Raw genomic sequence first — 144,179 nt, 5'->3', positions numbered from 1 at the left:
ATCATTATGTGTTGTTGACGATGTACATTGTACAAGTCAAAATAAATTGTCTGTTTGTCTGTCTGTCTGTTAATATTTGTCAACATGTTTATCAAATGCTATTGTTAATTAAAGCGGCATATGCAGCTTACTTTGTGTTTGAATTGAAAGTGCGTATGACACACATGGGTAAACTTTTTTACCCAAAAATGTTATAGCATTAAAAAAATATTACATTTAAACACCACTATTCCGAACACCGTTTACCCGCAATTATCGTTATTTCGAATTAATCGCTTCTTCGAACAAAAATTACGGTCCCGATTTTGTACGTCAAACCTATATATCAATCCTTATTTCAAACACAATACTCTCATAGTCTTTCACACTCGGGCATCGGCTTGAGGTGATAGTGAAGCCACAATAAGCGCTTGTTTAAGAACGACATTAAGGAATAAGTTTGAAAAAAAAAAACACGAGGAAATCAAATAGCAATTTTATGTTGGTAATACAAAAATTAAAAGTGAAATGTTAATAAAAAAGTATCAAGGAATTATAATAACAAATTATTTGTCCTTTCTTAAAAAATAATTCGACAAACCTCTACACTAACTATTATTTAAACAACATGCAACATGTTGGTAGCTCGTAACCGACATTGTTATCTTCACGACTTACTATTTTACGTTATCAATAATTCGTAAACGCTGTGATTTTGTCAAAATTGTAACTCCAAAATAGCGTTATTTCATTTTATTATCTTGGTCCCGAGGATTTCAGATTAACGATGTTTAAATGTACGTACAAATCATACATATCATGTGTAACAAAATAACAACAAATATATCTTTAACCAAACTGACCATGTTTATGTAACTTGATAGCAGAGGACAAATTTCAATATTTTCCACTGCTCTCGTTTGCAAGTCTTTAATACTGACATTTGTTAAAACACTTCAGGACAAGGTTATCGTTGTCAATGTGGATCATATGTGTCCTTTCAATGTTTTACAAAACTCATTTCCTCATGTTTCCCTATTTCATTGCAATAGTTCTTGGTCCTACTCGTTGTATAGCAGGCGCTTACAGCTGGGCGTGGAAGTAAGTAGTCTATTCCAGCGCCAACTATGGCATAAACCAGCATCCACATGTTCACTGTCATTACACATAGCATCAGAAGGTAGCCAACGGTCATCGATAACATATTGTGTAGGGCAGCAGTTATACGAAAACTGAAGTGGAAGGAAAATGCCTTCATCTGCAAATTTGAAAGGCACACAGCTAAAGAATGTAATGATTCTCTGCAATCTCCTATGACAAAACTGTTATTTGGAATAGCCTCACGTTTAAAGCAAACTTTTCCTGTATTTATGTCCATATTATGTTTAGTTCGACAGTATCTATGAAATTTCTTGAAATTATAATAAAAAAGGCTGGTACTGAACCATTGTACTTCTGATGGGATCTACATACACGTTTCCATACTTACTTATCTTTAACTTGAGAGTGATCTGATCTTGTTCTGTCGAATGCACAACCAGTGTTTAAATCCCTCTAAAAGACAACACAACAAGACAATGAAGATTCCTTATATAACAACAATACTAAATACTGTGCAAAGTCGGTCCTTATCAGCTCCGGCTTCGGCTTGCAGTTACTTTCGAACTTCGGAGGAAATTTAATAACAGCATCAACACCAGTACTTGGACAACATTTGTTTCATATCGAACATTTGTAGTATGTGGTTTAAGCCCAGGTCATGTTAAAGTAATCATATTTTGCACTTTTAATTATATTATTTTACACGAAAACGTATGCGTTTAGGAATACTTCATTAAATATGAAATGTTCCATGAGTAGAGAAAAACAATACTCACCTCGAAATATACTATTTTATGTTTAAACATAAATCAATGAGTTTTATTTTTCATATTACCAAATTACATGACTTTTTATTTAGGTGTTTACACGTCACTAAATTGACTTACTTACATAAGATTTAGTATCATAAAATCAAACTTACCACCAACAGTGGAACTCTTCACATCTTTTAAGATGAAATCGCTCTGGTATGAAGTGCTAAAAACCTGTAAATATTAAATGCAATAATTTCAATATATTGTTAACTTAGTTGATAAACATCGCTTATTTCATATATAATTAGTCTAGGTAAAACATTGACTTTCATTCTGATACAGAGAGGTTTAATAGATAAAATATTAAAATAAAAACAATGTACGATGTTTTAAGCAGAGTGCTTATGGGAAAATATTCGACTTTTCAATTTGTGACTACTGTTATTCAGAACCGTATAAACGCGTGCGATCTTCTTAATTACGTGTCTCAACGCCAAAACAATGTATATGCATTTCGTTCTCAAAATATATTCCGTTCGTCTCAAAATTATTCTTAGAATATAATAGTTGATTTCATGGAAGTTTTGTGCAACATATTCCCAAGGGCAAATCTTCAAATGTGCCAATTGTCAATATTGTATCCTTCCAGGAGCCATGTGACTGCTTACCATGTTCCCGTGCGCCATGTGTCCATATTTTATCCCTCTAAGAGCCCAGTAACCACTTACAAAGTTCCTATGCGTCATGTGTCCATGTTTTATCCCTCCAGGAGTTTTGTGACCGCTTACCATGATCCTGTGCTTCATGTGTCCATGTTTTATCCCTCGAGGATCCATGTGACCGCTTTCCATATCCCCTAGCGCCATGTTTCCATGTTTTATCCCTCCCTGAGTCATGTGACCGCTTACCATGTTCCCTTGTATCATGTGACCGCTTTCCATATTCCCTAGCGCCATCTTTCCATGTTATATCCATCCCGGAGTCATGTGACCGCTTACCATGTTTCCGTGCGCCATGTGTCCATGCTTTATACCTCGAGGATCCATGTGACCGCTTACCATGTTCCCGTGCGCCATGTTTCCATGCTTTATACCTTCCGGAGTCATGTGACCGCTTACCATGTTTCCGTGTGCCATGTGTCCACGTTTTATACCTCGAGGAACCATGTGACCGCTTTCCATATTCCCTAGCGCCATGTTTCCATGTTCTATCCCTCTCGACCGGTCAAGTGATCGCTTACCATGTTGCCGTGCGCAATGTGTTTATGTTTTATCCCTGCAGGTGTCATGTGACCGCTTACCATTTTCCCGTGCGCCATGTGCCCATGTTTTATACCTCCAGGTGTCATGTTCCCGTGCGCCATGTCTCCATGCTTTATACCTCCCGGAGTCATGTGGCCGCTTACCATGTTTCCGTGCGCCATGTGTCCATGTTTTATACCTTTAGGAACCATGTGACCGCTTTCCATATTCCCTAGCGCCATGTTTCCATGTTCTAACCCTCTCGACCGGTCATGTGACCGCTTACCATGTTGCCGTGCGCCATGTGTTTATGTTTTATCCCTGCAGGTGTCATATGACCGCTTACCATTTTCCCGTGCGCCATGTGCCCATGTTTTATACCTCCAGGTGTCATGTGACCGCTTACCATATTCCCTTGCGCCATTTGTCCATGCTTTATACCTGCAGGTGTCATGTGACTGCTTACCATGTTCCCGTGCGCCGTGCGTCCATGCTTACTACCTCCAGGTGTCATGTGACTGCTAACCATGTTCATGTGCGCCGTGCGTCCATGCTTACTACCTCCAGGTGTCATGTGACTGCTAACCATGTTCATGTGCGCCATGTGTCCATGTTTTATACCTCCAGGTGTCATGTGACCGCTTACCAAGTTCCCGTGCGCCATGTGACCATGTGTTATCCCTTCTGGAGTTATGTGACCGTCTGTTTGTGTCCTGTATGTGTCATGTTCACGTGCATCATATGAGCATGCATCACTTGCATTTTTCCCTTGCTGCTCAAAATATTGTTACTTATATGTTTTACTATTTTATTCCTATGTCAATATATTTCAATTAAGTGAACGTTTACGTTGGTATACCATTCTTCCATTTGTCTATGTTTGATATCTCCGTTCATTACGTGAACTACCATATGCGTTATTTAATCCTAATGCCTTATTTTAGGCGATGAGTACCATATATCTCATTTTTGTTATTCATTAAAATAAAACTTCCTTGTAATAATATTGTCCATTCAATTTGATATTGTTATGGCAAATATCCTCTCTCCTGTTCCATTTGAGTATATAATATATCGTTTAATCCTGTGGCAAATGCTTATCAAAAATAAAATAAAAATATGTCAAATTTGTATCCATTAATTGTGCGGGCCACAATATGTATGCAGACATTGAAACACATTTATATGACTCAGAATTCAAATAGAACATGTTTTTATTTAAGATAATTTCAAACAAACAAGATTCCGTTGATTTGCTGGGACTAGAAAGTAACTTGCTTGAGATCGAAATGCAAAAAACGTGTATTAACATTGGTTGAGTTTGATACTTTAAAATAAGAAGTATTGTCAATATCTCATTATAAATAACCGATGTCCTATGACAGAAACACTAGAAATGGTTTTAATCATTAAGTCTATCTTGTGTATAGATCATATTTATTCATACAATTTCAATAGTTTTATATTTAAAAGCAAGATAAAGGAAAACATTAACGCAACATAACCAAATGTAATAAATGCAAGAACAGTTCAGTAGATATTTACTTTCTTTCAATTAATACTGCCTTCAATTAACGTATGAAGTGTTATTTTAAATAATGAATTTCCAAAGATATAGAGGATATTTGTTTATTTCAGTGTAAGATCGTATTTTATTTCACGAGTGTCATAGAAAAACATATTTTCACGAGTGGCGAAGCCACGAGTGAAAATGTAGTTTTTTATGATCACGAGTGAAATTAAATACGATCTTACACTGAAATAAACAAATTTTCTGTTTCTTTTATGCTTATTTTCGGAGTTTTATTTGTTTTTTATTTATTTCTGAATTACCCCCTTTTTTGAAAAGGGTGGGCTTTACGCCGCTACCCGTAGGGCGCCCCTCATGCATAATTATAGCTGTCAACTTTTTTACTTTCGGTTTGCTGAGAAATAGTTCTCTGCTATTCATTCTTATAGCTTAATATTCGCTCGTTTTTTATTGCAAAGCTTTATGAACAGTAAAACATGAAGTAATATTAGTGCACAAATGTTCCAAAAAATAATGAAAACACTTTTTATTTTAACCAAATTACTACGCCGCTATTTATAGGATGAAAATTTGGAAGGTCAAATGTGTTAGCAAAACAAATGTGGATACTCATTGGATTTTAACCATTCTTCTTAGTTTTAAGACTGCATATACGCGTGTTTTTATAGTAAGTTAATATACAGTCATCTTACTGTCAGAGACCAGTCTTTTTCGCTTTAAAATGTTTGTTTTCCAGAAGAGTAAATGCCACGCTAGTTTGTTGACACATTTTGAGATGTGGGTGGGGTAAAAAATATCGGATCTATCCGATAAATTGTTGTGTGAATTCTCCAGGAAGCCCATTTTACGTACTACAACGGTTAACAGTTCAAAATACATTTGATCGATGCTATAAAATTTTATTTATGTTCGAACAGTTGTTTTTGTCTGTAATTTGTTTGGAATGAAAGCAAATGTTCGAACATTCAGCTTCAAAGATCAGTAAAATGTTTGATAAAAGGGATAACCGGTAATAAACGGTAAGTTGTTAATTTCCAATTATATATTTATTTAAATTTATAAAATATTTCTTTATTTTTTTAACCTTCTTACATAATTTACTGAAGTCCAGTGTTCTGTTTTGACCAAGGCAAGTACATGTAACAACAAAAGATTTTAAAAGTAGTTCTGAAAATTGATATTTTCACTCCTTATTTTGCAGTGAAAATATCAAATTGATATTTTCACTGTTGTTATTTCACTGTTAAAACCCCATATTTCATCGTAAAGCATGAAAGAAACCTTATATATAAGTTATTTTGAAAATGATCTTAGATTCGTATTGACAATGCACGTTTAATCAAATAACCTTCCTAAATGGTTTAAACATTGAAACTGTAATATGAAAATTTTAATATATGTTTCTGATTTAACACAAATTTACTTGTTTCAGAGTACATGTATATTGAATATAAAAACATAACTGAAACTAGCTTATATTTTAAACCATTCTTTATTCGTCTGTATATAATTTTGAAATAAGTGAAACTGACGCTCTTATAAAGCAGACGACAAACAATCAGCGCACCGTTAAGCAAACTTGTCGTTAAAATATTTACTGACGAGCGGTTATGCTATTGGTAAAAATAAGGGGCTTTCCCGCAGCTTAGAAATCTCTTTTATTAATTGTTTTCAATAAATGTGCTGTATATTAAAAAAACGAAAGTTCTTTATCAGTGATTTTCTTTTCATCAGCTTATGTCTTGTCAAAATGTTCATATTGTATCACTTCAAGTGTCCAGTTGAATGAAAGTTAGAATCTAAGTTTGGTCGTCTAAGCACTTTAGTCGACAGGCAAGGCAAAGCCATATTTAATTGTTTAGATGATGAAAACCTTTAAAATAGCTTTAATTAGTTGTTATCGCCTTTCAGGGTCATCGAAACAGTAATACACTGCGTTTATTGTATGCTCGTTTAACACAACAAACAATGAACTTGACGATGTTCGTATTAGGTATAGGAGAAGTAATATAAACACCATCACCGTTATTTACAGACTCTTAGCAGGAGGCCTATAGTAGTTCTCCACTGTTCTCCGACACTGTCTCATTATCATTTATCATTTATAAGAACGAAATACCCTTTTGGGACTTTTCGATACCAGTATGAACGTACGCACTCACAAATGGGCGGAGGAGAAAATACACAACACCTTTGGCCGGAATAGCGAAAACTAGAATCCAAATAGTTCTTGACACGATACATAGCACCACAAGATACCAGAGGATGGTAGTCAACAGTTTGTACACTGTACAAATAAAAAGCGACTTTCAACCTACAGCTTGACATTCTTTGACCTGAATTAAACATGATATTATTTTGCAAAACATATCATTAGTTACGTTACAACAATATAACCATTGTTAAAACGTGTTCGATGATCATTCGAAGGATAATGATTATGTAATCAATATTTGCATTTCCCTGTCACAAAACTTTAATTAGGAACATAATCATTTTTAATGAAAACATTTCCTGTCATTTTTTGCCGCACAACTGTGTATTTTGTACGCCAATATCTATATCATTTGTTGAAATATGTTTGAATTAGGAATCTATAATATTAGTGTTCTTCTGATCAAAGACACGTATACACGTTTTGATACTTTTTTCTTTATATTTTGAGTTTTATCTGATTCATTTACATTTTTCGAATGTTCTGCCAGTGTTTAAAAACCCTCTAGAAGCTTGCTAGTAAAAGCAAGACAGAATAATATGCAAAATTGGGCCTATCAGATTGTCTAGGCTCCGGCTTGAAGTTAAATAATGGTTTTAACTTGACATATACAATGCACGTTTAATAAAAACACGTTTATGAATGACTGAAACATTGAGACACATTTTTAAACAGAAACTATAAGATTTGTTGAAGAAAACATCGGCGACACATCACTCGGTTTATTTACAGAGACCAGGAAGTTACCTGAATGATGTGATTCACATTATTATGACGAAGTGCAAAAACGTAAATAATAAAGCATTAGCTCAGTTTTGATCCCATATACATATACATAAAGTATGTTTAAACGACCGGCAGATGAGTTTATCGAAAGATATAATATATGATTTATACTTTATACAAACAAATCTGTGTTCACATAATATTTACAGATCTGAACCAACTTACAGTAGTTTAAACCTTATTTTGTTCTGTATATGAATTTCAAAATCTAAACAGTTAGTTAAACTCAAGGTCCTATAAAGCAGACGACGAAAACTCAGTGCACCGTAAAGCAAACTAATCCTTAAAATATTTACCGAGGCGCGGTTTTGCTATGGTAATTTGAAGGGTTTTTCCCAAGCTTCAATTCCCTTTTCATTTATTTAATTAAAATTTGCCCTTAAGTAGGAAATATACTTAGGTCTGCTCTCCTAAACTGCGGGTAAAGGAACTTCGGCTCAGTTATCGTGGTGCTGGGATTGCATTCCAATTAGTTCTTATTTATTTGCATAAGTTAGGTAACGCCGTGCTGTAAATGTGTGCTTTGGTTCACCAACCAGACATGTGTCAAGCTTGTTGTGTCATGTGCATAAATGTACGCTTGCATGCAGGTGCCAGTGCTCTGGTTCACCGGCCAGTAATGTGTCAAGCTGGTTTCCGTGTCAGTCCCCAGACTTGCATGTGGCAGAAAATCGCGTGGTGTTTTCTGCCCATTCAAAACATGTGTCAAGTCAGTGACGTCTGTTTGTTTTACTGCACGGCGAACATTTTTCACTTTCGATAAACACAACTTGTTCAACTGACGCCGGGATTTTACGTCACTATCCGCATGACAATGTACGCCACTCTGATTATCTCTTTATTATATACATATGTATATTGACATGCTATGGACAATCGCATTGCTGGTACTGTTTCGTTTTGTTACATAATAAACAATAAGTTGTTGTATGTTTTTTTCTGATTTATTCAAATGTATTTCATATATTTATATAGAGGTAAACCACTTCGTTGTGCTATATTTTTTGTTTATCCATTTCTCGAAAAACAAATAATATGCGTTTAATAAACATCAATATTCGTGAACTCAAATAATGATAATTACATAATAAGTTGTGACCTAATGTACGCATCTTAAGCTTGGCCAAAACAGATAATAACCATTAACACATACCTTGTGCTCTTGCATCATGTGGTCATGCATCATGTTGTTGTGTCAACTTCCCCCAAACGTCATGCCATTGCTTATCATGTCATCGTGTCCTTATTGTGTCATATTCACGTGCATCATATTAGAATGCATCCCTTGCATTTCACAGTGCTGTGTTAGATCTTATCACCTGTTTTCCTATTTTTCCTATACTCGATATGATTACAATAAACGTTAGTTCACATTGGTGTATTATTCCCCAATATGTTTACGTGGGATATCTCCATTCGTTACGTCAACTTCTTTATGCGTTATTCTATCCTAATATCTAATTTTATGTTGCATCACGTGGATATGGCTAGGAGGGGGGGGGGAGTCCAAAACGTTAAAAAATATAAAATATCCTCTATTATAACATTGTCCATTTAACTTGATACACATAAGGCAAACATTTTCTCTACCGTCATGTTTGTTAAAAAAGTGTATCGCTTATTTCTGTAGCGAAATGATTATCAAATATAAAATGTCCTATCTCTATCCATTTATTTTGTGTGCAAACATTGAACTCAGACGTTAAAAGGAAACATTTTATTTTAAGATGCACTTTTACTCCCAACTAAAATTTACTACAATTAATACAATTGTTTTGATATACCAAAAGGGATGAATAAATGTCAAAAACAATGGTTCTTATGAAGATTTCCGACTTTTATTTAAAAGAAGGTGCAGAAAACATGGTATTTCTATCTTTAAGTTATGAGACTATAGTAGATCACAGTAATATTTTCCATAAATGAATGATTTAGTAAGTAGTTCAAAATCTATCGCTCAAAATGTGTGTTTGTTATACATGTGTATGTACTCATTGTGAATAAGATCGTCGCTTTAAGAAATATTTAACCCGACAGATTTTCATCTATTTACCGAGACTAGGAAGTAACCTGCTTGCAATAGAAATGCAAAAAAAGAGTGAATTAACATTAAATCACAAAGAATGTTATCACAGTATTTAGATGTCACCACAACGGTTAAGCTATTCATACAGTAATAGGTTTATTAAGTGTATGCTTTGTCAAGATCTTATTATAAGCTTCCGATGAACTATAATATTCTAAGGGGATTTTTAAGGATATTTCCCATGAGCTTAATATGATTAAAAATATACGATAAATACAAGTCTGAAATGAATTAAGAATACTGCAAGGTGTAGAAGCGATCATGAACATTCATAGGAGCAAGAATGTGGACGTTTGGATGGTTTATTACAATTGTGATTTAAGCACATTTAAAATACAACGATTTTTGTCTTAATCGTCAGCTTTAGCTGCTATATTTTTAAGTATCGACAAGATTTAGTCGTAACTTCATACCCGTCAAAGATGGTTAATGAAACTATTGATCAAGCTGAAGTTCGTTCAGTTGATGCACTAGTAAAATTTATAAATATATATATATAAATATTAATAACAGTTAACACTATAAATTTTAAACTAAAATAGTTACAACACAAATGAAACTAGAATACCAAAAGCAATCATGTATCATTTAAACGGTGAAAGACCTTAAAATAGGTCTCTCTCCCTTTCACAATAAAGTGCAAAACATGTGCAGATATTAGTTACACATCACAATGATCACTAGTAAATGAATAGGTTCTTTAATCATTGCCAAGTCTGATTTGATATATGTATTTTTTCTAGAACAGATACTGCTTAGGCAAACAATATTCCCGGATGATGCTTAAGAAATAACACGTTCAATACTGTTTAAATGATAAAGAGGTATTTCCACTCTAATATGTTTGTAATAAAGCGCAAATGAGGCAGGTACTTTATCAACCAACAATTCATTTGTTTAAGTGCTTCATGATTTCTGCTACAAATATGTTTCAGGCCTTTATAATTTCTTTCTAAAACATGTGCATTGCAATGCAGTAAATTAAATACGATGAGAACATTTATAATGTATTTTTTGTCTCATCTGCAGCAAGTGCATCTGTTACATTTGCGACAAGATTTGTCACAAAGAGTAACTTCTTTCAACCGGAAGTAACATTTTACTCAGGTGTTTTACATAAACAATAGTTTGGCAAAATAATGTAATAACACTATAATAAAAGTAATTCATAATTTATCTTTTGCCTGTACGTCCCCTCAGCTGAATTTAGACTAGTGAACGCTTGCATTACACGGTTCGGACATGATATGTTAACACATAGGCGATGTGCGCATTAATGAAGCGTTAACATTTAACACCGAGTTAGCCTCATTCAGTTTACGTTGCGAGTTTACATTGGAGCAAACACTTTGTACAATGTGTTACATAAATATGCGTTAAAGTACACAATTCCTTGAATACATTTGAAAACGTACTAGTATGTATGGTTAAATCGACATCGTTGAAGTATATTACTAGTTTGTATGTGCTGAAATTGTTGTGAAGTTCTCGAAGTCCGTTCACGTAAATTTCATCTGAAAGATATAAAAATTCCATTTTGTACTGCGAAACTATTAATTCATATTTTATTTTATTGTTAACACTACATATTTCCGGTTATAGAAATGCGTAATATAATTGTAAGAAATCTTTCGGGAGTAAGGATGAATATAAAATTATTTGCAAAATGAGATAACTCAAACGTATCTTGGTTGTTCAACTAACCTACATTTGTAAAACTCTTATCTCCCTTTTTAAATACGTTACTACTATTTGTTCAGGTTTGGTATCGCAAATGTAATTTTGTTAAAATGAACAAATATAGTATTGTATAAAACCCTCAAGTTCTTTTTCGTAACAGTTAGTCATTTAACTACGTTTAATGATCATACAACCAAACTAATAATTGTATAAACATTCACACGATGCTATTTTAAGTTTATAATTTTATGTCATACTAGAAGTAAATATATGTTTTGCTAATCATCTCAGTGAGGGGTTCCAATTTACTTCAAGACAGATTTATAAGAAACATAAGGTGAAGTTATGGCGTAAACGAAATTATATCATTACAAAGGTCTAAACAAATAAATAGATTTCAATTCCTACAAACAAAACCACAATTAATTCAGTACATAATAAAGAAATGATCCTTTTGAGGGATTGTCAAGAGATTTTCACTTAGTGCGCATGCGTAAACATGGTGGTCGTAAATTTTAAAACCTGCTGAAAAATTGTTTTTTTTTAGTTTTCTAATGGATATATTTCAATAATCCCCCTGATTTTGATCTGGATATACGGTGTTATATTGTGTTTTAAATTGGACGTACTCTCTTTTGTGATTACGGATGACCAAGTCATCTAAAAAGAGGAAACAGGAGAACAGGAGCCCACCTGTGGAGGATTACGACGCGAAACCCTAAATTGGCGACCGGTCAGGGAAATCAACAAAATTCGTCAGTATTGCATTTGTCACCAAATCAGTCAAACCAAACGTTCACTTATTCAACTTCATATAACCAAATGACTCAAATGACTCCTGTTGCCCAGATGTATTCTCAGCAACCCCCATATTATATGAATGTACCCACGGGTGTATCGCCAGTATTGTCACAGAATTTGAACTCAGTCTCTTGTACACAAAAGATCATGCATCGCTTAGATAGTATGGACACAAAAATAGTAGGCGAGTTACACAATTTAAAGATTAGTGTTCAAGGTATTAATGACCGTTTGACCAACATGGAGTGCAAAATCGCGGACATCGAGAAAAGCAATCAATTTGAAAGCGATCAATACGATGAAATATGCACTACAACATTAGAAAACTCAAATAAAATAGATGTGTTGAAAACGGAGTTAAAATATAATATTTGAAAACCAGAAACTGAGAGAGCATGTGGATTTAACCAATGAGTCTGTGATTGATCTTAAATGCCGATTTATGCGAGATAATTGCTTATTCTGGGGGATACCTGAGGGTCCTGGGGACTCAATGTACCAGCAGCCTTTCCAACATGACTTAATTTTCGGGGACAACGCAGGCGGAAATGCATCAGGTCAACCATCGCAATTTATCGGGGGCAGCAACGAATTCGGGGAAAACTGTGAGGCAAAGGTGTATGACTTCTGAAAATCTATTTTACACATGAAGCAAGTGGAAACGTCCGTCCATATTGACAGAGCCCACCGTGTCCGTAACTTTTCATTTGGCAAATCTCGCCCAATTGTAGCGAAGTTTTCGGACACTAACTCCAAGATGTTAGTTAAGGATGCACTAAGGAGGTTTAAACTTACAAACAGGGGCCCTAATGTCAGCGATCAATATCCGCCGGAAGTAAACGAGCGTCGACGCCAGCTGTTCCCTGCACTTCGGAAAGCTAGAGATGAAGGGAAAAAAGCTACGCTAGTCAGAGACAAATTATACATTAACAATATACTTTATAAACCTACGTCGGGATCAGACCCAACAGTTCCGTACGCCGGCCACGCCCAACGGCACCAGTCCGATTTCAGCTCATACTCTCATACGTCGATGAATCAGCCGACGACTGTGCCTAGGACTCAGCCGACGACTGTGCCTAGGATTCAGCCGACGACCGCGCCGATGCCACAGACGACCGTTTCATTGACGACGGCGACGGCGACTGCCCCGGGAACTCAACCAACGACGGCACCGAGGACCCAGCCGACGTCTACACCTAGAGCTCAGCCGACGCCGATGCCCAAGACAACGGGTCTGCCGATACCTACGCCAATATCAGACTAGAATATTGGAGAAAAGCGTGCCATCAATGTTGGTTCTTGGAATATTGATGGTATAAAATCATGCATCAGTTATCAGGAATTTATTTATATTGTCAATTCATATGATATTTTATTTTTGTGTGAAACGTGGTTAAAGGAAGGCGAAGATTTATCAGTTTAAAATTATAATGTAATATCTGTTCCAAGACCGGAAGTAGGAATTCTAAAAGGGGTCACGGAGAGGTTTTATTATTGTACAAAAATGAATATAGTGACGGAATATCATTGTGTGAATATGACAAAAGTGGATTTATCAGGATTAATCTAAGTAAAGATTATTTCAAGTTCGCAAAAGATATTTATGTGTGCTTTGTTTATATTTCACCAAGCAATTCCTTTTATTTTCAATCGCATGTAACTGGCTTTTTTTAACTGATTGGAAACGGTTTAAGAAAATATAGTGACAGTGGATTAACTGCAATTATCGGGGATCTGAACTGAAAACTATTAATATACACGGAAATAAACTTTTGGATTTTTGTTTAAGCTGTGATGTGAAAATTGTAAATGGCCGAATAGGGGATGATGCTAAAATTGGCAGTTATACATATTATTCGGAAGCCGGAAATAGTGTAATAGATTATGTTTTGATTTCCTCGGAATTATTTCCGGTTGTTAATAATTTTATTGTACACGATTTGCAACGTTTTCAAGACATGTAGCTGTTGAACTTGTACTCTCAGTTGACATAAAACGTAAAATAACAGATTTTGTATCTAAAACAGTTGATATACTGTCGTGGAATCGTGACAATATAGAATGTTATAAAAATGCAATAGTTTAAAATTCCAATGAATTTTGTATTATTATAGACAATATTGTTGAAAATAATTGTAATATTGATTCAGGAATCGATGATTTCGCTAATCGCTAAGCGTAAATTTAAAAATCCATGGTTTAATCAGGAATGTGAAAAGTCTAGACGGGAATTTCGTTTGGCTAATAAAAAAATAAGAAATTTCAAATGTGATGATAATTGTAGAATATTACTGTTAAAGCGCATACACTATAGATATGTAACACGCAAATCAAAGAACATTTATAATGCTAATAGGAAAGATGTTTTACATAATTTAGCTCAATCACAGCCGCAGAAATTCTGGTCAGAAATTAAAAAACTTCGCAGTAGCAAATCAGGCATTTCAAAGTTGTCAAAAGACGATTGTTTTGACCATTTTAAGAATTTGTTTTGTGATAGCACAATGTTCAGCGATGATGAAGTTGAAAGATCTGTTTTACATAGAAATGATGTTGTAAATGTTGAGCAATTAGACAAAGAGTTTGATATTGAGGAAGTAGATAAAGCTATTGCAATTCTTAAGCGAGGTAAAAGTAGTGGTACAGACAAGTTAACTGCGGAAATATTTATCGAATGTAAAGACATATTTGCTCCGATGTTAAGCAAATTATTTAATTTAATGTATTTCAACTCTCTATATCCGACTAGCTGGACAAAAGGTATTATTGTCCCTGTACCTAAGAAAGGTAACCTAAACGATGTGAACAACTACAGAGGCATTACCCTCACAAGTATTTTTTTCGAAATTATATTAAATTATTCTAGATAATAGGCTGCGGCTGTGGGCGGACAATAATAACTTCTTGTCAGACTACCAATATGGCTTTAGAAGTAAACGAAGTACTTCTGATTGCATATTTGTTTTATGGTCTATCATTAACAAAGTAATTAACAATGATAAACGAAAGTTGTATTGTGCATTTGTTGATTTCCGTAAGGCGTTTGATGTTGTTTATCGGAATGGTATTTGGCTTAAGCTTATTCGCTACGGCGATTCAAGTAAAATGGTATCAATGCTTAGGAAAATATATGATGTCGTTGGTTCATGTGTCAGAGTAAATTTAGAGTATACGGATTTCTTCGAAAGTCATATGGGTGTAATACAAGGGGAACCACTCTCTCCACTTTTATTTCTGTTTTTCATTAACGATATGCAACAGCATTTGGATAGCGATGACGTAGATGCTGTTACAATTGATGATATTCGTATATTTATGTTGTTATTTGCAGATGATACTGTGTTATTTTCATATTCTGCTGATAGTCTGCAGACATTGTTAAATAGTCTGTATAATTATTGTAATACATGGGGTATATCTGTCAATATTGAGAAAACTTGTGTTATGGTATGTAAAAAAGGCAACCATTTAGAAAACGTAGATTTATATTACGACGGCAAGAAATTAAATGTCGTTGATAAATTTTCTTATCTTGGAGTAACGCTTTCTCGTAACGGTACTTTTTTGCAGGCTCAAAAGCATTTATCTCAACAAGCCTTAAAAGCACTTTTTTCTCTTTCTAAATTAGTTGAGCTTGTTATGCTTGATATAAGAGATAAACTCAAATTGTTTGATGCATCAATTAGTCCAATACTTAATTACGACTCGGAGATTTGGGGGTTTCATAAATCGTCCGATATAGAACGTGTTCATCTTAAATTTTTAAAACATATCCTTTGTGTAAGACAACAAACTAGTATTGTCGCTGTATACGGCGAATTAGCAAGATTTCCAATGAATGTTATGCAAAAAATACGTATTGTGAAATTCTGGTTTAAATTAAAGAGTAAACCTGATTCACTTGAATACATGGTTTATAATATGAAAAATGACCGTGGTCAGTATATTGATACATGGTCTTTATCTGTACAAAATTGTTTAATGAACTCGGGTACTCGTTCATGTTTGAACTTGTATCACAAACCCAAGTTGATAGTGTTGCAAGACGAGTATATGATGTCCATTTACAATAACAGAACAGAACAGAACAGACAGATTATTCGAATTATAAATGTGTACATCGTCGTAATACATATAGTTATACATATAAATATGTCACGTATCTAAACTTACAAACATAACATAATAAAATAAAATATAAGCAAAAATATTAATGTAAATTGAATACCAAATAATTATTATGTTAACTTTGGCAGTGAGGGAATGTTTCATAACTACTATATCAAGTTAAATTATTTATAAGTGAGTTGCGTATAATAAATGATTCTTTAATATATTTACAAACATTCATAACTTCCTTTTTAACACATGATACCAATAATTGATGGAAATTGAATACAGATGGATTAACATAATAGCATCGTTTTATATAAGTTACACGTAACTGACGATAGCATGGACAAATACATATGAGGTGATATTCATCCTCTATGTCCCTACTATTACAACATAAACAATATCTTTTGTTACTAGGTATATTGTAACGTGCATAAGGTCCTGTTTGTATTCTTAAAGGGTGTGCAGAAACTCTCGATCTAACAAAGTATAAACGTAAATTCTTTGCAACTAAATCTAAATATATTTCATAATCAAATGAAGTTTTGAAAATTCTATACATATCCAAAACAGAACTGTTACTAATATTACCATACCATTCTTGTTTAAATGTATCTATACTTCTACATTTAAATTCGTTTATAAATACATTAACATGCACAATATTTGGGTTATCAAATACGTATGCAAAACCATAATCATTTAACAGTGTTTTTTTACCTTAGAAACCCAGTTTATATAACCCTTATTACAGTCATCAATTGCCTGGTCATACACGGACTTTATTATAATGTTATTACTGTTGCAAATCTTAAACCAGTATCTAATAATTCTTACATATCGATAAATGTATAAAGGGTATCTACCTAGTTCTCCATACACTGTAGCATACCATGTGTTTATTTTAACGTGTAACAATCGCTTACAAAATTTTAAATGTATACGTTCTATTTCTTTTGACTTACTAAAACCCCACATTTCAGAGGCATAATTCAATATTGAGCCAACAAAAGAATCAAATAGTTGACAAAATATTTTAGGTTTAAGGTCATATTCTTTGCATTTATATAATAAAGTAATCATGGCCTTAAGAGCTTTTCCAACCAAATGCTCTTGATTCAATGTAAAACTTCCAGTGTAATTTATCACAGTACCTAAATAACTAAAATTATCAACAACATCGATAGTATGGCCATTAAAGGTCCAATGCTCGTTACGACGTATTCCACCCCGTTTACGGAAAACCATTATTTTTGTCTTTGATGTATTTACATTTAATCCCCATGCTTCGCAATCGAGTAAAGAGTGTTTAAATGGTTCTGGACTTCCTCGGGCGATTTCCCTAAAATGGCCTTATCGTCAGCAAATAGCAACATAATTAATATAATGTCATCAATTAAACTGGAAATGATGCTATCTTGCATATATAGTTCTAAGTCCTCTACAAACAGGGAAAAAAGAATCGGGGACATAACATCCCCCTGGCGAAGGCCAATGGCATAACTAAAGTATTCAGAGTAAGATGTACATGATTTCACACAAGATTTAACATTTTCATACATATCTTTTACTATTCTAAGTAATTTACCTTTTATACCAGATTTATACAACTTAAGCCACAGAGCTTGCGATAAATACTATCAAAACACTTCAACATGTCGACATAAATAACATATAATATTTTATTATCATTGATATATTTTTGCACAATAGACATTAAAATATAAATTGCGACAACTGTTGAGCAACCTTTTCGAAATCCGAATTGTGCATCCGAAATAGTGGCATTAGCCTCACAAAATGACTCGATGCGCTTATTTAAAATTGTTGTAAATACTTTTGAAAAACAACTTACAAGTGTAATTCCTCTATAATTATTGACATCATTAACAGAACCTTTTTTATGGAGTGGAATGATGACACCTTCTGTCCACTTTTCTGGAAAAAAACAGACGCTAAATTGCTATTAAATACATCACAAAAGTGGCTTGTTAATATGTCAGCGCATTCAATAAAGTACTCATTTCATATACAGTCGCTACCAGCCGATTTATTTCGTTTTAAATGCTTTATTGCGTTACGTACTTCAATAATAGAAATAGGTTGGTCTACCTCTGGAAATGTAGAGTTATCTTCATCAAAATCATTACTTGAACAAAACTGTTCAGCCTCGTCGTTATTGCAATCAAACGTATTGTTGCTAAGATTTTTAAAAAATGTTTTAAAATCTTCCAAAGGGATATTACAATTATTAACTTTATTTTTTTATTTAAAAAATTTCCAAAACTCTCTAGGTTTATTTTTTCTTAAATTCTCAATATCCTTCATTTTTTGACAATAAGCAAAAATTTTCTTTTTACGAAGTAAATCTTTATAATTCTTTTTTTGTGCACACAGACTAGCTCTCTTAATATCGGTTTTATTAGAATTAAAAATATGTAAAAATTCTTGGTATAATCGCCGTGCATTAACACATTCATTATCAAACCAATCTGCATTTTTCGTACAACTATCAATTTCAAACAATGGTTTGTTACTGTAAGTACAACGTTTAGAAAATAACGGGTCCGCGACACAGGGGATTGTAGCCGTAAATCTATCTAAAACATCATTTGAACAGTTTATATTATCAACAATATCATCGAACACAGGTAATTTTGTAATAAGATTGGAGTGATATGTATTAATTCATCACCAAAGTTAGATAGCTACAGAATTATCAAATCAGAATTTATATTAGAAAAATATCTTTTATGTATTAAAAATGATAATAATAGAATGATGATGACGAGGTTAAGGTGTTAGCACATACTTTATTGATAGAAGAAGGCAGATATAGAAATATTGAGAGGGAAAATAGAATATGTACTAAATGTAATATGAACTGTGTTGAAAATGAATACCACTTCTTACTTATATGTCCATTTTATCGTGATCTTAGAACATCCCACTTGCCTAAGTATTATACACGTTGGCCATGTTTGTCCAAATTTGTATCATTATTGTCAACAACTAATGTAAATATTATCAACAAAACCGCAACTTATTTATATCAGGCTTTTAAACGACGAGGTTAATACCTTTTCATTTTAATACATGACTTAAATAATGCTATGCTTAATTATGAAGATGATCTTATCAACCCATATAGTTTGCATACTTTTCTCCATAATATTATAATAAAATTATGCTGATTTATTGTAAATTTCACCACCATGCTTGTTTTTTCAGTGTTGTGGCAATGTATTTAATGTATTTGCCAATAAAATATTGACTTGAGTTTGACTTATGATGTGACATATTAACCCGAAAAATCAATGGCATTGTTGCCAACGCGTTACAATATTAAAACAGTTTTACACCATATTTTCGAACGTGTGTCACCAATTAACACCGATTATCACCAAGCAATTGAGTGGCGTTGAAATGTTTTCCAACGTATTGATATAATTGCCACTTTTTGCCGCTGCTTTTTATGTATATCTGCCCAGATAGTCTGAACAAAAAACAGGAAGATGAGTGATTATATACTTGACTAACAAATCACAATGCTAAGTTCATACTTATTTGAACATTCCTGCTCAAAGTATGCACGATGTCTGGTAATCGAACAAATAATGAAACATAATACCACTTTAAATATTTCTGTATATATTTTGTAAAAAACAATTGAAATTTACAACGCATCTTTCCCTGCCCACAAGTAACAGCTTCAAATTTCCAACGCATACGTCAATGACTAGCCAGTAACAGTTTTATATTTCCAACGCATGCTTCACTGGATAGCAAGTGAAAACATCAACTTTCCCACAAAGGCTTTACTGCCCAGCCAGAAGCAATGTCAAATTCGCAACGCATGACCAGCCAGCAACAAATTCAAATCCCCAACGCATGCTTCACTGACCTGCCAGTAACTACTTTAAATTTCCAACGCAGGCTTCACTGACCAGCCATTTACAACTTAAATTGTACCACGCTTGGTTTACTGATCCACCAGTAGTAGCTTCAAATTTAGAACTGACCAGCCAGTAACAGATTAAATTTACAACGAAGTCTGCCCAGCAAGTACGCCTTATCAATTTTCTCTTTCTTATTCTGAGGAGTTCAGTTTAAGGTTTCTCACCTGGAAGAATATTATGTTATGTACCTGGTTCATTATAAGTCGCTCATTACATACACAAATAAATGTCAATATATTTGCATAAAACTAGTAGAGTTACTGTTTGCATACATGTTCATGCATAAGTTCATTTTTGGACCAAATACATTTACTAAAATATACAAGATTATGGTTAACTTGATGATAAAATGTCTGCATTCAGAATTGAAGTTTATATGAATGTTGTTCAATTCAGAATCATAATTAATCCAATTGTTGTAGAGGTGGATCTCATACCGGTTATTTTCAATCAAATGTTATGTAATGTAGTGATACATGTTTAGAATGTTATTGAAAACTTGATATATTGCATATTGTTGTATCTCATTTAGTTTTAGAAAGATAACGATTAGAGCACTAATTTATCCTAAGCCTAATATTTTAAAATACGTTCTCCCAAGCTACTGCTTTATGTTCTGATTCTAAATCGTTACTGAATTCAATTTTAACTGGGTGAGTAAATGGGACTTCTTGTCGATATGAAGCTCACCTAATAATGCCTTCACGATCTTGCTATCCGCTTCCGCACTTTAATAGCTTAGCCAAACCTGCTTCCTCTGAGTCAAACATCGGCTTGTCAATATGTGTTCAAAAAAAAACCTTCAATACCATTTAAGCCGTTATACATAGTATACCTAGCTAAGTTAAATAAATCTTGCGATGACTTCGCATATATCTTAACGGGTTTTATTTCCCCTGTTCATCAAAGAGCCATTGCTCAAGGAGAGGCATATATTCAAGAACTAGAAAAGATTCGGGAACGACGATTTTTCATCCACGTTACTCCTATTACACTACAATGTTGTGATAAGTTATAGAACTATATAATGATCATAATCCAACGCTGGTTATTTTAAAAGTTTTGAATAAAGAGAAGAGTACCTTTGCAACTGATATTGATGTCGATTTAAAAAATCCGTACTTTGGAAAGTACACCAGAACGAACTCCGGAAATGTCCCAAGAATTTACCCCAGAACGTCCTCCGGAAACATACCCTGGAACATTATACGTAATATACCCAGGAATATTTTAAGGAATGAATCGTAAGCCGGAATGTATCCTGGAATGTACCCCAAGATAAACTCAGAAATGAACCTTAGAACGTACACTTCAACGTACCTTGGACGTACCCCGAACAGTACCGATGACTGAATTACAGAACGTACCACGGAACAGATCTCAGAACTCAAATAAGTTTATAAACAAATACTATTTATGATCAGGGTACATCTTCTTTTATTACCTTTATTCCCAATTAAATCGATAAGTGACATGGGTATATGCACTAATTGGCATGTCGTACCACATTAGCGAGTGTCATAAACCGAGTGACATAGAAGACGGAAATCACGGGCCAGCGCGTGGATATTATGCAGACGATCTAGGACGATCGCATCTTCGATTATTTATTTTTTTCAAAAATGAAAATCCACGAATTCAAGTACCCACGAAATTGTTTTTTTTTTCGGCAAACCACGAAATTTCATGCCCACGAACATTAATGATTTCACAGTATATAGAATAATACGTTGAGTAAGTGGCTACTAGCCCACTAAAACAAAACACTTCTTAATACTAAAACTGTATTTTTTCTGCAATTTCGATATCGTAGAGTAAAATAATGATAAAATCAATGTTTTCAGATGCCTTACAGGGAAAACTATTTTTTTTTTGGTCCAAATTCATGAGGTAGTCGCTTTATAACTTTGATTAAATATTAAGAAAAAAACTGTTCATGTGATAAGCTTAATATATTTGCGACAAGAGATGTGTGTACACCAGTATGCACCCTGTTCACTGTTTGATGTCAAAAACAGATGCAAGATTGAATAAAGTAATTTAGAGAAAGAATGCATTGTTAATATATTATTGTACACATATAAAAATAAAGTCATATTAAGTTCTATTTTTTAATCACCTGACTTTAGATCTCTAACGTTTCTTCTATTGATGGAGTGCAATCCATATTTCACAATATTACATGATTCTACATCTTACTTATTTTGTAGACAAACTGTTCACACATGTCATACTTGACCTTTGTCCTACTGACTCCCAAAGGAATAAAGAAACATATCTCTGGATTTTCAGTGAACGTACAAATGGTTATCTGTATATTGTGTGGATACAGCTGTCCAAAGTGCCCATCGGCTCTGACGTTTGACGCACTGTCCCCAAAACACTAGGGGCCACAATATTTCAAAACTTTTTTAACTGTGACCTTGGACTTATTTAACTGAACCCATAGGTAATGTGTTGGTCAAGTCAAACAAACAATTACAGTTTTATGGCCGGACGGTAATCTGTTCAACTCAAATCCCAACAATAGGTATTTAATATTTGCATTGTCCGTCATGCTATCAATTATTATAAGCGTTTCAGCTTTAGATTATTCACTTATATTTGAATTTTAATGAAATTTCACAGACATGTACACCAGCAATGAAATGTGTGTTGCTCATATGTCTCTGCTTTCCCTTCAGAGATTAAGGTCACATGTTTAGATTATTCCAACAATGCTAATTTTAAGCAATTTTTCATGTACCAGTGACAACTGTTGTTTCATTAGGGTGCATTGTTACAAATTGTAGAGGTTTGTTATAAATATGCTATGTTTTTAAACATGAGTTAATTGAAGTAACAGTTTTATTGGATAATATGTATTTTTGCTTAAGAACAAACAAATGACAAGAAAACCATGCGTAAAGGTATTGTTTACTCAGAAAAATTTATTGATGGCCATTTCCCGAAAGGAGAGGTTTGATTCTGTCAAAGATAGTTGTGAGGAATAAGTGCGTGAAATTATTTCAACTTTCTGTTATTTCATGTTGCCACCTTCTAGAAAGCTTTAAAATGCTGAACATTTTTAGCATCATCTAGCATGTATCATATGATGCCAATGGTAATGAATGTGAACAGTTTTCCATCAGATGGCCGTTTCTTTAAGAAACTATTTAACAATCTTCAAGTACTTTAAGTCTGATTTTAGAGTTTGAAGATGTACCTAAACACTATATTACTTTTGATAAGATTACTATATAGCTGGGTCAGTGAAGTATGTTGAGGTCATTGTGGGTTTGGCGATAATGTAGCACAGACAGCCACACAGTAGGTCAAAGCTCAAGGTCACACTTAATGTATCTGGACTTTTTCTGTAGTTTTATTTATAAAAAAAGAAAAGCATAATGAGTATATGCAGTAACCCTTGTCCAACTGTTCGCCTATCCATTACTCTATAGTTTGCCGGAAGATTATAATCGCGAAAATGAAAACCTTGTTATCGTCGCATTGCGGCGTGTATAGTGTTTCTTTGTTTTCGTGTATCCATTAATTTTCATATCAGCGGTGTTAATCAGATGATGAGGCTACATATATTACCGTGCAATGAGAAGCGTGTGCATAAAGCATACGTCGATTTCCCATTATACGCATTGCATGGTGACTTTATGGTGCCAACCAGTAATCATACATTCACTACTCTCTAGATTGAAATTGTGAATAAATTACGCTTTGCACTCGTTATACATTACATTTAAACACCGTTAATCTGAACACCGTTTATCAGAACATGTTTTTCAATTACTCAGATAGTGAGTTCGGCAGAGATATTTAGTCGAAGCATTTATTGTCCATCCACCATTTCTACAATGCTTCTTATGCTGCCCATGCGTGTCTGTTTGATGCTGGATACGCTGCAATAATTTCCTGACTCTTAAACTGGTTTGTCTAACCGAAGCCATTATTTTCAGCTTAAAAATACAATACTGCACATTAAAATCATTATGTTTATCTACATAGAATTTTTGAACGCAAAACAAAATTAAATGTGTTTCTGGGTAAATTCAGTAACACTTGAGTAATTACCCTTTGATTATTAAAATGGCTTTACATTTATTCGTCAACAGTCATTTCTTTGTGATAAATAAACCGATAGTGTTAAAACAAAAGGGATGTCTATAACTTAAATGTGGTAATGAACGCCCGATTTTCGTTTATGTCAGTTCTGTAACACAAACCCTATGACTTAATGAAAGAATGATGAAATACTTATATCAGTAAAATTCAGAAACGGAAAGTTTTTTTGAATGTTTGTTTCCATCAATTCGGTAACCCCAAAACCCCGAAGCTCTTTGGAATATAAAAATCCGTATATAAGACTTTTACATATGTTATTTTAATTTACGGACAAAAATAAATTGCAATGAATAAAGCTTTTGTTTCAATAAGTTACATCAACATCTGCTTCAAAAATAAAAGGACAACATCCTCATGTCGAGTGTATTATGTCGGTGTGTTAAGTTTGAAACAGATAATGGAAGACTATCAATTCTGGGATCTAGTGTATGACAAATACTTAACTATCAGTTACAAGGATTTATCGTGTCTCAGCAGAAGCGTTTACAAGTATGTGAATTTTGATGCGGTGTCGCTGCTCATGTTTTAGTGAAGACTTAAATACAGTTATTAGCACTATGGATAGTGTTTATAAATACTCTTTGACAGACTTTGCATGTAGACCTATTACAGTTTGAATTAACAGTAAAATTAGACATATGAGAAAACATGGCCTATGGAGGTTCATCAATGTATAAGGGATCTGACCTGATTCATGACTACAATTGTTCCAAGTGTGAGGAAGAAGACTTAAACACTGAAGCCCAGCACTTCTGTCCACAATGTGAAAATTATCTTTGTGACAAGTGTGTGACAAGGCATGGGAGCTATTACAAGAAACATACAGTGTTTGGGCGTGGCGACATTCAGAAATGGGCCGGGTTCTTTATCGATAGATGTGACAAACACGGAGACAAGCTACATGTCCACTGTGATGACCACCAGGAATTGTGTTGCAGTGTCTGTGTGACCCTCGACCACAGGTGAGAGTTTATCATCAGAATGTAACTGTTATCAAAGTAAAAAATCGAACCCAAGCTAGAAAGATACGGCTTTGTTTTTGCCATTTGCCTCTAAGTAGATGTGCAAGATTGATAAAAGTCTTCAGAATTACTACTAGATGTAATCGTTTTTGTTGATGATTTTCCACCGAAAGAGGGCTCATAGCCACTTTCTGGCCTTTACTTTCGTATATCAGATGTTATTACTCAATGTTTAACGATTTTTGAACAAATTTAATAAAGATGTAAAGCTGCATGGGAATGTGCCGTGTATAACACTTGTTCACTAGACTTAAAGGTTAAGGTCTTATTTAGAAGTAATTTGGTCATCACTCCAACACATCTAAATCACCAACGCTCCTGTGACAGCTCCTTATAAAAAATACTGATCTGAAAATTATTATGCTAACAAAAAATTAAACAATCGTTATTTAAACTCAATCGTCAAGAGTCTAAATGTGAGAAAGTAATAGATTCTATTGTTATATCAGATATTTTTAAGGCATTACTATTCAGAAGGGAACACCCTTTCCCAATGTTATTAATGGTATTTTACTTTCAAAAATGTGCTTTAAAGATTAAGAAAATATGGCGTTTTGTATCGCCTGCGATGCATTGTTGAAACATAGATATGGCGGCGCTAGTAATTACTTGTTGTACAGTCCTCACATATTGTATGCAGAATGATCATGGTCAACAGATGACACCTATGAATCATGGATTTAATAGGTCAAAGTTCACCGTCGTGTTGACCGTTACTAGATACATGGCTTCCGATCAATAACATTGGAATAATATGTTGTATAGTCCTATAACATTTTACGTTTATTTTTTACGGTTATTCAGTTTTTTGGTTTATTGGTCAAAAGTCTTGAGATTTACTTGGAAATCAAAATCAAGATCCTATGATTCTCAATCTCAGCGGAAATATTGATAATTTCTGTTAAGTTTGGGATTAACAGGTCAATATCTTCTTGTTGCGCTTCAATATGGTCCTTTGTCAAATTATTTAAGCCATGTTGGTTCGAAAAAAACACAGGGGGGTGGGGCTAGTATTTATTTGATCACAATAAGGAAAACTAAGAAAATCTTCTGTTTAGAAACCGATCGCCAAGTTTTAATTTTATTCGACTCAAATGTTCATCAGTTGGCCCCTTGTCAAATTCCTTTAAGACAGGTTTGTTCGTTTGAATCTTTGGCAACAGGGGGCGAGGCTAGTTATCAACATATGACTATATTACGTTATCTTTTATAATTATATTACACACATCTTTTTCCCTGACACCGAAAATCCCAGACTCAAGATAATTGGTATTTAGTCTGATGTAATCGCTCTTTATCAAGAATGAGGAAATTGTGTCCCTGCGATTGAAGCTGGCCCCGAACTAAAGGTTTCGGCGTTTACCCAGTGCCATTAAACCGGGTTTATGTTTAAACCTTTAACTACTGAGCTTGTTTCTGTGGTTTTTCGCATGAATATTTCTATATCATTTCATAATATCATTTTAAGAATCTCATCCTATGAAACGCATGACCCAAACCTTTCATATTAAATATGTGACGCAATTGCTCAAATAATGCCCGTGGGGTCAAAGCTGGGCTCGCTCCTGGAGTTTCAAATCGAGGGTTCAAAGGTAAAAGGTGCCAGCATTTTTGGTCAAATATGACATATTGTGTTTTTTCAAGCATACAAGGTACCTTTTATATGTGGGTAAATTTTCTAGTTCAAGTTCATTCCTTATATGGGCAGAATTGATATAATTATATTTAGCTAACTACTTTAAAAAAAAACCGTAAACTATTTACAGTGGACAAAGGTGCTAACTATACGTGTAACCTTTTACCAATAAAAGTAGGCTGTATTTATTCAACAACAGAGATGCTACGATCAGTTATCTCCTTTTGCCCAGGAACATTCCTGGCTAATTGTTTATTTACCGGTCAAGCTGGGATTAATTCTAGAAAATCAATGATAATAATCATTAAAATTGTCTTCATGTTTATGAATGTTGAGATGGTTGATTTGACTTCTAAGGTGAAAAAATAATTTTGTTTTATGGTATTAACTAAGTTAATATTCAATCGTCTATTTTATTTTACTTTACCATATTACTAGAACAAACGTTGTAGTGGGCTCATAATTTATAATCATACCAATTAATACCGCAATAGCCTTTAAAATTTATTAGATTTAAGGTATCGTTTATTATATGCAGAAAAAGGCTACTAATTACATTAAAAAAAATAAAAAATGAAGTTGTACTACTGGGTTAAAATTGTTCTTTACTTGCATTGATTGTTGATTATCTCAATTGTTTTGTTATCATTTTCCTCTAATATTCTAAGGCAATAATAATTTATATAAAGTTATATCAGTACTTATACATGTGTTTTTGGCATACTCCTGATCTTTAATTATTTGATAAGAATTATTTTATCATTCTGTCATGATTAGTTATTATATACTTATTGGTCTCAAAATAATAGATTTTGTGTTGGCTTAAAACTATGTTTTTAACGGTGCACGTCTCTTAACAATTTTCAAATCAAATCAAATATCTTTACCTTGTGTAGATGGAAGGTCTGACTGATCAGTCAGTACTGAAGAATAAGTTGACACGTATGTCATAACTCATCGTAACAGCAATGCTCTTTAAATCAATATGTTTTATGCAATAAACATATTGATTTAATCGTTAAGTGTTTCATGCTATAAACATATCGTAATATGGACGCTCGTGAACGAAAAACGTCCATCGATTCTGAAATGAGTACCAAAACTGACCAATAATATAATAGTGCCTTCGAACGGGTTTTTTATTTTGTTACATTAAGAAATTGATCGATTATGAGGTGTTCTATGCAAATTATATTGAAGGTGTTACAAAACAAATGTACAAGAGGAAACGCAGACAGCATCAAATTAACGCAGATATGGACTAGGTCACAGGTCATAGTTTCGATGACCTTAATGATAAGCCATTGGTAAAATGGATCCATAAAAATGTGAGGGCAATGTACTACAATATTTTATTGAGGAACAGGATAGTTCTGAAACAAGAGCTGTTACGTATATGATACGGACAAAAAAGGAGATGTGAACATTGCGAAATGCTAGAGAAAAAGCACTTTCTATCCAATAGAACTTGTTTATTGGAACGGCATATCTGTTTAATTGTGAACATCATTATTACTGAATGATATACACTAGGTAATGTTTTGATTACCAATGCATATCCAGTTTTGCTTACTATCTCATATAAAGTCATTAATTTTTCAATATTTAAGTTAATTTGCGTACAATGTAGAACTTCAAGTTTTACAGACACTACAAAGAAAAATGTAAAAGACGGTAAAAGTATACCTCATTTCTTATTGTGTTACAAAATGCATTAATCGTCTAAATAAAGGGACCGCATGAATATATTGGTTGTTATTTTATTGATACATAATAATATTTTTGATGAGCATAACAGTAATTTACCTGGTTTTCCTTAATTGTTTAAAGGGTTTTACTGCATTTGGCCCCTTTTACTGCTGGAAATTCTAATTTTTTATAAAATAATAGCGGCAAAAGGTTCTATCTGCACTTGGCACATTTTCCTTCTTGCAGAAATGAATTTGAACAGTGCCAACTACATTTAGCACCTTTTACCCCTACACATGTATATCTGGCATTTGTCTCTTTACAAAAATGCAAAAATAATGTTTTATACAGTATACCTTGTCTTCTAACGTTCACTACATGACAAGCAGTAGTCATTCTAGTTAGACTAGGCAATATAAGACCATATCCTAAACGGAAAACGAAGGGATTTCAATATTTTCGTTTTTTCCAAATGTTGAAATTGGAAGTTGGCACCTTTTACTTTTGAACCCTCGAAATTGTCTACCCTAAATCTCCATCTTTGAAACCGCCAATCTTTGATATTTGGTATGTAGTCTCGTGTAAAGTCCTTTACAATTATTGTGCAATCTAATGTCCCTTGGAATAACCAGCTAAAAATGTATTGACTTCCCTAGAAAAAAAGTATTAATTTCCCTCAACTATCAAATTACTCATCAAATACTAACAAATTCAGCAACAAAAGATTTCCTTTAGCAACCAATGACTTTCTTATCAACCACTTTCTTCCTTAGCAATCAGCGACCTTCTTAGTAACCAAAGACGACATGTGTTACCAAGAAATATCTTTATTTAAAACATAGCTGTCGGTCATTGTAGTCAAGTGAGCGATTTAAAGCCATTTTGACCCACTTTCTTTTATCATAGCCCTCATTTCATAATTAGTTTTAAAGCACAACTTTAACTAGCCTTTATTGAAAAATCATAGAAGAAATGAGCTCATTTGTGTGCTACCAATGTATCAACATTCCGGTGTTCATTACTCACATATATTTCAGGTTATGTAGCAAATTCAGTCAGCTGGATGACCTAGCGAGGGGCTTCTTGAACACAGCAGATTTTAAGCAGCTGCCAGCAGCAGTGGACAATATTAGGAGCATGCTCGATCAGCTCATGAAAGCCGGGAAAAAAGACCAAACCTCACTGAAGGACACTTACGAGAAAATCATTGCTGAAATCAAGGCTCACCGTAAAGAGATAAACATGATCTTAGACCAGATTGAGAAAAAAAAAACTGTTCAACAGTTGGATAGTTTGATGAAAGATTTAGAGCAGTGTGAGAAAGATGAATTGGAAACATGTGCTAAAATGAATGAACAACTCAAGGACATGGTTGACAAGCTAAATCAGATAACTGGCAAAAAGAAGAAGACCAATTCTTACATTGTATTTAGAAAATGTCAAGCTCAGTTAAAAGAAGTAACCAGTGTGATGCAAGAAATACAGAGAAGGCCAAAGGAAGGGTTAAGGTTCAAATCTGATGAAAGTTTATTACCATTTCTCAGAAACAGCCTTGGCAACGTTGAACAATCCATATTAAAACAAAAGATGCCAATCATGTGCATAAGGCTAAATGGCAAAGTAACTTTTCTGTTAAAATAGAGAAAGACAAAAAAGATTGCTATATCTTAGGTATGTGTGCGTTGCCCAGTGGAGAGGTGATCATTGCTGACTTCCATAACAGAGTAATACTTTTGAACCAGCAGTACAACGTCGTTGATCACCTTGATATGTCTTCTCTTCCTTATGACTTGTGTTATATTTATGGTAACGAGGTTGCTGTAGCTGCTTACGATGCTGTAGCGGGTAATGCTGATGTTTTAAATGGGGTCCAATTCCTGACAGTGACTAAAGGGCAGCTTCAGGCAGTGAGAAAATTCAACACAGACCATAGGTGCCGCTCCATTATATACCACGAGGGCCACCTATATGTTGGATCTAATGATGCCCTGTACGTGTACACCATGGATGGACACATGAAAAACAAGATATATGAAGACAAGTCTGGTGGCAGAACAGTGTACAAGTGTGCTATTAGTCCTGACTGGGAGAGAATTTATGTTACAAATAACCGTGCGCATAATTTAGTTACACTGGATAAAGAAGGTAAAGGGCTATCTACTTTCAAAGATCATGAATTACGGCAGCCCGCTGGGCTATGTGTAAGCCCCAGTGGTCATGTATTTGTGTGTGGCTGTGATTCAAATACTGTGTTACAGGTAGACCGGGAAGGGCAAAAGAAGTTGGCCACACTTGTCAGGGAGGTTGATGGCTTGTGTAAGCCTGTGTCAGTGTGGTGCAATCATACCTACAGCCTCATTGTTGGGAATAGTGGAAGTGACATTATCCTAGGTTTTAAGCTGGTTTAAGCTGTGAATCTGATTAAGGTATCATTATCTTGAAGGTCTATGTAATGTATATGTGTAAGCAATATGTTATGACATTAACAAAATGGCAAGTTCAGTTGTCAAGGAAATTAGTTTTCAAGTGTGTGATTATTTTTCTTAAATATTTTGAAGGAGTTTTACCGCAACTCTTTTGATGGTATGGAGTATATAAACGAATGGGAGACTGTTGGCGAGGATGAAAGTGGGGGGAAATGATATCAAGTGGAGTATAACTTCGAAACAGAAAATATGTTTGAACAAAGAAAATATTGCGGTTAATTGGATGCTATAGACAGGATAACAAAAAGGGATATTAAAACTAGATCGTTCGGATCGAGTACTTCAGCAAATGCTTTTGCAACTATGAAGACTGATGTTAAACTCGTTTGATTTTTTAACAAGTGATATTTATAGTATCATACAATATCCAAATATACAACATTTAAATAATGTATTGTACAGTTTATTGTATATAAATTTTTGTATATATGTGTTTATATATATATATATTTCAAGCGATGAAATTTTACTGGTTGGTTTGAATATTTATCATTTAATTGAATTTTGTTTACCAATAACAAATGCTTCAATAAGATAATAGCTAATTCATATATTTATTACATTTGAAAAAATGTAATTGTTATCTTATTGTTAAACGCTGTAAAACATGTATTGCATGCACAGCTGACTTTTCCGACAATATATTGCCAAACAAAGCATTATTGGCCTGCATTGTTTTAAGCTCGACTTTTTTCTAAGAATAAGGAGATCTAAACTACTCATCATGGCGTCGGCGTCAGCGTCACACTTATTTAAGTTACGGATCACTATCTTGAATATAATGCAAGCTATGGACCTTTAGTAACTATATATATTGATAAATTCTGTTTTAGGGTTTTGCATACAACCACACTTATGCAAATATCTCAACAACTCAACAACTTATCGTGTATTGCATATATAATTAATGCGACGGTCCTCAACCATCCGGCATACTAAATTCACCAAGTTAGATAGCTCTCTTTTTTATCTTTTTTTTTAAATTAGAGCCCTTTTTTCTCGCAATTTTAGGTTGAGGATATGCATATAACCACATTTAAGTCAATATCTCAGCAAATACATAACGTTTTGCATTGAAACTTTAGACATGTGTATTCCACCATCAAGTCTACCTAAATAAAGTGCAACAAATGGCCATTTAATACTTATGTGAAAACTACAGAAACAAGCTCAGTAGCCAGAAGTTTAAACATAAATCCCGTCTAAGGGCTTTCCCATACGGTTATACATGCAAGCGGGCATAGGTCAGTATCTCATCACTTACCTGATGCATCGCATTGAAAGAACTACCTACTATCCAACCTACGTATCTTATCGAGTCAGATAAAGTCCTTGCATGTAATGCAAATGATGTCCCTTTATTTTTCGATTTAGAATTTCTGGTTAAAAACGGGAAAATAGACGAGCACGCTGTCTCTGTGACAGTTGTTTTTAATATTAATTTTAGCATCAAATAGGATATAGTCAATGATTAGTGATATAAAAATAAAACATGATCTTTAACCATGGAAAGCGTAATATCAGTGGTCAAGTAAATTCATCAAGGATGCAAAGGATAACATTTCCTGGCGTGCGGCTAACCTTTTGTGTTTGTTTTTTGCCTATGTAAATTACTTGAAATGGGAAATATATAGTTTTAATGATATATTTTGAAGTAAAATTATCTAGTTTACAATTATATATTTTACAAAATCACGTTAATCACTCTCGTTCGCACGCTTTTACGCGAGAGTGTGGTCTTGTGTTGTGGGGAAAACCTGAGTACCCGGAGGAAAGCTACTTGTCCAGCTTGGTGACCAAAAACCAAACTCACATGTACCTGAGCAAGGTATCGAACCCAGGTTTTCTTGGTGATTAATTTGTCCGACATTGGTGTATATTGTTGTCATATCGTAGAAGCTTCTTTGTACTTTGATAGAGGTTTATATTATCTTACTTAATTGCGGCTTGAAAGGTTATAATAAATAGTTAAACTATATTTACCGTGTGTTTGTTTTATTATAATGAATGCAATACAAAGGTTTTATTTTAACTCCTTATTATTGTGAATTCATTGAATTTTAATTTCAAACGTGATTTGAGACAGATTTTGACTTTGACGATCGCTATCCAATTATTCTGTCAAAGGAATATTGTATTGAAAAGAGACTTAACCCTTATCAAATATTAAACGAGTCAACGACCAATTGTGACAAACTTTTATGTATGGTTGAAGCATGAACATATGAAAAGTAAGTCAACGACCAATCGTGACAAAAATATATGTATAATAATTGAAGTACCGGCATGCGACAACTGTGTCACGACCTAATTATGACAAAATATATGTATGGTTGAAGAATCAGAATACGACAATTATGTTCATACACAATCTAGTCAAATCAGATCTGGTTTTACTGCATTTAAGCCTTTTAAGGTTAGAATGGATGTTTGATGGCTAAGCCTGAAATTATCTGGGTGAAAACAGTGTTAAGACGTTTGCAATACATGTTGTATAGTAAACTTACACCTAGTATTGCTAATTAAATTATACTGTCACAAGTGCATAAAAAACACTGTCAATAAAAGAAATTAAATATCGATCCTAAATAAAGTATTGATATCTCACTGGTTATACCAAAGAGGTTATAATTTTGAGAGCTCAAGCCCCATACATATATTATATCGCATTCTTAGAAAGTTGCTTTTCAATTAAAAAAGTACTTTAAATAAGGCTGTAAATCCAACAAAACGACATATTTAGCCCGTCTCTGAATTTGCCACTCAAAGTCAATGGAAAATAGAAAGAAGACAGAATGATGAAAAATAATGCTGGCATTTGAGGTAAATAATTGAAAATTGAAGTGATGGAAAGCATGGTATTTATTATACCGTATACCACCAGGGAGAAGATTTCAAACATATTTGCCACAGATTGCCACTAATTCACACCAAGCAAGTGAGAAAAGAAAACACTGTAATGTTTTCCATCATGATGGCAAATTTGCTTCCGCCCAAATGGTCTGAGCACTCACAAAACCAGAAAAGTATTCAAAATAGATTTAACTAAAACCAAACACACTTGACTTGCTCCTTCAAGTGGATACATAGTAAAGGGATGAGTGTATTATATATTGGTTTGCATCTTGCATTCAGTCCCATTCTTAAAAGGAGGTATTATAAGTTATATCAATAGATTTTCAAACAATATTGTTCTTTAAGAAAAGATTGTTTATGTGTGGTCCATATACCTCCTCAATGAATACACGCTATGTGGTAATACATTAACAAATGAGGCATTTATACTTCCACTTTTGAAAATGTTTGTATGTATTATGTCCTAAGCATAAATTTAACTATTCTCTCACAGTATCATTGTCTATTTAGAAATCATACTAACAACTTTAACCTTTTAAACGCAGGTTTTATCGGATGACAGCTTCAAATTTTAAACGCGAGCTTTATTGACCAGTTTGTAACAGCTTCAAATCTACAATGCGGACTTAACTGACCAACCAGTTATGTATACAAATTCCTAAAACGGGCTTCACTGACCAGCTAGTTATAACCTCGAATCTACCTCACAGGCTACATTAACCATCTACTTACAATTTCGAATTCTCCACGGAGGCTTCACTGACATGTCAGAAATATATTCGAATCCCCAATACAAAGCTCACTGACGAGCTAGTAACTACTTCAAATTCCTCCCACAGGCTACACTGACCAGCTATTAACAACTTCGAACTCTCCACGAATGCTTTACTGACAAATCAGTCATAAATATACAAACTACCAAAACGGGCTTCACTGACCAGCTAGTGTAACAAATCTGGGCCGAGCGATACATTGTTAAACTGTTGTCTGCTGCTTTTACATTAAGGTATATATTTTTGCAATTGTAAACTTTCACTTTTGTTTGAATAGTTAGAAAACCGCTGTTTTTCAATTGTTATAACAGTAATATATTTCTGTAGCAAGTATTCTTTAAAAGAACAAGAGGAAATAGTAAATAGTAAATATTCATTACCAACTATTATTTCGATTACTATTTGGATATCTTTAATATGCGCTTAATGTTTAACTTTTGATATGGGGTATGAACTAGTTTCGAGAGTGTATTACTCAATAAAAACAACAGATATTGATACAACATGATCGTAAATTGAAATGAGATGGTTGAAAATTAACAATCATGATGCGAACAGCGATTTATACTTACACTGTTGTTTTCTGAAAATATGAAAATATAAGGCAATACCCCTACAGAAAAAGACTTAACGTTGAAAATGGACTATTCCAACCGGTTAGGACCGTCCAATGTGGTCACGTGATATCGTGAGTATAAATACAGCAAACCAGCGGATTTTATTAATTCTTGTGCTGGCTTCTGCGAGAGCAACAACTTGATAAGACAAGGTGTACTATATTTATTATCTCTAATAGGGGTTAAACACTATTTGTCCTAGCGGCAAATATACATGTTAATTTCCTAGGGGTTTATACCGAACTATCTATATTTAACATAGATATAAGTATGGTATAAACTGTGAACCAGAGAGTATTAAATAGAAAAGCGCCTCCTTAACAATAGAAGTAATGAAAGTAAACTCAAAAGTCCTTACCGTACATTGACATAATACTATTAGAACAGTTTTTAAGTGGAAAGCTAGGGGTATCGAAAAAGTAAGATAATTTTATATGTGCGTATATGAAAACTGTAAATATTCAAATCTTTGTTGATTTATCATTGATTGAACGATAATTGTTTTCACTATCCACTATCCAATCATTTTAAATAATCATTAGTGCAAATTATTTGGCAAAGTAGCCAAAGAGGAAAATCTTATATATAACCATTTGAAAGTAAGCCCCGGCACGTTACACAAGTAACAACTTCGAATCCCCCAACAGGCTACACTGGCCAGCCAGTTATATATTCAAATTCTCGATACGCGTTTCACTGACCAGCTGGCAGTAGCTTCAAGTTTTCGACGCAGGCTTCACTGAAATCTCATGTTATATAGCGGTAGACAGTCAAATTAACATTATAAGTCTCCCATTACTTACACAAATAAGTATTTATAACATTGCAGAAAAAATACCAGTTTTAAGAACTGTAGTTTGCATACGTGCTTATGCATAAGTATCTTTTTGGGACCAATTACATATACATACAAGTGTACAAATACATTTTTATTGCTAGTGAACTTATAAAAATATTTAATTTTGCCTTGAAGGCTTAATATTTTTTTTAAGAATTCATCAAATGAATGGCTGATCACATTACAGTTCTTTTCAATCTAGTTTTCATGTTAAGTAATAAGACGTGCTCAGCATGTAATTCAAAACTTGATGAATTACATAACATCATCGCATTTACATATTTAAAGATAATTATAAGTTCTTACTTTCACTGTCAGTTCACAAAGCCAAACATCTTAAACTAAGTAGGTTTTCCCAAGCTACTGCTTTATGTTCTTATTCTCTCCATTAATTTATTGTCGATTTGAAGCTCAGCTGATCCTCGTCTTAACTATCTGATTGTCCTCTTTATGCTACTTTAACCATGCTGGGATCCACACTACATAAGAAGGATTTGCATGTTTTATCGTCTTCTGTTTCCATGCAGTGCCTGATACTGATAGCGTAAGTAGTATATGTTGTTGAGCAAAGTACAGACAAAGAATGTAACCCTTGTTAAAACTACCCTGGTTCATTTACGTGCATCACTGATTAAGGCTGTCACACGGGAATCGAGATAAACGTCCTGCAGGAATACAATAAGTGTGCTTTAATGGGGCTACGGGAAATCAAATCTGCATCATCTGGGTAAAATATCGGTTTGTCAGTATGTTTCCAGGGTGATGATCTTACGTATACCAACACTCTTCAATGCCATGTAAAGTCATTATACAAAGGCTACCTAGCTAAGGTAAATGAAGTACCGCGGAAAGTACCCCGGAACGTTAACTGGAACGTACTCTGGAATAAACCCAGAAGTCTACCCCAAAACGTACCTGTAATGTCCCCGGGATGTTACCCAGAACATACCACAAAATGTACCCCGAAACGTTCCCGGAACGAATTTTCCAATAAATAAGTTAACAAGCCATTGATGATTATATATACTGATCAACTTAGTTAATAAGATAAGTTTATATTTCTGAAATATACTTTAGGATATATAATAATATTGTAAATTTAATTATTTCATAACACTAAAAATGACAGACTATTGTATATAATGAATATATAAAACATGTTACTCGTAAGAATACTTAAAATTCATTTACATTAACTGTTTCTGCAATGACACAAAACGTACATCATTTTAACAACACGTAAACAAATAAAAACTTTGGTTGTCATCAGATATATGTGAATAACTTGCAGGCCCGAATATGTAATCCAAGGTTTTTTTTAAAGTGTTCGTTTTAATTAAAATGACAGTTTTGATAAACAAACTATACTCCAAAGCTCGAGATCGAAAACGTGACATCCTTTGAGCAATTGTTGACATCCATTCAGGCCTAGATAAAGTATTCGAACGTATTGTTTCGCAGAAACATTTCCTTTTAAAATTTGAAAACAAAACATTTGACGAATTCAAGACTAAAAATCTCCAACATACTTGTTTGCACTCTTCGAAAAATACAGCAACTGTTATAGTGTTTCTTTCTTAAAACACATATTCGTTAAACTACTTCAAATGCTAGATTTATAAAAACATAAAAGAGCATATGCAAAACGTTGTCATGCATTTATTTAAAGACAAGTTCATATTTTGCTTTTTTACAATGCAGAGTTGTGTTAACTAGAATGAGATGTAGATCGTTATATAAGTATAAAACATTGAATTTTGTTTGTATACACTGACCGCCCGATTTCATAACATGTGTCAGATGCTAGTGAGAATGGGCATAATTCGATAAAAAAAGTAATATATTCAGTACTCCTGATTTGTTTTAATGCACTTGCAAATAAAACTTTCACGGACTACGAAATGACTACGAAATGAACAAAACTCATCCGCCGGATAAATTTTACTTTCCATCACCCACTAAGTGGCAAGATTTTAGAGACCGTTTTATACGTTATAGGACAGCTACCAAATAACAAAAGGAAGAAGATTTCATGTTTAATCTACTCTATGGGAAAAGACGCTGAACATTTATATATTATCTGGACTATAGGCAGATGATTAAAATACATTTGCTACCGTGTTGGAAAACTTCAACGGTATTATTCACCGAAAAAGAATATTATTTATGGAAGAGGAAAGTTTCATTCTCGAAAACAAACATAGGCAAATCAAACAAAAATGTTGAGTGAACAACCAGTTAGCTATATCTATTAATCAGGTGTTATTTCAGAAATCAATGCAACATCATTTTAGATGTGTATTTTGGTTAAATACTACTGTTGTATATGATCCGGTTTAATAATATTTTGTATAGCTTTTTCATTCTGTTTCAAAAAATCAAAAACATATATGGTATTTAAAAGCATGATATTTTAATTCGTGAACACAATGAAAAGATTAACTTTCTTCACAAATGTTTCACTTACATTTGATTCAAGTACACAAAATCGCGGCCACTGTGGTCATAACAAGACAAGGCAGTTAAGTCCAGTTGTATTTATCCCAGTCGACATTTTAACTGACATCATTACCTTCATGCTGATCCTACTGTCAGGAAACGGGCTACTGATAGCTGACTGTAACATTAAGCAAATTTGTTGACCTGCAGACCAGCTTCATGGTAAACCAAGTCAGTGTGCCAGGACAGACGTCGGACATGTGTCTCTTCTATAAAACGGGTTGGCGGTTAACTACTCTAGGATCGGTATTCAGTTCCTTGATACTCTGGAACAACTCGCGATTGGTATCTGTTACAAGGTTAATGCCTACCATTATAATAGGTTAATTGTGTCTTAATTATATGGAAAGCTACAGATACAGGATATGAAAAGGAAACTAAATATGGAATATAGAAATATATGTCAATGGTCCGAAAACGTTAAAAGGTAATTGTTTTCACAACCATCACAAAGCTTGACATCGACCTCAACATTATTCAAATGTGTCATAACCCTGCATGCATTGAAAGGACCGAGGGGTAGCGTTTATCTGTGGTAACAACATCATATGGTTGAACCTGCTCTTTTGCCAGATGAATCAACTATTGGGGAAAAAGGGAATAACAATGTTTAGCTTGTTTCTGTCCGCATAGGAGCAAGTTATTTGTCATCGGTTATGTTGGTGGCATTTCGGAGGTGAACAGTAATAATTTACGATATTAAGAAATTTTGCCAGCCAATGGTTTACTAAAGTGATTTGAAACACCTCAAATTTAGTTTATTGCCTGTACTTTAATTCGAACTTGCATTTCGTTTATATATATTTAAGAGAGCGGAGTTGTTGAATTCGTGAAATATTACAAGAAGATATCTTCTTTGTGATTTAAAATCGAACACATATGGTGCTTATTTATGAATTTATCTTTTAATTTATTTAACATAAACACATGTAATTCGTATAGTACGAAGCGATACATAACTCTCAAATATAAAACAAAAAAAAGCAAAAAACGAAAACAAAACTCAAATAAATCACTCGTTCATGATAAAACAAAATCAAGCAAATACACTTCAGGCATAGAACATCAATGTATAAAACGAGCGTATAAACGCTGGTTACGTTTGGTTAACGATATTAACTGACAAGAAAGATGAAACTATATGTACAGGAGGTGTTTTCATATTCATCTTTCATCCGTAAGTGTATGGCAAATCGTTTATCATTAATATTTGAGACCTTTGTTGACAGTATAATAATTGTGAGTTTGCATCAAATTTACTGATGCAGGGGATAACCCTTTTGAAACCACAGTCTGAGTTTTAAAACTTGTCATGATTAATAATACTCACTCATGTTGAATAGGTAAAACGTGATTCTTTTTTGTCAAATATTATAAGCTGTTATATATTTGTCTTTAAAGCTTTACTCTCACATATAGACAGTTTTGACTTTTATTTTATCTTTTGTCTCAGAATTACATTAATTTGGCATTAATACATTCAATTCGTTTATATAAGATAGGTCACAAAACCAAATATCTCAATGAATCATTCTTTTTCTTTAGGCGTTAATAATGCATTTAGCCATAAAGCATCGATTTTCGAACGTGAATATGCAATACCGCGATCTGATCTTTTATCAGCAGTCTAATGTCACTGGTTTCCACACATTAACAAAACAACTGTCTCATTCACAGACAAAAAATAAACAGTTGTCAAAACAGTCAATCTGTGAAAGTGCAGGATCAACACTTGCTTGAAACACATTTAATACTTCATCCTTACCAGTTTTATTTAGCCTATATACATATACAGGGTTTATATTTTGAATATTTGACTACTGGCCTTATCACTGTAGTTTTTATAGTAATATTTTAGATTACATTGCTATTTTGTATTGGACATTTTTAGATTTTTAGAGGAACTATTTGACGTTAATAATGGTTTAAAATTAGTCGCACTAGCTTCATGGTGAAATATATAAAAGTGCACTTTCTACGTCAATTTTTCCACAAATTGATAATTTAAGATATTAGAAATTGGAAAAAATAGCAAGTATGGTATTCCGGTCTGGATCGAAAAATACGACCCTCAGGCATGATGAGTGGCGGTTAACTCGGCAAGCCTCTTTAACGGCTTACGCGCGTGCTCTTTGGTTTTTGAATTTTGTATCCGTATCGGAAATACATGATATATACTTATATTCTTAAATACCGGACGTGTGTTTTGCATTTCCCAGCGTTGCTTAAGTTCCTGTTATTAAGAAGTTTCCTATTTATATTCAAAGGATCAATATTATAAAACTTAGCGTGAGTTCAAATGTGTATGATAGTCCTCAATATGTTAACGTGGGATATTACATATTCCTCTGTTAAAACGTGTCTGATATGTGATCACATTATATAAACACACCTGAATCAACATACGTTTCAGGCTTCATTTTTTCTGTGAATTAATTTTAAAAACTTAAATCTTAAGGTCGTATAAAGCAAACGACTCAGTGCACCGTAAAACAATTTCATCCTTAAAATATGAACGGACGTTTTTCCAAAGCTTAAAAACCCTTTACATTTATTTCAACAAATGTTCCCTACAGTAGGAAATATATTTATGAAAATTAGTGATTTTCTATCAGAGAGTTACTATTCAAAATGGTCCCAGCATTACTTTTGAAGCGTCCAGATTATGACAGCTAGAAGTTAATGAATAGTTAAGCCGGCCCTTGGCGTGATGATTGACACTGGAAATTCGCAATTCGCCAGGGTCTCAGATCGCTGATTCTCCAACCCGGAAAACAAAAACATCCGCATGATTTCCGACAGCTGTGTCAATAAATAAAATCTGCTCACGTCCACGTATTTTATCAGCAGACACTTTAAAACATTAATACTATGTATTTAATTTCCACATATTTTAGCATAAACACATGTTGCAAGTTCATCATGAAATACTGATATATTTGTTCATATACAAACTATTTTTTCACCTCTGTGAGCAATCGGAAAAAAAAAACAATGTGTTGTATAAAGATCAGTATATATTGTATGATTTAATTGTTTATTGATTGTGTGGTTATGAAATGGGATACAACGAATTACTGTCTTTTGCAATTTAGCCCTAATTTGTTCTGAAATGCATTTAAACAATACAGGTATGAGATATCAGGCACTTCATACTACCTACCTATCTTCCTTCCTACCTAGCTACCTACCTACCTACCCACCTACCCACCTACCTACCTATCATCCAGCCTAGCTACTATGAATCACAATAATAATTGGTTGTCCTTAACAATTTTTTAGTGAAAAATGAAAGTATGTACATGATGTGTTTTCACATTTATCTCACATGAATGATGGTAAAGCAAAACCGTTAGACCCTGTTATTCGACATATTTCCCTTCCAAAATACAGGTGGTTTTGTTTGCTTCACATACATTTGTAATTGATAACAATCTGCATTTTTCAAACACTAGAAAATACTTCCCAATAAAACGTAAAAGGACGCAATGATTATTCATTACAAAATAAAACCGAAATGTAATTACGTTATAGCGAAATATTATTTCATTACAACGAAATAATGTGCTTTCATCATTTTGGATTTGAGATTTTAATTGTACAGTGGTCTTGTATTTTTTAAAACAGCATAATTAATACGATAAATTTCCCATTTCAAAAAAAAAAATTGAATTACTGAATTAGGATAAAATGTAAGGAAACATGGGAGCAACTGTAAAGTTCCTAAAGAATGAAAACGGTAGAATTCTGTAAATCATGAATAATTATTGATGAAACATGTAACTTTTAGAATACTTTAAATGCATTTACAATTTAACGGTTCAAGCAGAATAACATACAAACATACTTTTTAACAAGACCAAATGTGAATTAAGACTTCTTAGTAACATTCTATAATCATTATACAAAAAGCATTCACATACATTTAATAATACAGTGACAACTTTTCATACTCAGTAAAACTTGTTATGTAATACACATTTTTACACATATAAATAAATGAAAGTCGATTCTTCTTCTCCCAAACTGTTTTACATCCAATATCAAAATTAATGATAATATAATTGAATACATTTTACGACGAAAACGTGACACAAATGACATTCATTATTGCAATACAAGTTTTATAGCTTTTTTGATCGCTCTTTGCCAGCAAAAACGAAATACTCAAACCTTCAACTCAATATGCTAAACTGAAAATGGCAGAGCACACATCATCCACGTGAGGCGTAACTTTTATCTCGGCATCTTTCATTTCAATCTTCACCCGAACATTCTTGTTGAAAAGTTGTCGTACGCAAGCAGGCATGGATTCTTCCGAGATTTTCTCAATTAAGAGCATTACAACAGGCTTCTTTAATATCATCGCGTAATCGAGCTCATTTTTGCAAAAAACGCTTTCGCAGAAGGCATTTGAAACAACCGCCAAAATGACAGCTGTGTCATTAAAACATCTATTCACTTCATCCATTATGCCGTATCCAGGACGAAAGTGTCTATCACCAATTCCGACAAACTTCAAACCTTCGGTTTCAACATCTCCTACATCCTTCTTAAAAGTATCCGTTAATAAAGGAAAGAGGTGTTCTAGCACTATCTCTGAATCACTGTTGCTGTAGATAAGAAACGACAAAAATCGAAGCTTGAAACGACCACTCTTGAGCTGTGTGAGGACACTTCTAACTTTCCTTTTAGTTTTGTGTCTGTCGACAACTCGCTTCCCCAATTTAGCGCCGATTATTGCTACACTTAAAATAACAATTGTTATGGTGGATATCATGATATACTTGATTTGAACGTTGCAGTTGTTTTGTAGCTTTGCATAGGTGTCTTTGTTGACTGGCGTTTGTATTCCATCTATCCGACAATTTAAGTTCTGATGAACAACAAATTCTGAAGTCAGCAACCAGTGGACAAAATTGAATCGTTTACATGTGCATTGTAAAGGATTTGACTCAATGTGTAACTGTAATGACCCATTAGTGTTGTCGTTGACTCTCTCAAACCAACGAATACTCTTATCAGTTAAGACTTCAATGCCATTATCGACTAGGTTCAGTAATCTGCAAGGAATCACAACTGTTTGATAAAATTGCATCAAGTTATTAAAGCTTAAGTTAATCTGGCGTAGATTTATGTTGTGTTCAAACATTGTCTTTGGAATGTACGATAGCTTGTTGTATGACATATCCACCATTTGTAAATTGCGCATATGTTCAAACATTTTAATAAACTGTTCCGGGCGGCTTTCAAACATGATGTGCAGATTATTGTGAGCAAGTAACAGGGTGGAAAGCGTACGAATCAATAATTGAGGAAGATCTAAATGTTCAATTTCATTAAATTGAAGATCCAAACTTTGAAACACGAATGAAATGTTCGTTTCAATTCCGAACCCAATAGTTTTAACTTTGTTCAACTGTAGGGTTAGTGTTTTAAGAGAAAACGTAAAATTCAGCGAAGATATAGTAAGGTTAAAATTAAAGTGTATGTTAGAAAGAGGTCCGAAATAGACATTGTTTGATATGAGTGTTTCCAAATGGCGAAAGCGTTTTAATATCAAGCCAGTGTACAAGCCATCCGGAACTATGAGTTTAACCGGGAAACGACTTTCTGAAATATCAACCGTGCGGAGTGACCTATAATATTCATCACTTGTCAAGTCTCCAAAATCAATCTGAAGTACTTGCACATTTTTCAGAGACAATATTTCAAGGTGATTGAATATTATGTTGGTCGGATCAAAGTAAAAAGCATATAAAAAATTGTCAGTTGATTCTAAACAGGTCAGATTTCGCCGACCTAGTGCAGTCAAAACACTGTCATTTAAATTAATTTGAAAGTGTTTGTAGTCTGGAAAAATAAAGTCATTCATCAACAGTGTTTTCAAATTTGGAAAGGCCGTTTCCGTATTGAGTATCCAACTGAAAACATCGAATGAAAACCGTGCATTGTTGGAAACATTTAATTCCACAAGACTTTCCAATCCATTGAACGCACTGTATTCCAACTGATATATGTGAAGCACTGGGCAGCCCCGAACATGCAATCTAAGGGTTTGTAAAGTGTTCATTATTTGAAATGTGTCATTTCTGATAAACAAGTTATTTCCCAAATCTTCTTGCCAATAAATATCTAAAGTCAGTATGTTCCCCCATGTTTGGTTTTGAAAAGTTTCAGGAGACAAAATTTCATTGCATGTGAGATCTGTTAGTTTTACATAAGTTATTCCACTTGGAATATACACAGGAATGTCATATTCGCAGTCCATATATTTTCCGTAGCATTTGCATCCTTTCACTACACAGTCATTTCCATAGTTTCTTTCGCCCTTCGTGAAACATTTGGAGAATAATGTGACATACATAATTAACACAATTAACTTCGTAATCAGACGCATACCCGCCATTTTGCCTAAGTACGTATATTTGTTTTGTTTTTAAACAGAAGAGTTTAATGATTTGCAAGCAGTGTGAATGGTCCCAATTTCAAGATCGTAAGAATACGTTTTATAACAGAATTGTTATTTGCCTTAACGTATAGATCCCAGGTAAAATTTGATAGTTGTTAGATAATAATTAAAGTGATATTAAAGTTAAAGTAAATATAAACATTTTATAATTGAATGTTTCAACACGGCAAACAAGAAACACACACGACGTATTTTATCCATTATAAAGGTATGCGTTACCACAAGCTTAAAACATATAACAATCTTTTTATAAACGCAATGCATCAGAAGTAAAGCTAAAGAGTCAGCTATGTGTAGCCAACCTTACAAACACATTACCAATCATGTTATTAATACAGATTATAATTTAATTATTTTGGGAAGTTGTATAAGTACCGCCTGTGAATACAGCTTATACTTTCGATAATTCTGTTAGCGATATAAAATCAGTTAAGTTAACTATTAATGTTTGTTTGCACACATTGTAATTATATCGAAGAAATACATTTTAATAGCGATTGATCAGACTGTTGCCCATGATATAGATTTGATAATGATATAGATATGTCTGAAATGTAGTAGCGATACGACCATGGACAAGTATGAAAGCAAGTTTTGGAAATTTTCGTTTGAAATCTTATATGTTTATTTTAATTGACATAACTAGAAGTCATTACAAATATGGATAAAGCACATGCAAAATCCTGCTGATATTGATATTTCATCAGCAATGTTTAGATATATTGACAGGATTTAGACACAATTTTCTCCGTTCAATTATGTCAGACTTTGTAAAAACAGCAAATATTTATCGTACTTTTAAACCTACACGGTTGTTTATCGAAACCATTGATCAAATTCAAGTTCGTCCAATTGATGCGAAAAGAGTGCATGTCATGCATATAAAAGGTATATGGGAAGAAGTTATTGATACAATGACAGTGCAAAAATATTTAGTTTTTTGACAATTGGAAACAGTATACATTTTATAATGGTATATCATAAGATAACATTAAAATTGGTATCATCAATTAAAATTCATTGATATGAAAAATTGAGCCAGTTTATGCATTGTTTCATTATCAATTCTAAGTCTGATTAATTATAAAATAAAACTGAAACAAAGGTTGTTTGCGCCAACAAATGACTCAGATGAGTCCTAAGAAAGTAGCAACTTAAACAGTGTGATAAAGAAATCACGAAGGAATAACATTTTGTAAAATCGTCGTTAAGTAATTAAAGCACATGGTAAGGAAATTATTAGATCAGCCAACTATGTTACGTACACATTTACTTCCTTCATGTTTTAGCGATGCAATAATAATTAGATAGTTAGATTATATTTTTACATTTCATTCCAACATTTTGATGTTGTCTACGTTACATTTGCATATATAATGTAATTTTATTCATATATTCAACATGTTATTATAGACGTTTGGTTGTAAAAGGAAGATTTTTAAAAAGGAGATATGTGTATAGTGACAGTTGAAATATAATTATGTTTCGTTTTTAACAAAAAATAAGCAAAACTGAAACCTCCTTATATCTTCAATCATTCTTTATTCGCCCGTAAATAAATTTTGAAATAACTTGAAGTGAAACTGACGCTCCTATAAAGCAGACGACAAACAATCAGCGCACCGTAAAGCAAATTTCGCGTTAAAATATTTACTGACGAGCGGTTATGCTTTTGGTAAAAATAAGGGGCTTTCCCGCAGCTTGGATATCTCTTTCATTAATTATTTTCAATAAATGTGCCGTATATGAATAGAACTGAAGTTCTTTATCAGTCTTCTTTTCATTAGCTTATGTCATTTCAAAATGTCCTATTGTATTGTAAATGTCGAAGTTGAATGATAGTCAGTGTTTATGTTTGGTTTTTTAAGCACTTATGTCGACAGGCAAAGCAAAGCAAAGCGCAGATTTGATTGTTTAGATGACAAAAACCTTTAAAATAGCTTAAATAAGTTGTTATCGCCTGTCACGCTAAAGTAATACGCTGGGTTTTAAAGACCGTTGTATGCGCATTTAACACAACAAACAATAAACTATGCTATGTTTGTATTAGGTATAAGAGAAGAAATATAAACACCATGTCACCGTTTTTTAGACTAATTTTGGACATAATAGTTCTCCATTGTTCTCCGACACTGTCTCATTTCACTTTATCATTTCAAAGAACGAACGCCCCTTTTGGGACTTTTCGATACCAGTATAAACTTACGAATACGTAACATAACACCTTTGGCCGAAATAGCGAAAACAAGAATTCAAATAGTTCTATACACGATTCATAGCACCACAAGATACCAGAGGACGGTAGTCAACAGTTTGTAAAGTGTAGCAAATAAAAGGCGACTTTCAACCTACAGCTTGGCATTCTTTGACCTGAAAAAAGGATATTATTTTGCAAAACATATCATAAATGGTGTTGAAACAATATAACCTTTGTTAAAAACTGTTGGATGATTATACGATGATTAATGATGATGTAATCAATATTGGCAGTTCCCTGTCACAAAGCTTTAATTTGGAATATTATCATGTTTTTCAAGAAATAATTTCCTTTCATTTTTGTCCGTACAACTGTGTTTTTTATGCCCCAATATCATATTATTTGTTGAAGTATGTATGAATAAGGAATGTATAATTTTGGTGTTTTTCTGATCAAAGACACATACACGTTTTCATAATTTCTTCTCTATGCTTTGAGTGTGATCTGATTCATTTGCTTGTCGAATGTTCTGCCAGTGTTTGAAACCCTCTAGAAGCTTGCTAGTAAAATCAAGACAGAATGATATGCAATGTTGGACCTATTTGATTGTCTAGACTCCGGCTTGCAGTTACTTTTGAATTTCACTTTTTATGGTTTACGACGAAATTTCATTAAAGTGTCTGTCTCACAGATTGGCACCAAAAAAAGTTTGTTTTGTAACGAATATCAGGACAATTATCTAATTGAATGTGTTACGCTTTTGTGTCAAAATTGTAAAAAAAAATGTATCGAAGGCCGGGTTCGAACCCGCCAAAATTGAAGTCTGGCGTCTTCCTTACTGAGCTGTCAACGATTGCACAGTTCGGGTGACATAATTAAGCTATAAACCGTCCTCGGTAATATCACGTGATAACGCCGACTAGCCAATCACGCATAAGGAATTATTTTTTCCCGGTAGACATACCCATTATCTTTTTTTAATGGAAAAATACGAAATAACTGCTAAACTTACATACACTGTAAACTATGTGGTACTTCAATAATTAAGTTTCAATAAAATGTACACATCGATGCCAAGTTTATGTCATTTTTCGACAATTTTATTTTTTCCCTATTTGTTCATCTGTGAGACAGTCCCTTTAAAGATTGCCCATGAGAAGGTCACTGAGATTCATTTCAAATTGCTTTTTGATGCTCCTTAGATACGTTTCATTACTTTAAAAATATGTCAATGATTTTTTTATTAATTCCTATCACCATTTTGCATGGCATATTATTTTGTATTATATATTTTACATCTTCGGTTCATTCAATGAAAATATCATGTTATGAATATGAATTTCAAAAACTAACAGTTTGTTTTGTTCTTTAATTAAACTATATAAACACGGTTTAAATATATATATATAGGTTAAGATTTTAACTACAGTCTTGTCTCTATAGTTTTTATTGTACTATTATAGTAAGCATTGCTTTGTTTCTAATAGTCAGAAAGTATAGCACTCTGCATATTTACAAGTATTTTTGAAAATAATCTAAATGAAAAGTTGCTTATAAGGAAATATTTTTGCATTGTAGTAGTTTCGGTGATAAATCTGTTTTTGAATAGGGCAAAAATTCATTTAGGTCAACAACATAGTGTGAATTAACGGTTTTAAACAAAATAAATAGTGTAATGTTCTGATTCTTAGTGAATCCTATCTGAATATTTTCAAGGATCGACCCAGGACTTGACTTTTGAGTGTGTGTAACTTTGGGCGCAAACAAGCATCGGGTGCACCCCCCCCCCCCCCACTTCATCTCCTGGATCAGCTTATAATTAATTTTATATTATACCAAACTGACTTAAACAAATCGGATATTTAACTTGAACTTCTACCGGGTACTTCATATCTACATGATTTTTCAGCAAAACAACGTTATCAGTCGTCAGCTCTACTATATTCTTGAAATTATATTGCTTTGTTGCATACTGATCATCGCTGGATTGTTGATTCAAACGCAATTACGAACACAAAATCGTATTTTCTTTTTTCAAGCGTGCATATATGATAGTATCTATTCATTTGATATTATAAATGATATTAAGTGGGCAAACATACAAAAGACAAAAACAGAAATGTTATTAATGAAGTTTTATATGTTTGAATATTCTTCATGAATAAATTAAACAGCTTTCTTCTAAGCTAAGCTTTCTACTTATAATTAATTTTCTATTAAACTGTTCATGCATTAATACAACAACACCAAAAGCGATAAATCATTTAATCGGAATAATACAAATAAAATTTCATCAGATGAAAGGCGTAAAGATACATTATACACTAACAACAATCATAGATAGACAAATTGTAATATAATACACACTTTTACTTTCAATAAGGTATTAAATTCGAGCATTCTCCTCGCAAAACAGTGACATATCAAATATATAGAATAGCAAGTTTTGTATTATGGTTGAATATTTTATTAGGTTTGTTGCACTGAAATACAATATTTTAGGTTTTCTGATTGCTCTTTGCCAACAAAAACAGTCAAACCTTCGACTCAATATGCAAAACTGAAAATGGCAGAGCACAAATCATCCACGTGAGGCGTAACTATTATTTCGGCATCTTTCATTTCAATCTTCACCCGAACATTCTTGTTGAACAGTTGTCGCACGCAAGCAGGCATGGACTCTTCCTGAATTTTCTCAACAAAGAGCAATACAACAGGCTTGTTTAATATAATGGCATATTCAAGCTCATTTTTGCAAAATACGCTTTCACAGAAAGCTTTTGATACAACCGCCAAAATGACAGCTGTGTCATTAAAACATCTATTCACTTCGTCCATTATACCGTATCCAGGCCGAAAGTGTCTATCACCAATTCCGACAAACTTAAAACCTTCGCCTTCAACATCGTCTTAAAAGTATCCGTTAATAAATGGCAGAGGTGTTCCAGCACCATCCCTGAGTCACCATCGCTGTAGATAAGAAACGACAAAAATTTCATCTTGAAACAACCATTTTTGAGCTGTGTGGAGACACTTTTAGCTTTCCTTTTGGTGTTATGTCTATCGAGCAATCGTTTTCCCAATTTTGCGGCCATAAAAGCTACAGATAATGTAGCAATTGCTATTGTTGAGATTATGATATATTTGATGAATATGTTGCAGTCGTTTTGTAGCTTTGCATATGTATCTTTGTTTATTGGCATTTGTTCCCCGTCTAACTGACAATTTAAGTTTTGATGATCAACGAACTCTGACGTCAACAACCACTGGACAAAAGTGCGACTGTTACATCTACATTGTAACTGATTGGACTCAATGCGCAACAGTAGTAACCCGTTACTTTTGTCGTTTATTCTCTCAAACCAACGAATGTTCTTATCGTTTAATACGTAAATGTCATTATGAACTAGGTCAATTACTCTGCAAGGAATTACTGTTTGATAAAACTGCTGTAAATAATTATAACTTAAGTCAATCTCGCGTAGATGTGTGTTATATTCGAACAATGCCTTCGGAATGTATGACAACTTATTGTACGAAATATCCACCACTTGTAGATTGCGCGAATATTTGAACAGTTCAGTAAACTGATCCGGATTAGTATCAAGCATAATATGCAGATGGTTGTGCGCAAGTAAAAGAGTAGTAAGCATATAATTCAATAAATGTGGAGCATAAAAATATTCAAGGTCATTGTATCTAAGATCCAAATGTTCAAGAACGAATGTAATATTAGTATCGATCTCAAAATAAATCTTTTTTAATTTATTTTCACGAATAGTTAATGTTTTAATGGAAACGGTAAATCTTGATGAAGGGATGGTTACCGTACAATTAAAAAGACCTGTTCGCATCTGTTCGCTGAGAAAATCATTTGCGATTAATGTTTTGAAATGCTGTAAATGTTTCATCATTATCTTAAATACATCTTCATCTATTTCGCAGCGTTGTTTGTTCTTTGTTACCTGATGATTCTCTACTTTGGGTAAGACGCTTGAAAGTGGATAATGACATGATGAAATATCAAGCGTGTGCAGTGATTCGTAAACCGTTTCGTCTTTCAAGTTTCCATAAAGTAACCTTTTAACTAGCACATTTTTCATTGACACATTTTCCAGATGATTAAATATCACATTTTTAGGATCCATTTCAAGTACTTCTAAAACATTGTCATTTGCTTCTAGGTGGGTTAAATTGCGTCTTCCAAGAGCAGTAAAAACACTCGAATTGAGATTTATTGGAATATTTCCATATTCTTTAATACCGAAACCATTCATTAGAAATACCTGTAATCTTGGAAAGGAGTTCTTCGTTTGTAGTATATTGGACATTATATTAAATGAAAGTCTTTTATTGTAGGAAACATTTAGTTTAACAAGATTCTCCAAGACGTTGAAAGCCCCGCCTTCTATTTGTTTGTAGTTTACTACGCTGCAATCTCGAACATGAAAACCAAGATATTGCAAATCCTTCTTTGTCCAAAATGATGCATTTCTGATGGTCAAACTGTTTGAGATTTGTTCTGTGTCTTGCCATGAAATATCAAGATTCACAATCTTACTCCATTATAAAATGTGGCCGACGATAAACCGTCTTCGCATTTTAGATTTGCCATTTTTACCCGAGTTATCCCTGGTGGAAGATATACGGGTATCCTACCGCTGCACTCAATTGTATTTCCAAAACACACACATTCCTGAACAACACAGTTTCTGATAAAACGTGTTTCGTTATTTAGTCTGACATGTTTCAAGCCATCAGAGTGGTCCGTCATGACCAGTATAAGCCAAATGCAAGACAATATCATACGCAAGGACGCCATGTTCTTCTTCATGATTAACTAAATGAACATCGGTGTGTTGAGTCTTAAATATCAAGCTGTTATTTTTGTTCCTGGTTACAACCACATATTTCAAAAGGAACGTATTCTTTGATGTGGAACAGCCCTTAAGTTCCTGGTTTACAAATGAGAACTCATTGGTAGGGCTTACATGAACAGTTTATAAACACATACAGGAAGAGTTCGCATTTACAAGTACATGTGAATGTAAAGGGGAAATTAGGGTATGAGCAATATGTTACAAATTACATTCCTTACATGTATCAACATGCCATTTCGATCAGAGATCATAGTTGTACATATTGAACAAATATGTGTCTACATGAGTCAGAAAAGAGCATAGAAGTGATAATGAAATAAGATATATATATTTTTTAAAGCGGTTTATCTCACTTAGCGAAGGGGTTAGCATTAAGTCATAACATTCAAAATTGAATCAAACACGTTTACCAAATGTTGACTAATATAAGTATGAACTGCAACCATGGTGTCTATCAAGATTTGTGTTTTTCTACATGATTTAAAATAGTGAAGGTGGTATATCAATTATTCAAGATGGTTACCGTTATGGACGGCAAAAACTCTTTGACTGTTAGGCAAGTGTTGTGAAAGAAAATCTTGAAAGTCGCGTCTCTCTTCGAGATTTGGATCTTACGCTATCTATTTTATTTATATTTTGCCTTGATGTTCAAATTATCACCCATTTCGTCTTGCCACGAAATATCTTAAATCATTAATTTCCCTCATGTTTGATTATGAAAAGCGTAAGGAAAGAAGCTACCATTGCAATCTGATAATTTAACATAAGTTAAACCACTTGGCATATACACAGGAATTCCATCTTCGCACTCCATATAATGTCCGTAGCACATGCATCCGTTCACTACACAGTTCTTTTCCATGAAACATTTTGAGAAAAAGATGACACACAGACACACAGAAGCAACACAATACCCTTCGTAATTAGTTGCGTACCAATCATTTTGTCAACGCACTTATTTTAAAACTTAAATCAGAAAAGTTAGATAATATACAAGCAGTGTGAATGTATCTCTGAGAAAGAAAGAGGATGTTATAATTAGACGTTACAGTACCTGTTTCAGTAGTATTACTTGTCTTAAGGGCCCATGGGAAATCGAATCATTGGTAGACAAACATAAAGCTAGTACTGTTTGAAAGCATATGGATAAATTAAGTTCAAATAGATAGATACATTGTCAAGAGTAGTAAATCTTTTAATGTATTTAACTAATTTTGTTGGAACATTCATCAATATTGGGTCAAAATCCATTCAATAATACACTATATTTTGCAAAAAATATGAAATAAATACAATAAACTGGACGTTTATGCCCGTTGTAAGCCTTCTAGACCGGACATTTAACGCCATCTATTCAGTGCGATCTTGTTCTTCAAGTAAGGTTCAAAGAGATTTCAACTTACTATCTGCATTTTCCCCTGACAAACAGAACATGTGTATTATATCAGTATTACTAAAGGGGTGAAGGAAACGGAGGAGGACGTGTACGCACATATTTCGGACGGTAAATGCACAGACAGTGCAGTACACTATTATATAATGATGTCCAATCCCACGTTGGCACAGACGAATGTAAAGAAACACATTAACAGCAGTACCGTATACAATTATACCAATTTGATGAAAATAATATCGTCACGTTGGCTTCATTTCATTACGCCGTAAGGCCAATGTTACCAATTTCATTTTAATGATATTGCGAATATGAACAATACAATTTAAAGTATGTTGGAAATATACAATGCTTGGGGTTTTTTTTCCAAATCATTCGCTTTGCGATTAAACATACTGTTAGTGTATGACAAGCGGTCGTTGATCTCCGGTACATTCAGTAAATTCAATGAGTCTCAGAGAATCGAAGTATCGGAGGCTATCTATTTATGCATTTTAGACGATTTAGCTTGTCACTGACACGCTATCTCGCCTTGAATACGAGATAGCCATTATGTTAGATAATATTTTACATTCATTTTGTTATGTGCTTTGAAGTTCATAGAGATTTACCATTGAAATACAAATCATATTACACTTCGTTAAACAGTGAAATTGAAAATTTCACTATATTAAAAAATTTGCCAGTTTTTAGTCCAAATCAGATGTCAGCGCACTCATGGATGGGACACAATTTCAAGGACTTACTTCCGACATCAATAATATTGTTTAAACGACTAACGTATCTCGTTAAAACGGCATAGTATCTCATTTTATACAACTTACGTATCTCGTTTAAACGACATAGTATCTCATTTTAACAATTTACGTATCTCGTTAAAACGACATAGTTTCTCATTTTAACAACTTACGTATAATCTTGTTAAAACGATTTTGTTACTCCTTTGAACGACTTGCGTATCCCGTTCTTATTAATATAATGTTCTATGTATATTTGAACGTTGTTATATTTATATTAGAGGGCATAATTGGATTCAGTTGGACTTCAACGCTCCCTACCTTTTTAAAATAAAATGAACATTAAATAACTTCTGATTCATGATTAGCGGTTTCTGAAATTAAAGAGAAACACATTGCAGTTTAAAACAATGCTTAAAACAATGGCAAATGTTTATCAAGGACTTTTCTACAAGAGACCATCTCAAAAAAGCATGTATTGTTAAATAATTGGCATATTTTCGATATTGATGTCTTTTAACAAACGTCATGGTCATCTGAGTTTATAAGTACCGATGTGTATATTATCAAGAATTCTACATTCATAATGATTTGCCAACTGCTCTATATCAATTACTGTTTTAAAACCAAAATCTGAGTATAACAACTATCTTAACGAGAAAATACCACCGCTGATTCGATACTACACAGTATGAAAAGGTGCACTGATCTTTTTAGACTATTTCTTAAACAAATCTTTGTTCAAACTTATGAAGCTTTGCGGGATTTTAGGTCCGGGTTTAATCCGTATTGTTAATAACAATTCACTACGTCACGGTTTTATTTGATATATTCGTTCAGTTCATTTTAGGGCATTGAGTGTAAGTTTATATATTATAGAGCTTTTAAAATCATTTGAAATGCTTCAAACTATGCACTATTAGACAGAATCTAATTTCGAATGCTTATCAGGTTATTATAAAGTTTGACATTAAAATAGTCGTGCTTCGACGATACGCGTGATTGTATTTGTGTGTACATGTATATTTTGTATATTTTCCAAAGGGCTACGATAAATCAAAAGGTCCCTTCGTGTGTTTCCGTTTAGAGACAGGAACTGAAAAGTAATCACTTGCAGAGCATGGAAGAGGAAAACACCGCAAGAGCATCTCCATAGATTGCCTGTCAGTCTGCCTGAATGCCTGCCTGCCTGTCTTGATACGTTATTTGACAAATTATTGTTTTGACTGTTTAAGAGCAATTTGACTCATTCATTTTGCGCGCTTAAACTTGCACAAAAAACATGTATTACAATAAAAGTTTAGATTACATTGCATTAAACAATCACTAACAAAAAATGTACTTGTACGTAAAGTTATTGCCTGTACAGGGAAAATACAGTTTTATACAGTTACATATTTGCTTTTAATATGAATACTGTTTCATGTAACTAGTTTTAAGTCTCGTACTTTAGATAAGTACCTAAACTAATGAAGAACTAATTAACGGCAGTGAAAGTTCCTTTCAACGCTGCAACAATAATGCTGTATCTTTGTCACTAAATCAGCAAGCTAGTATTTAGGTTTCTTGTTATACAGATAAAACGATATCCCATTTCACGATACGTCACAAACTATCTACTTTTTAAATGTCTTGTTTTTAATGTAAAACTTCAGGTCAATTTATCTATTGACTTTCCACCTTCTTGAACTTAATTGAATATTCGACTACTTAGCTTGCCCCTGTATTTTTCATTGCCTGTTATAAATTTTGAATAACAAATGTGAGTATATTTAATAGTTCTATTAAACCGGTGTCCGTTTATATATAGATGATTGTAGTGTATGTTCTGATTTGAGTGTACATTATGAATATCTGTATACGTCTTTGCAGAGCATTGCTGGACAGACACTGTACATTTTGAATTTTAAATGAAATAATGTGACTCACATCATTTGGTTCCTTAGTTATAAAAATCAATCTTTTGCACCAATAATCATTCCCATATATTTTCCAAGGCGTTTTAACCAAATTTGAACAATGTATGATATCACATAAAGTCAATTTCATAAATTTATTTGATATATTCCGTTATTTGTCATCTCATTACTAAAATCGGCAACGATGTTATGATTAAAATGAAAACTTGAAATGTAAGTCCAACGACCAAACACTTAATTATCTTTCGTTGCACAACAACCAAAATACAATGCGCAAGTAAATCAGTCACACTTCAACAACCCGTATCACTTGTATTCAAGACCGTATACATATTTCCATATTCGTTATTATTATTCGAAGGGAGAAAACTCAAAGGTATTGCTATTCAACCTTGACCTACGTGTAGATTACTCTTTTCTCCCTTTATAAATACTGTGTGTGGTTATTTACTTCCTCTTCCATGGCAAGTCGTGCAAATAGATATTTAAACAAACGAAAAAGGTCAGACTATCTTTTCTTATTGTATTAATTTCAATGTTGGTTTAATACTTCAAATATGTATTTAAAAAACAAAGATTTATGTGTTCTAAATCTATCATTTCCCTAGCAGTGTTTAACCTAGTCTAAATATATTTTTTTAATTAATATTGTACAGTAAAATTCTAAAAATGAAATACTTTCATAAACACAAACTCGAACGAAGAGTAGAGATCGATATTATTAAAAGGAATTATATTTAATCTTTGTTAATAGGTTGTTTATTGGTATGTTTCAGAAACTGAATGATATCAATAACATGTAACACATCAAAGCGAAAGTTCTCTGTCTAAACCTCACAAAAATGTATAACGGTTATTTCATTTCCTTTTAAACCTCATATAAAAGTTCGATTACCAATATCACTGATAATATTTCTCTATCCCCGTCAAACGAAAATAAAAGGGGGTATATTGCAGTCACAGTGTGGTTGGTCGGTCGGTCGGTCGGTCGGTCGGTAGGGCAGTCGGTGGGTCGCAATTTTCCTTGTCCTTGTCATTTGTAGCCTCGATTTATCGATTGTACTCGATATTCGTCTCATCACTTTTATAAAGACAGAAAAAGGTTATGGATATTTACTAACTTCTGCAAAAAGCATGACTATAGCATCACACGTACTGATTCCAGGTTAAACCATTTAAAGGATCATGATTATACTATGCATAATATTATATATATCATTAAAATATCTTAATTTCATAAATTTTTCACAAAAAAATAAATTTGTTAATAACAAACGATACTGAAAAAGGTTTCAAAAACCGAATGCATCGACCCGGGAACCCCGGTACTTGCAGGTAAGACCGGACCCACCACACCATAGCGACAGATTATTGAGGTTTTATGAAATATATAAAAACTTAAAAACAACTTGTAATTTTGTGAGAGTTGTTAAGCAAAAGTGTTTAAATTCAGCGAATTTGTGTACGAGAGTGACATCCCTTGTTAAAACGAACTCAACGAGATTTTAATTGAAAGAAAAATAGACATTTACTCTATTTTGACCGCATAAATAATAGTACGTAGTTACCGGAAAAAAAACATTAGCGACATCGATTTTGGACAACCATTATCGATTGTCGCGACATATTATTGTCAGCGACGATTTATCGCTTGTACTCAATAATCGTTTGATCACTTATATATATATATATATATAGAGAGAGAGAGATAGATATATATTTATTTTAAAGTATAATATCCGGCTCCTGATCACCATCTTATAATATACCAAATATTCTTTTTTCCAAAATTGATTGAAAATCAATCATTGGAGTATATTTTTTTTCAAATAGTATCTATACAAATTCTAAAAATACTAAGAAGAGGTGTTTCTGAATGACTACTTAAATATAGAGCAGCATTACACCTTCTTATTTTAGACACAACAGTCTTACACTGAACAAATTGTCATTACAATAATTATAATGTACCGAAACAAAATTTCCAAAACTAAATGAAAATCATTCATTGGTATTACTCATACTGTGTCAGTCGCAAATTCAAACATAGTATATATTGTGAAAATTATAAAACAAGGTTGCTTCATACATGCACATCTCTTTATGCGTCTGCAATCACATGGCTTCTTTAATGGCTATTACTAATACCAGTGTTGCAGTACCACAGTACCAAGCGGCAAAACCGAAGTATCATACTCTTTAAATCTCACCTTAAATATAAGTAAGCTACAAAAAATATATACTTTCTTTATAAACATATACAATTATGTATACACATTTATATTCAGATACAAATATGCCAACTGATTGTGTCATATTGAAGTTTAATCCGCTTTACAAATTCCGTGTACGGCAGACAAAAATCTGCTTTAAAACCACTTCTTCTATTGTGAGAAAAAAGTTTTTATTAATAAATACACAGCATACTGGAACATTACACATTGAAAAAATACGTTTAACTGTTGAAAATGAAACATGAAAAAGGTTTCGGTACGATGGTACAATTGCACGTGCTTTGTAATAGCATTACTGCTTGATAATACAAACATTTTTATAACAAGTGCAACATGATCTTTCTTTTATCATGAGTGTAGGCCTTCAATCAGTCATAAAGAAAAAAAAAAACAATTATAAACACTGATTGTTGCGATAATTGACGGGCGTGTGTATGCAATTGGCGAGCGTATGCAATTAACGAGTGTATGTAATTGGCGAGTGTATGCAATTGGCGAATGTATGCAATTGGCGAGTTGTGGCAATTGGTGCGTGTATGCAATTGACGCGTGTATCCAATTGGCGAGTGTATGCAATTGGTGCGTGTATGCATTTGGCGCATGTATGCAATTGACGCGTGTATGCAGTTGGCATGTGTATGCAATTGGCACGTGTATGGAATTGGCGCGTGTATGCAATTGCCGAGTGTATGAATTGGCGAGTGTTTTAATCTATGTTGGATTAAATTTCACATTGTTAAATCATTTACTGGGTTTCATTTAAATATGATTTGTTTTATAAAATTACATAAACTCTTTAATTGAGTTCGGTTTTTAAAGGAAATTTTCCATGCAGGTCTCATTCAACTTATAACGTGACTTATTAAAAGTAATCACTGATTTTTGTCTCTAATATGACCATTTAACCTTGACACCGAGTCGTACATGTATGCATTCCAGCTAGCGTTGCAATTCTTGTTTATTCACAGTGTGTATACGAGATAACATCGTTAACAGTACAGCTCAGATGTAGTTAGCGTCTCAATGTTTAACATGTTTATCAGTTGAATGTTAAACTCAAACATTGTAAGCCGCACGTACAATGTAATTTACGCAGGAAGTGCGCGTTTTGTACTAAAGAGAATAATTCAAACACATGTATAAGGTGAGAAGAAATATATATTCTGATTTTATTATGTGCATAATTATTTAAAAATACGGTACATATTTAATTATTTTATTAATGTTTAAAACTAATTGCTGATTTAATCATTTGATAAATGTCTGTTAGTGTTCTGTCAAAAGATTTTAAATGTATGAGGCATTTACAAATTGTAAACAGTAACCTGGATAAGGTTGATAACGATGCTTGAATAATATATATTTAAGAAATAATATGAACTAAGGCGCTGCCTCTACGGGCTTGAAGTGTTATTGCCGGAATCGTAGTTCTTTTTATGAAACACGTGTTCTACAATACATCGCGGCCGGCATATTTGGTCTCTCGGGCCATCAAGAACAACTAGCTGTTTTATATAGACAAGTCGAAAAACTTTTCAGTACATGTTCTTTGAAGTTAAGCACAGAGCCTTTTTTATGAATATTCATATGGCAAGGACAAAGAGGCTTTTTTGAATGTGCTTTTCAGCTGTATAATTATTTTGATATCGGGTCTACAGTCCAGTTACCAGAAAACCATTTTTTTTTTGAAGAAGTTAAAGATACAGACCATTATTTGTCCATGATTTAATGAATACTAGTATGATAATACAGGCATATCTCCATTGTTCGCCATCTTCCTTGCCACATACTTTGCATGTTCTCTCATTATTTTGATTAATAATTAAGACCATAGTGAAAGAAATCGGCTAAGTAGTGTGAAGGAAATCGTTCCTATTACCAGATGTAAATCCTTATAAGTATTGGCCTTATAAGTATTGGTCTTTCACACCTTCCATAAAGCAAGCAGTAAGTATTTCACAGTTTATTAAAGAGTCCATAATTTTCACTATCTACATACATTTATAAACTAAAGCTATGAAATATGAGATTAATATGCACATGGCCAGTGTAAATGAGTAATGTGATATTCATACAGTTATGTTGCAGTAGACAAATTATTAAATATCATAAACAAGAACTAGGTAGCATATAATCATAATGAGGATAAAACATGAGCATTCAGCTGATACTGAAGACATTTTTTAAAAAAGTAAAAGATGAGTATATGGTGCAAGAACTCAATATCTGCTTCTATATCTATATGCAGTTATTGCACTAAGGTGATTTATTATTTATTATATTCTTGTAACAATAACATTCTATACTCATACTTGAAGATTTAACTTCAACACTATCCATTTCATAAAATATGTCGATTTAACTGCAACATCAGTAAAACATTCCTTTGACCAAATGCATGAGTATAATCCATGATTAACAGTAAATAAAACAATTCTTTTTAATATCACATATCAAAAGCATTATCACATTTGAGGGAAAGGTCAAACATAAGAATATTACTCAACTTTCATTAAAACTTCTTTTTTTCAAACCAAAAGATTTAAGGGGTTTACTTCCATTTTCAAAAACTAGTAACTAGTATACTTTTTAAAGCACATTTCAATATCTGCAATATATTTCCATCACATAAGTGTTTTGTTTATAGTAAGTATAATTGTAGAATAAGTCTGTAATTAGAAAATAAATATATGAAAAAAGTAAAAGAAAAAATGCATGGATTTTTTTTTATTGAAAATGAAAACAAAAGTGAGCCTTATATTTTGTTATATCATTTGAAAAGTTTTGCTGTTACTTAAAGCTGCACTCTCACAGATTTACTGTTTTGACAACTTTTTTTTATTCTTTGTCTTGGAATCTTTTATTCTTTGTCTTGGAATTAGATTTTTTTTTTGTAAATATCTGCTTACCAGTGATGAAAGACTGCTGACAAAAGATCAGATCGCAGATTTTAATATTTCCATTCCGAATTTAATGTTTTATGGCTACTAACGGTTTAATAAAAATCCATAAAACATCGTTTTTGGGACGGAAATATGAAAAAACTGTAATCTGATATTTTGTCAGACTTTTATCATTGGTTTGTAGATATTTACGCAAAAACTTGTTCGTTCGAAGACAAATAATAAAAAAGTTGTCAAAACGTTCAATCTGTGAGAGAAACAGTGCTATTATTTTGATATAAAGTCTTCTTAAGCATGTATGTACAATGTTTTTGTCCTGAGTAATATGACATTATATAAATATTGCATGGCTTCCAGTGTGACAGTACATATTGTCAACATGAGGAAAATACTGTTACCCGAGGCGAAGCAGTATTTACCCAAATGTTGACAATATGTACTGTCACACTGGAAGCCATGCAATATTTATTTTATTATACTGAACACAGACTACACAGTTACATTTATATACATATAAAATTATATAAGATTTTTACCATAACACAACTTTCAAGTGTAATCAATTTGTTCTATAATTATTGTTTGTTTACATAAGCTGTCATTTTGTTGCCAATGTCGTTTAGAAATAAGGCAAACACCGGTGGTAACCAGAATCCCAATACATTTTAATAAGCGCTTACCACTTCAGACTTGGGGAAACTAAAAATGCCTATATTTAGATGCACGTGCTATGTGGCTTGAGACCACAGTTATTTTTACTATATTGTTCATTTTAAACACTAACCTGGCTTCTCACTTAAAAACAGTCCCAATTGAAAAACAAGTAACTGGCTGCTATAGAACAATCCAAGATACAAAATTTAATTTCAAGAATACATAGGGTTGACGAATGCGTTGTCTCACAAAATTGAGTAGTAATACATGACCCTGAGGTCAAGACGGAATCAGGCTACAAACAACCAATTTACATAGTTCCACAGGCAACGATATTTCCAATTTTTACACTAAAAACCATCAGGTTTTGCAATACAGTGTCAAATTATGTTAAGCTCTATGCAACAGGGCCACCTGTTTCTTCTCTTTCATTCAACTTTAATAAAATATTGATACTTGAACACAAGCACTCTTTTTTCTGTATTCACATCCGATCTTGGTCAACGGGGGGCAGATAACTGTGGTCTTGAGCCTATTTAAGCAACATTTTTTTCAGAAACAGACTTCAAAACTCCTATAGTTCAACTTCAGGCTATATGCAACACATACTGAAAGTTTAACAATGATATATTAAACACTAAATGAATGAGACAAGTATTAGCACCTGTGGTATTTTCATAAAAAAGCAGAAACAGCCATTTCCCTCAAATGGTAAGGCACAAACCTTTGAAGAGCGATTATTTCCTTATGCATTGGAATAACTTCACGAAGTAAAGTTTTCCTTGTAGCTTTCAATAATGTCTATAGAACAGACCACAAAAATGGCCTGCCTACTCTTTTAAGATTTTTTTCTATGCAAAATATGGTTTTTTCCACTTCATCCGCTTAGTGTTTTATATAAAAAAAGACAAAGAGCCAAACTGAAATGCTTCAACTTGTCAAAAATTTGGTCCACTTATATACAAAGGTAACAGAACTGTTCAGTTTAACAAAAGCAATTTAGTGATTATGTGTTTATAGACAGTCTAAACACCACTATATGCCAAATTGTATGCTTCTGGGACAAATGGCGCAACAAAGGAAATGGCAAAAAAACACCAAAACGGAAAGATTCATGACAACTGCTAGTGTTTTCATGTATGAGGTGACTACATGATGTAGAAAATGCAGAGACAGCATTATAATGCCCATTTTTATTTATTTTTTTACTTTAAGTATCTTTTTTGAAGGCTAGATTTGGCATTATTAATTCAGAGTACAGCACTTCACCATTGTCTATAAGTTACTTATTTACAGCTGATTTGCTATAAATCTCACTCTTTGGAATCATTTACACAAGTACTACAGAAATGACTAACATCTTCATTCTTCTGAAATATTGAATTCAGAGCTGCATCTCCTGGATTCAGATTGCAGGACTACCGCCGGGGGGGGGGGGGGAAGCCGCAGCTAACTGGAGCTTATTGGCACATCATGATCTGCAAGCAAGACACAAAAGCAATGTTTAACACTAATAAAACTGTCGGCCACTACTGTTAAAGTTTGAAAAAGGCCTGTAAACACTCATTTGAGGCATACACAATCTTTAATGTAGTCATAAATGTGATAAATATGCAGAAAAGTTCATGAATTCAAGGATTTTCAGGACAAATTTTATGAAATATATAGTCTTTTGGACATTTTGCAATCAGTTATTACCACTCAAAGGTTAATCTCATCTTATTGAGTATCCAGATGCATTTTGAAAGCATTAAAACCAGACATGCTTAGAATTTCTTCTTACTTGGAGACGGTATTCCTTTATCGGAAATCCTTGCTGAGAACCGGTATGGAAAACCATTTTTGACCAGCACTGGTTCTTGTCCTTGAAAATTCCTCTGTAGCTGCAGCAAGCAGGCTGGCTATTGAAATAAGCAATAAATTAGGGTTTTTAAGACATTTATAATGTATTAAGGTGTTTTTTTTAAAATGCATGAAGAGAAAAGGCTCTAATCTTTATGAAAGCGGCTCACTTTTTTTATTTCTTTTGCCTTGAGATAAGTTTTTCAATGTTTAAACTGAATAAATGAATGAATATATATAAATTTATTAATGAATTAATGAAAGCTGGCATTATTTCTTTAAAATAGGGATCTCATTGTGTTGCTGTGATTGTTGAAGTAGATGTTTTCTTTTCCATAAGCTGAAAATCATGCACACCAATGCACCAGTCAATTATAACCACAGCCCCTCAGGTCTGGGAGTATACCGGGGAAAAGGGCTGTGTTTTTACTTTCCAGGTGGCCCCGCAGGGCCGGGTGACCGTGGAGATTGGACCTTATATAGAATTTCTGGGATGCGGGGAAATTTGGCCGGGGTTTAACCATCAGTTCGTCCCTGCAGGCCGGGATTTTACCCGGGGTTTGCTGGACCAAAAGTCAAAGTTTTGATTAATTGCTTATAGAATTTGCAATTGATGTAATGTTTGCTTAGTAGAGTAAACAAAATGTGCGAATAGATGCACAATACAGACCAAAGACTAATACACGTCAGCAGTTTCATTAAAAAATAATATTATTTATAATTATCAAAGCCGCACCAGAAATGATTGACAAACAACATGAAAGAAATTCATTAGGAATGGAACAAACAGTATCAATGGTCTTATATGACCAAACTTACTCACTTTCGACTTCAGTTTGGATACAATTTTCCATTTTAAGATCTTGAAGTGCTAACAAATTTTAGCATGTCAGCATGTTGGCATACACCAAGTACAGCTCGGCGGGGCTGTCTGGCTGGTTCATCATCATTTCCTCCCGGGTCTGTTTAAAATATTAAGAAAGGAAAATAAATAACCGCAGTAACAACACCTCCTCAAACATACAATCATTGACACCCTTATAGCCTATAGATACAACATACTCAAGCAACACATTTCTGGCAAACCAGTTTAAATTGATGGGATTCAATATCTATTTGAGAGCTGGCTTTAATTTCAAACAGTAAAAAATATATCAATATGTTTGAAACAGTGAAAGATTGTTTTTACTGTTTATAAATGTCTATAAATCACCAAAAAGCATATATAATTAAAATGTTCTGAATTTTGCTATGCCTATGCTTTACTATACTGTATTAGAGCTGGCATTGTAAATTTCTTGTTCATTTTACATGAACAATATCGTTTTTTTAGTAATTAATATAGACTGTGTTTTAAGAACAAATAGAGAAGAAAATATTTCTCGACCATATTCTATCTCAAGTCAAAACAGCTGTTAGGAAGAGTAAATTGCACCCCTACAAGCATGTGAAAAATATTGCAAAAACCTCCACTGTTTTTGTGCTGAACTAATGACCCCGCATTTTTCTGATTATATGCAGGAGAAAAAAGGTTTTATTAACATTGATTTCCCGAAACCACCCCATTTACATAATTAATAACTTAAATGTCATTTTTTACTTTGTAGGAAAGAGTTTGTCTAAAACTGTCTTGCTTGCTTATACGTGCCTTCAGCTGAATAATTCTGAAAAGAGGCTAACTTCTGTGCAGAAATATGTGCCAGTTTAAGCAGGACATGTCAATTCATTTCATCTCGCCTAAAGGTATCCTTCTGAAAACCTTTGTAAAAAAACACACCAGTAAGACACTGTAGCTCTAGTGTTATCATGTGTTATCATGTAATTCTGCCAAAAAGAAACACTGCCTTTTATGCTGAAACCTCCACTGGGTTCATAATCTATAATCTATAATACTCACATTATAATGCTTGTTGAAACCAGGTCAAACATGCCAAATTTGATGGTTGTTGGGAGGGGAAACCCCTCCCGAACCCTCCCCTCTAAAACAAATTATGAATTACTAAACATTTGATTTCATTATTTGTGCTGAAATGTTTTTTTCTGTAATTTCATTCATACATCTTTATCGCTTAAAGTATTCGCGAGTCATCTGCCCCACTCCGCCATGACAAAAATATTAATTCAATTAACATTTTTAATTTTTAAACTGGGCATAATTACACTCAGGTTACCCACAATCGTGGCAGCAGTAAAACGGCCTAAATGGTTAAAGGGACTGTGTCACAGATCGATGCCAAATTTATGATCTTTTTCGACAATTTTCTTCTTTTTTTTCTCGCTGTTTTATCATCTGTGAGACAGCCCCTTTAATGGACGGACGAGTCTAGTCTGTGCAAGTTGGAACCAGCTACCTGTTTAACTCAGTTGGCAAGAGCGCCGTGCTAGTGTTCCTACGGTCGTGAGTCTGAGCCCCACACCAGGCTCACTTTTCTTCTCAGGTTTACCATATAAGCATGCACAATAATTTTTAATGAAAAACGAATGTTTTTTAGATTTAGTTTTTACTACTTAAGTTTTGACATTTTTATACAACACTTTAATTTTACAATACAATAAACAAAGTACACAATCGCACAGTTACCAGTTAGTTTGGCATGTATAGTGATGAGTCATAAATTATGACCTGAAGGTCATATCTGGATACCGATTGCATCAAGTTCAACTTAGCTTGTTCATTTTCCGTAAAAACCAACGTTATGTCATTATGGTATCCAAACAGCAACGTATGAACGATTGAATTTACAATAACAAGTATAATTCTTAGTACAACTCACCGTGAAAGCAACGTTAAATCCGTGTTATTGCATCATGATGAAAGTTTCAATATAATAGACACATTGAAGGAAGACGTCACGCGCACCTGCAATGTGCCTATATATATGCAAATCGTTGTTTACATCAGCTGTCGTAAAATGAGCATAAATATTATAAAGTCTTATACAACAGTATATTGTTATAAATACATATATTTACATTCCTATTGCACTAACTTAGATGAATGCATACTCTGTCAATTGTATTCATCAGGGGATCCAACGTGTTTTGTGTTTTGCGAATTATAAGTGAGGGAAATGTGTGATGCGGAATTAAATGGCGGTGTTCGAAGAGATTTTGGTGTTTTGGGGGATATTTTCACCTGGTAAGTAAGTTGTGTCTCCTTTTCTCGCATTATAAATACGCCTACCTAGAGGCCACACGTGTAAGCTTCTCTCAGTTTTTTAACCTATGTTTCTAGAGACATTTACAAAAAAGTTATTGAATGTATAAAGTGAACGATTGCTTGTTTACAAAGTGAAAACAGAAAAGTGAAAACAGAAAATTGCGTGACTTGAAACTGTGTTTTTTAATCAAAGTGCACCTTTCTTGTACCTATTTTAGTTATTTTTCATTGATTTTTTGCGTTGTTTTTATTTTCGACGGCTAGTGCACTAACATGGGAACTATACGGCCGATTTTTCTATGTTATAACACCTTTTATGTTGGGCGAGGAAGTTGTATGCAGTTTCTGTGTGATGCAGAATCAGAATAAGCGTGTGTTAATAAAAGTGTTATTAACACACGAGCTCTAAAACAGGTTAATATTTATAACAAAAAGCAAAAAGGAGCTAATTTGTTATAATTTTGCTATTTTTTATGTTCAGTGAGTATCACAGGTATAAAATTCAAATGTAAAACTTTTATTTTTTGTGAAATATTTTAAAATATTTAAAATTACTAATTATATAATCAAGTTTATATGCAAAAAGTTATCAAAAATGAACTACATGATAAATGTTTGATATGCTATTATAACAAAGTTCATTCCATCTTCGTTTTATAAATCATACAAAAAATGATTTTTATTTTCAAATTTCTTGCAAAAATGCTTTTTAGACTCATTTTCTGATATTCAATGCTTTTGTGTAACATTATGCTGTATCTGCAATCAAAACATTTTCAAATAATTTACTTTATTATCAATGTAAGGGTTCATTGTTGATTCTTAGTCTGAAAGCTTTAGTTTCAAATAAATGGTGTGTTTGTGGTCAACATATACATTAACTTTAATAAAGATGAAATGATGTAAAAAAATAAAAATATTGTTTAACTGTTGTTTTTTGTACAATATGTTTACATTAATTACGGTAATTGAAAACAAATGATGCAGTTACCTCCTTTTGTTACAAATTTGCTATGAAATTTTCTCTACTGAGGAGGGAAAATATTTCTTCAGTGTTTGTTTGGTTTGCCTGAAAATTGAGCACAATTTAATTATGTATATTTATAAGGTAGAAAATGTCTAAAAGTTAATAAATATTTATTCATACGTTTACAAAACTATCAAGCAAAACAAAGGAAACAAAGGTAATTTAATGTTTTTGCCCAAAAGTTGAGTAGTAGTTCGGACATCACTTTAATTCGGATTTGTTTTATTTATCAGTAAATATAAAAGAGTGTAAGTTAAAATAATGCACACTGTTTATATATCCATCTTTGCATTGTATACAAACAGTTTCAAAGCTTATTTCTGTCATGTAGGGAGCCATTTTTTTGTCTTTCATATTATAATGAAACATTTTTTTATTATGAGAAGCAGGACACTGATTATATTTGATTTTTTTTTATATGAAAAACAAGTACCGGTAAATGATATGTATACGGATTGGAAGATGTAAAAAATCATCAGACTGATTCCTTTTTGTTTCAGCTATTTAACGATTTTCATGCTGTTATAATCATGGACCTAAGAAAACTAAAGAAATACTCAAACGATGAAGAACGCGAGGAAACAATCTGTCTGAAGGAAATGAGAATGCGACGCTAAAGATTAAAGCTTAAAACCAAGCGAAAAGAGAAATATGAGGTAATGAAACAAAGGGATGCTGAAAGAAACAAGATAAACAGGCAGTTAGAACATGAACGTAGACAAAGCTGTAATAGTGCAGCAGAAAAGCAAAGAAAGAAGTGGAGAGAGAGAAAGCAAAACCAGCGTGCCAAGACTAAAAAACAAAACAAAATGAAGACATATACACTACAAACATGTAAACCTCCAGCACAAGCAATTCAAAAGAAAGAAAATGTGTAAGTAATGAAAAAGAAAAAAAAATGTGCTGAGGGTACAAAGCTGGAGAATTCGGATTAAACTGATGGAAATTAAAAATAGAGATAAAATAGAGATAGTGACAAGAATGACAGTGAAAACACATCTAAAAGTGAAACTCCTTTCAATTCCAGAACCATTGAGTATAGAGCTGTATCAAGGGCCAAGTTAAACATGCCGAAAACTTCAAGGCGAAAGTCAAGTGTACTTGAAAAGTTAATGAGCTCATCAAGAACCAAGCAAGAACTGAACAAAAAAGGGATTTTATTCACAGATAATTTTAGGAAACATCTGAAGATGGGTGAAATTGTTTTGAAATCAATCAAAAATAACATAACAGAAGTCAAACCCAAACAAGGAGGAACTAATAAAGCTAAGAAAAATGCATACAAAAATGTAATGCAATGTGTTCTAGATAAAAGAATCTCAAAGTATCATAGGTTTGGAAGTGCCATAACAGCATACCTTAAAGTTAGACAGCGAGAAGACATAGGATCACTGATATAAGTCATTAAGTTATCGGGTGGGGCGGCTTGCCAATAAAAAGGCAAAGGCAAAAACACGTTTGCACACCTGTCAAAAGAGACATTGAATCACATAAAATCACCCTGCGATGGCATTGAAGCTGTAGTAAAAAATACTTGTTACAATGCCATGATATCAGGAAAGGCAGTCATTGGAAATGCAGAAGATGCTTAGCAGTTCTGTAAAAATAAATTAAGGTATGAAGGCAAACTTGTTGAAAAGTACGATGGAAAATACATCTTAAAAAAGAGTATTGTCTATGTTGATTCGGTCGAAATAGTTAGAGAAGAGACAGGTGTGAGACTTTGCCTGGAACTAGAGCGCTTCATTCAGTACGAAACACTGGAATCCTATTTAAACTTCAAGTGAGATCACTGACTTGTTTCTGTAAAAGCTGTTGTCAATACAATCAACAGTGCGAGAATAAAGACTACGTAGAACCATGGCGTACCATTGAAAAAAAATAGTGGGAGCTCCAGTTCAAGAAACAAAGAAGAGTATTTCAGTTAATATACATGTTTTTCGCTTTTTTAATGCCTTTCATAATACAATTTTGTACATAAGGTAAAATATTAACACGCCTTTTCAATATTCAACTACTAGGCTTGTCCCTGTCAGTTTTCATTGTATTGTCTTGCTTTTTAGCTTTTCTATTACTATTCAGGGACAGACCTTTCGCTCGAAATGTTGTGTAAAGGCACATGTGCAATTGTAGCAAGTGACATGAAGGTAGCAACTAACACAGCAAAGAAAGAAAGGTGATCAATATTTTAAGCCAATTTACAACGATTTTACAATGTTTATTTTAAGTGTTCAAAATAAGCATACTGTTATTACAAATAATAATAATGTGAACTTTAAATCGAAGTTTTACATTTCTATTGATTTAAATAAACTTCTTGATCAATATTTGGTCTTGCCAGAAGATGAATTTTAATTTAATGCTTTTTTAAAATTAATCAATAGAATATGGAAGACAACTTAAAGATTATAGAATGAGTACCGTCATTAAAAGTTTTTTTCATCTAACTATTAAACCTGAGTGATCTTTCATAAGTCTAGTATCGAAAAGATTTTTTTTTTTGTAAAATTAATAACAGGTCATGTAACACAAAGATACCAAAATATCTTTCTGAGTATGATTTGCGACTAGCCAGTGGACAAAGTGGAACAATGTTGGACAAAAACAGGTACATTGTAGATAATGTGTTGAAACAACTCAGACAGACCTGTAATCTGTAATATACAAGTACTTTGTACAAATTGTGAGTTTTTAGTGACGTTTATGCCAGAAAAGCCAGTATAAATCATTAGTGACTTAATTGACAAAAATCCTCCATAGCATTAATAACAACACTATCTCTTCACATTTTTCAGCCAGAGTGTGAAAGTTGGTGCTTTTGTTCTCGTTGAGATATCATCTAAACAAAGCAAGCAAACTATTGTTGCAAAGGTAATTTAACAGTCTTTAGATTCATTTTTTTAAGATCTATTTGTTTAAAATATGGAGTATGTTGTTGATCTTGCACAAAACTGTATTAAAATCTAATAGACATTGAATTATTTCAGGAATTGTAGAAAATCTTTTTACATAATTCATAAACTAACTAAGCTTCATGTAAAGCGCATTTTATATACATTGAATAATAATAAAACTGTGCTTATAATGTAAATTTATCTATGCACTTGCTTCTAGGTAATGGAGATAGATGGGGATGAGGTGCAACTGTTCCTTATGGCAAGTGATACAAACTGTATATACAGATTGCCAGAAAGAGAATATGTTTCATGGGAGAGCATATCAAACATAAGAAAAGTTCTTCCTCAGCCTCGACTGTCTAAAAGTAGTACAAAAGATAGGCTGTGCTAGGAGTTTGTTGCATGAATTAATTGTGTGACTCACAGCCGATTCAGCTACAGTCATGAAAAGTGTCCCATCCGTAGACAATTGTTTTTTGCTTTAGATTTTCCGTTTCTTTGGTTTTTCTTTATGTCTGGAGAAACAAGAAGTTTCCAACTTGTATCTGTTTTTCTTTCAACATAAAAGATAAAGAATCAACATTTTTCATTACTTTAATTCTTAGAATGTCTGTTTAACTGTGAGTACCGTCAAAAAATATGTTTTTCTTGTTTGATAAATGTATTTTATTTTTTGTATAGCAAATGTAAAATTATTATGGCATGACCTTTAAGTGCTCTTGTAGTTAAGTATGGAATAATAATCTAAGCCATTTGTGTCAATAATTGCACATGTGGTCTATTGTGTCAAATCCGTAGACGGTCATTATATGTCTAATCATATAACTACTTTAACATGTACAATAGTTTATTATTAATAAGGAATAAAATAGTTATTAAAACTTATTATACTGGATAATAAATGTCATGCTGTATTATTTTCATAAACCGAATGTTATAAATATACAGGAGAAGTGTAGACATTTTAGACTAGTTTACAAGAAGTATGAAAGCAAAACATGTCTTTGTAAAGAAAGCTACAAAAATAAATGTTTATACTGTCATTTCAACTTTAATTATGCTGCATTTCTAGAGATTATTCGTATTGAAAATGTCATTTAATTATGCAAGGTTATAATTACACTTTTTGTCCCATCCGTAGAAGGTTTTTTTCGATATTTTGTTATGAAGTTAATGACAAACATGTTAAACATTGTTTCAAAACCTTTTCATTTTCTGTTATACCTTTGGCCATAGTTCAAATAAAAGTGGATTTTGCAGGGAAATTGTTGTATTTTGAACAGTTCAGATAAACTGACATCAGCTGAAAATGGAAAAAAAGAGTTTTAGAAACTTAAAAAATGAGAGAGAAAAAATGTGTTCACTTATATGAAAAAAAGTAATCCATCTGGTATAAACATATGTGTGGGCCATTTCTTGTGAAAAAAGAAAACTGATTTTAGAATATAATCAGTTATTTATAAAGAGTCATTGCAAGTAGGTAAATTAGAAAAAAACACCCACTGTTTTTAAAAAAAAAATGCAATTTTTAAAATATACCAGAACACTGACGCAATTGAAATGTGCAGTTTCACATATGCAAATAACTTAACTATAAGGTAAAATTACCAATAAGCAATGCAATTAGATCTAATTTTTATCCAAAGTGGAACACTTTTTGTCATTATATTATGTTCAAGGCGCAAGTAAAATATAACTCTCTTGGGGTTAAACCGTTTTGGTTAATGAAAAGTAAGATATATCTCTCTGTGGGTTAATTGTTATGCAAAAAGCTACATTGGTCAATGAATGCTAAGAAATGATTAGTTTTTTACAAAATTTTCTTCTATTGGATGATGACTTATTTATGCAAACAATAATAAATATGTGTGTCACAAGTCACTTTTAATAGATTGTTCAAAATGAATTACGTATTATTCAAACTCTAACTGTTGGCTTTTTATTGAAAAATATACCCTTTTTAATTGCCATATGAACGCGTCCAATACATCAGTTGTAAATTTTGCCCAATTGGTATATTTTTTCCAGGGGGCAAGTTAAACGCAGGGGCAAACGTTTGTCATATAAACAGTTTAATAGTAGACATAATGCCATAATTGCAAGTTTTGTCATATTTTTACAGTTTTGGTATACACTATGTCGTTTTTGCCTTGAAACATGAGTATACGGTACATGGTTTTCATAAATACGATGTATTTGTTCTTTGCAAAGCGCAATTTTAAACTTTAATACATATCCAAGAACAAGCACAACAACAGCAACAACAACAACAACCTTTAATGTATTGGTGATATTTATCGCAACAGCATAAACCAAGTTATACACATTGACCTTTAAAAGTAAACTTACAAAGCATCATGTTAAAACATTAACCTACGAAAACAAACCTTCAACTCATCAAGTTCTTTACAAACATAAACCTATGATATCAAACCTTCAACCCATTGAATTATACACAATTTTAAAAATGAACCTACAAAACATCAAGTTATGTACAATAACTTTTCAAAATCAACCTACAACCCATCATGTTATACACATTCACCTTTGAACATAAACCGACAACCCATCACATTATACACATCGACATTTGAAAATCAACTTAAAACCGAGCAGGTCATAAACATTAACCTTTGAAAAGAAACTTTTGAAAGAGCACAATGCATGTGAGTCTATAAAGTAGTAAAACAGTACATCCTAGCAACTGCAAATGTCTTTTGATTACAAGCAAATATTTAACATTTTAACATAACAGGAATGTCCACGTCCTAGATTTAAACACGTTTTTTTATCTTTACATTGTTTATTATCACACACTCAATGTAGAAGCAAATGTTTAAGCGGATTTTATACAAATATTATCCTGACATTTTGTTCGATTCTGCTCCAGATGCGTGTTTGTAATCCCGTATAATTAAGCTGAGAGAGCCCCGCAAGTCCCATCTTTTATTGTGTTGAATTTATGAATACATTTGATGATGTTTGTTTGCTCAAAATCTAGAGCCTAGACCCCCCCCCCCATCCTCCCATCCCTTCTTTTCTCCTAAAATTGTCCCAGTAAACACAATAAGTTAGAGAGATTATGCGTAAGTAACACCAAATAGCATTATTGTATACTTAAATTGGACATAATTCCCCTTGCCATGTTTAGAGTATAATTTTGGAGTTCGTGGGGAAGGGGGTGCAGGTTACAACGTGCGCCCCAAAATTGCGCCCTACTTAAGTGAAATCCTGGATCCGCCCCTGATATAAACATATTACATACAAAATATAGGACGCTCACAAAATGTGTTATATGTAAGGACATACAATAGTTAAAATTAAATCATGATATTGTGTGCGTGAATAAAGGACAATTTCAACATAAACGCTGACCATTGCTAGGAAACCCTCCAGTTTGTTTAATTTCGTTTTTCTTAGTTATCTCTAATCAAGGTTTATTTAATTTTATTGTATGGTACTGTATGCTTATTATAAATTTATCATGATACACATTTCAATTTCATGTTTATGTAATACTATATAGACATAAAAATTATCACTGATATTGTTATGATCTCGGATATCTAAAGTTGTTCATAAGGGGCGTACTTAAGCCTACTGCAGTACACCCGGACAATCTTAAGTTCCTTATAACAGGATCAAGTTAAGCTAAGCTCACATTTTTGTAAAAAGGATTCTTTGTTGAAGGTTCTTGCCTTTATGTTTTTTTCTTCGAATACTACTATTCAGCTAAAACATAAAAGACATTAACTTTAATTGCTACCTCTAATTCATCTACTTGATTTCATGTTTCATGTACTATCATTGTGGTTTCAACTATGATTTACAAACTTCATCCGGATGCTGTTATATCATCTATAACCTGTTTTGAATAAATCACTAGTGGATTCAAGGGGTTGAGGGGCGCATCACCCCCCCCCCCTCATAATTGTTATAGTGAACCAAATTATAAATAAATTACACCATAAATGTATCATTTCAGACTAAAATTTACGAAACCCCCTAAACATGTCACAGCCTATTTTTGGGCTTCCTGGGGAATGAGACGCATACCCCAAAGGTTCTTCTTAAAAGTACGCTCCCTCTAACGCCACATTCTGAATCCACCCTAATAAATAACCAGTAATTACCTTTTTAAAATGGATTATCAATTATTGGTTGAATAATATATCATGTGTCCATTTCTGTACAACGCTATGTGATATAATTATCATATCATAAAGGCGAAACCGAAAGTAGAAATTCCAAGGGGATTTCTGCAATTTTTCGCCATTAAATGAATTTTGATTGTGGTTTAAGCACACTGGTATGTTTAAAGTAAGTGCTCTTCCAACACGTAATACAGCTTTAACACAAAACAAGAGTTTATCCTTTATAATTTCTGATCGATATGAATTGCACTGAAACAATTAAACACCCCCTGAAATTTCAAAATCAAAATAATAACTTTAAATTACAGGAAAACTCCGATGCAGTCACGATTGCGTGAGGTTTGTTTCTAAACGCTTTTACTTTGTATTGATATGATATGATTATTCATGGTTTTCTTGTTGTTCACTCTGCTGTGTGCAGTAATATGAATGCGATTATGACTATAAAAACAATTGTTTCACTGAGATATAAACATTTTTCATCGAGTGAGCACCAAAAGTAACATTTTTATGCACCATTGAAAATGTAATTTGTTTTCTTCACGGGGTATAATAAGATTGATATCTTACTGAAAAAAAAAACTTTCCTTTTATCTTATTATTTAAACGGATTCGAAATGCCGTTAATTGTAAAAGCGCGGTACTTTTTTGATGAAGTATCAAAATTTTATTACATTTTTTCAAAACAGTGAGATATTAATAATATCTCACTGATACCATTCCATAAACTATTTTGCTTTTTACTATTATGGTTACAATATACTAAATAGCGTTTCTTACTTATTTCATATAAAAGCTGGTATGGTTAAAGTGCATTTAAGAGGCATTTCAGGAATGTCATGCCTACATAAACTATATTAGTTTATATCCTTTGAAACAGTAATGTGTTTACCTCATTTTAGCGAATACAATAGGTACCGTAAGTTTCTTCAGATTTAAAACTTTATCATACAAATATGTATATCTAAATAATACACATCTCAGCGTGGCATAGTATCATCCTACTTACTGTTTGTTAGTCCATCCTCATTGTTTAAGGACATATATTTACCAATACTCATTTCAAGTTTAACTATTGGAATGATTTATTTATTTACTATTATTATAAGTATTATTATTATTATTATTATTATTATTATTATTATTATTATTATTATTATTATTATTATTATTATTATTATTATTTCCAGTCATGTAATGAGGAACACGAATGTGTTCCATTATCTTAATAAAGAAGCTGAATATAGAATGTTTGAAATTTTATCATATTGCAATTTTTTATATTCATGTTTACACTCGGATATCCAACGAATAACATTGTCATACATTGCTGGTTAGTTTCTATAACACATCTAGTACTAACTTTTCAATTCATAAACGGTTGCAATAATGTATTTTTTATTATTAAACCATTATGCTGTTAGGCAAACAAAAGCACTCTTTTAATTAGTTGCTCGGACACATTTGTTAGAAACATTTTAGAATGAGGGCTGGGTTATTTTTATTTCAAATTATTTATTTTTATTTCAAAACATGTGTTGATGATAGAATACGTATGTTTTACATAATTAAAATGGACTTTATGTAAAAAAAAAATCAAACCATTTCTCCCGTAAATTGTCCAATTGTGTCTATATTTTAAGGAAGGTCAAGTAAAATAAAGCAGTGCCTTAGAAACCAAGGCAATATTACACCTAATGCCTCCTTTTCAGGCTTCATGCAATATATGTTTTAGAATGATTGTGAAAAGTATCGACGGTGGTGTGGTGACAATTTCGTTTATAATTTGACATGTTTGGTGCGAATCAAATCGAAATACATGTAGCTAAAGCTCTTAATAAACATGAACTTAATCGCATACAACTGTACATACGCATGTCCTGATATTGTATACAAGAAAAGCTACTACCGTAACTGAATTTACATTATATATTATACAATTGTTAAGGAATATTCTGTTCATTCAAGTAATACAAATGATAAATACGTTGATTTTAGATGTGTCAAAATATTGTAATAAACATAATAATATTGTTCTTGGTATTTGCTAGATATGGACCGGGATCCTGACCATAAAGCCTGGATGTCTCTCCGCCTGTCCCGGGTCCTGGACGATATTGGCGCCAACCGCCGGGTAGTGATGAAAAGACGGGATACATTCCTGCTTAGAGAGGCGATAGAGACACTGACTGATAAATTAGATGGTTTAAACAGTACAATGTTTCATTTCGGCAGCCAGTCAGAGGGATCTACAACACCAGGAATGAATTCAGATATTGATATGCTTATCTGTTCGGTTGGCATAAACATGATGTCAGAATGGGCAGACTGGGAGGCAGGGAGAAATAACTTGCTGATGGTGAAGGAGGAGTCAACTCCAACACAACACTACTGGCTACAGTGTATCAGACAAGACTTTCCAGAACCTGTGAGATATAACGGACAAGAAGGAACCGTACCTTATGTAGATGGACGAGTGTTTTTCAGTAATAAAATCTGGCAAGATGAAGGTAAACGCAGATTGGGAAAGAGGTTTGTAAGCAGTGGTCCTTCGATTAGTTCTACGGTAGAGTGGGATTTTGTTTTCGCTTACAAATGTAAATTTCTCCCATCGGAAGTCGAACGGTGGTTTGATCGCTCCAGACGTGGACATTGGCCAACACCGAAAATGTTGCAAGACGCAAGGGATTGTTCTTGTTTTCTTCTTCCCGATGGACACTTTGAGAGTATGAACAAAAAAATTGAATGGCGAATATCACCAAGTCAGATAGAAAGAATTCTTATGTTTAGCTTAACCAATGTGCAGTTAAAATGTTACGTTGTCATGAAGATGATTAAACAATACATTAACGAACAGTGTTTAAGTGATTTTAGTAAATTAACCTCGTTTCATTGCAAAACTGTTATGTTCTTTACAATACAGAGAGTATCACCAGCGGAATGGAGAGAAGATCGGCTCTTACAATGCCTTAGTTATTGTATTCAAACACTACAAATGTTTTTGTTGAAAGGTAATTGTCCGCATTATATAATTTCCGAAGTCAATCTATTCGAAGGGAAAATAACTCGCCGAGAGCAAAATTCATTAAAGGAAATTGTAGGAGAATTCATGAATTGTATACTACCAATATTGTTCAAAATACGAATGGATAGCTTAGGAATGCGGATGCAAAACCCTCAAAGCAGCATAATGGAAAGACGATTTACAGTAATCAGGAGGATAAATAATGGATTAGCAGTTGAATTAATAAAACATACAAGTTTGTTATTCTTAAGAATCGCAAATAAAGTATCAATTCCTGTACATATTCAACGGGTCTTTGCTGCATTATATGTGATGGAGGATGACGATAATACCCATGCTTTATCACGTTATGAGCGATTGGCGATGTGTATTCTTAAACCGCACATTTACTCCTTGCTCGCATCAATTATCTCGTCTTATTATATTGAACATGACATTTCATACAGACAAGAACTATTTACTCTCTATGAACGTTCTTTTGACACCGACGTGGCATCCAGCAGACTGAAACTGGCGTCCATGTTGTACTGTCGGGGAGAACTTCAAAAGGCGGCGGACGTGCTGAATGACGTTGAACGTAGATATGATGACAATGTAAAGGCTTTGTGTGGGTGTGGAACGAAATATGAAGGTGAAGAGATGTCCGAGTTATTAAGTGAAATAACAATGACCGATTGGAACTACGATTCTATTATACGTAAAGTTGCCCTCTGCGTTAGGTTTACACGTTCAGAAGCTTTCTGTGTACCACCAATTTTATTATATGAAATGAATAGGGCAATGCATGACGAAGTTCAACAAAGAACGGGAAGTGATGAATTCTGGATGGATATGGCCGTAGTAGACTCTCGACAATATCTCTTGTATATGCAGTATCTTACGTACGGAGACCTGGGACTACGCCTCAGGCAGTTAAATGCATTTCAAAACTTGATGGACTGTTTAAGAAGTGAAGAGAATATACGTAAAATGCATCACTTTGAAACTGCCGCCAACTTGATTGGCCACTGCTGGGAGATGGAGGGAAACCTTGAGAAGGCACTCAGTTTGTACATGAGTTCAATTAGCATAGTGCCTAGAAATAACGCAGCCAACTGTCACATCAGAAGACTGATAAACAATATGTAGTGAGGGGATTGTGTATTTAGGGAAAAACATGGAGAACTAGGGCGAAAACATGAATAAATAGGACGAAAACATGTTAAAATAGTGTGTAAACATTGGAAAATAGGGCGAACACATTGAGATATGGTGCGAACACATGGAAAAATAGGGCAAAATCAATAAAAAAATAGGGTGAACATATGGAGAAATAGGGCGAAAACATGGAATTATAGGGAAAAAAAACATGAATAAACTTGAGACAAATGCACATATTAAGCGTTTTTTCCTGTTGATTTCCAACTGACTGTTTTGTTATGACATTCAAGTATCATGTTCGCTAGTAAATAGAAACAGCCTTGAATGAAAAAAGTCCATGTCGCAATACATATACATACTCCCGTAAGATTGTTGTTGATAATTTGTTTGCTTGTTGTCATATGAGTAAAACAGGCTGGCACACAATAACGAAAAAAAAACAACAAGAGAACAGCAAATGTTTGAAATCATAAGGCAGAAAACAAAGTAAATACAAAATGAATAGAATATCCGGTTCAGCATAACATACTGTATTAGAAGTCTCGGTTTTATGAAGACTGCTCATTTACAGGAATAGTGAGAGTATACATCTCAGCCACCATGCAGTCTCGGTTTAATGTAGACTGCTCAAATAAATAAATAGTAAAACGATATCCATCAGCGACCCCACTGTCTCAGTTCAATGTATACTGCTCAATTTAAAAAACAATAGTGGGAGGAAAGCTATAGCGATCCCGCAGTCTCGGTTGTATGTAGACTGCCCATAAACAGAAATATTGAGAGCATAGATATTAGCTATCGTCTTATCTATGCAAATATATAGGAGCCGCATTGCGCGATTTTAGGCCTTCGGACATATACTTGCTGTTATAATGTTTTATGGTATCTAAATTAAATAGTATTTCAGGAAAAAATTCTGAAAACTTCATGACGATATCACTTAAATTTCATGAGATACGTGTTTACAAGTGAGACCATGTATTGCGCATTTTGAATACTAAATTTGACGTCATTCATATGACGTCGTTACGAAAGCAAATTATTCAAATGACGTGCATAATTTACCTAGCAATATTACAACTAGCTGATGATTTAAATTATTTTCTTAACACAATATCTTTAAGGAACATAATTTAAGATGAAAATGATGTATCTTTAATAAATTTGGCCGTTTAAACACAGACTATTAATGCAGTCAAAATATGGTGGGACGAAGCCCATTGTTGCTATGGAAACATGAGTACCCCAACGGTCATAAATTGTCAAGAACATGATGCTCCAATGACATACCTTTAAAAGAAAGGAGTTTGGAAGGAATTGTAGTATTCTAATACAAATGACGTACCTGGAAATGAAACGTTATTTCTTTCTATAACAGAAAATAGAATGGCGATACATATGAAGGTCATATCTTCATTCAATGTATTTTACATTTCTTTAAATGTCTAACAATATTTTATGTCAAACAATATATAAACACGTTGCCTAAACTGATGCTTTAAAACATTAACTACATGACCTATTTCTTAATGTCTCGCTCAAAAATGCGTAGATGTACCACGGTGTGAACAACTTAAACTGCTTTAAATGCAGACAGATCCAAATCCGTACATGCAAAAAAAATTATTACCTTATATAAAACGTTCGGAACTGAGATCACAGCAGGAAGCAGTGGTTGGCGCATCCTTCCTCATTTTATTTTTGGTAAGGTGATAACACAATCAGGGCTCAAACGAAACAAAGCTAAACAGAGGATTGGATGAATATTAAACCCGCAAAATTGGTAAAACATCTCCAAAAATAGCCCCCAACCTCTTAAAGCATACAAACCCATTCAGGACGGTTTTAAAAAAGCGAAATATAATTGGTTCTAGAACCAACCTCATACTGACGCAATTACATATGTGAAGTACATGATACAAATCCCCAGTTTTAGCTTATTTTGATCCCAGTCCTTTTTTACTTTGACGTTTCTATGAATGGATTGGATGAAGCTATTATGCAAGTTAATCGGCCTGTTGCATATACATCCAATACACTGACACAGACAGAACGCAATGATGCAAACAATGAACGTGAACTGGTAGCTATCATTGTGTTTGAATGTCAACGTAAATATCATATTAGTTGATATTTGGCAGACCTGTAATCGTTCACTTTAACCATAAGCTTTAGTCTGTACTGATGAAGAAACTTTTGCATGCAACAAAGCCTCGTTTGCAAACAATGATCCTCGGCATGCGAAATTATTACCTTGGCGACAGGCATGTTAGCGGAAAGGAATTTATCTTCACACTAACATAGTAATGAATGACGCACCCGCCAGCACCCATTTCACCGTAAAATTGTCGTAGTGAACTTTTGTAAATCAAAAAATCGGAGTGCAAGTTTAAATACTATACATTTGAGTACAAATTTTTTGACTAAACATATTGTGCTGTACATATATATTATCATTCGTAAAATAGATCTTTCACCCACGTTATGAATAGATCTAGAGGTACATGCTACGTCAAGGGCAGTAACTATTCCCATGCTGACCAACATTCCTATGAAGTGTTATTCGTTTAGGTGCTATACTACTAGTGTTACATACGACACAATATCTTTCAGTCTATATTACCAAGTCAATGGCTGTACTTTTTTCTACATGTGAGACATTATTCTCGTGACGTGATGTTACATGAAGAGTCAAACGCAAATCCTAAACAACCTTATTTACATCTTTTTGTATGTTAATTATAGTTTGATACGTATTTTATCCCTAAATGACTTTGTGAGGAGTACGAATACGACATTTCTTAATTTATATGTGTTAAAAACAAAAGAAAAAACAATAAAACATTCCAATGTATAAAAAAGAAATGCAAACGTTTGATTTAATGTAATATTGACTTATTAATTAGCTTGCCTCAATTATGATTACAACTAGTAATTGTTCTTATAGTTGTGTATGCCATGACAAACGTCATTCGTATCCTAGTAAACAAGCATCTATAAAAAGTAAGTGTATTGTTTTAAGAATTCAGAGTGCTCTCTGGCTTTTAACATTTTCGCTTTTCGAGGCGAAAGCCTTTATACATTCAGCAACTGAAATATAGCAAACTGTATGGACGGTTAATATGTAGCGTCTGTATGGAAACTTACCCATATAATGATCATAGGAACCCAAATAAGCCGTTAAGAGTAAAAATTAGCAATGGGGCATGTACCGCTGCCATTCGAAAACATAATTTTGTCGGTGTGTTTGCAATCTCGCCGATATACGCCGGAAGTTGGCGTTTTGTACTAAAGAGAATAGTTGAAAGATATTTAAAAGGTAAGCATAAAACATTTTTATTCAATACATTTCTTCAAATGAGGTACACATTTTAATATCTTAAAAATATTTGTTACTAATTGCTCATTTAATAATTTGACAAATGCCAAGTAGTGTTCTGTCAAAATATTTAATAGTAAATATCTGACGCATTTGCAAATTGTAAAGAGTAACCAGAATTTGTTTGACTACGATCTATTTACGATAAATATACTAGTATATAGTTCAACTTGACTAAGGTAATTAGCTAATCAGAAATTGCTTGTTTTTTTATTGTTGCAAAAATACTAGTTACGGTAAATGATGTTTAATTCGATCGCGATTTTGCTCTCCTGTGTGTATTCCCGCGTGATTCTTTAAAGTTTCTTTCTGAGTGAAAGCAGCATCACCTGTCTCATCCTTGTATTGCTTCTCTCCTGTGTGTTTTTTTTGTAGGAGAGTTACTTATCTGAGAGAAAGCAGGGTCACATATGTCACACGTGCATGGCATCCTGTGTGTATTCTACCGTGGTGAATCAAACGCGCGTTTTGTTTAAAAACAAAGCATCATATAAGTCACAGTTATAAGTTTTTTTCTGTTGTGTGTTTTTTCATATGAACTTGAAGGCTTGGTATTTGACTGAAAGAAGCATCACACGTCTCACATTTGTACGCCTTCTCCAAAGTTTCCATCATCCTTACGGGTGATATTTCTGCAACTTCAAAAAAGAATATCTACATTTATAATCAGGAAAATTTAAAAATGTATAAACACAGTCCATGCATTGAGAATGGTGACATTTTATGTTAAATCCTCGTTTAATTCTTGGAAAGTTATATAAACATATCTGCCTTCGTTTCCGGTACAAGTTCAATATCAAACCATAACGCGGGTCTACCTTTTACCAAGTTTAAAAACTATCACATTACCTGGCCGGTCTAGCTTGATCATATATGAAATCAAGCATAAACGAAAACCAATTGTCTGTGTTCAGCAAAAACAAGTCTTCCATTTGCCGTATTTTTTTAAAAAGTCGAACATCATTTGACAAAGAAATATATATGACAATTTCAACAATGATTGGATAATACGTGACTCTTAATGTGCGAAATATTTAGAAACAAATGCCAAAATATGATTGGCCTGTGCCGGACTCTCATAAAGTATAGTTTTCCTTTGTTAAGCGTTTAAGTAAATATCTAAATGTTTGAAAGTAACAAAATATTCATATCGAAAAGTTTTCTTTTTTCCAAATAATATCAACTTTTATATTGTTATAACATGTGCCACATTAATATCGCAGCAACAATCTAAGACTACACTACAATGCATCATTACTGACAGTAATTGACCAAAGGCATATTTGGGGAGGTCTCTCCAACCTCTACCCTCCACAGAACCACCCACATGCTGCATTGAGATACGTTTTACATATTTTGGAAGACAGGTGCATATTATTGGGCCACCAAGGCCATCTCTAATCTTCAATTGTGGCTCCGCTCCTACAACATTTGGATGTCATATTAATAATGTTATATACAGATGACAGATAATCTATATCCGAAGGCACAGTATAATATCACCTGACGCCTGTCTCTTTTTATAATATTGGCCTCGCTGCACATGTGTGTATTGCCACTGATGAGATGTGACCATGAGGATATCATAAATAGTGTCAATATCTACTTTTCATTAATATCTGGATTTGAGATTTAACAAGGACAACGTACATTATCCCGCACTACAACTCTACCTCACCGAGGTGATTAATTTCTACAGCAACCTATGCAGCCGAACATCGACGTCGATTCGGAATGCAAAAGCACACGAAAAAGACATCTAAAAGTTATTCAAATATGCAATATTTAGAGAGTTTCTAAACATTATTAGTGTCAAGTTCAAGAAAAATATTTAACCCAGCAGCGTATTACATACGAAAGATAACTAGTAATTTTACATCAAGTATTTCAGCATTAAGAGTTGTTTCCTTTAATTAATTGTACTACATCAAGAAAGACGACTTTTCTAATCTTAAAAAGAGTCTCTGTAAACCTTCAAAATAGTGTTCCCCCTTACCCAATAAATGGAAATATTATCAGGTAAAGCTTAATTGTCAGAAATACGTCGATGTCAAACTTGTGCATACAGAAAAAATACCCGTAATATGCTCCCAAACCCGCAACCAACAAATCAGCGTTTTGCACATGCAACTTAAGTAACCCGGATCTAACTATACCAACGTGAACCTATAACTAACGCGGAGAGGAAAATCTGAATGTTACTACACCAAGTGTACCTACACCTATTGCGACATGGCTATTCTGGACATAACTACACCAACAACGATACTGGATGTAACTACACTTAAGTGAGCCTAAAACTACTGTGGCATGACGATTCTTAATGTCACATCACGTTTACCTAAAACTACTGCAACATTGCAATTCTGGGTGCAGCTACACCAAGTGAACCTACACCTACTGCGGCAGGGCGATTCTTGATGTCATTACACCAAATGAACCTACACCTACTGCGACATGGTGATTCTGGATCTGGATGTAAATACACCAAGTGAACCTACACCTACTGCGTCTTGGCGATTCTTGATGTAACTACACCAAGTGAACCTACACCTTCTGCGGCATGGCGATCCCGGAGGTAAATACACAGAGTGAACCTACACCTACTGCGGCATGGCGAATATTGATGTAACTAAACCAAAGTGAACCTACACTTACTGTGGCATGGCGATTTTGGATGTAACAACACCAAGTGTACTTATTTCTACTGCGGCATGGCGATTTTGTATGTAACAACATCAAGTGGAAGACATCATCTGCGGCAGGGCGATTCTGAATTTTACAATACCAAGTGAACTTACATCTACTGCAGCGTGGCGATTCCTGATATAGCCAAACCAAAGTGAGCCTACACCTACTGCGGCATGGCGATTCTGAATGTAACAACACCAAGTAAACTTACACCTACTGCGTCATGGCGATTCTGGATGTTATTGCACCAAAGTGAACCTACACCTACTGCGGCATGGCGATTCTGGATGTTATTGCACCAAAGTGAGCTTACATCTATTGCGGCATGGCGATTCTGAATGTAACAACACCAAGTGAACTTACAACTTCTGCGTCATGGCGATTCTGGATGTTACTGCACCAAAGTGAACCTACACCTACCGCGGCATGGCGAACCTTGATTTTAATACAACAACGTGAACCAACACTTTTTGCGGCATGTCGATACTTGATGTAACTATATCAGGTGAACCTAAACTCTACTGCAGCATATCGACTCTAGGTGTAATTACATTAAAGTGAACCTACACCTACTGCGGCATTGCGATTCTAACTGTAACTTCTGCAAGTGAACCTACATCTACTGTGGCATTGCGATTCTGGCTGTAACTCACCAAGTGAACCTACACCTACTGCGGCATGGCGATTCTAGGTGTAATAACATTTAAGTTAACCTACAACTACTGCGGCATGGTGGCACTGGCTGTTACAACACCAAGTGAACTTATACCTTCTGCGGCATTGCGATTCTTGATGTACCTAAACCAAGTGAACCTACATCTACTGCGGCATTGATATTCTAGCTGTAACTACACAACGTGAACCTACACCTACTGCGACATTGCGATTCCGGATGTAACTCCACAAAGTGATCCTACACATACTGCGATATGGTGATTCCGGATGTAACTACAGCAAGTAAACCTACACCTACTGAGATATGGCGATTCTGGGTGTAACTATACCAAAGTGAACCTAAACGTACTACGGCATAGAGATTCTAGCTGTAACTACTTCAAAGTGAACCCACACCTACGGCGGCATGGCGATTCTGGCTGTAACTACACTAAAGTGAACCCACACCTACGGCGGCATGGAGAGTCTGGACGTCAGTTCACCAAAGTAAACCTCCACCTACTGATAATTGTAACTTGTAAGTAAGTGGTACAAGTAATAGTTAGTCCAAGTTATTGTTTAGCTATAAACGTGTAAACACCGAATTAGTGCAGAAAGTGATATACTTAATAACACAATCATAGGAGGTTATTTCTAGAAAATATTATTTGTCTTTTTATATGTATCCAATTTGTCCTATTTCATTTAACATCTAAAAACACCGATATAAAAAAACGTTCCATAGACGTTTTGAAACATTTTGTCAATATGTGTTGTATTGCTCCATAACCCATGCCGAACAGCTCATTTAGCTCCCTCACCATCAATGGTCTGACGACATCAATTCAGAAAGGATTTTCGCTGTATCTTCGTTTTTGTCATATATCATGTACAAGACATAGCGCATGGTAAGGGTAAAATTGAACAAGATACTCGGTTCCTGAGCGACACGTTGAGCAATGTTTTAACAATCGTGGACAAATGCTCAGGATGTATTAAAAATTGTTCGTTATTATAGCGAAAAGCAAATTACGTTTCTATACCAGAACATGTTTAACCACGTTTCCCTTAAAATCTATTTGGTTATAGCAAAATGTGGCTTTTGGAGGTACAATAATCAACCTCTCTTTTTCTAGCCATAAACCTGATTTAAACATGTTCTCTAATAATTGCTTGCAGCGAAAGTATACATAAGCATCGGTTATGTTAAAAGCAAGAAAATACATGTTTTCATATAAATATATATATGAACTGAGTGACATGCTAAACAGTTTGATTGTGATATTTATTATATACAGCGATACTTCTTTTAGACTATCTGAGATCGAAATGTATTTTGTATTATGCAATACTAAATGTGACGTCACAAACCACGTGGTATGTCCGCACTGTACTATGACTTAAGCACACGACCTGACTGAAGGTTTGTCTATGTAGAAACAAAGCCCATTTAGACAAGTTTAAGTCGACATAAACTTTATCTTGCATATGTTTTAAATCCTACTTGAATAGAGGAAGTTAATAGATGTACACATTTTAATGCTTTCATTAAACATTTTCAATATAAAATATATGATAAAATATGATGTAAACTACAGGGAAAAACCTAGTACCAACATATAACGAATACACAGATACGGTTTAACAAACGCGAAGCATATAATGTCATTAATAATTGTTGCAAAGTCATTCCTTTTCAGCGCCCTATTAATGATTCAGTCGTTTACTACTTCAGATTTATTTCCTAAAAACAAATGGCCGATACCACGAAGATTTCTATCTACAATTTGACCATTTATAATGTCAAATTTGTTACATTTGCAACAAATGGATCTGTTACGTTTGCAACAAGGGTAAAACTATTGTTATCAGGAGTTATATTTTTCACAAGAGGTGTTTTTTGCCATCAACTTCTCAATTTGATACAGATGTTTAACATGAAAAGAAATGACAAAATAGTGTGAAGACGTGCACTAAATGTCTTAAAGAATTGATGCATACGTCTCTTCATCTGGTTTCAGCGCTTCAGCGCAATGAACGCTTACGTTACGCATCAAGGACATAGTATCTTAAGATGTAGGCGTTGTGCGTATTAATAAAGCGTTGAACTTGACCACCTTTAACACATAATTCCGTTTTCTTTTCGATTTAACTCTGGAGCAAACACATGATATAATAAAATTCGTTAAAAGCACTTCACATTGTGCGACCCTCTGTACGTAACGTCAAAACGACCGCCTTGATTTATGTCACCAATCCGTATGCGATGAAACGGCTTAAGCATTTAACACAATAAAAATAAGTATATTCCAATGGGCTCTGCGAATGCTATTTACATTACAATTTAAAAAGTGCATGAAATAGATGTAAGATGAATCCGGGGAGCAAGGATTATGAGGATTATACTTGCAAAAGGAGATAACTCTAACGCATATTTATTTTACCTTTGACCTACATTTTTATAACTTTTATCTCCCTTTCAAATATTTTGTTTGGGCACTTTACTTCCTCGTTCAAGGAAAATCGTTCTTACAGATCATTGTTAATGGACGTAAGGTAAGACTAAAATTTACTTAATTATAAACTTCCGTTTAAATGTATAATGCTCCAATGTTATTTTCTTAAACGGGGAGTCATTTGACAACGTTTAAGGATCATTCAAGCAACCGGATGATTGGATTATACAATGTCAGATTATAAGTGCATACATGTTTTGTTTAACATCACGGAGAGTTTCCAATTTAGTTTTGAACAGATAAAGCAGAATCATGTGGTTGATTTATGATTTAATTGTTGTATATAATGTTGTTATTTGATTACCATGTATTGTAAAATATACTTGATATCAAACACAATTCCAAAAATACAAAGGAAATAACCAAATATTTATTTCTACAATAATGTCTACAAGGCTATAACTATAAAAGTACTAAATAAAGGTTAGAAAGTTTTCCGTTTAAGGGATTTAAAGCCGAAAAATTCTCGTCCGAAAATGACAATGGTCTCGCTATAACAATAATTACTCTATATCGACCTGCAGGATTTATCAACTGTACTTATACGCTTTATACAAACGTTCACTTTGCAAACAAGTATTAAGGTTTCTGTTTATAGAATAGATACGATATCCACATTTATGATACACAGATTAGCTCTCATGATTTACATTTGTGAACGTACTGAACATAGTGTAAAACCTATCAACTATTGGGTTTTACATTTATCGTCTAGTAGACATAACTGCATATTTATAAGTGAATAAGTATGGCAGTTCGTAGGGTGTTCGTGATTGTATATGTGTTTTTGGGTATATCGCAATAGGTTGTTACTTAGTAATTAATATAAAAAGCTTTTCAAACACTAATATTGTCCTTACATCTACACTGTTAAAACCTATCAAATTCTCATAGATAAAAAAGAAATATTACTTACCAGCATCAAAGGTTATCAAAACGGTACTTTTAGGACAAAGTACCTGGTACAGTCGAAACTCGATGGCTCGATACTCTAGGGACCAGCCAAAGTACTTCGAGCCTCGAGAATATCGAGCCAAGCGGGATTGCTTACAGAATGTTATTTTTTCATTTGCTACATAAAGTCTTATTTACCTCGTTTGTTATTGGCTACGCTATCTCCGCAAGAGAAGGAAGAGTATTTATTGGGCATAGTTATGCAACCTAAATTTCGTTATATGACTTATTCGATTATTAGAAAATATCATTTTTTTATAATAAAAATACATTTATTCGAAAACAAGCAATTGTAAACAGTGGGTAACACAAACATAGCTCAAAAGTTATATCAAAATGCATAGTAATTTAGGGATGGATAACAATTAGAGACAGAACTTAAAGTGATGGCATGTTTATTCAAACTGTTAAACCATTTAAATTCGATAATAATTATAATATCAGTTAAGCAATTTTAATCGATTAGCGCCTTGTGCTAAATGAAGCCAATCAAACAAATCAAGGTGTGAGATTCTTAACTGAACCCGCGAAAATGACATCGACCTAAGCAAACAAATCAAAGTGTGAAATTCTTGTTTGGGACCGCGAAAACGAATTCGAGCGTGGAGAAATATCGACCCTCAAGATATCGAGCCATCCGATAGAAATTTATATGATCAAAGAGTAAATAAAAATCGTTCCTTTTAATTTGGTTCGAGCCAACGAGGACATCGAGCCATGAGATATCGAGCCAACGAGTTTCGACTGTATATAATATTAGATCAAAAACTATCCATTTTTGTATTGATATTTTCCGCTGTTTATATTATGTCATTTCTTTCCATCTTTGGCAACACTATACTAATGCATTGAAAATAGAAAAATAGAACCTACCGAAAAAATACTGATGCATTCTGAAAGTTGGTTGTTTTTGATATGTTAAACTGCCGTTTACGTTGGAATTTTATTTAAAACTTGCATTTTGGTAGCTGTTATTTTATTCATGCATTCAAGTTATGTTAAACATATTTCGAGCACACGTATCATACACTCATTGCATCAAATATAGTGTTAAGATGTTATATTATTACTTACTAAAGCAGATAATGGAGGTTCCTGGGAAGAAGCTAGAGAGAGAAGCATCTTCAGTGGACAGAACCTTCTGTCAGCCCTGTTCACAGGATGGGGACACCCTTCCAGCAGAAGCCTACTGCACCGTATGTAAGGAGTTCCTCTGCACTACGTGCGTCAATGCACACAGAAAACTGAAAATTACTAAAGGCCATGCACTTCTTAACAAATCCAAAATGCCTACTTCAATGGGTGATCAGGAGGACGAAGATGAATGCGCAGAGCCTTGTGATATCCATCCAAAAGAGTTCATCAAATATTTTTGCTCCGACCATCAGACGCTGAATTGTGGACACTGTTTAGCAATTGAGCACAGATCGTGCCGTGTTGGTGTTATATCCGATGTGGCCAAGTCTTTTAAAGAGGGCCAGGAGTATGATGACATAACGAAAACAATCCCAAAAATATTACAAGAAATTACTGATTATTCATATGACGTCGAGAGAAATATTAAGCTAGTAGCAAAGACGGGTGAAAATGAGATTGCTAGAATAAGAAGATATCGAGAAGAAGTAAACAAGTACTTCGAAGAACAAGAAAGTTCACTTCTTAAGATCATAAAACAAATGAAAAATATGGATGAAACACTGCTGGACTCTTTAAAACTGAAAAGTGAGGGTCTTAAGTCTAACTTACAAGAATTAACTGCACACATTGAAGCACAAAAGAACAATATCCAGTTGTTCATAGAAGCAAAAAGAGTTAAAAGGCAAGTAGAAAGTATGAAAAATGCGCTTGCTGACCTGATCAAAGAGAATACAATTCACCATTACGAGTTCAGAAAAGACACTGTCACTGAGAGACTGCTTACATCAAACACTGGTCTTGGTACCGTCGAGATTATTGTTCCTGCGGAAACAATTTCGTCAGGTATTTCCCTCGGTTTAATTAAATTTGAGGCAGCATCATTTGCACAAACTGCACAATTTTAGCATACAAACACCATGACAATAACAGGTCAATTCCTTAAATTGTTATTAAAAAAGAACATCATTAAAAAAGTTTAACAGTTTATGCATAGTGCAATCTGCATTTGTATGAATGAATATATTAATTTTACAGAAAATGTTGATTTCAATGATTTGAACTATATTTTAAAATTACAGCTGTCGGAGCTCAAGGCGTTATGGTACCCACTGCTAAAAAGCTCGAAACAATGGTAGCTGAGCAACCTACATGTAAGAATTTTAAAAAGTCATAAACTATCTGCAAGTCTTGAACGATCTGAATAAGTAACTTATATGAATATATTCCTAGTGAATTTACCATGTACTCTTAACAATCAATAAGTGAATATATTTCCTGCAAAACTGTTTTTTTTTCAAAAATAACGACTTAACGTTTCGATGTTAAAACAGGATATAAAACAAAATCACACAATTGCAACATATATCAGATATAATGCCTCATTGTAAAGTTTCAATACTTCAATACCTGTAAATATGTTTAAGCTGTTTAAGTCGTCCTGTGTATTGAAATATATATAGTGCTTAAACAAAAATACCAACGACTTGTTATTTTTTGTTACTAGTTTCTTGGTTTAGATTAATAAAAGTTGAGTTTGAATATATTTATTGTTTCTGTTAAAAATATATATGGCGTTTAAAAGCATACGTTTTAATTTGTAATAATGTGGTAAAACATGTGAGTGGAATGCAAATTAAGTTGAAAATACCTCAACCTTTTACACCTGCATTACATTCCAGTACGGCACAACTCCGTCTCTGTTGACTTAAATCTTCTACAGTTCACGCCAGCAACGTCCATCCCAGTCAAGTCTCCAACTGACAAGATGGCTTGCTGGCTGTCCAGTATAATTATCTTGCCTGGGAATAGGCTTCTTCTTGCAGACTCCAGCAACAGCACATTAAAGCTTGTTGACCTGCATACCATCTCAATGACGTCTCAGGTCAATGTACCAGACCGGCCTTCGGGCATGTGCTTCATTCCAGGAAACAGGGTGGCTGCTGCTATTCGAAGTAAAGGAATTCAATTTCTGGAGACTCGAGAACAGCTTGCTCTTGGGGACAGTATCAAAGTTAATGGCGATTGTCGTGATGTAACGTTTTATGTTGATAGGTTAATAGTATCTCACTTTCATGGAGATATTGAAATAATGGATATGAAAGGAAATGTAATCCGTAAAATAAACATATATGGCAGCAGTCAGAACAAAATGAAAAGTCCTCTCTACCTTGAACTGCTCAATGAGGGTCAAGCTGCGTTCATCTATGTATCCAATTTTTACACAAACGCAATCACAAAACTTGACATGGAACTTAACATCATTCAGAAGTTCCAGGACCCTGCCTTGCACGGACCAAGAGGAATTTCGGTCATCGGTAACACACTGGTTGTGTGTGGATACAAAAGCAACAATATAATGAGCCTGGACCTGGTCAATGGCCAGATGAAACAACTGCTTGGGTTAAAAGAGGGGATTAAACGTCCAGAGTTCGCATTGTATTGTCCTCAGAAGAAAAAACTATTTGTCGCCAGCTACAATTGGAACAATGCAGAAATGAACAATTTACTTAAAGTGTATTATACAACTGTTTAATGCCGGTCAATTGCGTAGGATAGTTATCAATATTATAAATATAAGTACTAAATTCCATTGATGGAAAGTGCTGTAGTGCGACTGATAAGCCTATATACGTTTGTATTTGTTGACATGTTGCAAGAACTATTTTATTTCATGCAGTGCATATAGTAAATTGTAAAAGTGATTTGCTTTAAATGTGATTTTTTTGTTAAAACTTGCAAGTGCAGTATCAGTTAGTATTTGTAATAAATATGTCGTTGTAATTCTTTCAAGATGTTTGAAAAGCACATTTGCATGCTATTTACTAATAACCGTTCAGTTATGCAATATTGAAGGACGGGACTTGCATGATAAAAGCAGTTCATGTTCATATTGGAAAGTAGTTACAGTTTATCATTTACCTTTATATGGTATACGCATTCAAAGGTAATAATGAACATTGGAAACATACTATTATCATGAAATTATAATACTTGCAATAATAGATTGTAAGAACAATACATATTTGTTATATGATGTTTGAGATACCATATTTTATGTTACTATTAAATACGCATTTGCGTCACTTGTTTGTTTGTTAATGACATGTAGGGTTGTGTGTTTATGAATCATGAACAAATAATAAGTTTCATGTTTTAAGGGTCGGTATTAAAGCACCTTAAGTTTTAATCTTAAGTCACTTACCTTATTCTAGTATAACTGGTAGCATGATATATAAAATTATATTTCTAAAATAATTTACTGCCATTAAATTTCTTGAAAATAAGTACTTTAATGTTAAATACCACTTGCGATTTTTTGTCAAAGTTGACAAACAAATCGACTTCAGTTAGGAAACGGAGTCAGTATCCATAAAATACCATGGACCGTTTCCTAACTGAAGTCGATTTCTTAGTCAACTTTGTTATATATATATATATATAGTTCCTATAGCACTGTAGTTTATGTTGCTATCCTAACGTTGCTACAAAAGTAATTAGTTATTCGGTTTAAACGGAAATCATCACATCAATATAATTATAAAGACTAAAGGCTGCGCACATACGCTTAAAATAGTGTTTAGGTTTTTTGACATGTTCCTGATGCTTTCCAATGATTCAATCAGTATTATAATGATTGAATGTTTCGATTGTTCCGGTTAATGTGTACTTGTTTGTATTAACGGTAAATCGAATGTTCGTTAGCTCGAATATTTCCAGAAAAACGAAACGAGTTTTGACTGTTTCGTTGTGTAATTGAGGTACTTCTACTTGGTGGCTAGCTTGATCGAAACATACAGTCACAGACTTCGTTCTTAGTAATCTACATAAGATAAAAGACTAAACCGTATACACATATATTTTACTTGACAGATCATTTAAACAACAATACCAGCTTCAATAAAATAAAAAAACGAATAGTTACTCGACAAACTAACAAGTATATGTGTTAATATTTGTCAACATGTTTATCAAATGCTATTGTTAATTAAAGCGGGATATGCAGCTTACTTTGTGTTTGAATAATAAGTGCGTATGACACACATGGGTAAACTTTTTTACCCAGTAATGTTATAGCATTAAAAAAATATTACATTTAAACACCACTATTCCGAACACCGTTTACCCGCAATTATCGTTATTTCGAAATAATCGCTTGTTCGAACAAAAATTACGGTCCCGATTTTTTACGTCACACCTATATATCAATCCTTATTTCAAACACAATACTCTCATAGTCTTTCACACCGTAGTGCGATAGCACTCGGGCATCGGCTTGAGGTGATAGTGAAGCCACAATAAGCGCTTGTTCAAGAACGACATTAAGGAATAAGTTTGAAAAAAACAAAACAAAAAACACGAGGAAATCAAATAGCAATTTTCTGTTGATAATACAAAAATTAAAGTGAAATGTTAATAAAAAAGTATCAAGGAATTATAATAACAAATTAGTTGTCCTTTCTTAAAAAATAATTCGACAAACCTCTACACTAACTATTATTCAAACCACATGCAACATGTTGGTAACTCGTAACCGACATTGTAATCTTCACGACTTACTATTTTACGTTATCAATAATTCGTAAACGCTGTGATTTTGTCAAAATTGTAACCTCCAAAATAGCGTTATTTCATTTTTTTATCTTGGTCCCGAGGATTTCAGATTAACGATGTTTAAATGTACGTACAAACCATTCATATCATGTGTAACAAAATAACAACAAATATATCTTTAACCAAACTGAACATGTTTATGTAACTTGATAGCAGAGGACAGATTTCAATATTTTTCACTGCTCTCGTTTGTCTTTAATACTGACATTTGTTAAAACACTTCAGGACAAGGTAATCGTTGTCAATGTGTGTCCTTTCAATATTTTACAAAACTCATTTCCTCATGTTTCCCTATTTCATTGCAATAGTTCTTGGTCCTACTTGTTGTATAGCAGGCGCTTACAGCTAGGCGTGGAAGTAAGTAGTCTATTCCAGCGCCAACTATGACATAAACCAGCATCCACATGTTCAGTGTCATTACACATAGCATCAGAAGGTAGCCAACGGTCATCGATAACATATTGTGTAGGGCAGCAGTTATACGAAAACTGAAGTGGAAGTGAAATGCCTTCATCTGCAAATTTGAAAGGCACACAGCTAAAAATGTAAAGATTCTCTGCAATCTCCTATGGCAAAACTGTTATTTGGAATAGCCTCACGTTTAAAGCAAATTTTTCCTGTATTTATGTCCATATGATGTTTAGTTCGACAGTATCTATGAAATTTCTTGAAATTATTATAAAAAGGCTGCTACTGAACCATTGTACTTCTGATGGGATCTACATACACGTTTCCATACTTACTTATCTTTAACTTGAGTGTGGTCTGATCTTTTTCTGTCGAATGTACAGCCAGTGTTTAAATCCCTCTAAAAGACCTGCCATTATAATCACGATGAACATAGCTCCTACTATACCTACAACGTCACACAGTGTGTATGAAATGCATATTAAGCAACACAACAAGACAAAGAAGATTCCTTATATAACAACAATACTAAATACTGTGCAAAGTCGGTCCTTATCAGCTCCGGCTTCGGCTTGCAGTTACTTTCGAACTTCGGAGGAAATTAAATAACAGCATCAACACCAGTACTTGGACAACATTTGTTTCATATCGATAATTTGTAGTATGTGGTTTAAGCCCAGGTCGTGTTAAAGTAATCATTTTTTGCACTTTTAATTATATTATTTTACACGAAAACGTATGCGTTTAGGAATACTTCATTAAATATGAAATGTTCCATGAGTAGAGAAAAACAATACTCATCTCGAAATATACTATTTTATGTTTAAACATAAATCAATGAGTTTTATTTTTCATATTACCAAATTACATGACTTTTTATTTAGGTGTTTACACGTCACTAAATTGACTTACTTACATTAGATTTAGTATCATAAAATCAAACTTACCACCAACAGTGGAACTCTTCACATCTTTTAAGATGAAATCGCTCTGGTATGAAGTGCTGAAAACCTGTAAATATTAAATGCAATAATTTCAATATATTGTTAACTTTGTTGATAAACATCGCTTATTTCATAAATAATAAGTCTAGGTAAAACATTGATTTTCTTTGACTTTCATTCTGATACAGAGAGGTTTAATAGATAAAACATTGAAATAAAAACAATGTACGATGTTTTAAGCAGAGTGCTTATGGGAAAATATTCGATTTTTCAATTTGTGACTACTGTTATTCAGAACCGTATAAACGCATGCGATTTTCTTGATTACGTGTCTCAACGCCAAAACAATGTATATGCATTTCGTTATCAAAATATATTCCGTTCGTCTCAAAATTATTCTTAAAATATAATAGTTGATTTCATGGAAGTTTTGTGCAACATATTCCCAAGGGCAAATCTTCAAATGTGCCAATTGTCAATATTGTATCCTTCAAGGAGCCATGTGACTGCTTACCATGTTCCCGTGCGCCATGTGTCCATGTTTTATCCCTCTAAGAGCCCAGTAACCACTTACAAAGTTCCTATGCGTCATGTGTCCATGTTTTATCCCTCCAGGAGTTTTGTGACCGCTTACCATGATCCTGTGCTTCATGTGTCCATGTTTTATCCCTCGAGGATCCATGTGACCGCTTTCCATATCCCCTAGCGCCATGTTTCCATGTTTTATCCCTCCAGGAGTCATGTGACCGCTTACCATGTTCCCTTGTGTCATGTGACCGCTTTTCATATTCCCTAGCGCCATCTTTCCATGTTATATCTATCCCGGAGTCATGTGACCGCTTACCATGTTTCCGTGCGCCATGTGTCCATGCTTTATACCTCGAGGATCCATGTGACCGCTTACCATGTTCCCGTGCGCCATGTTTCCATGCTTTATACCTCCCGGAGTCATGTGACCGCTTACCATGTTTCCGTGCGCCATGTGTCCATGTTTTATACCTCGAGGAACCATGTGACCGCTTTCCATATTCCCTAGCGCCATGTTTCCATGTTCTATCCCTCTCGACAGGTCAAGTGATCGCTTACCATGTTGCCGTGCGCCATGTGTTTATGTTTTATCCCTGCAGGTGTCATGTGACCGCTTACCATTTTCCCGTGCGCCATGTGCCCATGTTTTATACCTCCAGGTGTCATGTTCCCGTGCGCCATGTCTCCATGCTTTATACCTCCCGGAGTCATGTGGCCGCTTACCATGTTTCCGTGCGCCATGTGTCCATGTTTTATACCTTTAGGAACCATGTGACCGCTTTCCATATTCCCTAGCGCCATGTTTCCATGTTCTAACCCTCTCGACCGGTCATGTGACCGCTTACCATGTTGCCGTGCGCCATGTGTTTATGTTTTATCCCTGCAGGTGTCATATGACCGCTTACCATTTTCCCGTGCGCCATGTGCCCATGTTTTATACCTCCAGGTGTCATGTGACCGCTTACCATGTTCCCTTGCGCCATTTGTCCATGCTTTATACCTCCAGGTGTCATGTAACTGCTTACCATGTTCCCCTGCGCCGTGTGTCCATGCTTACTACCTCCAGGTGTCATGTGACTGCTAACCATGTTCCTGTGCGCCATGTGTCCATGTTTTATATCTTCAGGTGTCATGTGACCGCTTTACATGGTTCCGTGCGCCATGTGCCCATGTTTGATCCCTCTATGAGCCATGTGACTGCTTACCATGTTCCCGTGCGCCATGTGTCCATTTTTTATCCCTCCAGGAGTCATATGACCGCTTACCATGTTCCCATGCGCCATGTGACCTTGTGTTATCCCTTCTGGAGTTATGTGACCGTCTGTTTGTGTCCTGTATGTGTCATGTTCACGTGCATCATATGAGCATGCATCACTTGCATTTTTCCCTTGCTGCTCAAAATATTGTTACTTATATGTTTTACTATTTTATTCCTATGTCAATATTATTCAATTAAGTGAACGTTTACGTTGGTATACCATTCTTCCATTTGTCTATGTTTGATATCTCCGTTCATTACGTGAACTACCATATGCGTTATTTAATCCTAATGCCTTATTTTAGGCGATGAGTACCATATATCTCATTTTTGTTATTCATTAAAATAAAACTTCCTTGTAATAATATTGTCCATTCAATTTGATATTGTTATGGCAAATATCCTCTCTCCTGTTCCATTTGAGTATATAATATATCGTTTAATCCTGTGGCAAATGCTTATCAAAAATAAAATAAAAATATGTCAAATTTGTATCCATTAATTGTGCGGGCCACAATATGTATGCAGACATTGAAACACATTTATATGACTCAGAATTCAAATAGGACATGTTTTTATTTAAGATAATTTCAAACAAACAAGATTCCGTTGATTTGCTGAGACTAGAAAGTAACTTGCTTGAGATCGAAATGCAAAAAACGTGTATTAACATTGGTTGAGTTTGATACTTTAAAATAAGAAGTATTGTCAATATCTCATTATAAATAACCGATGTCCTATGACAGAAACACTAGAAATGGTTTTAATCATTAAGTCTATCTTGTGTATAGATCATATTTATTCATACAATTTCAATATTTTTATATTTAAAAGCAAGATAAAGGAAAACATTAACGCAACATAACCAAATGTAATAAATGCAAGAACAGTTCAGTAGATATTTACTTTCTTTCAATTAATACTGCCTTCAATTAACGTATGAAGTGTTATTTTAAATAATGAATTTCCAAAGATATAGAGGATATTTGTTTATTTCAGTGTAAGATCGTATTTTATTTCACGAGTGTCATAGAAAAACATATTTTCACGAGTGGCGAAGCCACGAGTGAAAATGTAGTTTTTTATGATCACGAGTGAAATTAAATACGATCTTACACTGAAATAAACAAATTTTCTGTTTCTTTTATGCTTATTTTCGGAGTTTTATTTGTTTTTTATTTATTTCTGAATTACCACCTTTTTTGAAAAGGGTGGGCTTTACGCCGCTACCCGTAGGGCGCCCCTCATGCATAATTATAGCTGTCAACTTTTTTACTTTCGGTTTGCTGAGAAATAGTTCTCTGCTATTCATTCTTATAGCTTAATATTCGCTCGTTTTTTATTGCAAAGCTTTATGAACAGTAAAAAATGAAGTAATATTAGTGCACAAATGTTCCAAACAAAATGAAAACACTTTTTATTTTAACCAAATTACTACGCCGCTATTTATAGGATGAAAATTTGGAAGGTCAAATGTGTTAGCAAAACAAATGTGGATACTCATTGGATTTTAACCATTCTTCTTAGTTTTAAGACTGCATATACGCGTGTTTTTATAGTAAGTTAATATACAGTCATCTTACTGTCAGAGACCAGTCTTTTTCGCTTTAAAATGTTTGTTTTCCAGAAGAGTAAATGCCACGCTAGTTTGTTGACACATTTTGAGATGTGGGTGGGGTAAAAAATATCGGATCTATCCGATAAATTGTTGTGTGAATTCTCCAGGAAGCCCATTTTACGTACTACAACGGTTAACAGTTCAAAATACATTTGATCGATGCTATAAAATTTTATTTATGTTCGAACAGTTGTTTTTGTCTGTAATTTGTTTGGAATGAAAGCAAATGTTCGAACATTCAGCTTCAAAGATCAGTAAAATGTTTGATAAAAGGGATAACCGGTAATAAACGGTAAGTTGTTAATTTCCAATTATATATTTATTTAAATTTATAAAATATTTCTTTATTTTTTTAACCTTTTTTACATAATTTACTGAAGTCCAGTGTTCTGTTTTGACCAAGGCAAGTACATGTAACAACAAAAGATTTTAAAAGTAGTTCTGAAAATTGATATTTTCACTCCTTATTTTGCAGTGAAAATATCAAATTGATATTTTCACTGTTGTTATTTCACTGTTAAAACCCCATATTTCATCGTAAAGCATGAAAGAAACCTTATATATAAGTTATTTTGAAAATGATCTTAGATTCGTATTGACAATGCACGTTTAATCAAATAACCTTCCTAAATGGTTTAAACATTGAAACTGTAATATGAAAATTTTAATATATGTTTCTGATTTAACACAAATTTACTTGTTTCAGAGTACATGTATATTGAATATAAAAACATAACTGAAACTAGCTTATATTTTAAACCATTCTTTATTCGTCTGTATATAATTTTGAAATAAGTGAAACTGACGCTCTTATAAAGCAGACGACAAACAATCAGCGCACCGTTAAGCAAACTTGTCGTTAAAATATTTACTGACGAGCGGTTATGCTATTGGTAAAAATAAGGGGCTTTCCCGCAGCTTAGAAATCTCTTTTATTAATTGTTTTCAATAAATGTGCTGTATATTAAAAAAACGAAAGTTCTTTATCAGTGATTTTCTTTTCATCAGCTTATGTCTTGTCAAAATGTTCATATTGTATCACTTCAAGTGTCCAGTTGAATGAAAGTTAGAATCTAAGTTTGGTCGTCTAAGCACTTTAGTCGACAGGCAAGGCAAAGCCATATTTAATTGTTTAGATGATGAAAACCTTTAAAATAGCTTTAATTAGTTGTTATCGCCTTTCAGGGTCATCGAAACAGTAATACACTGCGTTTATTGTATGCTCGTTTAACACAACAAACAATGAACTTGACGATGTTCGTATTAGGTATAGGAGAAGTAATATAAACACCATCACCGTTATTTACAGACTCTTAGCAGGAGGCCTATAGTAGTTCTCCACTGTTCTCCGACACTGTCTCATTATCATTTATCATTTATAAGAACGAAATACCCTTTTGGGACTTTTCGATACCAGTATGAACGTACGCACTCACAAATGGGCGGAGGAGAAAATACACAACACCTTTGGCCGGAATAGCGAAAACTAGAATCCAAATAGTTCTTGACACGATACATAGCACCACAAGATACCAGAGGATGGTAGTCAACAGTTTGTACACTGTACAAATAAAAAGCGACTTTCAACCTACAGCTTGACATTCTTTGACCTGAATTAAACATGATATTATTTTGCAAAACATATCATTAGTTACGTTACAACAATATAACCATTGTTAAAACGTGTTCGATGATCATTCGAAGGATAATGATTATGTAATCAATATTTGCATTTCCCTGTCACAAAACTTTAATTAGGAACATAATCATTTTTAATGAAAACATTTCCTGTCATTTTTTGCCGCACAACTGTGTATTTTGTACGCCAATATCTATATCATTTGTTGAAATATGTTTGAATTAGGAATCTATAATATTAGTGTTCTTCTGATCAAAGACACGTATACACGTTTTGATACTTTTTTCTTTATATTTTGAGTTTTATCTGATTCATTTACATTTTTCGAATGTTCTGCCAGTGTTTAAAACCCTCTAGAAGCTTGCTAGTAAAAGCAAGACAGAATAATATGCAAAATTGGGCCTATCAGATTGTCTAGGCTCCGGCTTGAAGTTAAATAATGGTTTTAACTTGACATATACAATGCACGTTTAATAAAAACACGTTTATGAATGACTGAAACATTGAGACACATTTTTAAACAGAAACTATAAGATTTGTTGAAGAAAACATCGGCGACACATCACTCGGTTTATTTACAGAGACCAGGAAGTGACCTGAATGATGTGATTCACATTATTATGACGAAGTGCAAAAACGTAAATAATAAAGCATTAGCTCAGTTTTGATCCCATATACATATACATAAAGTATGTTTAAACGACCGGCAGATGAGTTTATCGAAAGATATAATATATGATTTATACTTTATACAAACAAATCTGTGTTCACATAATATTTACAGATCTGAACCAACTTACAGTAGTTTAAACCTTATTTTGTTCTGTATATGAATTTCAAAATCTAAACAGTTAGTTAAACTCAAGGTCCTATAAAGCAGACGACGAAAACTCAGTGCACCGTAAAGCAAACTAATCCTTAAAATATTTACCGAAGCGCGGTTTTGCTATGGTAATTTGAAGGGTTTTTCCCAAGCTTCAATTCCCTTTTCATTTATTTAATTAAAATTTGCCCTAAAGTAGGAAATATACTTAGGTCTGCTCTCCTAAACTGCGGGTAAAAGAACTTCGGCTCAGTTATCGTGGTGCTGGGATTGCATTCCAATTAGTTCTTATTTATTTGCATAAGTTAGGTAACGCCGTGCTGTAAATGTGTGCTTTGGTTCACCAACCAGACATGTGTCAAGCTTGTTGTGTCATGTGCATAAATGTACGCTTGCATGCAGGTGCCAGTGCTCTGGTTCACTGGCCAGTAATGTGTCAAGCTGGTTTCCGTGTCAGTCCCCAGACTTGCATGTGGCAGAAAATCGCGTGGTGTTTTCTGCCCATTCAAAACATGTGTCAAGTCAGTGACGTCTGTTTGTTTTACTGCACGGCGAACATTTTTCACTTTCGATAAACACAACTTGTTCAACTGACGCCGGGATTTTACGTCACTATCCGCATGACAATGTACGCCACTCTGATTATCTCTTTATTATATACATATGTATATTGACATGCTATGGACAATCGCATTGCTGGTACTGTTTCGTTTTGTTACATAATAAACAATAAGTTGTTGTATGTTTTTTTCTGATTTATTCAAATGTATTTCATATATTTATATAGAGGTAAACCACTTCGTTGTGCTATATTTTTTGTTTATCCATTTCTCGAAAAACAAATAATATGCGTTTAATAAACATCAATATTCGTGAACTCAAATAATGATAATTACATAATAAGTTGTGACCTAATGTACGCATCTTAAGCTTGGCCAAAACAGATGATAACCTTTAACACATACCTTGTGCTCTTGCATCATGTGGTCATGCATCATGTTGTTGTGCAACTTCCCCCAAACGTCATGTCATTGCTTATCATGTCATCGTGTCCTAATTGTGTCATATTCACGTGCATCATATTAGAATGCATCCCTTGCATTTCACAGTGCTGTGTTAGATCTTATCACCTGTTTTCCTATTTTTCCTATACTCGATATGATTACAATAAACGTTAGTTCACATTGGTGTATTATTCCCCAATATGTTTACGTGGGATATCTCCATTCGTTACGTCAACTTCTTTATGCGTTATTCTATCCTAATATCTAATTTTATGTTGCATCACGTGGATATGGCTAGGAGTGGGGGGGAGTCCAAAACGTTAAAAAATATAAAATATCCTCTATTATAACATTGTCCATTTAACTTGATACACATAAGGCAAACATTTTCTCTACCGTCATGTTTGTTAAAAAAGTGTATCGCTTATTTCTGTAGCGAAATGATTATCAAATATAAAATGTCCTATCTCTATCCATTTATTTTGTGTGCAAACATTGAACTCAGACGTTAAAAGGAAACATTTTATTTTAAGATGCACTTTTACTCCCAACTAAAATTTACTACAATTAATACAATTGTTTTGATATACCAAAAGGGATGAATAAATGTCAAAAACAATGGTTCTTATGAAGATTTCCGACTTTTATTTGAAAGAAGGTGCAGAAAACATGTTATTTCTATCTTTAAGTTATGAGACTATAGTAGATCACAGTAATATTTTCCATAAATGAATGATTTAGTAAGTAGTTAAAAATCTATCGCTCAAAATGTGTGTTTGTTATACATGTGTATGTACTCATTGTGAATAAGATCGTCGCTTTAAGAAATATTTAACCCGACAGATTTTCATCTATTTACCGAGACTAGGAAGTAACCTGCTTGCAATAGAAATGCAAAAAAAAGAGTGAATTAACATTAAATCACAAAGAATGTTATCACAGTATTTAGATGTCACCACAACGGTTAAGCTATTCATACAGTAATAGGTTTATTAAGTGTATGCTTTGTCAAGATCTTATTATAAGCTTCCGATGAACTAAGACTAAATTTTTCGAGATGATTGTTATTAGATTTATTATGAGTCATTTTGCGTTTAGATAATAATTTATCTACAACTTTCCTTTAAACCATCAATTGGATTTCAGTACATTAGTCTTAAAATGTAATCGAAAAAACACTCAACAATAACAGATCGTACTGTAATAAACGCATCTATAACCTAACGTAGTGTAATAAACGCACCCATAACAGAACGTACTGTCATAAACTAACCCATAACAGAACGTAGTGTAATAATCGCATTTATAACAGAACGTACTGTTATAAACGCACCCATAACAGAACGTACTGTCATAAACGAACCCATAACAGAACGTAGTTTAATAATCGCATCTATAACAGAACGTAGTGTAATAAACGCACCCATAACAGAACGTACTGTCATAAACGAACCCATAACAGAACGTACTGTCATAAACGAACCCATAACAGAACGTACTGTCATAAACGAACCCATAACAGAACGTACTGTCATAAACGAACCCATAACAGAACGTAGTGTAATGATCGCACCCATAACAGAATATACTGTAATACTCGCACCCATAACAGAAGGAACTGTAATAAACGCACCCATAACATATTATACAGTAATAATTGCACCAATTACAGGAGGAGCTGTAATAAACGCACCCATAACATATCATACTGTAATAATCGCACCCATTACAGAACGTACTGTAATAAACGCACCCATAACACAACATACTGTAATAATCGCACCCATAATAGAACAAACTGTAATAAACGCACCCTAAACAGAACATACAGTAATGATCGCACCCATACCAGAACGTTCTGCAATTAACGCACCTATAACAGAACGTTCTGAAATAATATTCGAAGTTTAAAGCAGATTTTGAGAGGTTAAATACACATTACTGTTTTCAACAAATATTGCTAGAAATTTACTTATGTAATGTTGATTTAATTAATATGTTTTTCAAAAGATATTCTATCCATGCTTTATGTTCAATAGTTTCTTAGTTTCGTCATAGACCATACACGTTCAAACAAATCACGTTTATGAATCGTTGAAACCATCAGAAATATTTATATGGTCCAGAAATTTTGAAGGTATTGAAGCTTGTGTGATTTAAAACACACGACTTTCATAAGTCTTATTGAAATAAATTGAAGACGAGTTAAATGAAAGTTCTTATATATCATTTGTGTTTAGTATAAATGCATTTGTTTTTATAATATATTGAGTGTATTAACACATCTAAAATTAACAAACCTATTAAACCATTATTCATTTTCTGTCTACCTGTTAAATAACTACAAATAAGTGAAATTGCCGCTCCTATAATGCAGACGACAAAAGTCAGTCAAGTGCACACTAATCATTAAATATCGTGAAATATTTAATGACGAGCGATTTTGTTAAAATGGTATATCTAAGGGGATTTCCCAAGCTTAAATGCATTATAAGATTCTTAATTTGGTAAATCTAAGGGAATTTCCCAAGCTTAAATGCATTATAAGATTCTAAATTCATCATAAAAACCGTAAATATTCATTACACACTGATAAAAATCATAGACAGACAACTTGTAATATAAGTCATATTTTACTACATACATACATAAAAACAAGTTTCTTGTACGAATAATTTTAATTCATTTATAATTTAAAGGTTCATGTAATGTTGAATGAAAATATCATTATGACAACAAGAAGACATTTCTAAAGTCAGTCCTTAAAGTGAGATTCTTGATTAATGATAACAAATGCGAACATATACATTATACTCTGAAACTATTCATAGCAAAACAACTATTTACAAATATTAAACTTTAGCATTTTCTTCTCCACAAGTTAAAATCCGCTATCTTGAACAGCTATTAACTCAGCCGTACTGTTCGATCTTTTTTGTAATACGGTGGAAATAAAATATAAAGAAAAGCTGAAGCAATTGGCATTAATTACTGCAATAAATATTTTTTGTTCGCTCTTTTCTATCAACATGAAACAGTCAAACCCACGACTCAATATCCTAAACCGAAAATGGCAGAGCACACGTCATTAACGTAAGGCGTAACTTTTATTTCGGCATCTATCATTTCTATCTTGACTCGAACATTCTTGTTAAAATGTTGTCTCACGCAAGCAGGCATGGACTCTTCCGAAATGTTCTCAACATAGAGCAATACAACAGGCTTGTTCAATATTATCGCGAAGTCGAGCTCATTTTTGCAAAATACGCTTTCACAGAAAGCATTTGATATAACCGCCAAAATGACAGCTGTGTCTTTAAAACATCTATTCACTTCATCCATTATGCCGTATCCAGGAAGAAAGTGTCTATCACCAATGCCAACTAACTTCAAATCCTCGGTTTCGACATCTCCTACTTCGTTCTTAAATGTGTCCTTTAACAAAGGACAGAGGTGTTCTAGCACTATCTCTAAATCACTGTCGCTGTAGATAAGAAACGACAAAAATCGAAACTTGAAACAACCGTTCTTGAGTTGTCTGAGGACACTTCTAGCTTTCCTTTTGGTATTGTGTCTATGGAGCAATCTCTGTCCTAGTTTGACGGCAATAAAAGATACACATAACGTAGAAACGGCGACGCTGGATATTATTATGTATTTGAGTTTAACGTTGCAGTCGTTTTGTATCTTTGCATATGTATCTTTGTTTATTGCCATTTGTACACCATCTAACCGACAATTTAAGTTCTGATTAACAACAAAGTCTGCTGTCAGCAACCAGTGGACGAAATTGCGACTGTTACATCTACATTGTAACGGATTGGACTCAATGTGTAACTGTAGGGACCCATTACTTTCGACGTTGATTCTCTCAAACCAATGCATGTTCATATCGTTTAGCATATCAATGTTATTATTCGCTAGGTCAATTAATCGGCAAGGAAACACAATTGTTTGATAGAACTGTATCAAATTATTATCACTTAAGTAAATCTCCCGTATATTTATGTTGTGTTCAAACATCGTCTTTGGAATGTACGGTAGCTTATTGTATGAAATGTCCACCACTTGTAGATTGCGCATATATTTAAACATTTCAGTAAACTGATCCGGATTGGTTTCAAGCATAATATGCAGCTTGTTGTTTGTAAGTAAAACAGTAGAAAGCATATAGTTCAAGAAACGTGGAGAATCGAAATATTCAATGTCATTGTATCTTAAATCTAGCACTTTAAGCATAAAAATAATATTGGTTTTAATTTCAAAACCGAACTGCTTTATATGATTTTTCTGCAAAGTAATATTTTTAAGAAAAAAGGTAAAGTTATAAAAAGAAGGAATTATAAAGGTACAATTAAATGGTAGGCTTACAGTTTTTCCGTTATTATCATTGTTTGCTATAATTGTCTCCAAATGCTGAATAAGTTTTAAAATCAAATGAAATGTATCTCGAATTATACAACGTTTTTCTTCTAACACTCGTTTACTGTCAACATTTTCCAAACTTTTTTTTTAAAGCCGGGAAACGAATTTCTGAAATATCTAGCGTTCGAAGTGACTTATAATAATAATTTGTATCTTTTGGCATGTGTCCAGTTATCCATCTATTTAGTTGCACTGACTTCAGAGACAATACTTCAAGGTTATCAAATATAATGTTGGCTGGGTTCAAGTAAAGAACATTTATTATATTTCCGTTTGTCTCTAAACAGGTCAGATTCCGTCGACCAAGTGCAGTCAAAACACTGTCGTTGAGATTGATTTGAACGTCGGAAAAACCATCTATAGAAAAGTCATTCATTAACAATGTTTTCAAATTTGGAAAGGCCGTTTCCGTATCGAGTATCCGGCTGAAAATATCGAATGAAAATCGTTCATTGTTGGATACATTCAATTCCACAAGACTTTCCAATCCGTCGAACGCTCCATGTTCTAGTTGATATACGTCAACCATTTGGCAACCCCGAACATGTAATCCAAGGGTTTGTAAAGAGCTCATTATTTTAAATGTGTCGCTTTTGATACTCATATTCAATTCCTTTTCTTCTTGCCACGAGATATCTAAACTCATTATTTTCCCCCATGTTTGATTTTGAAAAGTTTCAGAAGACAAACTTTCATTGCATTTAAGATCTGTTAATTTTACATGAGTTATACCTCTTGGAATAAACACAGGAATGTTATCTCCGCACTCCATATATTGTCCATTCACTACACAGTCTTTGCCATAGGTTCTTACAATACGTGTTCCACCCTCTATGCCATACATAATCAACACAATACACATGGCAATTAGGTGCAGACCCGTCATTCTGCCCAAGCACTTTTTATATTTTGTTAAGAATAATATGCAAGTAGTTGGAATGTTTCCAATATAAAGTTCGACTTTACAGCTAATATTTAAGTATTTAAACTTGTCTTAAGGTATAAATTTCAGGTACAATTTGATAGCTTGTAGGCAAATGTTTAAGTGATATTTCTGAAAGCGGTTTATAATTCAACGCTTACGCAGCAAACCATTCATTAACTCACAAAACGATGATATCGAATAACTGTTTGTTAATTAAGGCATGGGTTATGAACAGGCTTAAAGCATACCAGATTCTTAATATACGCAAAACATCAGAAGTTTCAAGTTAATCAGCTGTGGCTAGAAATCATCCTTATAAACGCAAAATATGTTAAAATTATTCATACCTTTGCAAATCTAAGGCCTTTTTTATCACTAACCAGTAATCAAATGAAACAAAATAAATTTGGGGGGCTGTGTTTATACAACATGTGAATACAACTTTAAATTCAGCTGATCCGTTTTGACGATACAAATTCGATATTAAACAAATTACCTATTTCAGTTTGTGTGCAAATTGTAATTCAAGAGGTAACTTAAAATATTCTAAGGTGATTTTTAAGGATATTTCCCATGAGCTTAATATGATTAAAAATATACGATAAATACAAGTCTGAAATGAAATAAGAATACTGCAAGGTGTAGAAGCGATCATGAACATTCATAGGAGCAATAATGTGGACGTTTGGATGGTTTATTACAATTGTGATTTAAGCACATTTAAAATACAACGATTTTTGTCTTAATCGTCAGCTTTAGCTGCTATATTTTTAAGTATCGACAAGATTTAGTCGTAACTTCATACCCGTCAAAGATGGTTAATGAAACTATTGATCAAGCTGAAGTTCGTTCAGTTGATGCACTAGTAAAATTTATAAATATATATATATATAAATATTATTAACAGTTAACACTATAAATTTTAAACTAAAATAGTTACAACACAAATGAAACTAGAATATCAAAAGCAATCATGTATCATTTAAACGGTGAAAGACCTTAAAATAGGTCTCTCTCCCTTTCACAATAAAGTGCAAAACATGTGCAGATATTAGTTACACATCACAATGATCACTAGTAAATGAATAGGTTCTTTAATCATTGCCAAGTCTGATTTGATATATGTATTTTTTCTAGAACAGATACTGCTTAGGCAAACAATATTCCCGGATGATGCTTAAGAAATAACACGTTCAATACTGTTTAAATGATAAAGAGGTATTTCCACTCTAATATGTTTGTAATAAAGCGCAAATGAGGCAGGTACTTTATCAACCAACAATTCATTTGTTTAAGTGCTTCATGATTTGTGCTACAAATATGTTTCAGGCCTTTATAATTTCTTTCTAAAACATGTGCATTGCAATGCAGTAAATTAAATACGATGAGAACATTTATAATGTATTTTTGTCTCATCTGCAGCAAGTGCATCTGTTACATTTGCGACAAGATTTGTCACAAAGAGTAACTTCTTTCAACCGGAGGTGTTATATTTGTCATCAACTTTAACATTTTACTCAGGTGTTTTACATAAACAATAGTTTGGCAAAATAATGTAATAACACTATACTAAAAGTAATTCATAATTTAACTTTTGCCTGTACGTCCCCTCAGCTGAATTTAGACTAGTGAACGCTTGCATTACACGGTTCGGACATGATATGTTAACACATAGGCGATGTGCGCATTAATGAAGCGTTAACATTTAACACCGAGTTAGCCTCATTCAGTTTACGTTGCGAGTTTACATTGGAGCAAACACTTTGTACAATGTGTTACATTAATATGCGTTAAAGTACACAATTCCTTGAATACATTTGAAAACGTACTAGTATGTATGGTTAAATCGACATCGTTGAAGTATATTACTAGTTTGTATGTGCTGAAATTGTTGTGAAGTTCTCGAAGTCCGTTCACGTAAATTTCATCTGAAAGATATAAAAATTCCATTTTGTACTGCGAAACTATTAATTCATATTTTACTTTATTGTTAACACTACATATTTCCGGTTATAGAAATGCGTAATATAATTGTAAGAAATCTTTCGGGAGTAAGGATGAATATAAAATTATTTGCAAAATGAGATAACTCAAACGTATCTTGGTTGTTCAACTAACCTACATTTGTAAAACTCTTATCTCCCTTTTTAAATACGTTACTACTATTTGTTCAGGTTTGGTATCGCAAATGTAATTTTGTTAAAATGAACAAATATAGTATTGTATAAAACCCTCAAGTTCTTTTTCGTAACAGTAAGTCATTTAACTACGTTTAATGATCATACAACCAAACTAATAATTGTATAAACATTCACACGATGCTATTTTAAGTTTATAATTTTATGTCATACTAGAAGTAAATATATGTTTTGCTAATCATCTCAGTGAGGGGTTCCAATTTACTTGAAGACAGATTTATAACAAACATAAGGTGAAGTTATGGCGTAAACGAAATTATTTCATTACAAAGGTCTAAACAAATAAATAGATTTCAATTCCTACAAACAAAACCACAATTAATTCAGTACATAATAAAGAAATGATCCTTTTGAGGGATTGTCAAGAGATTTTCACTTAGTGTGCATGCGTAAACATGGTGGTCGTAAATTTTAAAACCTGCTGAAAAATTGTTTTTTTTTAGTTTTCTAATGGATATATTTCAATAATCCCCCTGATTTTGATCTGGATATACGGTGTTATATTGTGTTTTAAATTGGACGTACTCCCTTTTGTGATTACGGATGACCAAGTCATCTAAAAAGAGGAAACAGGAGGACAGGAGCCCACCTGTGGAGGATTACGACGCGAAACCTAAATTGGCGACCGGTCAGGGAAATCAACAAAATTCGTCAGTATTGCATTTGTCACCAAATCAGTCAAACCAAACGTTCACTTATTCAACTTCATATAACCAAATGACTCAAATGACTCCTGTTGCCCAGATGTATTCTCAGCAACCCCCATATTATATGAATGTACCCACGGGTGTATCGCCAGTATTGTCACAGAATTTGAACTCAGTCTCTTGTACACAAAAGATCATGCATCGCTTAGATAGTATGGACACAAAAATAGTAGGCGAGTTACACAATTTAAAGATTAGTGTTCAAGGTATTAATACCGTTTGACCAACATGGAGTGCAAAATCGCGGACATCGAGAAAAGCAATCAATTTGAAAGCGATCAATACGATGAAATATGCACTACAACATTAGAAAACTCAAATAAAATAGATGTGTTGAAAACGGAGTTAAAATATAATATTTGAAAACCAGAAACTGAGAGAGCATGTGGATTTAACCAATGAGTCTGTGATTGATCTTAAATGCCGATTTATGCGAGATAATTGCTTATTCTGGGGGATACCTGAGGGTCCTGGGGACTCAATGTACCAGCAGCCTTTCCAACATGACTTAATTTCTGGGGACAACGCAGGCGGAAATGCATCAGGTCAACCATCGCAATTTATCGGGGGCAGCAACAAATTCGGGGAAAACTGTGAGGCAAAGGTGTATGACTTCTGAAAATCTATTTTACACATGAAGCAAGTGGAAACGTCCGTCCATATTGACAGAGCTCACCGTGTCCGTAACTTTTCATTTGGCAAATCTCGCCCAATTTTAGCGAAGTTTTCGGACACTAACTCCAAGATGTCAGTTAAGGATGCACTAAGGAGGTTTAAACTTACAAACAGGGGCCCTAATGTCAGCGATCAATATCCGCCGGAAGTAAACGAGCGTCGACGCCAGCTGTTCCCTGCACTTCGGAAAGCTAGAGATGAAGGGAAAAAAGCTACGCTAGTCAGAGACAAATTATACATTAACAATATATTTTTTAAACCTACGTCGGGATCAGACTCAATGGTTCCATATGCCGGCCACGTCCAACGGCACCAGTCCGATTTCAACTCATACTCTCATACGTCGATGAATCAGCCGACGACTGTGCCTAGGACTCAGCCGACGACTGTGCCTAGGATTCAGCCGACGACCGCGCCGAGGCCACAGACGACCGTTTCATTGACGACGGCGACGGCGACTGCCCCGGGAACTCAACCAACGACGGCACCGAGGACCCAGCCGACGTCTACACCTAGAGCTCAGCCGACGCCGATGCCCAAGACAACGGGTCTGCCGATACCTACGCCAATATCAGACTAGAATATTGGAAAAAAGCGTGCCATCAATGTTGGTTCTTGGAATATTGATGGTATAAAATCATGCATCAGTGATCAGGAATTTATTTATATTGTCAATTCATATGATATTTTATTTTTGTGTGAAACGTGGTTAAAGGAAGGCGAAGATTTTTCAGTTGAAAATTATAATGTAATATCTGTTCCAAGACCGGAAGTAGGAATTCTAAAAGGGGTCACGGAGGGGTTTTATTATTGTACAAAAATGAATATAGTGACGGAATATCATTGTGTGAATATGACAAAAGTGGATTTATCAGGATTAAACTAAGTAAAGATTATTTCAAGTTCGCAAAAGATATTTATGTGTGCTTTGTTTATATTTCACCAAGCAATTCCTTTTATTTTCAATCGCATGTAACTGGCTTTTTTTAACTGATTGGAAACGGTTCAAGAAAATATAGTGACAGTGAATTAACTGCAATTATCGGGGATCTGAACTGAAAACTATTAATATACACGGAAATAAACTTTTGGATTTTTGTTTAAGCTGTGATGTGAAAATTGTAAATGGCCGAATAGGGGATGATGCTAAAATTGGCAGTTATACATATTATTCGGAAGCCGGAAATAGTGTAATAGATTATGTTTTGATTTCCTCGGAATTATTTCCGGTTGTTAATAATTTTATTATACACGATTTGCAACGTTTTTCAAGACATGTAGCTGTTGAACTTGTACTCTCAGTTGACATAAAACGTAAAATAACAGATTTTGTATCTAAAACAGTTGATATACTGTCGTGGAATCGTGACAATATAGAATGTTATAAAAATGCAATAGTTTAAAATTCCAATGAATTTTGTATTATTATAGACAATATTGTTGAAAATAATTGTAATATTGATTCAGGAATCGATGATTTCGCTAATCGCTAAGCGTAAATTTAAAAATCCATGGTTTAATCAGGAATGTGAAAAGTCTAGACGGGAATTTCGTTTGGCTAATAAAAAAATTAGAAATTTCAAATGTGATGATAATTGTAGAATATTACTGTTAAAGCGCATACACTATAGATATGTAACACGCAAATCAAAGAACATTTATAATGCTAATAGGAAAGATGTTTTACATAATTTAGCTCAATCACAGCCGCAGAAATTCTGGTCAGAAATTAAAAAACTTCGCAGTAGCAAATCAGGCATTTCAAAGTTGTCAAAAGACGATTGTTTTGACCATTTTAAGAATTTGTTTTGTGATAGCACAATGTTCAGCGATGATGAAGTTGAAAGATCTGTTTTACATAGTAATGATGTTGTAAATGTTGAGCAATTAGACAAAGAGTTTGATATTGAGGAAGTAGATAAAGCTATTGCAATTCTTAAGCGAGGTAAAAGTAGTGGTACAGACAAGTTAACTGCGGAAATATTTATCGAATGTAAAGACATATTTGCTCCGATGTTAAGCAAATTATTTAATTTAATGTATTTCAACTCTCTATATCCGACTAGCTGGACAAAAGGTATTATTGTCCCTGTACCTAAGAAAGGTAACCTAAACGATGTGAACAACTACAGAGGCATTACCCTCACAAGTATTTTTTTCGAAATTATATTAAATTATTCTAGATAATAGGCTGCGGCTGTGGGCGGACAATAATAACTTATTGTCAGACTACCAATATGGCTTTAGAAGTACACGAAGTACTTCTGATTGCATATTTGTTTTATGGTCTATCATTAACAAAGTAATTAACAATGATAAAAGAAAGTTGTATTGTGCATTTGTTGATTTCCGTAAGGCGTTTGATGTTGTTTATCGGAATGGTATTTGGCTTAAGCTTATTCGCTACGGCGATTCAAGTAGAATGGTATCAATGCTTAGGAAAATATATGATGTCGTTGGTTCATGTGTCAGAGTAAATTTAGAGTATACGGATTTCTTCGAAAGTCATATGGGTGTAATACAAGGGGAACCACTCTCTCCACTTTTATTTCTGTTTTTCATTAACGATATGCAACAGCATTTGGATAGCGATGACGTAGATGCTGTTACAATTGATGATATTCGTATATTTATGTTGTTATTTGCAGATGATACTGTGTTATTTTCATATTCTGCTGATAGTCTGCAAACATTGTTAAATAGTCTATATAATTATTGTAATACATGGGGTATATCTGTCAATATTGAGAAAACTTGTGTTATGGTATGTAAAAAAGGCAACCATTTAGAAAACGTAGATTTATATTGAGACGGCAAGAAATTAAATGTCGTTGATAAATTTTCTTATCTTGGAGTAACGCTTTCTCGTAACGGTACTTTTTTGCAGGCTCAAAAGCATTTATCTCAACAAGCCTTAAAAGCACTTTTTTCTCTTTCTAAATTAGTTGAGCTTGTTATGCTTGATATAAGAGATAAACTCAAATTGTTTGATGCATCAATTACTCCAATACTTAATTACGACTCGGAGATTTGGGGGTTTCATAAATCGTCCGATATAGAACGTGTTCATCTTAAATTTTTAAAACATATCCTTTGTGTAAGACAACAAACTAGTATTGTCGCTGTATACGGCGAATTAGCAAGATTTCCAATGAATGTTTTGCAAAAAATACGTATTGTGAAATTCTGGTTTAAATTAAAGAGTAAACCTGATTCACTTGAATACATGGTTTATAATATGAAAAATGACCGTGGTCAGTATATTGATACATGGTCTTTATCTGTACAAAATTGTTTAATGAACTCGTTCATGTTTGCACTTGATGTTGTATCACAAACCCAAGTTGATAGTGTTGTAAGACGAGTATATGATGTCCATTTACAATAACAGAACAGAACAGAACAGACAGATTATTCGAATTATAAATGTGTACATCGTCGTAATACATATAGTTATACATATAAATATGTCACGTATCTAAACTTACAAACATAACATATTAAAATAAAATATAAGCAAAAATATTAATGTAAATTGAATACCAAATAATTATTATGTTAACTTTGGCAGTGAGGGAATGTTTCATAACTACTATATCAAGTTAAATTATTTATAAGTGAGTTGCGTATAATAAATGATTCTTTAATATATTTACAAACATTCATAACTTACTTTTTAACAGATGATACCAATAATTGATGGAAATTGAATACAGATGGATTAACATAATAGCATCGTTTTATATAAGTTACACGTAACTGACGATAGCATGGACAAATACATATGAGGTGATATTCATCCTCTATGTCCCTACTATTACAACATAAACAATATCTTTCGTTACTAGGTATATTGTAACGTGCATAAGGTCCTGTTTGTATTCTTAAAGGGTGTGCAGAAACTCTCGATCTAACAAAGTATAAACGTAAATTCTTTGCAACTAAATCTAAATATATTTCATAATCAAAGGAAGTTTTGAAAATTCTATACATATCCAAAACAGAACTGTTACTAATATTACCATACCATTCTTGTTTAAATGTATCTATACTTCTACATTTAAATTCGTTTATAAATACATTAACATGCACAATATTTGGGTTATCAAATACGTATGCAAAACCATAATCATTTAACAGTGTTTTTTTACCTTAGAAACCCAGTTTATATAACCCTTATTACAGTCATCAATTGCCTGGTCATACACGGACTTTATTATAATGTTATTACTGTTGCAAATCTTAAACCAGTATCTAATAATTCTTACATATCGATAAATGTATAAAGGGTATCTACCTAGTTCTCCATACACTGTAGCATACCATGTGTTTATTTTAACGTGTAACAATCGCTTACAAAATTTTAAATGTATACGTTCTATTTCTTTTGACTTACTAAAACCCCACATTTCAGAGGCATAATTCAATATTGAGCCAACAAAAGAATCAAATAGTTGACAAAATATTTTAGGTTTAAGGTCATATTCTTTGCATTTATATAATAAAGTAATCATGGCCTTAAGAGCTTTTCCATCCAAATGCTCTTGATTCAATGTAAAACTTCCAGTGTAATTTATCACAGTACCTAAATAACTAAAGTTATCAACAACATCGATAGTATGGCCATTAAAGGTCCAATGCTCGTTACGACGTATTCCACCCCGTTTACGGAAAACCATTATTTTTGTCTTTGATGTATTTACATTTAATCCCCATGCTTCGCAATCGAGTAAAGAGTGTTTAAATGGTTCTGGACTTCCTCGGGCGATTTCCCTAAAATGGCCTTATCGTCAGCAAATAGCAACATAATTAATACAATGTCATCAATACTTAAACTGGAAGTGATGCTATCTTGCATATATAGTTCTAAGTCCTCTACAAACAGGGAAAAAAGAATCGGGGACATAACATCCCCCTGGCGAGTAAGATGTACATGATTTCACACAAGATTTAACATTTTCATACATATCTTTCACTATTCTAAGTAATTTACCTTTTATACCAGATTTATACAACTTAAGCCACAGAGCATTGCGATAAATACTATCAAAACACTTCAACATGTCGACATAAATAACATATAATATTTTATTATCATTGATATATTTTTGCACAATAGACATTAAAATATAAATTGCGACAACTATTGAGCAACCTTTTCGAAATCCGAATTGTGCATCCGAAATAGTGGCATTAGCCTCACAAAATGACTCGATGCGCTTATTTAAAATTGTTGTAAATACTTTTGAAAAACAACTTACAAGTGTAATTCCTCTATAATTATTGACATCATTAACAGAACCTTTTTTATGGAGTGGAATGATGACACCTTCTGTCCACTTTTCTGGAAAAAAAACAGACGCTAAATTGCTATTAAATACATCACAAAAGTGGCTTGTTAATATGTCAGCGCATTCAATAAAGTACTCATTTCATATACAGTCGCTACCAGCCGATTTATTTCGTTTTAAATGCTTTATTGCGTTACGTACTTCAATAATAGAAATAGGTTGGTCTACCTCTGGAAATGTAGAGTTATCTTCATCAAAATCATTACTTGAACAAAACTGTTCAGCCTCGTCGTTATTGCAATCAAACGTATTGTTGCTAAGATTTTTAAAAAATGTTTTAAAATCTTCCAAAGGGATATTACAATTATTAACTTTATTTTTTTATTTAAAAACTTTCCAAAACTCTCTAGGTTTATTTTTTCTTAAATTCTCAATATCCTTCATTTTTTGACAATAAGCAAAATTTTTCTTTTTACGAAGTAAATCTTTATAATTCTTCTTTTGTGCACACAGACTAGCTCTCTTAATATCGATTTTATTAGAATTAAAAATATGTAAAGCTTCTTGGTATAATCGCCGTGCATTAACACATTCATTATCAAACCAATCTGCATTTTTCGTACAACTATCAATTTCAAACAATGGTTTGTTACTGTAAGTACAACATTTAGAAAATAACGGGTCCGCGACACAGGGGATTGTAGCCGTAAATCTATCTAAAACATCATTTGAACAGTTTATATTATCAACAATATCATCGAACACAGGTAATTTTGTAATAAGATTGGAGTGATATGTAATAATTCATCACCAAAGTTAGATAGCTACAGAATTATCAAATCAGAATTTATATTAGAAAAATATCTTTTATGTATTAAAAATGATAATAATAGAATGATGATGACGAGGTTAAGGTGTTAGCACATACTTTATTGATAGAAGAAGGCAGATATAGAAATATTGAGAGGGAAAATAGAATATGTACTAAATGTAATATGAACTGTGTTGAAAATGAATACCACTTCTTACTTATATGTCCATTTTATCGTGATCTTAGAACCTCCCACTTGCCTAAGTATTATACACGTTGGCCATGTTTGTCCAAATTTGTATCATTATTGTCAACAACTAATGTAAATATTATCAACAAAACCGCAACTTATTTATATCAGCCTTTAAACGACGAGGTTAATACCTTTTCATTTTAATACATGACTTAAATAATGCTATGCTTAATTATGAAGATGATCTTATCAACCCATATAGTTTGCATACTTTTCTCCATAATATTATAATAAAATTATGCTGATTTATTGTAAATTTCACCACCATGCTTGTTTTTCAGTGTTGTGGCAATGTATTTAATGTATTTGCCAATAAAATATTGACTTGACTTTGACTTATGATGTGACATATTAACCCGAAAAATCAATGGCATTGTTGCCAACGCGTTACAATATTAAAACAGTTTTACACCATATTTTCGAACGTTTGTCACCAATTAACACCGATTATCACCAAGCAATTGAGTGGCGTTGAAATGTTTTCCAACGTATTGATATAATTGCCACTTTTTGCCGCTGTTTTCATGTATATCTGCCCAGATAGTCTGAACAAAAAACAGGAAGATGAGTGATTATATACTTGACTAACAAATCACAATGCTAAGTTCATACTTATTTGAACATTCCTGCTCAAAGTATGCACGATGTCTGGTAATCGAACAAATAATGAAACATAATACCACTTTAAATATTTCTGTATATATTTTGTAAAAAACAATTGAAATTTACAACGCATCTTTCCCTGCCCACAAGTAACAGCTTCAAATTTCCAACGCATACGTCAATGACTAGCCAGTAACAGTTTTATATTTCCAACGCATGCTTCACTGGATAGCAAGTGAAAACATCAACTTTCCCACAAAGGCTTTACTGCCCAGCCAGAAGCAATGTCTAATTCGCAACGCATGACCACCCAGCAACAAATTCAAATCCCCAACGCATGCTTCACTGACCTGCCAGTAACTACTTTAAATTTCCAACGCAGGCTTCACTGACCAGCCATTTACAACTTAAATTGTACCACGCTTGGTTTACTGATCCACCAGTAGTAGCTTCAAATTTAGAACTGACCAGCCAGTAACAGATTAAATTTACAACGAAGTCTGCCCAGCAAGTACGCCTTATCAATTTTCTCTTTCTTATTCTGAGGAGTTCAGTTTAAGGTTTCTCACCTGGAAGAATATTATGTTATGTACCTGGTTCATTATAAGTCGCTCATTACATACACAAATAAATGTCAATATGTTTGCAGAAAACTAGTAGAGTTACTGTTTGCATACATGTTCATGCATAAGTTCATTTTTGGACCAAATACATTTACTAAAATATACAAGATTATGGTTAACTTGATGATAAAATGTCTGCATTCAGAATTGAAGTTTATATGAATGTTGTTCAATTCAGAATTATAATTAATCCAATTGTTGTAGAGGCGGATCTCATACCGGTTATTTTCAATCAAATGTTATGTAATGTAGTGATACATGTTTAGAATGTTATTCAAAACTTGATATATTGCATATTGTTGTATCTCATTTAGTTTTAGAAAGATAACGATTAGAGCACTAATTTATCCTAAGCCTAATATTTTAAAATACGTTCTCCCAAGCTACTGCTTTATGTTCTGATTCTAAATCGTTACTGAATTCAACTTTAACTGGGTGAGTAAATGGGACTTCTTGTCGATATGAAAACTCACCTAATAATGCCTTCACGATCTTGCTATCCGCTTCCGCACTTTAATAGCTTAGCCAAACCTGCTTCCTCTGAGTCAAACATCGGCTTGTCAATATGTGTTCAAAAAACACCCTTCAATACCATTTAAGCCGTTATACAAAGTATACCTAGCTAAGTTAAATAAATCTTGCGATGACTTCGCATATATCTTAACGGGTTTTATTTCCCCTGTTCATCAAAGAGCCATTGCTCAAGGAGAGGCATATATTCAAGAACTAGAAAAGATTCGGGAACGACGATTTTTCATCCACGTTACTCCTATTACACTACAATGTTGTGATAAGTTATAGAACTATATAATGATCATAATCCAACGCTGGTTATTTTAAAAGTTTTGAATAAAGAGAATAGTACCTTTGCAACTGATATTGATGTCGATTTAAAAAATCCGTACTTTGGAAAGTACACCAGAACGAACTCCGGAAATGTCCCAAGAATTTACCCCAGAACGTCCTCCGGAAACATACCATGGAACATTATACGTAATATACCCAGGAATATTTTAAGGAATGAATCGTAAGCCGGAATGTATCCTGGAATGTACCCCAAGATAAACTCAGAAATGAACCTTGGAACGTACACTTCAACGTACCTTGGACGTACCCCGAACAGTACCGATGACTGAATTACGGAACGTACCACGGAACAGATCTCAGAACTCAAATAATTTTATAAACAAATATATAGAATAATACGTTGAGTAAGTGGCTACTAGCCCACTAAAACAGAATACTTTTTAATACTAAAACTGTATTTTTTCTGCAATTTCGATATCGTAGAGTAAAATAATGATACAATCAATGTTTTCAGATGCCTTACAGGGAAAACTAATTTTTTTTGGTCCAAATTCATGAGGTAGTCACTTTATAACTTTGATTAAATATTAAGAAAAAAACTGTTCATGTGATAAGCTTAATATATTTGCGACAAGAGATGTGTGTACACTAGTATGCATTCTGTTCACTGTTTGATGTCAAAAACAGATGCAAGATTGAATAAAGTATTTTAAAAAAAAATGCATTGTTAATATATTATTGTACACCTATAAAAACAAAGTCATATTAAGTTCTATTTTTTTAATCACCTGACTTTAGATCCCTAACCTTTCATCTATTGATGGAGTGCAATCCATGTTTCACAATATTACATGATTCTACATCTTACTTATTTTGTAGACAAACTGTTCACACATGTCATACTTGACCTTTGTCCTATCGACTCCCAAAGGAATAAAGAAACATATCTCTGGATTTTCAGTGAACGTACAAATGGTTGTCTGTATATTGTGTGGATACAGCTGTCCATAGGCTCTGACGTTTGACGCACTGTCCCCAAAACACTAGGGGCCGCAATATTTCAAAACTTATTTAACTGTGACCTTAGACTTATTTAACTGAACCCATAGGTAATGTGTTGGTCAAGTCAAACAAACAATTACAGTTTTATGGCCGGACGGTAATCTGTTCAACTCAAATCCCAACAAAAGGTATTTAATATTTGCATTGTCCGTCATGCTATCAATTATTATAAGTATTGCAGCTTCAGATTATTCACTTATATTTGAATTTTAATGAAATTTCACAGACATGTACACCAGCAATGAAATGTGTGTTGCTCATATGTCTCTGCTTTCCCTTTAGAGATTTAAGGTCACATGTTTAGGTTATTCCAACAATGCTAATTTTAAGCAATTTTTCATGTACCAGTGACAACTGTTGTTTTATTAGGGTGCATTGTTACAAATTGTAGAGGTTTGTTATAAATGTGCTATGTTTTTAAACATGAGTTAATTGAAGTAACAGTTTTATTGGATAATATGTATTTGTGTTTAAGAACAAACAAATGGCAGGAAAACCATGCGTAAAGGTATTGATTACTCAGAAGAATTTACTGATGGCCTTTCCCGAAAGGAGAGAGGTTTGATTCTGGCAAAGATAGTTGTGAGGAATAAGTGCGTGAAATTATTTCAACTTTCTGTTATTTCATGTTGCCACCTTCTAGAAAGCTTTAAAAAGCTGAACATTTTTAGCATCATTTAGCATGTATCATATGATGCCAATGGTAATGAATGTGAACAGTTTTCCATCAGATGGCCGTTTATTTAAGAAACTGTTTAACAATCTTTAAGTACTTTAAGTCTGAATTTAGAGTTTGAAGATGTACCTAAACACTAAATTACGTTTGATAAGATTACTATATAGCTGGGTCAGTGAAGTATGTTGAGGTCATTGTAGGTTTGGCTATAATGTAGCACAGACAGCCACACAGTAGGTCAAAGCTCAAGGTCACACTTAATGTATCTTGACTTTTTCTGTAGTTTTATATATAAAGAAAGAAAAGCATAATGAGTATATGCAGTAACCCTTGTCCAACTGTTCGCCTATCCATTACTCTATAGTTTGCCGGAAGATTATAATCGCGAAAATGAAAACCTTGTTATCGTATAGTGTTTCTTTGTTTTCGTGTATCCATAAATTTTCATATCAGCGGTGTAAATCAGATGATGAGGCTACATATATTACCGTGCAATGAGAAGCGTGTGCATAAAACATACGTCAATTTCTCATTATACGCATTGCATGGTGACTTTATGGTGCCAATCAATAATCATACATCCACTACTCTCTAGATTGAAATTGTGAATAACTTACGCTTTGCACTCGTTATACATTACATTTAAACACCGTTAATCTGGACACCGTTTATCAGAACATGTTTTTCAAATACTCAGATAGTGATTTCGGCAGAGATATTTTAGTCGAAGCATTTATTGTCCATCCACCATTTCTACAATGCTTCTTATGCTACCCATGCGTGTCTGTTTTATGCTGGATACGCTACAATAATTTCTTGGCTCTTAAACTGGTTTGTCTCACCGAAGCCATTATTTTCATCTTAAAAATAGAATAATGCACATTAAAATCATTATGTTTATCTACATAGAATTTTTGAACGCAAAACAAAATTAAATGTGTTACTGGGTAAATTCAGTAACACTTGAGTAATTACCCTTTGATTATTAAAATGGCTTTACATTTATTCGTCAACAGTCATTTCTTTGTGATAAATAAACCGATAGTGTTAAAACAAAAGGGATGTCTATAACTTAAATGTGGTAATGAACGCCCGATTTTCGTTTATGTCTGTTCTGTAACACAAACCCTTATGACTTATTGAAAGAATGATGAAATACTTATATCAGTAAAATTCAGAAACGGATTTTTTTTAATGTTTGTTTCCATCAATTCGGTAACCCCAAAACCCCGAAGCTCTTTGGAATATAAAAATCCGTTATATAAGACTTTTACGTATGTTATTTTAATTTACGCGTTTAACTTATGGACAAAAATAAATTGCAACGAATAAAGCTTTTGTTTCTTAAGTTATATCAACATCTGCTTGTTCTACTTCAAAAATAAAAGTAAAACATCCTCATGTCAAGAGTATTATGTCGGTGCGTTAAGTTTGAAACAGATAATGGAAGACTATCAATTCCGGGATCTAGTGTATGACAAATACTTAACTATCAGTTAAAAGGATTTATCGTGTCTCAGCAGAAGCGTTTACAAGTATATGAATTTTGATGCGGTGTCGCTGCTCATGTTTTAGTGAAGACTTAAATTCAGTTATTAGCACTATGGATAGTGTTTATAAATACTCTTTGACACACTTTGCATGTAGACCTTTTACAGTTTGAATTAACAGTAGAATTACACCTATGAGAAAACATGGCATATGGAGGTTCATCAATGTATAAGGGATCCGACCTGATTCATGACTACAGTTGTTCCAAGTGTGAGGAAGAAGACTTAAACACTGAAGCCCAGCACTTCTGTCCACAATGTGAAAATTATCTTTGTGACAAGTGTGTGACAAGGCATCGGGGCTATTACAAGAAACATACAGTGGTTGGGCGTGGCGACATTCAGAAATGGGCCGGGTTCTTTATTGATAGATGTGACAAACACGGAGACAAGCTAAATGTCCACTGTGATGACCACCAGGAATTGTGTTGCAGTGTCTGAAAGTAACTGTTATCGAAGTAAAAAATCGAACCCAAGCTAGAAAGATACGGCTTTGTTTTTTTTGCAATTTGCCTCTAAGTAGATGTGCAAGATTGATAAAAGTCTTCAGAATTACTACTACATGTAATCGTTTTTGTTGATGATTTTCCACCGAAAGAGCCACTGTCTGGCCTTTACTTTCGTATATCAGATGTTATAACTCAACGTTTAACGATTTTTGAACAAATTTAATAAAGATGTAAAGCTGCATGGGAATGTGCCGTGTATAACATTTGTTCACTAGACTTAAAGGTTAAGGTCTTATTTAGAAGTAATTTGGTTATCACTCCAACACATCTAAATCACCAACGCTCCTGTGACAACTCTTTATAAAAAATACTGAACTGAAAATAATTATGCAAACAAATAATTAAACAATCTTTATTTAAACTCAATCGTCAAGAGTCTAAATGTGAGAAAGTTATAGATTTTATTGTTATATCAGATATTTTTTTTAAGGCATTACTATTCAGAAGGGAACACCCTTTCCCAATGTTATTAATGGTATTTTACCGTCAAACATGTGCTTTAAAGATTAAGAAAATATGGCGTTTTGTGTCGCCTGCGATGAATTGTTGAAACATAGATATGGCGGTGCTAGTAATTACTTGTTGTACAGTCCTCACATATTGTATGCAGAATGATCATGGTCAACAGATGACACCTATGAATCATGGATTTAATTGGTCTAAGTTCACCGTCGTGTTGACCGTTACTAGATACATGGCTTCCGATCAATAACATTGGAACAATATGTTGTATAGTCCTATAACTTTTTACGTTTGTTTTCTACGGTTATTCAGTTTTTTGGTTTATTGGTCAAAAGTCTTGAGATTTACTTGGAAATCAAAATCCAGATCCTATGATTCTCAATCTCAGCGGAAATATTGATCATTTCTGTTAAGTTTGGGATTAACAGGTCAATATCTTCTTGTTGCGCTTCAATATGGTCCTTTGTCAAATTATTTAAGCCATGTTGGTTCGAAAAAAAACAGGGGGTGGGGCTTGTATCTATTTGATCACAATAAGGAAAACTTAAAAAATCTTCTGTTTAGAAACCTATCGCCAAGTTTTAATTTTATTCGACTCAAATGTTTATTAGTTGGCCCCTTGTCAAATTCCTTTAAGACAGGTTTGTTCGTTTGAATCTTTGGCAACAGGGGGCGAGGCTAGTTATCAACATATGACTATATTATGTTATTTTTTTATGATTATATTACACACATCTTCTTCCCTGACACCGAAAATCCCAGACTCAAGATAATTGGTATTTAGTCTGATGTAATCGCTCTTTATCAAGAATGAGGAAATTGTGTCCCTGCGATTGAAGCTGGCCCCGAACTAAAGGTTTCGGCGTTTACCCAGTGCCATTAAACCGGGTTTATGTTTAAACCTTTAGCTACTGAGCTTGTTTCTGTGTTTTTTCGCATGGATATTTCTATATCATTTCATAGTATCATTTTAAGAATCTCATTCTATGAAACGCATGACCCAAACCTTTCATATTAAATATGTGACGCAATTGTTCAAATAATGCCCGTGGGGTCAAAGCTGGGCTCGCCTGGAGTTTCAAATCGAGGGTTTAAAGATAAAAGATGCCAACATCATTTTTGGTCAAATATGACATTTTGTGGTTTTTTTCAAGCATACAAGGTACCTTTTATATGTGGGTAAATTTTCTAGTTCAAGTTCATTCCTTATATGGGCAGAATTGATATAATTATATTTAGCTAACTACTTTAAAAAAAATGTAAACTATTTACAGTGGACAAAGGAGCTAACTATACGTGTAACCTTTTACCAATAAAAGTAGGCTGTATTTATTCAACAACAGAGGTGCTACGATCAGTTATCTCCTTTTGCCCAGGAACATTCCTGGCTAATTGTTTATCTTACCGGTCAAGCTGGGATTAATTCTGGAAAATCAATGATAATAATCATTAAAATTGTCTTCATGTTTATGAATGTTGGGATGGTTGATTTGACTTCTAAGGTGAAAAAATAATTTTGTTTTATGGTATTAACTAAGTTAATATTCAATCGTCTATTTTATTTTACTTTACCATATTACCAGAACGAACGTTGTAGTGGGCTCATAATTTATAATCATACCAATTAATACCGCAATAGCCTTTAAAATTTATTAGATTTAAGGTATCGTTTATCATCTGCAGAAAAAGGCTACTAATTACATTAAAAAAATAAAATAAAAAATGAAGTTGTACTAGTGGGTTAAAATTGTTCTTTACTTGCATTGATCGTTGATTATCTCAATTGTTTTGTTATCATTTTCCTCTAATATTCTAAGGCAATAATAATTTATATAAAGTTATATCAGTACTTATACATGTGTTTTGGCATACTCCTGATCTTTAATTATTTGATAAGAATTGTTTCATTCTGTCATGATTAGTTATTATATACTTAATGGTCTCAAAATAATAGATTTTGTGTTGTCTTAAAACTATGTTCTTAACAGTGCACGTCTCTCAACAATTTTCAAAACAAATCAAATATATCTTTAACTTGTGTAGATGGAAGGTCTGACTGATCAGTCAGTACTGCAGAATAAGTTGACACGTATGTCATAACTCATCGTAACAGCAATGCTCTTTAAATCAATATGTTTTATGCAATAAACATATTGATTTAATCGTTAAGTGTTTCATGCTATAAACATATCGTAATATGGACGCTCGTGAAAGAAAAACGTCCATCGATTCTGAAATGAGTACCCAAACTGACCAATAATATAAAAGTGCCTTCGAACGGGTTTTTTATTTTGTTACATTAAGAAAATGATCGATTATGAGGTGTTCTATGCAAATTATATTGAAGGTGTTACACAACAAATGTACAAGAGGAAACGCCGACAGGGGTTTAAAGCATCAAATTAACACAGATATGGACTAGGTCACAGGTCATAGTTTCGATGACTTTAATGATAAGCCATTAGTAGAATGGATCCATTAAAATGTGAGGGCAATGTACTACAATATTTTTATTGAGGAACAGGATAGTTCTGAAACAAGAGCTGTTACGTATATGATACGGACAAAAAAGGAGATGTGACCATTGCGAAATGCTGGAAAAAAAGCACTTTCTATCCAATTGAACTTGTTTATTGTAACGGCATATCTGTTTAATTGTGAACATCATTATTACTGAATGATATACACTAGGTAATGTTTTGATTACCAATGCATATCCAGTTTTGCTTACTATCTGATATAAAGTCATTAATTTTTCAATATTTAAGTTAATTTGCGTACAATGTAGAACTTCAAGTTTTGCAGACACTACAAAGAAAAATGTAAAAGACTGTTAAAGTATACCTCATTTCTTATTGTGTTACAAAATGCATTAATCGTCTAAACAAAGGGACCGCATGAATATATTGGTTGTTATTTTATTTAAACATAATAATATTTATGATGAGCATTACAGTAATTTACCTGGTTTTCCTTAATTGTTTAAAGGGTTTTACTGCATTTGGCCCGTTTTGCTGCTGGAAATTCTAAAAATGATGAAATAATAGCGGCAAAATGTTCTATCTGCACTTGGCACCTTTTCTTTCTTGCAGAAATGAATTTGAACAGTGCCAACTACATTTAGCACCTTTTACCCCTACACATTTATATCTGGCATTTGTCTCTTTACAAAAATGCAAAAATAATGTTTTATACAGTATACCTTGTCTTCTAACGTTCATTACATAACAAGCAGTAGTCATTCTAGTTAGACTAGGCAATATAAGACCATATATTAAACGGAAAACGAAGGGATTTCAATATTTTCGTTTTTTCCGTTTTTCACCAAATGTTGAAATTGGAAGTTGGCACCTTTTACTTTTGAACACTCGAAATTGTCTAACCTAAATCTCCATCTTTGAAACCGCCAATCATTGATATTTGGTATGTAGCCTCGTGTAATGTCCTTTACAATTATTGTGCAATCTAATGTCCCTTGGAATAACCAGCTAAAAATGTATTGCCTTCCCTAGAAAAAAGTATTAATTTCACTCAACTATCAAATAACTCATCAAATACTAACAAATTCAGCAACAAAAGATTTCCTTTAGCAACCAATGACTTTCTTATCAACCACTTTCTTCCTTAGCAATCAGCGACCTCCTTAGTAACCAAAGACGACATGTGTTACCAAGAAATATCTTTATTTAAAACATAGCTGTTGGTTATTGTAGTCAAGTGAGTGATATAAAGCCATTTTGACCCACTTTATTTTATGATAGCCCTCATTTCATAATTAACCTTAAAGCACAACTTTAACTAGCCTTTAATGAAAAAGCATAGTAGAAATGAGTTCATTTGTGTGCTACCAATATATTAACATTGTAGTGCTCATTACTCACATATATTTCAGGTTATGTAGCAAATTCAGTCACCTGGATGACCTAGCGAGGGGCTTCTTGAACACAGCAGATTTTAAGCAGCTGCCAGCAGCAGTGGACAATATTAGGAGCAAGCTCGATCAGCTCATGAAAGCAGGGAAAAAAGACCAAACCTTACTGAACGACTCTTACGAGAAAATAATGGTTGAAATCAAGGCTCACCGTAAAGAGGTAAACATGTTGTTAGACCAGATTGAGAAAAAGACTGTTCAACAGTTGGATAATTTGAAGAAAGATTTAGAACAGTGTGTGAAAGATGATTTGGAAACATGTGCTAAAATGAATGAACAAATCAAGGACATGGTTGACAAGCTAAATCAGATTACTGGCAATAAGAAGAAGACCAATTCCTACATTGGATTTAGAAAATGCCAAACTAAGTTAAAGGAAGTAACTAGTGCGATGCAAGAAATACAGAGAAGGCCAAAGGAAGGGTTAAGGTTCAAATATGATGAAAGTGTATTAGCATTTCTCAGAAACAGCCTTGGCAACGTTGAGCAATCCATATTTAAAACAAAATATGCCAATCATGTGCATAAGGCTAAATGGCAAAGTAACTTTTCTGTTAAAATAAAGAAAGATAAAAAAGATTGCTATATCTTAGGTATGTGTGCGTTGCCCAGTGGAGAGGTGATCATTGCTGATTTCAACAACAGAGTGATACTTTTGAACCAGCAGTACAACGTCATCGATCACCTTGATATGTCTTCTCTTCCTTATGACTTGTGTTATATTTATGGTAACGAGGTTGCTGTAGCTGCTTACGATGCTGTAGCGGGTAATGCTGATGTTTTAAATGGGGTCCAATTCCTGACAGTGACCAAAGGGCAGCTTCAGGCAGTGAGAAAATTCAACACAGGCCATAGGTGCCGCTCCATTATATACCACCAGGGCCACCTATATGTGGGATCCAATGATGCCCTGTACATTTACACCATGGATGGACAAATGAAAAACAAGATATATGAAGACAAGTCTGGTGGCAGAACAGTGTACAAGTGTGCTATTAGTCCTGACGGGGAGAGAATTTATGTTACAAATAACCGTGCGCATAATTTAGTTACACTGAATAAAGATGGTAAAGTGTTATCTACTTTCGAAGATCATGAATTACTGCAGCCCGCTGGACTATGTGTAAGCCCAAGTGGTCATGTGTTTGTGTGTGGCTGTGATTCAAATACTGTGTTACAGGTAGACCGGGAAGGACAAAAGAAGATGGCCACACTTGTCAGGGAGGTTGATGGATTGTGTAAGCCTGTGTCAGTGTGGTTCAATCAGACATCCAGCCTCATTGTTGGGAATAGTGGAAGTGACATTGTCCTAGTTTTTAAGCTGTGTTAAGCTGTGAGTCATATTAAGGTATCATTGTACTGTACGTCTATGTAATGTTAATGTGTATGCCATATGTTATGACATTAACAAAATGGCAAGTTCAATTGTCAAGGCAGGTAGTTTTCAAGTGTGTGATTATTTTGAAGGAGTTTTACAGCAACTCTTTTGATGTTATGGAGTATATAAACGACTGGGAGACTGTTGGCGAGGGTGAAAGGACCTCAAGTGGAATATAACTTCGAAACAGAAAATATGTTTGAACAAAGAAAATATTGTGGTTAATCGGAGGCTATAGACAGGATAACAAAAATGAATATAAAAACTAGATCGTTCGGGTCGAGTACTTCAGCAAATGCTTTTGCAACAATGAAGACTGATGTTAACCTCGTTAGAATTTTTTAACAAGTGAAAAAGCATTATGACAAAATAGAGGAAAATTAAAATCATATATTTATAGTATCATACAATATCCAAATATAAAACATTTAAATAATGTATTGTACAGTTTGTTGTATGGAAATATTTTTATAAATGGGTTTATATATATATATATATATATATATATATATATATATATATATATATATATATATATATATATATATATATATATATATATATATATATATATATATATATATATATATTTCAAGCGATGAAAGTTAGTTGGTTTGAATATTCATCATTTAATTGATTTTTTTTACCAACAACAAATGCTTTAATAAGAAAGAATGTAATTTATATACATTTAAAAAAATGTAATTGTTATTTTATTGTTAAACGCTGTAAAACAACATGCTTAACATTTTAATGCATGCACTGCTGACTTTTTTGACAATATATTGCAAAACAAAGCATTATTGGCCTGCCTTGATTTTAGTTCGACTTTTCTAAGAGTAGGGAGATCTAAACCACTCACCATGGCGTCGGCGTCGGTGTCACACTTTGATTTGAGTTTTGCATGTAAGACTTTTAAGTCAATATCTCAGAAAATACGCAATGTATTGCATTGGAACTATACACAATATTTCTTACCATCCAACCTACTTTATTATTTAAGTTACAGATCACTATCTTGAATATAATGCAAGCTATGGACCTTTAATATTTAACTATATACATTTATAAATGCTGTTTTAGGGTTTTGCATACAACCACTCATATGCATATATCTCATCAACTTATCATGTATTGCATTGAGAATTATTGCAACTGTACTCAATCATCCGGCATACTAAATTCACCAAGTTAGATCGCTCTCTTTTTCATTTCTTTTTAAAATTAGAGCCCTATAGTTTTTTCCTACAAATCCAGGTTGAGGATTTGCATATAACCACATAAAGTCATTATCTTAGCAAATGCATAACGTTTTGCTTTGAAACTTTAGACATGTGTATTCAACCATGAGTCTACTTAAATAAAGTGCAACGGATGGCCGTTTAATACTTATGTGAAAACTACAGAAACAAGCTCAGTAGCCAGAAGTTTAAACATAAATCCCGTTAAGGGCTTTAATATTGACTTGAAAATCTGGTTACGGCTATACATGCAAGCGGGCATAGGTCAGTATTTCATCAACTACCTGATGTATTGCATTGAAAGGGCTCCCAACTATCCAACCTACGTAACTAATCGAGTCAGATAAAGTCCTTGCGTGTAATGCAAATGATAACCCTTTATTTTTCGATGTAGGAATTCTGCTTAAAAGCGGGAAAATAGACGAGCACGCTGTCTCTGTGACAGTTGTTTTTAATTTTAATTTTAGCATCAAATAGGATATAGTCAATGATTAGTGATATAAAAATTAAACATGATCTTTAACCATGAAAAAGGGTTATATTAGTGGTCAAACAAATTCATCAAGGATGCAAAGGATAACATTTCCTGGCGTGAGGCCAACCTTTTGTGTTTGTTTTTTGCCTATGTAAATTATTTGAAATGAGAAATAGATTGTTTTAATGATATATTTTGAAGTACAATTATATAGTTTACAATTATATAATTTACAAAATCAAGTTAATCACTCTCGCTCCCACGCTTTTACGCGAGAGTGTGGTCTTGTGTTGTTGGGATAACCGGAGTACCCGGAGGAAAGCTACTTGTCCGGCTTAGTGACCACAAACCAAACTTACATGCACCTGAGCAAGGAATCGAACCCGGGTCGCCTTGGTGATTAATTTGTCCGACATTGGTGTATATTGTTGTAATATCGTAGAAGCTTTATTGTACTTTGATAGAGGGTTATATTATCTTACTTAATTGCGGATTGAAAGGTTATGATAAACAGTTTAACTATATTTACCGTGTGTTTGTTTTATTATAATAAATGCAATACAAAGGTTTTATTTTAACTCCTAATTATTGTGAATTCATTGAATTTTAATTTCAAACCTGATTTGAGACAGAAAATGACTTTGACGATCGCTACCAAATTATTCTGTCAAAGCAATATTGAATTAAAAAGAGATTTTAAACCCTTATCATATATGTTTTAACTGATTTGAATATATGTGGATGAGACTTTAATAAATAAATAAATAAATATATTTTGCACTAGTCAACGACCGAATCGTGACAAACATCTATGTTTGGTTGAAGCATGAACATATAACAAGTCAATTAACGATCAATCGTGACAAAAAAAATATGTATAGTTGAAGTTTCAACATACGACAATTAAGTCAACAACCTAATTGTGACAAAATATATGTATAGTTTAAAGTATCAGCATATGACAAGTTAGTTAACGACCGATCGGGACAAAATATATATTGTTGAAGTACCAGCATACGACAATTATGTTCATACACAATCTAGTCAAATCAGATCTGCTAAGAATGGATAATTGATGGCTAAGCCTGAAAATATCTGTGTGATAGCAGGGTTAAAATGTTTGCAATACATATAATGTTGTATAGTAAACCTAGTATTGTTAATTAAGTGATACTGTCACAAGTGCATAAAAACACTGTCAATGAAAGAAATTAAATATCGATCCTAAATATGATATTGATATCTCACTGGTATACCACAGAGGTTATCATTTTGAGAGTTCAATTCCCATACATCCAACAAAACGACATATTTAGCCCGTCTCTGAATGTGCCACTAAAATCAATGGAAAATGAAAAGAAAAAAAATAATGAAATTAATTGCTGATATTCGAGGTAAATAATCAAAAATTGAAGTGATGGAAATCATGGTAATTATTATACCGTATACCATGGCGGAGAAGTTTCAAACATATTTGCCAACAATTGCAACTAATTCACATCAAGCAAGTGAGAAAAGAAAACGCTGCCATGTTTTCCATCATGATGGAAAATTACCTTCCGCCCAAATGGTCTGAGCACTAACAAAACCGGAAAAGTATTCAAAATAGATTTAACTGCAACCAAACACACTTGACTTGCTCCTTCAAGTGGATACTTAGTAAAGGAATGAGAGTATTATATATTGGTTTGCATCTTGCATTCAGTCACATTCTTAAAAGGACATAATTATTATAAGTTATATTAATAGATTTTCAAACAATATTGTTCTTTAAGAAAAGATTGTTTATGTGTGGTCCATATACCTCCTCAATGAATACACGTTATGTGGTGATACATTAACAAATGAGGCATTGTTGCTTCCACTTTTGAAAAAAGTCTGTATTTATTATGCCCTAAGCATTGATTTAACTATTCCCTCACAGTATCATTGTCTATTTAGAAATCATACTAACAACTCTAACCTTTTAAACGCAGGTTTCATCCGATGACAGCTTCAAATTTCAGCGCAGGCTTTACTAACCAACCAGTTATGTATACAAATTCCCAAAACGGGCTTCACCGACCAGCTAGTAATAACTTCGAATCTACCTCACAGGCTACATTGACCAGCTCCTAACAATTTCGAATTCTCCACGGAGGTTTCACTGACATGTCAGAAATATATTCGAATTCCCCATACAAACTCACTGACGAGCTAGTAACTACTTCGAATTTCCCCCACAGGCTACACTGACTAGCTACTAACAACTTCGAACTCTCCACGAATGCTTTACTGACAAACCAACATAACCGATGACAAATTCAAATTCCCGATACACGTTTCACTGACCAGCTGGCAGAAGCTTCAAGTTTTCGACGCAGGCTTCTTTGAAACCTCATGTTATATAGCGGAATACAGTCAAACTAACATCATAAGTCTCCGATTACTCACACAAATAAGTATTTATAATTTTGCAGAAAAATGCCAGTTTTAAGAATTGTAGTTTGCATACATGCTTATGCATAAGTATCTTTTTGGGACCAATTACATATACAAACAAGTATGCAAATATCTATTTTTGGTGGTGAACTTTATAAAAATATTCAATTTTGCCTAGAAGGCTTAATAAATGTTTTTGAATGCTTTATGTTCTTATTATCTCCATTAATTAATTGTCGATTTGAAGCTCAGCTGATCCTCGTCTTAACTATCTGATTGTCCTCTTTGTGCTACTTTAACCATGCTGGGATCCACACTATCTAAGAAGGATGAGCGTGTTTTATCGTCTTCTGTTTCCATGCAGTGGCTGATACTGATAGCGTAAGTAGTATATGTTGTTGAGCAAAGTACAGACAAAGAATGTAACCCTTGTTAGAACTACCCTGGTTCATTTATGTGCACCACTGATTAAGGCTGTCACATGGGAACCAAGTTAAACGTCCTGCAGGAATACGATAAGTGTGCTTTAATGGTGCTACGGGAAATTAAATCTGCAACATCTGGGTAAAATATCGGTTTGTCAGTATGTTTCCAGAATGATGATCTTACGTATATCAACACTCTTCAAGGCCATGTATAGTCATTATACAAAGACTACCTAGCTAAGGTAAATGAAGTACCGCGAAAAGTACCCCGGAACGTTAACTGGAACGTACTCTGAAATATATCCCGAAGTCTACCCCAAAACGTAATGTAATGTCCCCGGGATGTTACCCGGAACGTACCCCGAAATGTACCCCGAAACGTTCCCGGAACGAATTTTCCAATAAATACGTTAACAAGCCATTGATGATTATATATAATGATCAACTTAGTTAATAAGATAAGTTTATATTTCTGAAATACACTTTTGGATACGGTATTGTAAATTTAATTCTTTCATAACACTGAAAATGACAGACTTTTGTATATGATGAATATATGAAACATGTTACTCGTAAGAATACTTAAAATTCATTTACTTATTAACTGTTTCTGCAATGACACAAAACAAACATCAATTTAACAACACTTAAACAAATAAAAACTTTGGCTGTCATCAGATATATGTGAATAACTTGCAGGCCCGAATATGTAATTCAAGGTTTTTTTAAAGTGTTCGTTTTAATTAAAAATCACAGTTTTGATAAACAAACTATACTCCAAAGCTCGAGATCGAAAACGTGCCATCCTTTGAGGAATTGTTGACATTCATTCAGGCCTAGGTAAAGTATTCGAATGTATTGTTTCGCAGAAACATTTCTTTTTAAAATTTGAAAACAAAACATTTGACGAATTCAAGATTAAAGATTTCCAACATACTTGTTTGCACTCTTCGAAAAATACAGCAATTATTATAGTATTTCTTTCATAAAACACATATTCGTTAAACTACTTCAAATACTAGACTTATAACCACATAAAAGAACATATGCAAAACGATGTCATGCATTTATTTAAGGACAAGTTCATATTTCGCTTGCATCAGACTGAATTAAAATGTATATTGCTCAACAACTTTTAAGTTGATAAGTTGAAAACTACCAGCATGAAGCGTCAGACGTATATTGCATATGCATACCTTATACACACTGAAAAATATTGGTGAATGATAACTTGATCTTTTCACTCTAGCTCGAGTGAAATGATAACATTTGATCATTCCACTCTATACAGACAACTCGGGACTATTTTTTTCATCTTTTACAAGATTTGCTTCCATTGACTTTGAAATAAATACATGTATGTAACAAGTCGTCTGTAGTGCAGTAATATACACATTGACCGAATCGTATAGAATTGTCAAAATCAAATTATGCAATAGTTTTAATAAAACAAACAATTTTTGCGATTGATTAAAAATATTAAAAAAAGAAGTAAAAACTTACCAATTCATGTATGAACTATTTCATGGAACATACTGTTATAATTTACCCGCTAGGTAGGTATCGGTTGAATATTTACTTGGCCACATGTGCTAGTAATAGAGTTAAAAGATCATTTTTTCCTACAAACTCTAACCGCGTACATGTATGCTCAAGCATTTTGAATTTGACCAATTTCCTGTTTACCTTTATTAGTTCAACAATTCAATTTTCTTTTTTTTTAAATAATGCTCAGAAAAGGCTTGTCCAAAAGCTAAACAATAAAGGAGTCCAGTCTTATCAATATCTGAACAATTGAAGCAGATTGAAAAATGAAAGTTAACTTGTTCGCTGTCTCAACAACAAAACATCCTTCGGCTGCACTGAGCATGAATTAGCTCCGAGAAAATACCGTAAGATCCAGAGTCTGAGAGCGACAGTGAATAGATATACACTACGAAAAACACTAAACACTGACTTCCGTTGCTTTTACGAATTCACACTTTTATAAGTCCATCTTTGTAAATTTAAATATGTTAAAACCGTTTTAAATTTACAAAAATGTCACATGCTCAAGTTCTATTGAATTGTTTTTCTACGCGATACATTTTTTTATTTCCGAAATGCTTTTGTCTAAATACTTGTTTTGTGCCTCAATAAATGTTAAAAGTGATAGGTTTCGTTGATAGAAGTAGGGTTTTATCTAAAATTTATTTCAATTCCATCAACCATAAAAAGGTTGGCAAATCTTAGGGGGTTTCCCAACGCTATATTAACTTTACACTTATACAAGTTCAACAAACTTGTTCTTAGTTAGAAAATACACTCATAAAAATTAAAATCTTTTTCCATCAGACAATGATTACTCGAAATGGTCCTATTATTTCTGTTGAAGTGTCAAGTAAATGACAGTAAGAAGTTAATAAGTGGCGGGGCCGACCCGTGACGTGATTTTAAGCTTAACCACCTAGGACATTGAAGCATCCAGACACCTTCTATCTTTAACCCCATCAAATCTATGACACTTTTAAAATGTATTGGGTTTTACTTACACGTATTAGGTATTAACTCGAACATATAAAATTCATATTAAAATACAATGGAAATTACCGAGAAAAGCCCAGAAGCCAAAATTCTACCGAATATTCTGTTAAAGCTATTCTGCTAGAGACACATAGCACAGACAGACCAACGATAGTCAAAGAAGTGTCCTAAATAAATGATGAGATTGATGGTCTAGGACGTTCAGTTATACTATTCACTGGGTGCTATAAACCATTAGATGCACATTGAACACAACACACTATGAGCTTTGATGTGATCATATCAGGTCAATGACAAATAGGGATATTATTTCAACGTTTTTGGAGACACGTTACATGAAGCCTATATCATTGGGCAGTTTTCCACCATTGTTTCCCGAAACAGTTCCATTAGCATTTCTCAGTACGTTAGTCGCTCTTTGGACTTATTGATACCGCTATGGAAATACGCAGATATAAATGGGTGAAAGAGAAAATTTCCAACAAATTGCCCAAATTAGCGCAAACAAATATCAAAATGTTTCCTGACACAATACAACGCACACCATTTTTTTAAAAAGGTTTGCTCATGGTAGAAAATAAATGAAAGCGATTTTCAGCAAAAGCAAAATCCATCTTAAATTATGTTATGCAGGACTTTGTATTCTGTGGGAAAATACGAAAGCTTATTGTTTGGAATTTTGAAATATTAGAAAATAATGGTCTATTAGGACAAGACAGGCGGTCGGCAGTGAACTATTTTCCGTTCGTATGTTTAAGTACTAGCAGTTTACTAGATACACATAATATATTTACCTCACCTTATGTACAGTATAACCGGTAAATACTATACAGGATGTTTAAACACATTGAATACTCACTTTATTATATATTTGCATCCTCTTATAGTATCAATTTGTGGTTAGATTGGCCATGGCTAAATTACTTTTTGACATAATCCCCATTCTTGCATAAATGTTATCAATGCGAAATGTTTCACCACTCATTAGACTTGTCCATTAAATTAAACTATACACATGATTTAAAGCAGTACATTTGGAGTAGTAATAAAAAACAGCAACCTAACATCCGTAATATTATAGTGTAGAAGAGTGCAGTTTTCGGCTGAATTCGCATCCATTAAGAAGAAGCGGTACCATTGCCTCTAACGCCCCTGCTGCTCTGCCGCTGCTCCTATTACTGCTGCTACAGCTTCCACAACCACTACTCCTACTACTACCACTACTGCTACTACTACTACTACAACAACACATACTACTACTGAAACTACTAGAGTCAAACATTCGGCTCAATATGCAAAACTGAAAATGGCAGAGCATACATCATCCACGTGAGGCGTAACTTTTATTCCGGCATGTTTCATTTCAATCTTCACTCGAACATTTCTGTTGAAAAGCTGTCGCACGCAAACAGGCATGGACTCTTCCTGAATTTTCTCAACAAAAAGCAATACGGGCTTGTTTAATATAATGACATATTCAAGCTCATTTTTGCAAAATACGCTTTCACAGAAAGCTTTTGATACAACCGCTAAAATGACTGCTGTGCCATTAAAACATCTATTCATTTCGTCCATTATACCGTATCCAGGCCGAAAGTGTCTATCACCAATTCCGACAAACATAAAACCTTCGCCTTCAACATCTCCTACATTCGTCTTAAAAGTATCCGTTAATAAACGGCAGAGGTGTCTAAGCACTATCCCTGAGTCACTATCGCTGTAGATAAGAAACGACAAAAACATCATCTTGAAACAACCATTTTTGAGCTGTGTGATGACACTTTTAGCTTTCCTTTTGGTGTTATGTCTATCGAGCAATCGTTTTCCCAATTTGGCGGCCATAAAAGCTACAGATAACGTAGCAATTGCTATTGTTGAGGTTATGATATATTTGATGAATATGTTGCAGTCGTTTTGTAGCTTTGCATAGGTATCTTTGTTTATTGGCATTTGTTCCCCGTCTAACTGACCATTTAAGTTTTGATGATCAACAAACTCTGACGTCAACAACCACTGGACAAAAGTGCGACTGTTACATCTACATTGTAACGGATTGGACTCAATGCGCAACAGTAGTGACCCGTTACTTTTGTCGTTTATTCTCTCAAACCAACGAATGTTCTTATCGTTTAATACGTAAATGTCATTCTGAACTAGGTCAATTACTCTGCGAGGAATTACAACTGTTTGATAAAACTGCTGTAAATAATTATAACTTAAGTCAATCTCGCGTAGATGTGTGTTATATTCGAACAATGCCTTCGGAATGTATGACAACTTATTGTACGAAATATCCACCACTTGTAGATTGTGCGAATATTTGAACAGTTCAGTAAACTGATCCGGATTAGTATCAAGCATAATATGCAGATGGTTGTGCGCAAGTAAAAGAGTAGTTAGCATATAATTCAATAGATGTGGAGCATAAAAATATTCAAGGTCATTGTATCTAAGATCCAAATGTTCAAGAACGAATGTAATATTAGTATCGATCTCAAAATAAATCTTATTTAATTTATTTTCCCGAATAGTTAATGTTTTAATGGAAACGGTAAATCTTGATGAAGGGATGGTTACCGTACAATTAAAAAGACCTGTTCGCGTCTGTTCGCTGAGAAAATCATTTGCGATTAATGTTTTCAAATGCTGTAAACGTTTCATCATTATCTTAAATACATCTTCATCTATTTCGCAGCGTTGTTTGTTCTTTGTTACCTGATGATTCTCTACTTTGGGTAAGACGCTTGAAAGTGGATAATGACATGATGAAATATCAAGCGTGTGCAGTGATTCGTAAACCGTTTCGTCTTTAAAGTTTCCATAAAGTAACTTTTTAACTAGCACATTTCTCATTGACACATTTTCGAGATGATTAAATATCACATTTTTAGGATCCATTTCAAGTACTTCTAAAACATTGTCATTTGCTTCTAGGTGGGTTAAATTGCGTCTTACAAGAGCAGTAGAAACACTCGAATTGAGATTTATTGGAATATTTCCATATTCTTTAATACCGAAACCATTCATTAGAAATACATGTAATCTTGGAAAGGAGTTCTTCGTTTGTAGTATATTGGACATTATATTAAATGAAAGTCTTTTATTGTAGGAAACATTTAGTTTAACAAGATTCTCCAAGACGTTGAAAGCCCCGCCTTCAATTTGTTTGTAGTTTACTACGCTGCAATCTCGAACATGAAAACCAAGATATTGCAAATTCTTCATTGTCCAAAATGATGCATTTCTGATGGTCAAACTGTTTGAGATTTGTTCTGTGTCTTGCCATGAAATATCTAGATTCACAATCTTACTCCATGTTTCATTATAAAATGTGGCCGACGATAAACCGTCTTCGCATTTTAGATTTGTCATTTTTACCCGAGTTATTCCTGATGGAAGATATACGGGTATCCTACCGCTGCACTCCATTGTATTTCCAAAACACACACATTCCTGAACAACACAGTTTCTGATAAAACGTGTTTCGTTATTTAGTCTGACATGTTTCAAGCCATCAGAGTGGACCGTCATGACCAGTATAAGCCAAATGCAAGACAATATCATACGCAAGGACGCCATGTTCTTCTTCATGATTAACTAAATGAACATCGGTCTGTTGAGTCTTAAATATCAACCTGTTATTTTTGTTCCTGGTTACAACCACATATTTCAAAAGGAACGTATTCTTTGATGTGGAACAGCCCTTAAGTTCCTGGTTTACAAATGAGAACTCATTGGTAGGGCTTACATGAACAGTTTATAAACACATACAGGCAGAGTTCGCATTTACAAGTACATGTGAATGTAAAGGGGAAATTAGGGTATGAGCAATATGTTACAAATTACATTCTTTACATCAACCTGCCATTTCGATCAGAGATCATAGTTGTACATATTGAACAAATATGTTTCTACATGAGTCAGAAAAGAGCATAGAAGTGATAAAGAAATAAGATATATATATATATATATATATATTATATATATATTAAAGCAGTTTATCTCACTTAGCGAAGGGGTTAGCATTATGTCATAATATTCAAAATTGAATCAAACACGTTTACCAAATGTTGACTAATATTAGTATGAACTGCAACCATGATGTCTATAAAGATTTTCTGTTTTTCTACATGATTTAAAATAGTGAAGATGGTATATCAGTTATTCAAGATGGCCACCGTTATGAACGGCAAAAACTCTTTGACTGTTAGGCAAGTGTTGTGAAAGAAAATCTTGAAAGTCGCGTCTCTCTTTGAGATTTGGATCTTACGCTATCTTCTATTTTCGTTATATTTTGCCTTGATATTCAAATTATCACCCATTTCTTCTTGCCACGAACTATCTTAAATCATTAATTTTCCTCATGTTTGATTATGAAAAGCGTAAGGAAAGAAACTGCCATTGCAATTCAGATCCGATAATTTAACATAAGTTAAACCACTTGGCATATACACAGGAATTCCATCTTCGCACTCCATATAATGTCCGTAGCACATGCATCCGTTCACTTCACAGTTCTTTTCCATGAAACATTCGGAGAAAAAGATACACACAGAAGCAACACAATACCCTTCGTAATCAGTTCCGTACCAATCATTTTGTTTACGCACGTATTTTAAAACTTAAATCAGAAAAGTTAGATAATATACAAGCAGTGTGAATGTATCCCATCTCTGAGAATGAATGAGGATGTTATAATTAGACGTTACAGTACCTGTTTCAGTAGTATGACTTGTCTTAAGGGCCCATGGGGAATTGAATAATTGGTAGACAAACATATAGCTAGTACTGTTTGAAAGCTTATGAATAAATAAAGTTCAAATAGATAGATAAATTGTCAAGACTAGTACATCTTTTAATGTATTTAACTAATTTTGTTGGAACATTCATCAATATTGGGTCAAAATCCATTCAATAAGACACTAAATTTTGCAAAACATATGAAATAAATACAATAAACTGGACGTTTATGCCCGTTGTTAGCCTTCTAGACCGGACATTTAACGCCATCTATTCAGTGCGATCTTGTTCTTCAAGTAAGGTTCAAAGAGATTTCAACTTACTATCTGCATTTCCCCCTGACAAACAGAACATGTGTATCATATCAATATTACTAAAGGGGTGAAGGAAACGGAGGAGGACGTGTACGCACATTTTTCGGACGGACAATGCACAGACAGTGCAGTACACTATTATATAATGATGTCCAATCCCACGTTGGCACAGACGAATGTAAAGAAACACATTAACAGCAGTACCGTATACAATTATACCAATTTGATGAAAATAATATTGTCACGTTGGCTTCATTTCATAACGCCGTAAGGCCAGTGTTACCAATTTCATTTGAATGATATTGCGAATGTGAACAATTTAAAGTATGTTGGAAATATACAATGCTTGTTGGGGGTTTTCCAAGTCATTCGCTTTGCGATTAAACATACTGTTAGCGTTTGACAAGCGGTCGTGTTACTCCTCCGAACGACTTACGTATAATCTTGTTAAAACGATTTTGTTACTCCTCCGAACGACTTGCGTAGCTCGCTCTTTAAAAGTAATATAATAGTCTATGTATATTTTAACGTTGTTTTACTTGTTATATTTATATTTAAGGGCATAATTGGATTCAGTTGAACTTCAGCGCTCCCTCCGTTTTTAAGATAAAATGAACATTAAAGAACTTCTGATTCATGATTAGCGGTTTCTGAAATTAAAGAGAATCACATTGCAGTTTAAAACAATGTTTAAAACAATGGCAAAAGTTTATCAAGGACTTTTCTACAAGAGACCATCTCAAAAAGGCATATATTTTTATATTGATGTCTTTTTACAAACGTCATGGTCATCTGAGGTTAATAAGTACCGATGTGTATATTATCATGAATTCTACATTCATAATGATTTGCAAACTGCTCTATATCAATTACTGTTTAAAGCCAAAGGGTCAAAACCTGACTATAGCAACTATCTAAATGAGAAAATACCACCGCTTATCCGATACTACACTTTAATGAAAAAATGCACTGATCTTATTTGACGATTTCTTAAACAAATCTTCATTCAAACTTATAAAGCTTTGCGGGATTTTACGTCCAGGTTTAATCAGTATTTTTAATAACAATACACTACGTCACGGTTTTATTTGATATATTCGTTCTGTTCATTTTCAAGCATTGAGTGTTTGTATATTATAGAACTTTTAAAATCATATAAAATGCTTCAAAACTATGCACTAGTAGACAGAATCTAATTTCGAAGCTTATCAGGTTATTATAAAGTTTGACATTAAAACAGTCGCGCTTCGACGATACGCATCATTGTATTTGTTTGTACATGTATATTAAGTATATTTCCCAAAGGGCTACGACGGATCATAAGGTCCCTTTCGTGTGTTTCCGTTTAGTGACAGGAACAGAAAAGAGAATCACTTGCAGAACGTGGAAGATGAAAATAACGCAAGAGCATATCCATAGATGTTTCAATGACACAGCTGCTCGTCTGCCTGTCTGTCTGTCTGTTTGTCAACCGTTATTTTACAAATTATTGTGAAGACTGTTTAAGAGCAGCTTATAGAACGTTCTCCTCATTCAATTTGCGCGCTTAAACTTCACCAAAACCCATGTAT

The 144,179-nt window shown here is 33.6% G+C and overlaps 3 protein-coding genes and 1 long non-coding RNA gene across 5 annotated transcripts; 3 read left to right on the top strand and 1 right to left on the bottom strand.

The window, feature by feature from the left end:
- Positions 1-24,873: 24,873 nt before the first annotated feature.
- LOC128214291 (uncharacterized) lies at positions 24,874-130,879 on the top strand. Its single transcript, XM_052920686.1, has 2 exons — positions 24,874-25,331; positions 129,053-130,879. The coding sequence occupies exons 1-2, from the start codon at positions 25,018-25,020 to the stop codon at positions 130,419-130,421; spliced, it is 1,683 nt and encodes a 560-aa protein (XP_052776646.1). The 5' UTR covers positions 24,874-25,017; the 3' UTR covers positions 130,422-130,879.
- On the top strand, positions 56,826-79,777 carry LOC128214288 (uncharacterized). Of its 2 annotated transcripts, XM_052920683.1 has the most exons (3): positions 56,829-56,885; positions 75,563-75,593; positions 77,306-79,777. In XM_052920683.1, exon 3 carries the CDS (start codon positions 77,308-77,310, stop codon positions 79,405-79,407), a length of 2,100 nt encoding a protein of 699 aa, XP_052776643.1. In that variant the 5' UTR covers positions 56,829-56,885; positions 75,563-75,593; positions 77,306-77,307; the 3' UTR covers positions 79,408-79,777. The 2 variants fall into 2 exon arrangements, with proteins under 2 accessions (XP_052776642.1, XP_052776643.1); XM_052920682.1 differs by lacking the exon at positions 75,563-75,593 and having other exon boundaries at positions 56,826-56,885.
- LOC128214297 (uncharacterized) lies at positions 59,673-72,323 on the top strand. Its single transcript, XM_052920692.1, has 4 exons — positions 59,673-59,761; positions 70,286-70,379; positions 70,999-71,074; positions 71,318-72,323. Exons 2-4 carry the CDS (start codon positions 70,306-70,308, stop codon positions 71,489-71,491), a joined length of 324 nt encoding a protein of 107 aa, XP_052776652.1. The 5' UTR covers positions 59,673-59,761; positions 70,286-70,305; the 3' UTR covers positions 71,492-72,323.
- LOC128214299 (uncharacterized) lies at positions 94,631-97,027 on the bottom strand. Its single transcript, XR_008257901.1, has 3 exons — positions 96,717-97,027; positions 96,105-96,217; positions 94,631-95,875 (listed from the first exon to the last, which is right to left on the bottom strand). It is a non-coding gene; the product is annotated as an uncharacterized LOC128214299 (long non-coding RNA).
- Positions 130,880-144,179: the final 13,300 nt, after the last annotated feature.

Source organism: Mya arenaria, chromosome 13, assembly GCF_026914265.1.
Source record: "Mya arenaria isolate MELC-2E11 chromosome 13, ASM2691426v1".
In the NCBI taxonomy this organism is placed as follows: domain Eukaryota; kingdom Metazoa; phylum Mollusca; class Bivalvia; order Myida; family Myidae; genus Mya; species Mya arenaria.
This window is presented reverse-complemented; position numbering and strand designations above follow the sequence as displayed.

Bases quoted from the DNA above. Each gene is read 5' to 3' on its own strand.
- LOC128214288 (XM_052920682.1), top strand. From the start codon at position 77,308: ATGGACCGGGATCCTGACCATAAAGCCTGGATGTCTCTCCGCCTGTCC.
- LOC128214297 (XM_052920692.1), top strand. From the start codon at position 70,306: ATGTTGTGTAAAGGCACATGTGCAATTGTAGCAAGTGACATGAAGGTA. The intron at 70,380-70,998 runs GTGATCAATATT...CACATTTTTCAG, and splicing joins AACACAGCAAAGAAAGAAAG to CCAGAGTGTGAAAGTTGGTG. The intron at 71,075-71,317 runs GTAATTTAACAG...ACTTGCTTCTAG, and splicing joins AGCAAACTATTGTTGCAAAG to GTAATGGAGATAGATGGGGA.
- LOC128214291 (XM_052920686.1), top strand. From the start codon at position 25,018: ATGGCCTATGGAGGTTCATCAATGTATAAGGGATCTGACCTGATTCAT. The intron at 25,332-129,052 runs GTGAGAGTTTAT...CATATATTTCAG, and splicing joins TGTGTGACCCTCGACCACAG to GTTATGTAGCAAATTCAGTC.